The following is a 144,179-nucleotide window of genomic DNA, read 5'->3' as shown; positions in this document are numbered from 1 at the left end:
GCAACAGTGTCCCTAGAATCAGAGAAACGTCTTGACAGTAGGATCCTGAACAGGATAGTCCTTCCTTACCAGGAGATGGATGACATCCATAAATGGATCACTGCTTTGGAGAGGGCCTGCAGAGTTCAGAGGGTGCCTCAAGAGCAGTAGGCAGCTATCCTGTGGCTCTCCTTTTCTAGCAAAGGTAGAGATAAGCTCCTTGCTGTTAGAGAAGAGGATGCTGACAATTAGTACTGAAGAGTGCTCTCATAGATGGGTTTGGCTTAACCACTGATCAGTATAGGATTAAGTTCAGAGACACCCAGAAGGCACACACCCAGGATTGGGTAGATTTTGTAGACAGCGCTATTAAAGCTCTGGAAGGCTGGCTTCATGGAAGAAAGGTACAGGACAATAAAGGATTGTACAATTTGATCGAGATGTGCACATCCTTAACTGTCGGAAACAACGTTTGCATCAGTACCTGGTTGACTCTGATCTGACCTCTCCCAAAGAATTGGGAAAGAAGGCAGACAAATGGGTCTGCACCAGGGTTAAGCAGAAAAATCAAGGTATTGGAGGTGACCAGAAGAAGCAAGATTCATCTAAATCCCAGTTTAAGGGTGGAGAGAAGGCTAAAAATAAGAGTCTTCACAAAGGCCCAAAAACCTGCATCTGGGGGCGAGTCACAAAATTCAAAGAAAGGCAAAAAAAAAACCTTGGTGCTACATTTGTAAGGTGAAGACCCTTTGGACAACACGTGGTGATTGTTCAAAGGGTAAGGAAACTACTACTACCTCTGCCCCTAAGGCATCTGCTCCCCCTAGCACAAGTACAAGTGGTAGCGCAGCAACCAAGGGATTAGTGGGGTTAACCTTCAGTTCTGAGATGGGTTCCGACTCAGTCAGGACTTCAACTCACGCTGTTCTAGTCTGTGATGGTGGCATAAACCTTGCCACCTTACTGGTCAGTCGTACTAACTTGGGCAAGTACAGACAACAGCCTTTGATAAATGGGAAAGAAGCAATGGCTTACAGGGACACACTGGTGACAGAGAAACTTGTGTCCTCTGATCAGAGCATACTTGGACAAATGTACTAAGTCACCAATGCTAGCAATGTCTGGACTGACCATTCCTTGGCAGTGGTGAACCTCAGCGGGGAAGGGGTAACTGGACCTAAAAAGGTTATAGTATCTCCAGACCTACCTGTAGATTGTTGGGCACAGATCTAGAAATTTCAGCCTGGGCTGAAGTGGAGTTCAGGACTCCTGCACAGTTTATAGGCATCTCTGCCAGTGTGTTTGTGGTCACCAGGGCACAGGCCAAACAGGTCAGCACTGACCAGGTACTGGATCCTGGAAAAATGGGCCAGGTGCCTTGCAAGGGAAGGAGCAGGAAGGGTAAGGATGTATCTTCCTCACAAACTCCCAGTGAAGATCAGCCTCCTTAGGTAGATTATCTCAGCCCCTGTGGAGGTACTGTCCCAGAGGAACTTGGGCCTGACGAGCCAGAGTTCTTGGGGGCAGGGGACCCTACCAGGGCAGACTTTAGTTTGGAGCAGTAGACCAGCCCCTCTCTTGAACCCCTCAGACAGAAGCTGGTGCAGAGGAAGCAGGGAATTTTAGTGGGTTCCATAGGATAGATTGGCAAGATGTACTTCTGTACTCTGAAGATAGAGACCCCAAGCCTGGTGCCACCAGGAGGTTAGTAATACCTTCAGAAGTTCAGAGGTTTTCTACTCTCCCTGGCACATGATATTCATCTTGCAGGACACTTAAGGCAAACCAAGACTTGAAACAGGCTTGTCCCTCACTTTCACTGGCCCCATATGTCTGAAGACACACAGGAGTTGTTGCTCCTGTGCCACTTGCCAAGCCAGTGGTAAGTCAGGTGGCACCACAAAGGCCTCCTTAATTCCACTTACAGTGGTTGGGATCCCCTTTGAGAGGGAAGGGATTAACATTGTTGGTCCCTTGAACCCTCCAACTGCATCTGAGTACAGTTACATCCTAGTGGTGGTGGACCATGCCACTAGGTACCCAGAAGCTATTCCCCTTAGAACCACTACAGCACCTGTAGTGGCCTGGGCCCTCCTGGCAATCTTTCCCAGAGTTGTCTTCCCTAAGGAGGTCTTAACAGACACAGGTACAAACTTCATGTCTAGTTATATCACTGGTATGTGGAAAGAGTGTGGAGTAAACTGTTTACCACACCCTACTATCTACTGTGAAGTGGGCTTGTTGAAAGGTTCAACAAGACCCTAAAGGGGATGATAATGGAACTCCCAAAAAAGCTTAGTCAAAAATGGGATGTCCTACTACCCTGCCTTCTCTTTGCCTATAGAGAGATTCCTCAGAAGGCTGTTGGCTACAGCCCCTTTGATCTTCTGTTTGGACATCCAGTGTTAGGTGTCCATTGTGTCTAGTGAAGTAAGGTTGGGAGCAACCTCTCAAACCATCTAAACAGGACATTGTTGACTGTCCTTGGCCTGTGTTCACGCAGGGCTGAGTACATGAAGAAGGCCAGCAAAAACCTGGAGGCCAGCCAAGAACTTCAAAAAGCTTGGCATGACCAAAAGGCTGTCTTGGCTGTTTGCCAGCCAGGCCAGAAAGTGTGGGTTTTGGAGCCCGTGGCCCCAGCAGCTCTCTAAGACAAGTGGAGTGGCCCCCACACTATACTTGAATAAAAGGGTGAGGTCACCTACTTGGTGGACCTAGGTACTCCAAGAAGTCCCCATAGGGTACTTCATGTGAACAGCCTAAAACCTTTTGTGGACAGGGCTGACATGGGCTTGCTCATGGCAACTGATGAGGGACAGGAGGAAGAGACTGACCCCTTCCCTGATCTCCTCTCTCAGAACCCTGATGATGGGTCAATAGATGGAGTATCTTTTGCAGGCAATCTCACTGCCCAACAGCAAACTGATTGTAGGCACGTCCTCAATCAGTATAGACACATGTTCTCCCCAACACCCAGTCAGACCACCTGGTGTACCCATGAAGTGGACACAGGTGACAGCCTGCCTGTGAAGAGTAAAATCTACAGACGTCCTGATCATGTCAGGGATTGCATCAGGACAGAGGTCCAAAAGATCTTGGAATTGGGGGTCATTGAGCCTTCAGATAGCCCCAGGGGTAGTCCTAGTGCCAAAACATCACACCAAGGGTGGTAAAAGTGAGATGAAGTTTTGTGTGGACTACAGAGGCCACAATGCAGGCACTAGGACTGATGACCATCCCATTCCAAGGGCCGATGAACTTGTGTATACTTTGGCCTCAGCCAAGTTTCTGAGTACATTTAACCTGACTGCTGGCTACTGGCAAACCCAACTATCTGAGGGTGCCAAGCCAAAAACGACATTCTCTACTCCTTGTGGGCATTATCAATTTATTGTAATGCCCTTTGGTCTGAAGAATGCAATTACCACATTTCAGAGGTTGGTAAACAAAGTCCTAACCGATCTGGAAGCTTATAGTGCAGCAGGTCTAGATGATATAGCTGTCTTTAGCTCCTCCTGGGAGGATCGCCTGGTCTACCTCAGAAATGTTCTGGAGGGCCTGCAAAAGGCAGGCCCCACTATTCAAGGCCACTAAGTGCCAGATAGAGCAGAGTTAGGTTGTGTATTTGGGCCCCCTGGTAGGTGGAGGCCAGATTCAACCATTGGAGAGCAGAATCCAGACCATTGTGGACTGGATTGCTCCCACTACCCAGACTCTGGTCAGAGCTTTCTTGGGCCTGAGTGGGTACTACAGAATATTTGTAAAGGGATATGGGTCAATTGTGACTCTGTTGAATTATCTGACATCAAGGAAAATACCCAAGAAAGTTCAGTGGACCGTAAGCTGTCAAAAGGCAATTGATGACCTGAAACAGACCATGTGCACTGCTTCCACCCTGCAAAGTCCTGACTACTCCAAAACTTTCATTGTCCAGACGGATGCATCTGAGATAGGGGTAGGGGCTGTATTATCACAACTTAATACAGAGGGCCTGGATCAACCAGTAGCTTCTATCAGCAGCAGGTTGAACCCCAGGCAGAAACGTTGGTCAGCTATTGAGAGGGAAGCCTTTGCTGTGGTCTTGAAGAAGCTGAGGCCATACCGGTTTGGCACTCACTTAATTGTTCAGACAGGCCACAAGCCCCTCTTCTGGCTTCAACAGATGATGGGTGACAACCTCAAACTTTTGAGGTGGCCCATTTCCCTACAGGGGATGGACTATACAGTGTAACATAGACCTGCAGGGATCGAAAAATCCACTCACCGCTCGCATTTGCGAGCCAGATTCAATAAGGGCCAGCTATTTTTAGGTCCTACTTGCCCTTTCTGGTGAGTAGGAAGGCAAACTGAGTTTCGACATCTCTGAAAGCAGAGGAAATGTGACAAGACAGCAAGATTTGAAGGCATCTTTATTGCTCACAAATTGAATTAGCAATCAAAATGCCTTTAAATCTTGTTAACTAACCACATTTGCTCTGCTTCCAGAAACTGAGGTCCAGTGCATTTCAGTTAAGTGGAGTAAATTTTTTAGGTTACTAGATCTGCAGATCTAGTAAAAATTGATTTATTTTTCGTGCCCTGACCTGGGAGTAACCATGCCAATACAGATGGACTCTCCAAATATTTCCACTTAAAAAATGAAGACTCAACTGGGTAAGGTTAGTCTCATCTCCTTACGTTTGTGGGGGGGAGGTTGTGTAAAAGTGGGATCTGCTTTTATGGTTATCCCCACTTTTGCCTGGTGATATGCTGTTTCTGACTAGTCTGACTGGGATCCTGCTAATCAGGACCCCCGTCTCTGTGCTTTCTCCACTAAATTGGTATGGTAAGTACTTGGGTACATCCCAGATTGGACACTGGTGTACCCATATTAGTACCTAGTATATGGTGCTAAGGTACCCAGGGCATAGGTACAACAGGGGTCCCCCATGGGCGGAGGCGTGCAATATGCCACCCATGGGGGATCACCCAAACTGTAACTACAGGCCTGCCATTGCAGCCTGGGTAAGCTGGTGCTAGCACCACATACAACAGATATAGGTTATTCTATATCTGAGGAAACTGCACTAAACCTATAAGTCACCCCTAAAGCAGGCCTTTCGATCCCGAAGACAGGGTGCTCTGTTCTAAGTGTGACGGTGCCCCTGCATGAGCAGTACACCCCTACAACCTTCAAAGTCCATTCTCCTGGGTTGTAAGTGCATCAGCCATTACGAGACATAGTGGCCATGCGTCATTACGCGATGACCATCTCTAAACTGGCTGTAACAAACCCTCTCATATTTGGTATCAAACATTTTGGAATCATACACCCATACCCCCACCTTGTAAACGGTGTGGAAGGTATGATTCCATGCATTGTAAAGCTCCTCCTGGAGGCCCTCGGTGCTCCTGGCACCAGTCTTCTAGACCCAGACAGCACAGCATGGCTGCTGCCGACCAGAAACACGAATCTGCCATCCCTCTGATACAAGCTCGAGCAGGGGAAGTCAGAACAATAAGTGTCCTGTCACAGGGAGGTGTGACCACCTCCCAGACAGGGTTTAGTGTATTGGGGCCTGGTGGAAGCGCTTGCCAGCGCCACTCAGTCTGCTGGAAGGGCACATTTAGTACCCTCCTTGCATAGTCTCGTTCAAACCAGCTCAGCGAGCCCGTGAAACTGGACAAAGGATATGGGAGTATCCGCCCCACTTTCCAACCCCTCCCCTGGTAGGGAACAATGAATCGTCCCAACCCATTCCTTAGAGTAGGGTGGGTCCCTAGATTTGTCGTAGGACTAGATTCATTTCAAGACACCAGTTCTTCAACCGTCTGGGCACTCTCAACTTCGCTCTGGGCATCAAGGCTGCAACTGGAAAGATTCCTGCTGCTCCTGATCTCGTTGCCCTGCTCATCTGCTGCAGCGTCTGTGCATGTGCTCCATACAGGAACCTTCCAAGGCATGTGGGCAATCAAGACACCTGAAGGATTCTCCCTTGAAGTGAAGGAGTCTCTTCCCTACATATGCAGGGACTGCAACTAAGCTGACCGGTCTGCTGATCCTGGGCTCCCACGGACTTCGGAAGGCTCAGCAACACAGGTGGTGGTTCTTCACATCCCTCAAGGCCTGCCCTGTCCTCTCACCAAGTTTGAGGCCAGTACCCCTCGTTGGGGCAGCAGGAACTGAACCCCTATACACCACATCAACTTGCTATTGGGAAGGCTTGTTGGCTTCCTTCCATCAAGATCTTCGGGTTCCAAGTAGCCCCAACCATCTCCTGTGGGCAAGATCTTCGTCCTCACCGCATCACATGCACCATGGGCCTGCATGTTTGGTGAACTGCTCTAGGTCCTCTTGCAACTCCAATGCCTCCGGCCTGTGGGTCCTCATTAGGGTCTTATTTGATTGCTGGGGGCTCTCCTGCTTGCTCTGGGCCTGCCCTGGCTACCCTGCTTGTGGTGAGTCACCTGGACCTTGCTGGTCCCAACACTGTACCTTCTTCGCTTTCTACATGGTTTGCAGTTGCTAAGGCTTGTTGGTGCTCCCAACAGACACCGACCCCTCAACTCTTGACATCCCATGTGGGAAAGCTCATGAACGACTTCCACAGTCGGCTGGTCCTCACAGCTGCAGGTCCAAGGTCATTCCATCTCTGACACAGGTGGGCATTCGTCTTCTGTGCCTCCTGGTCACTCCTGAGTGGCATAGACTCTGTCCCTTCTGATTGCAGGTTCTTCACATCTTGAATCCACCTGTGGGTTTCACTGGACACTTTCACCTTCTCCAGCAGCGGCATCTTCCTGAAGTCTCCCATTGAGTTTGATGGCGGTTTCCGGTGCCACTTCACACCTATGCACCTGGCTTTCCTGGTGTAGGTATCCTGGTTCCTAGGATATCTACGGGTGGGGTGGCTTTCCAACCTTCTGTCTTCCACTGGATTTCTTCAGGGTCCACTGGGAAGGGTCCTTCTTTAAAATTGCAATCGCGATTTACCCGCTGACTTGTATTGAGAACGGGGTTGAGTTCCCACACTGCACACAGCCTTTATGGGGTTCCTAGATGCTCACTTTGGGTGGTTCCTTGGGTCCCCGACACTTCTATGTTGTCTGGGTACAGTCTTGACTTGAGTCGTGGTTCGCTTACCACTATTTTAGTATATGGTTTGGTCTCCACCTGGTGACCAATTTATTTCGTGCTACGTACCTGTTTCTTTTCAAAAGTATTGTGTGCATTGGGTTTATCTCTGGCTAAGAGATATCTGTATGTGTTAGGGGGTGTCTTATGATATACATATTTTTATAAATATACTGTGTGGTTGTTTTTCACTTAATCTATACCTATGAGATTGTTATGGTAAAACAAGCTGCTCTCCACAGACACCACTTGGGGAGCTTTCAAAGGTTATCTAAGACAACTAAAAATCACCATAAATGTTGTCTGGATTGGTGCAGGGTGCCCACTTACATAAGTGTGCATTATATTCCAAGCCAGCTTCTCACACTGGGGTTCTCTATAAACGTGCCAAAGTCACAACTGACTCCTCAGACGATCCCTTTCATCGGGGTAGTTCTGGACACAGTGCGGTTTCGGGCTTATCCTCCCGAGCAGCGAGTCCTGGATATTCAGGCTATGATTGCGATATGCGAGCCTCTATCCTGGATTTCGGTGAGACTGACTCTATGGCTCTTGGGCCTCATGGCCTCCTGCATCATGTTGGATTATACATGCAAGGTGGTTATATGACTGCTCTGCAGTGGGACTTGAAGTTCAATGGGCACAGCATCAGGGAAATCTAACGGACGTGGTTCAGATCTCGGAAGGAACTTCAAAAGATCTGCAGTGGTGGTGAACGAACCGTGATCGGGGCAATGCCAGACGTTTCTCCCTTCCCCAGCCAGATCTCACAGTTGTGACATACCCATCACTTCTGGGATGGGGCGGCACCTGGGAGAGGGGGTGATCAGGGACCCTGGTCTGACGGAGACGGGCTCCACATAAATTTGTTGGAGCTCCGAGCAAGAGAACACCACCGCCATGTGGTACTGCAACAAACTGGGCGGGGTGGGGTTGTGGACCCTTTGTCGAGAGGCTCTTCGTCTCTGGATATGGCTGGAACAGCATGGCATAACCCTGGTGGTTCAACATCTGGCAGGTTCTTTGAACGCCAGAGTGGACAAATTCGTCCGTCGATGCCTAGCGGATCACGAATGGTGCCTCCAGCAGAGGTGGGGCAAGGTCTCTTTCAGCAGTGGGGAGATCCTTGGTTAGATATATTCACCTCCGAGAGAACGTGCAGTGTCGGTGGTACTGCGCACTGTAGTTTCCAAAGCTGCTATCGCTCTGCGAGACTTCATCACAAGTGAAGCTCAGGCCTGTTGTATGCCTTTCCGCCCATACCATTCCTGCACAGGTTACTGAAGAAGATCAGGAGCGACTGGGCCCAAGTCCTTCTTGTGGCTCCAGACTGGTCAAGGAGAGTCTGGTATCCAGAGCTTTTGAGAATGAGAATCGATCCTCTGATCAGCCTGCCTCTTCAGGAGGATCTTCTGTCGCAGCAATAGGGGAGGGTTCTCCACCCGAACCGGTCAACTCTGCGCCTCCATGCATGAAGATTGAGCGGCGACAGTTGATAGCTTTTGGCCTTTCTCCCGAAGTCTGTAATGTTATTCTGGCAGCCAGGCGGCCCTCCACTAAAACAGTATACACCTGCCGTTGGCAGAAATTTGTATTATACTGTACAGAAAGGTCCATTAACCATCTTTCTGCTTCTCTTTCCACTGTCCTTTTATTCATTCTAACCTTTGCCCAGCAGGGTTCTGCTTTGGGAACTCTCAAGGGTTACCTTTTTGCTCTGTCTGCTTTTTTGCGGCTGCCAGACTAACCCTCTCTCCAAGTCTCCTATTGTAAAAAGATTTCTTAAAGGGCTGGCTCGCTTGTTTCCACCCACGCCCTTTGTTTTGCCACAGTGGGATCTTAATTTGATCCTTCACTATCTGATGTGTGCTCCCTTTGAGCCTTTGCACAATTGTCCCTTCTGGCTGTTGACTATCAAAACAATCTTCTTAGTGGCAATTACATCTACCCGGAGGGTGAGTGAGTTGCAGGCGTTATCTTGCTTGCCTCCTTATCTTATGTCCTTTCCGAACAAGGTGGTGCTTTGCACCAGGGTATCTTTTTTGCAAAAGGTTGTGACCCCATTCCATCTGGGTCAGTCCATCGCCATGCCGACCTTCTTTGCTCCCCCGCATCCCTCTAAGGTAGAGCAGCTTCTCCATAGACTGGACCCAAAAAGAGTGTTGTTCTACCTTGACCACACAAAAGATTTCCGGATGGATGACCTTCTCTTTGTGGGGTACGTGGGAACAAGAAGGAAAGGGCAGTGCAGAAAAGGACCAATTATCACTAGTTCGTTGTGAGAAGCTGGCTTGGTTTATGATGCACACTTGCGTAAGTTGGCACCCTGCACCAATCCACATGACCCTTACGGTGATTTTAGTGGGATTAGACGACCTCAGAAAGCTCTTGAAGTGGTAGCTGTGGAGACCCGCCTTCCGGCTTAGTCCAGAAGGAGTGTAAAGCAGCTTGTTTTACCAGAATATAATCTTAATGGTATAGATTAAGTGATAAAGAACCACACAATGTATTTATAAAAATAGGTATTTATTATAAGACACTCACTAACGCATACAGATCTCTCCTAGCCGGAGATGTACACAATGCACACAATACTTTTCAATAGAAATAGGTAACTAGCACGAAATACACAGTGGTCACCAGGGGGAGACCAAACCAAATACTCAAATATTGGTGTGCGAACCACAACTAGAGTCAAGACTATACCCAGAAGACATAGAATTGCTGGGTGCCCAAGGAGCCACCTAAGGTGAGTATCTAGGAACCCCACGGAGGTCGTGTGCAGTGTGGGAACACAACCGCTTTCTCAATACAAGTCAATGGGTAAGTCGCGGTTGCAATTTTAAAGAAGGACCCTTCCCCGTGGACCGTTAAAAAACTCTGTGGAAGACAGAAGTTTGGAGAGCCACCCCACTCGTGGATACCCTAGTAACCAGAATACCTACACCAGGGAGGCCGGGTGCATATGTGTGAAGTTTCTTCGGAAACCACTGTCTAACTCAATGGAAGACTTCAGGAAGATGCTGGGGAAAGTGAAAGTGTCTGGTGGAACCCAAAGGTGGATTCAAGGCGAGTAGTACCTGTAAGCAGTGGGGACAGAGTCAATGCTACTCAAGAGTGTCCAGGAGGCACGTAAGATGAATGCCCACCGTTGTCGAGCGTTGCAGGAGAGATGACGGTGACCTTGGAGCTGCAGCTGTGAGGACCAGGCTATGCTGTGGAAGACCAGGAGCCGTTCACGAGCGGTCCCATGTCGAATGTTGAGAGTTGAGGGGTCGGTGTCTGTCGGGAGCACCAACAAGCCTTGGCAACAGCAAACCACGTGGAAAGCGAAGAAGGTGCAGTGTCGGGACCAGCAAGGTCCAGGTGACTCACCACAAGCAGGTGTCAGGTCAGGCCCCGAGCAAGAAGGGGAGCCTGCAGAAATCAATGAAGACCCTCAAGAGGACGCACAGGCCGGAGGCACCGGAGCCGCAAGAGGACCTCGAGCAGCTCACCAAAGATGCAGGCCCACAGTGCAAGTGATGTGGTAAGGACGAAGATCTTGGTCACAGGAGATGCTTGATGTGGGGGCTACTTGGAGCCCAAAGATCTTGATGGAAGGAAGCCAACAAACCTTTGCAACAGCAAGTTTACACGGTGCACATGGGTTCTGTTCCTGTGCCTCTGACGAGGGATACTGGCCTCAAACTTGGTGAGAGGACAGAGCAGGCCTCCAGGGATGTGAAGAACCACCACCTGTGTTGCTGAGTCCAGGATCAGCAGATCAGTCAGCCTAGTTGCGGTGCCTGCAGATGCAGGGAAGTGACTCCTTCAATTCAAGGCAGATACCATCAGGTGTCTTGGATTTCCACAGGCCTTGGAAGGTTACTGTATGGATCACCGGCATGGACGTTGCAGCAGACGAGACCAGGAGCACCAGGAGTCTACCTAGTTGCAGTCTTGAGGCTCAGAGCGAAGTCCAGAGTGCCCAAACGGTCGAAGAAGGTGGTGTCTTGAGATTAATCTTGTCCCACGACTAATCTAGGGACCCACCCTCAGGTAAGCCCTTAAGTACCCTAGGGAAAGGGTTGGGACGAATCAGGGTTCCCTCCCAGGGGCGGGTTTGGACAGTGGGGAGAATACTTGCATGTCCATTGTCTAGTTTCGCGCCAGAGCGGGAGCTAACGGCTCCCTGAGCTGGTTTGAACTAGACTATGCAAGGAGGGCACCAAATGTGTCCTTAAAGCAGACTGAGTGACGCTGCAAGCACTCCCACCCGGCCCCAATACATTAAACCCTGTCTGAGAGGAAGTCGCACCTCCCTGTGACAGGATACCTATTCTGCCTTCCACTGCTCGAGCTTGGATCATCAACAGGAGGACAGAATCGTGTCTCTGGTCAGCAGCAGCTATGTGGTGCTGTCCGGGTCTAAAAGACTGGTACCGGGAGCATTAATGGCCTCCCGGAGGAGCTTTACAGTGCAAGGAATCGGACGTCCCACACTGTTTACGGTGTAGAGGTATGATTCCAACATGTTTGACACTAAACATGATAGGGTTCGTTACAGCCAGTTTAGAGATGGTCATCAAGTAATGACACATGGCCACTAGGTCTCGTAATGGCTAATGCACTTCCAACCCGGGAAATGGAGACCGGAGGTTGTAGGGGTGTCTTGCTCATTCAGAGGCACCCTTCCACGTAGAACCGAGCACCCAGCCTTCAGGATTTAAAGGCCTGCTTTAGGGGTGACTTGTACGTTTTAAGTGCAGTGACCACAAATACTGGAAACCTATATCTGTTGTAAGTGGTGCTATCACCAGCTTACACAGCCTGCAATGGCAGGCCTGTATATACAGTTTGAGTGGTCCCTCATGGGTGGCATAATACATGCTTCAGCCCCTGGTGTACCTATTCCCTGGGTACCTCAGTGCCATATACTAGGGACTGATAAGGATGCACCAGTGTCCAACCTGGGATGTTCCTAAGTACTTACCATACCAATTTAGGGGAGAAAGCACAGACTGGGCTCCTGATTAGCAGGATCCCAGTCAGACTAATCAGACAGCATAGCACCAGGCAAAAAGTGGGGGTAACCATAAAAGCAGATCCTACTTTCCTACACAACCCCTCCCCCAAACTTAAGGAGATGAGACTAATCTTTCCCAGTTGAGTCTTCATTTTCTAAGCGAAATATCTGGAGAGTCCATCTGCATTGGCATGGTTACTCTCAGGTCTATGTTCCACTGTATAGTCCATCCCATGTAGGGAAATGGACCACCTCAAACGTATGGGATTTTCACCCTTCATCTGTTTAAGCCTTAAGAGGGGGCTGTCTGGACAATGAAGTGAGTGCCAAACAGATATGGCCTCAGCGTCTTCAAGGCCCAGACCACAGCAAAGGCTTCCCTCTCAATGGCTCACCAATGTTTCTCCCTGGGGGTCAACCTTCTGCTGATAAAAGCTACTGGTTGATCCTGGCATTCTGCATTTAGTTGTGATAACACAGCCTCTACACCTATCTCAGATGCATCTGTCTGGACAATGAAAGTTTTGGAGTAGTCAGGACTTTGCAGGATGGGAGCAGTGCACATGGCCTGCTTCAGGTCATCAAATGCCTTTGGACAGCGCACTGTTCACTGAACTTTCTTTGGCATTTTCTTTGATGTAAGATCATTCAGGGGAGTCACAATGGACACATTTCCCTTGACAAATCGTCTGTGGTACCCAGTTGGGCCCAAGAAATCTGACTTGAGTCTGGGTAGTGGGAGCAATCCAGTCCACAATGGTATGGATTTTGCTCTCCAATGGTTGAACCTGGCCTCCACCACCAGGTGGCCCAAGTACACAACCTCACTCTGCCCTATCTGGCACGTAGTGGCCTTGAATAGTGGGGCCTACCTTTTGCAGGCCCTCCAGAACATTTGAGGTGGACCAGGTGATCCTCCCAGGTGGAGCTAAAGACAGCTATATCATCTAGGTATGCTGCACTATAGGCTTCCAGATCTGTTAGTATTTTGTTCAACAACCACTGAAATGTGGCAGGTGCATTCTTCAGAACAAAGGGCATCACAATCAATTGGTAATTCCACTAGGTGTTGAGAATACTGTTTTTAGCTTGGAATCCTCAGCTAGCCTGATATGCCAGCAGTCAGGTCAAATATACTCAGAAAAATGGATGAGACCAAAGTATCTAAGTTCATTTGCACTTGGAATGGGATGGGCATCAGTCCTAGTGACTGCATTGAGGCCTCTGTAGTCCACACAAAACCTACCCTTGGTGTGAGGTTTTGATACAGACCGGAGGTGTCTGAAGGCTCAATGACCCCCAATTCCTGCATCATTTGGACCTCTGTCCTGATGCAATCCCTGACCTAATCAGTCTGTCTGTAAATTTTACTCTTAAGAGGCAGGCTGTCCCCTGTGTCCACTTCATAGGTACACCAGGTAGTCTGACTGGGTGTCAGGGAGAACATGTGTACTGATTGAAGACCTGCCTACAATCAGTTTGATATTGGTCAGTGAGGCTGCCTGCCAAGGCTAATCCATCCACTGACCCATCATCAGGGTTCTGAGAGAGGAGATCCGGGAGAGGATCACTCTCTTCCTCCTGTCCCTCATCAGTTGCCATGAGCAAGCCCATGTCAGCCCTGTCCACAAGGTTTCAGGTGGTTCATATGAAGTACCCTATGGGGACGTCTGGGAGTGCCTAGGTCCACCAAGTAGGTGACCTCACCTTTTTGTTCAAGGATAGTGTGGGGGGCACTCCACTTGTCCTGAAGAGCTGCTGGGGCCACAGGCTCCAAAACCCACACTTTCTGGCCTGGCCGGTAATAGTCAAGATAGCCTTATGGTCATGCAAAGCTTTTTGAAGTTCCTGGCTGGCCTCCAGGTTTTTGCTGGCATTCTTCATGTCCTCAACAGTGCATGAATGCAGGGCAAGGACATAGTACACAATGTCCTGTTTAGGGGATTTGAGAGGTTGCTCCCACCCTTCCTTCACTAGACACAATGGACCCCTAACTTGATGCCCAAACAGAAGCATAAATAGGCTGTACCCAACCCCCTTCTGAGAAACCTCTCTGTAGGCAAAGAGAAGGCAGGGTAATAAGACATCTAATTTCCATCTAAACTTTTCTGGGAGTCCCATGATCATACCCTTTATGGTCTTGTTGAACCTTTCAACAAGTCCATTGCACTATGGATGGTAGCGTGTGGTAAACTTAGTTTACTCCACACTCTTTCCACATAGCAGTGATCTAACTAGGCATGAAGTTTGTACCTCTGTCTGTTAAGACCTCCTTCGGGAAGTCCACTCTGAAAAAGATTTCCAGGAGGTCTCTGGCCACCACAGTAGCTGTAGTGGTTCTAATGGGAATGCCCTCTGGGTACCTAGTGGCATGATCCACCACCACTAGTATATAACTGCCCAGATGCCGTTGGAGGGTTCAAGGGACCAACAATGTCAATCCCTACCCTTTTAAAGGGGACCCCAACCACTGGATTTGGAATTAAAGGAGCCTTTGTGGTGCCACCTGATTTACCACTGGCTTGGCAAGTGGGACAGGAGTGACACAACTCCTTCGTGTCCTCAGACATATGGGGCCATTGAAAATGAGGGACAAGCCTGTCACAAGCCTTGCTGTGCCCCAAGTATCCTGCAAGAGGACTATCTTGTGCCAGGGATAGTAAAAAACCTCTGAACTTCTGGGGTATTACCAACCTCCTAGTGGCTCCAGGCTTGGTGTATCTACCTTCCGAGTACAGAAGCCCCTCCTTCTAATAGATCCTATGGGACTCATTAATATTCTCTGCTTCCTCAGCAGTAGCCTACTGTCTCAGGGGTTCAAGAGAGGGGCAGGTCTGCTGTGCCAAACTAGAGTCTGCCCTGTAAGTGCACCCTGCCCATAAGAACTCTGCCTGTTCAGACTCAAGTTCCTCTGGGACAGTACCTTCACATGGGCTGAGATCATCTCCCTCAGGAGGCTGATCTTCACTGGGAGTTTGTGAGGAGGATTAAGCTTTACCCTTCCTGCTCCTTCTCTTGGGAGGCATCTGATCCATTTTTCCAGAATCCAGTGCCTTGCTAGTGCTGAGCTGTTTGGCCTGAGCCCTGGTGACTGCAAACGCGCTGGCAGAGATGCCCATCATCTCTGCAGGAGTCCTAAACTCCACTTCAGCCCAGGCTGAAGTCTCTAGACCATTGCCCAACAAACAATCTATATGAAGCTCTGGAGATACCACAACTTTTGTAGGTCCAGTTACCCCTCCCCAGTTGAGGTTCACAACTGCCAAGGAATGGTCAGTCCTGACATTGCTAGCATTGGTGACTTGGTTCATTTGTCCAAGTATGAGCTGATCGGGGACACAAGTTTCTCTGTTTGTGGGATTGACTAGTAAGGTGGCATGGTCTATGCCACCATCACCGACTAGAATAGCCTGAGCTGGAGTTTTTACTAAGTCAGAACCCATCTCCGAACCCAAGTTTAACCCCACTAATCCCCTGGTTGCTGTACTACCACTTGTGCTAGGGGGAGCAGGTGCCTTAGGAGCAGTGGTAGTAGGAGTTTCCTTCGCCTTTGGACAATCCGCATTCCTATTCCAATGGGTCTTCACCTTACAGAGGTAGCACCAAGGTTTCTTTTTGTCTTTCTTGGAATTTTGGGACTCACCCCCAGATGCAGGTTTTTGAGGCCGTTGTGAAGTCTTTTTTTTATCTGTAGCCTTATCCCCACTCTTATCCTTTGATTTAGAAGAATCTTGCTTCTTCTGTTCACATCCATTACAATGGTTTTTCTGCCTAACCCTGGTGCAGACCCATTTGTCTGCCTTCTTTCCCAATTCTTAGGGAGAGGTCCGACCAGAGTCCACCAAGTACTGATGCAAAAGTTGGTTCTGACAGTTAAGGATGTGCTCCATCATAATCAAATTGTACAATCTTGCATAGTCCTGTACCTTGATTCCATGAAGCCAGCCTTCCAGAGCCTTAATAGCACTGTCTACTAAATCTACCCAGTCCTCTGTGTGTGCCTTCTGGGTGTCTCTGAACTTAATCCTATACTGTTAAGTGGTTTAGCCAAATCCATCTATAATAACACTCTTCAGTACTGAGTAATTGTCAGCATCCTCTTCTCTAACAGCGAGGAGCTTCTCTACCTTTGTTAGCAAAGGAGAGCCACAGGATAGCTGCCCATTACTCTTGAGGGACGCTCTGAACTTCACAGGCCCTCTCCAAAGCAGTGATCTATTTATGGATGTCATCCCCCTCCTGGTAAGGAGGGACTATCCTGCTCAGGTTCCTAATGTCAAGAGGTTTCTCTGATTCTAGGGACACTGTTGCTGCCACCATGGGGCTCTAGTATGTTTCTTCTTAGCCTTCTGTACTTCCAGGGACTCTTTGTCACAGGCTAACTGATCTGTCCTGAGCCCAAGTCTGACTTTCTCAAGTTTGAGCAATTGGTATTCCCTGTCAAAAGAGCTGTCCCTTTTACTAAAGATGGAGGTCCCTATGGAAGTGGCTGAGATATGAGATTCTCTAGAGGAGGATCTAGATCTCCTTGGTCTACCTGGAGCCTCCCAAGAGGAACAAAGGTGATCTCCTCTGTACCATCTGTACTATACCCTGAGGTGGTCAGTTTGGCAGGTGGGAATCATTTGTGTCCTCCTGCCCATACTCAGAATTGAGATCATCGGGGGCGCCCCTGATGCTCCCTCTTCAGGAGTATCCTCACCCACATTATCCTGTCCTTTTTGCTTCTACATGGTGACCATCATCCTCATGTAGCAACTCTAAAAGCAGCTTAATGGTGGGGTTGCCATCTGTCTTTCTTTCGAAGACTACACGGGGTCCTTAGTGCCTTGAACTTTATACCACTGTACTTAGCAGACTGGGGTACATTAGTATCCCCAACTAAATGATGATTCTATGTGTAGTGAGGTGTTGCACCTACCTATCCTAGTGGAAACTAAACTTTCCGAGGTTGGAGAAAGGGTTGTGCTAAACTCTTAACTACCCAACCCTAAATTCAGTAGAACTTAGTCTAAGCTGTATTTTATGTGTCTAATATTAATGATGGTTTTTCAATTAATCCACACCAAGATTATCTGGTCTAACAATGCAGGTTTGAACCCCAACTGCTGCACACCAATGTGAGTGGGCAACCTGCACCAATCCAGACTACCCTTTTGGTGATTTTAGTGGTCTTAGACAACCTTAGAAAGCTTGCTAAGTGGTAGCTGTGGAGAGCTGCCTTCAGGCTTAGTCCAGAAGGAGTGTTAAACAGCTTGTTTGACCAGAACATAATCTTATTGGTATAGATTAAGTGAAAAAGAACCACACAGTGTATTTATAAAAATAGGTATTTATAATAAGACATTCACTAGCACTTACAGATATCTCCTAATCTGAGATTTACACAATGCACACAATACATTTCAATAGAAACAGGTAAGTAGCATGAAATACAGTGGTCACCAGGGGGAGACCAAACCATATACAAAAATAGTGGTATGTGAACGACAACTTGAATCAAGACTATACGAAGAAGACGTAGAAGTGCCAGAGACCCAAAGTAACCACCCAAAGTGAGTATCTAGGAACCTCACTGAGGTTGTGTGCAGTGTGGGAACACAACTGTGTTCTTAATAAAAGTCAACAGGTAAATTGCGGTTGCAATTTTAAAGAAGGACCCTTCCCCTTGGACTCTGAAGAAACCTGCGGAAGGCAGAAGGTTGGAGAGCCACCCCACCCGTAGATACCCAAGGAACCAGGATGCCTACACCAGGGAAGCTGGGTGCATAGGTGTAAAGTGGCATCGGAAACCACAGTCTAACTCAATGGGAGACTTCAGGAAGATGCCACTGCTGGGGAAGGTAAGTGTCTGGTGGAACCCAAAGGTGGATTCAAGGTTAGAAGTACCTGCAAACAGAGGGGACAGAGTCTATGCCATTCAGGAGTGTCCAGGAGGCATGTTAGATGAATGCCCACCAATGTTGAGTGTTGCTTGAGAGATGACGGTGACCTTGGAGCTGCAGCTGTGAGGACCAGGTGACGCAGTGGAAGACCAGGAGCCGTTCACGAGCTGTCCCACGTCGGATGTCGAGAGTTGGTGTCGCTGCCCATCAGGAGCACCAATACGCCTTGGCAACTGCAAATTAACGTGGCAAGAGAATAAGGTGCAGTGTCGGGACCAGCAAGGTCCAGGTGACTCACCACAAGCAGGGGAGTCATGACAGGCCCGAGCAATCCGGGGAGCCTGTAGAAATCAAGGAAGACCCTCCAAGAGGACCCACAGGCCGGATGCACTGGAGTCGCAAGGAGACCTTGAGCAGCTCAGCAAAGATGCAGGCCCCTGGTGCAAGTGATGCGGTGAGGGCGAAGCTCTTGGTCACAGGAGATGCTTGAGGTGGGGGCTACTTGGAGGACGAAGATCTTGATGTAAGTAGGCCAACAAGCCTTTGCAACAGCAAGTCGACGCGGTGCATAGTGGTTCGGTTCCTGCGGCTCCGATGAGGGATACTGGCCTCAAACTTAGTGAGAGGACAGGGCAGGCCTTGTGGTATGTTGAGAACCACCACCTGTGTTGCTGAACCTTTCGGAGTCCATGGGAGCACAGGATCAGCAGACCGGTCAGCCTAGTTGCGGTGCCTGCAGATGCAGAAAAGTGACTCCTTCACTTCAAGGTAGATTCTTTCAGGTGTCTTGGATGTCCACAGAACTTAGAAGGTTCCTGTATGAATTACAGGCACGGATGTTGCAGCAGACAAGCAGGGCGACGAGACCAGGAGCATCAGGAGTCTACCTAGTTGCAGTCTTGAGGCCCAGAGCGAAGTCCAGAGTGCCCAGATGGTCGAAGAAGTGGTGTGTTGAAATTGATCTTGTCCCAAGACGAATCCAGCGACCCACCCTCGGGTAACCTCTTAAGTACCCTAAGGAAAGAGTTGGGACGATTCAGGGTTCCCTCCCAGGGGAGGCGTCGGATATGTGAGAGGATACTTCCATGTCCTTTGTCCAGTTTCGAGCGGGAGCCAAACGGCTCCCTGAGCTGGTTTGAACTGGACTATGCAAGGAGTGCACGAAATGTGCCCTTCAAGTAGACTGAGTGGCTCTGGCAAGCGCCCCCACCCGGCCCCAATACACTAAACCCTGTCTGGGAGGTCATCACACGTCACTGTGACAGGATACCTGTTCTGCCTTCCCCTGCTCGAGCTTGGCTCAGCAGCAGGAGGGTAGATTCTTGTCGGCAGCAGCCATGTTGTGCTGTCCAGGTCTAGAAGACTGGTACCGGGAGCACTGAGGGCCTCCAGGAGGAGCTTTACAGTGCATGAAATCATACTTTCCACACCGTTTACGGGGTGGGGGTATGGGTGCATGATTCCACATGTTTGATACCAAACATGATAGGGTTTGTTACAGCCAGTTTAGAGATGGTCATCGTGTAATGATGCATGGCCACTCTATGTATCATAATGGCTGATGCACTTCAAACCCAGGAGAATGGACTCCGGAGGTTGTTGGGGTGTCTTGCTCATGCAGGGGCACCCTCACACTTAGAACCGAGCACCCTGCCTTCAGGATTGAAGCACAAGTTACTTACTTTCGATAACGATATATCTGTAAGAAACATTAGTTAGTTATGGATTTCTTACCTTAGAATTCCCCCAGGCGTCCGACTGGATCCGAAAAGTTTCTTTTCGTCAGCAGTACCTCTGCTCATCAGAAGGTGGCGTCGGTCGGCTCTGCGTCCGTCGTGGTTGCCGGGATGACGTCGCGGCAGCTACTTAGACGCCGCCCTCGCTGATGTCTGTTCTATATACGACTTTCTGCGCCTGAAATGCAGAGACATCCAAGACACTGATTACTTGTGCACAAAATTAGGGCCCTTAAATTATGTCCCTCACGCTAGAAATCAGTTCGCAGAATGGGGAGGATGGGTGGGGCGGTAAGGAATCTATAACTAATGTTTCTAACGGATATATAGTTACCGAAGGTAAGTAACTTGTGCATCTGAAAGAAACACGTTAGTTATAGATTCCTTACCTTAGAATAGATACCCCAGCAATACCAACCCCGGTGGTGGGTCTATGAACCAAGATCACACCAGAAAGTCCTGGAGAACAGAACGAGCAAAGAAGCTGTCTCTCTGGACTTGGCTGTCCAGGCAGTAGTGTTTGGTGAACGTGTGCAGCGATGCCCACTTGGCCACCTGACATGTCATTCAGAGGAACTCCTCTTCCTAAGGCAGTAGTGGCTGCCATCGCCCTGGTGGAATGGGCGCGTAGCCCGACTGGAGGCTCCTTTTTAGACAGAGTAACATGCCTTAATACACAACACGACCCATCGAGAAATGGTGCGTTTGTGTACGGCCCAACCCCTCTTTGCGCCCACGTAGCCAACAAAAAGTTGATCATCCACTCGGAACTGTTTTGTGCGATCCAGATAGGAGAGGCACGTTTTGGGTCCAGACGGTGGAGCCTCTCTTCCTCCTTCGAAGAATGCGGAGGCAGAAAGAAGGTGGGCAAAGTGATGGTCTGCCCGATGTGGAAGGCAGTGACCACCTTGGGAAGGAAGGATGGACGGGTCCGTAGAACCCCCTTGTCAGTATGAACAGACCGGAAAGGAGGTTTTGAAGAAAGGGCCTGGAGCTCACTCACCCTTCTAGCAGAAGTGATGGCTACCAGGAAAGCAATCTTGAGGGTCAAAAGACGTAAGGGACAGTTATGAAGCAGCTCAAAGGGAGCGCTCATTAAATAAGTTAGAACAAGATTCAAGTCTCACTGACGCATAACGAAGGGGATTGGAGGAAAAAGATGTGTTAAGCCTTTTAAGAAACTGTTAACTACCGGGGAAAAGAGAAGGCTGATCTGGCAGCTGAAGGAAGGCAGAGATGGCTGAAAGATAGCCCTTGATAGTGCCCAGAGCAGAGCCCTGCTGGGCCAAAGAGAGAAGAAACCAGAGCACCTCAGAAAGAGGGGCAGGAAGGGGATCCACAGCCCTTGCTGTGCACCATGCCACAAATTTGTTCCCCCGGCAGGCGTATACCGTCTTAGTGGAGGGACGCCTGGCTGCCAAGATAACGTCACAGACTTCGAGAAGCAGGTCGAAAGACCTCAACTGCCGTCGCTCAATCTTCACGCAAGGAGTTGGAGACTGGACAGGTTTGGGTGGAGGACCGTCCCCTGCTGCTACGACAGAAGATCCTCCCGAAGAGGCAGTCTGATCAGAGGATTGATGGCCATGTTGAGCAGCTTGGGATACCAGGCTCTTCGTGCCCAATCCAGAGCCACAAGAATGACTTGGGCCCGGTTACACCTGATCTTCAGCAGTCTGGGCAGCAGTGGTATAGGCGGAAAGGCGTACAACAGACCGCAACTCCACACGCGGCAAAAAGCGTCGCCTAACAAGTACTGCCTTGGAAATTCCAACGCGCAGAATTGCTGACATTGCACATTCTCTTCGGTGGTGAATATATCTAACCAAGGCTCTTCCCCCACTGTCGAAAGAGACCTTGCACCACCTCCGAGTGAAGACGCCATTTGTGATCCATCATGCACCTGTGGCTGAGTTCGTCCGCCCTGGCGTTCAGAGAACCTGCCAGGTGTTGAACAACCAGGGAAATGCTCTGATTTTCCAGCCATGTCAAGAGGCAGAGGGCCTCTTGAGAGGGTCCACGACCCCACCCCGCCTTGTTTGTTGCAGTACCAAATGGTGGTGGTGTTGTCCGTGAACACCTGCACTACTCTTCCCCGGACAGAGGGAAGGAATGCTTTCAGTGCAAGACTAGTCGCCCGGAGCTCCAGAACGTTGATGTGAAGCATGGACTCCGCTGGAGACCAGAGCCCTCTGATTTCTGCCTCCCCCATGTGGCCGCCCCATCCCAGAAGGGATGTGTCCATCACCACAGTGTGGTCTGGTTGGGGAAGGGAGAGGGATTCTGCCATAGACCCAATCCTGGTTCATGAGCCACCACTGCAGATGTCGTGCAGTGCCCTCCGAGATCTGGACTCAATCGGACAGATTCCCCTGATGCTGAGCTCACTGGAACTTCAGGTCCCACTGCAGAGCCTGCATATGCCACCTGGCATGATCTACCAGCAGGATGCCGGAGGCCATGAGGCCCAGCAGCCTCAGTCATTCTGACTGAAACCGGGGATGGGGGATGAAACATCTGAATCATAGCCTGAATATTCTGGACTCGCTGTTCGGGAGGATAGACCCGAAACCGCGTCGTGTCTAGAACCATTCTGATAAAGAGTAGCTTCTAAGAGGGAATCAGGTGCGACTTCGGCACATTGATGGAGAACCCCAGCGAATGCAGGAGGTCGGTCGTTGTCTGGAGATGGGAGACGACTGCCCGGGCCAACCAGTTTTCAACAGCCAGTTGTCGAGATAGGGGAAGACTGAATCCCCTGATCTGCGCATATGAGCTGCGACCACCGCCATCACTTTTGTGAACACTTGAGGGGCGCTGGTAAGGCCAAAGGGTAGCACGGTAAACTTAAAGTGCTCGTGGCCTACCGTGAACCGTAGGTAATGCCGGTGGGCCGGCAGGACGGGAATGTGAAAATAAGCATCCTGCAAGTCCAACGCTACCATCTAGTCTTCCGGGTCGAGAGCAGACGAGACCTGAGGAAGAGTTAACATTTTTAACTTCTCCTTCTGGAGGAAGCGATTGACGTCCCTGAGTTCCAAGATAGGACGCGGGCCCTTGTCGCCCTTGGGGACCAGAGAGTAGTGTGAATAACAACCACAACCTACTTCTAGGACAAGAACACGCTCGATGGCTCCCCTGGCCAAGAGCGTTACAACAAACAAACAAATGAATGATGGACGGAATGCTGACAATGCATACATTCTCCCCCAGTCAAGAGATCTGGGTTAAATCCATCGTTCTTTTGACCACTACACCACCCCAGTTTAGACATGGCCATATGCAAATCAGTCTTGACCCTGTGCCTCATGGGAACAGTCCAGCCCGAACTGCCAAGCCATGTCTTCCCTGGACCGGAATCAAGCATCCTAGGACCGGTTTCTGGCTATCAGCCGTCATCAGCCAGGATAGCTTGACTCCAGTGGCGTAGTGAGCACGGGTCCCACGTCTGGGAATACCCATCCCACTTAGGGCGAAAAGCGTTACAACAAACAAATGATGGACGGAATGCTGACAATGCATACATTCTCCCCCAGTCAAGAGATCTGGGTTAAATCCATCGTTCTTTTGCCCACTACACCACTCCAGTTTAGACATGGCCATATGCAAATCAGTCTTGACCCTGTGCCTCATGGGAACAGTCCAGCCCGAACTGCCAAGCCATGTCTTCCCTGGACCGGAATCAAGCATCCTAGGACCGGTTTCTGGCTATCAGCCGTCATCAGCCAGGATAGCTTGACTCCAGTGGCGTAGTGAGCACGGGTCCCACGTCTGGGAATACCCATCCCACTTAGAGCGAAAAACGTTACAACAAACAAATGATGGACGGAATGCTGACAATGCAGACATTCTCCCCCAGTCAAGAGATCTGGGTTAAATCCATCGTTCTTTTGCCCACTACACCACCCCAGTTTAGACATGGCCATATGCAAATCAGTCTTGACTCTGTGCCTCATGGTAGTCCAAGCTTCCACTTCTAAGAGCGCCTTCCCTACCGCTCCACCGGAAAGGGAATCCAAGAAGCTAGACCACCTTGGCAAGAACATTTTCTCATCTGTCGGATTAGGACTGCGGTCCGTAAACACCGCATGTCTCTTGGGCCGTTATTCCCACTCAGTGTGGGATACGGTGGCGCAAGTGCTGCATTGGTGTCCGGAGGAGGCCCGGGCAGTGCTCTCCCAGGCTGCCGCCGCCGGGTGGAATGCAAAGTTTACGATACGTTGTGGGCTGGACACCACCGACTCTCTGAGCAGGACAATTTCAACGTCTGTAGCGCTTCGTCGCTATGCCTGGATGGGGTCCACTGGCTTTTCAGGGGATGTCCAGAACACTTAGATGGACATGCCGTTTGATGGCCGTCGCCTTTTTGGCGACAAAGCAGACAACGCCCTAGAGAGCTTCAAGGACTCACGGGCTATGGCCAATGTGAGAAGTTGGCCTGATATATGATGTCACTAGTTCTAGTGTACACCTTGTATCAGTCCAAACAACCCTTATGGTGATTGGTTGTAAAGTCAACCTTATAGACCAGCTATCCTAGTGGTAGCATGGACAAGAGCAGTCTTAGGCTAAACTCTGTATGGCATGTGAAGCCAGCTGTTATACCATTTACAATCCCTTGAATACAAAATGAAAGGACACCACAACAGATATATAAAAATAGGATGTATTTATTCTAGTCAAAATACCCTCAGCACTCTTTATGAGATTCGAGGTAAGTACAACACAGTCTTATTTAAGCATACATAAGTCACACAGGTAAGTAATACAGTTAGGCCCTAGGGGCCACGCAAACCATATACTAAGTAAGTGGTATAAGGACCACTGTCACGAACACAGGTTAGGCCTAGGCCTAGGGAATCGCTGGGGCTACCCTACTCTACTAGTTACTAGGCAGTGGGAGGCCCACGGGATTCAACTGCAGAGTGGAAACACTTACGCGTAATGCGTTAAAGTCGATAGAAATAGTAATGTTTAGAAATAAAGAGTTTTAGGACACTTCGGAAGGAGCTAGGAGTTGGAGACTTGGAAACGAGACCCTTGGATAGTCAATACCCTTGTGAGCACCGGAGTACTCAAGTTTACCTAGCCCACAGGCTGCGGGTGCATAGGTGTGAACTTGCGTCGGGTTTCGTCGTCGACTCCTATGGATGCCTGAAGAAAAGATGCTGACAGGCAGTCAGTGAAGAGTGTCCAGTGGATCCCAAGATTAGAATCAAGAAGGAAGGTACCTGCAAGCAGAGAGGACAGAGTCTAGGTCACCAGCCAGGAGCCGGGAAGGAACCAGGAAGGAACCAGGCGATGTTGTGAAGATGCAGGTGAAGAGGTGAAGCTTGTCGCAGCAGCCACGGGTACCAGGTGGTGTCGAGGACGACCAAAACCAGGAGGCGAGCTGTCCCACGAGGGCTCTTGCTGTTGGCGGCGTCGATGTCGAGTTTGGACCCAACAAGCCTTGGCAAAGCGCAACCCACGCAGGATGAAGGATTCGCTTCTGTTGCAGACCAGGAAGGCCTGAGGTGCTTCTCTTTCACAGGGAAGCAGGGGCCAGTCTGGAGAAGCCAAACCAGCGGTGAAAAGTTAAGGGTTCGTCGTCACAGAGGCTACTAGCCAACGGGCAAGTAACCGGACAGACGCATCGAGCAGGAAAATGCAGTAGGGCCCCACGCAGAACTCGTGGAGTGTGGAGGGCTGATCTTCGGTGCTCGGGGTTGGGGCTTCTCAATCCCCAAAGCACAACTTCGAGGTTGCCTCAGAAGCTGCGCTGGAAGCTAGTAGCCAATTTTCCCAGGTAGCCGGTCCCACGTCTCTCGTCACCTCCACGGATCTCAGCTTTGCTGTGGATGTGGATCAGGGTCGGAGAAGTCTGGAAGTCAAGGCACTGGTCGAGCTCTGCAGTCGGTTCCTCTCAGAACTTAGGCAAAGTAAACGGCAGGTCGCTTGATGGTGCCTGTTTGCACAGGGTGGCCACTCCTTGGCCACAAGGGAGATTCTTCAGTCTTCTTCCGTAGTCGAATGTCGAAGGTCCAGAGTTTCTGTTCAAGTTGCAGTTCAGGATAATCCAAAGTCCTAGGGACTCCGCTCCCACTCTTATACTAATCTGGGGGGCTGGGTTACCTGCTAGGTCCCTCCTATGGGTGGGACCAGGGAGGGGGGTGGTTACACCCCCTTCCCTTTGTCCAGTTTCGCGCCAGGACTGGGGCTGGAGTGCCCCAGCACCGGTTAGAACTGGACTATGCATGGGACACCTTGTGTGCCCCAGGCAGTGTCTCGTTTCTTTCATCCCTCCCTGCCCCAATACACTAAGTCCTGTCTAGGGTGGTGTCCAAGCCTCCCTCGCTGGAAGGCCTCCCAGCAGCCGGAGGTCAGACTTGTGTCTGTGGCAGCAGCATCCATTTTGTGATGCTGGGGCTCTGGTTAACTTTAACCGGGTAGTAGGTCTTCAACATGTCTTCTCCCTCTAGAAGGGGGGAATACTATCCTCATCGCCAGAAATGGTGTGGGGGTAGTATTCCACAGTGTTAGACACCTTACACGACATGTTTTGATAAAGCCAAACCATAGTTACCATAACCGCGAGGATTATAAGGCACTTTAAGAGTATATGGTAGGCGATATCGTAGAACAGCTATAAGGACATGGTTCCGAAAGCTGCAGACAGGCTCAGCTCATGCTAGAGCACCATCTCACGTGTTACGAAGCACTCTGCCTTCAGGATTGTTAAGGCCTGCCATAGGAGTGACTGAAAGGTACCCATGTGTCAATATATAAGGCCGGTATAGGGATACTATACCTAAGCAAGGGGTGGTTACACGACCTTGCCCCAGCTGCGTGATCAGCCAGTTGTGTCATGATGGAAGGCCAGCCATGGGTGGCATAATACATGCTGCAGCCCCTGGTAGGCCTAGGGTACACCCATGCCCTGGGTACCTAAGGTACACTGTACAGGTCCCTAGAGGGTGATCCTTACCAATTGGGTTATGTACCTAGAGTACATAGTGTGAATTTAGAGAGAGAACATCTGGGCTGTGGGTCTGATTAGCAGGCCCACAGCCACATCTAAGTCAAAAACCAGTGTAGCAATGGGAGTGACCATAGGAAGCAGACCCTACTCTCCTACAGCCAAGTCCTTGGGCCTCTCCACCCGTCCGGCGCAGTCTGCTTTTCGCCCCTTTCGTGGCTACGGAAGGGGTGCCCCACTACGTCCCACCCAGAGCCACAAGAAGTAACCCAACCTTCATGCGGCCAGGGACGTGGGAACCAACACCATGGGTCAAGGGGCCAGCGGGCAGGCCAGTCCACCAACCTCCCCTCTGCAGCAGCCTCCAAACCCTCCTAATATGACCTTTCAGGCCCATGAAATGCCAGTGGGCGGCAGGATTCGCCTTCACCTCCCCCACTTGCGCACCATCACGTTGGACAGGTTGGTTTTGCAAATAGTCCGAAGGGGCTACTCCCTCCCCTTCGAGACTACCCCTCCAGCCATGCCACCGAGATACCACCGCATGTCGGAGGATCACCTGGCCCTTCTCCAGCAGGAAGTTACTGCTCTCTCGGCCAAGGGAGCCATCGAGCGCGTTCCTATCCTAGAAGTAGGTCGTGGTGATTATTCCCACTACTTTCTGGTCCCCAAGAAGGACAAGGGCCTGTGTCCTCTCTTGGACCTCAGGGACGTCAATCGCTTCCTCCGGAAGGAGAAGTTTAAAATGTTGATGCTTGGTCAGGTCTTGTCTGCTCTTGACCCAGAAGACTGGATGGCAGCATTGGACTTGCAGGAAGCTTATTTTCACATTCCGGTCCTGCTGGCCCACCAACGTTACTTATGGTTCACAGTAGGCCACAAGCACTTTCAGTTTACTGTGCTCCCCTTAGCCTTACCAGCGCCCCTCGATTATTCACGAAAGTGATGGCGGTGGTCGCAGATCATCTGCTCAGATCAGGGGTTTAAGTCTTCCCCTATCTCAACGACTGGCTGTTGAAAGCATGTTTGCCCCAGGCAGTCGTCTCCCACCTCCAGACTACGCCGACCTCCTGCATTCGCTGGGGTTCTCCATTAATGTGCTGAAGTCGCACCTGATTCCTTCTCAGAAGCTCCTCTTCATCGGAGCGGTTCTGGACACGACGTAGTTTTGGGTCCATCCTCCCGAACAGCGAGTCCGGGATATTCGGGCTATGATTCCGATCTTGCAGCCTCTATCCTGGGTTTCGGTCAGAATGACTCTGATGCTGCTGGGCCTCATGGCCTCCTGCATCCTGCTGGCAGATCATGCCAGGTGGCATATGCGGACTCTTCAGTGGGACCTGAAGTTCCAGTGGGCGCAGCATCGGGGGAATCTGTCCGATTGTGTCCAGATCTCGGAGGGCACTGCACGACAACTGCAGTGGTGGCTCACGAACCAGGATTGGGTCAATGGCAGATCCCTCTCCCTTCCCCAACCAGACCACACTGTGGTGACTGACGCATCCCTTCTGGGATGGGGCGGCCACATGGGGGAGGCAGAGATCTCCGAACGAGTCCGGGCTTCACATCCACCTTCTGGAGCTCCGGGTGATTCGTCTTGCACTGAAAGCATTCCTTCCCTCGGTCCGGGGAAGAGTAGTGCAGGTGTTCACGGACAACACCACCACCACCATTTGGTACTGCAACAAACAAGGCAGGGTTGGGTCGTGGACCCTATGTCAAGAGGCATTTCCCTGGTGATTCAACACCTGGCAGGTTTTCTGAACGCCAGGGCGGATGAACTCAGCTGCAGGTGTATGATGGATCATGAATGGCGTCTTCACACAGAGGTGGTGCAAAGTCTCTTTCGACAGTGGGGAAAGCCTTGGTTAGATCTATTGGCCACCGAAGAGAACGCGCAATGTCAGCAATTCTGCGTGTTGGAATTTCCAAGGCGGCACTCGCTAGGTGACACTTTTCGTCGCTAGTGAAGTTGCGGTCTGTTGTACGCCTTTCCGCCTACACCACTTCTGAACAGAGTGCTGAAGAAGATCATGGTGAGACCGGGCCCAAGTCATTCTTGTGGCTCCGGATTGGGCACGAAGAGCCTGTTATCCCGAGCTGCTCAACATGGCCATCAATCCTCTGATCAGACTGCCTCTTCGGGAGGATCTTCTGTCGCAGCAGCAGGGGACGGTCCTCCACCCAAACCTGTCCAGTCTCCACCTCCTTGCGTGAAGATTGAGCGACGGCAGTTGACGTCTTTCGACCTGCTTCTCGAAGTCTGTGACGTCATCTTGGCAGCCAGGCGTCCCTCCACTAAGACGGTATACGCCTGCCGGTGGAACAAATTTGTGGCATGGTGCACAGCAAAGGCTGTGGATCCCCTTTCTGCCCCTCTTTCTGAGGTTCTCTTGTTTCTTCTTTCTTTGGCCCAGCAGGGCTCTGCTCTAGGCACTATCAAGGGCTATCTTTCAGCCATCTCTGCCTTCCTTCGGCTGCCAGATCAGCCTTCTCTTTTAAAGTCCCCGGTAGTTAACCGTTTCTTAAAAGGTTTAACACATCTTTTTCCTCCCATCTCCTTTGTTATGCCTCAGTGGGACTTGTTCTAACTTATTTAATGTGCGCTCCCTTTTCACCGCTTCATAACTGTCCCCTGCGTCTCTTGACCCTAAAGACTGCTTTCCTGGTAGCCATCACTTCTGCTAGAAGGGTGAGTGAGCTTCAGGCCCTTTCTTCAAAACCTCCTTTCCTGTCTGTTCATCCGGACAAGGTGGTTCTCCGGACCAGTCATCCTTCCTTCCTAAGGTGGTCACTGCCTTTCACATCAGGCAGACCATCACTTTGCCCACCTTTTTCCCGTCTCCGCATCCTTCGAAGGATGAAGAGAGGCTCCACCGTCTGGACCCAAAATGTGCGCTCTCCTTTTAACTGGATCGCACAAAACCGTTCCGGGTGGATGATCGACTTTTTGATGGCTACGTGGGCGCAAAGAAGGGTCGGGCCGTACTCAAGCGCACCATTTCTCGATCGGTCGTGTTGTGTATTGAGGCTTGTTACTATCTGGCTAAAAAGGAGCCTCCAGTCGGGCTACATGCCCATTCCACCAGGGCGACGGCAGCCACTACTACCTTGGGAAGAGGAGTTCCTCTGAATGACGTCTGTCAGGCTGCCACGTGGGCATCGCTGCACACGTTCACCAAACACTACTGCCTGGACAGCCAAGTCTGGAGAGACGGCTTCTTTGGCTGTTCTGTTCTCCAGGACTTTCTGGTGTGATCTTGGTTCACAGACCCACCACCGGGTATGGTATTGCTGGGGTATCTATTCTAAGGTAAGGAATCTATAACTAAAGTGTTTCTTTCAGATGCAGAAGTTACTTACCTTTGGTAACGATATATCTGTAAGAAACATTAGTTATAGATTCCTTACCGCCCCACCCATCCTCTCCGTTCTGCGAACTGATTTCTATGGTTGAGAACATCCTTTCAGGGCCCTAGTTTTGTGCACCAGCGGTCAGTGCGCGGAAAGTCGTGTACAGAACTGACGGCGCGCGAGGGCACAGTCTAAGTAGCTGCTGCGACGTCATCCCTGCAACCATGACACCAACGACGGACACGGAGCCGACCGACGCCACCTTCCGACGCGCAGAGGTACTGCTGACAAACTTTCCAGATGCAGTCTGACGCCTGGGGGTAAATCTAAGGTAAGGAATCTATAACTAACTGATGTTTCTTACAGATGTATCGTTTCCGAAGTTAAGTAACTTGTGCTTTAAGTGCAGTGACATTAGATTTTTATATTTGAATTTGTTTATTGAGTTTTGACATTTCAGGAACCTTAAAGTATTTCTTGTTATGAATTACATGCAATTGTATAGTTGCAGTGTTTCAACTAGCAGATTAGCGTTGGCATTGTACTTTGTACATCATTGTTGCGTATCTATATTACATTCCTAATGTTACATGTCCATTAATTCAGTTCATATTGATCATATTCTTCCTGCAGTACACCTGTGAGCATATGATCTTGCTTTGGGAGCTATATCTGCCTCCGCTATCGTTGTGGGTCGTAGTGTAATGTTCCAGCAATAGGGTACAGTTCCTACCAGTTGGTACCAATGTCAAAGCTGTCAGGTTGTATCCGCTGTTCCTGTCCACCGTGCAGTGACCTTGGATATAGGAAAACCTATATCTTTTGTAAGTGGTGCTAGCACCTGCTTATACAGGCTGCAATTGCAGGCCTGTAGTTATAGGTTGAGTGGTTCTTCATGGATGGCATAATACATGCTTCAGTCCATGGGGGACCCCTTGTCTACCTTTGCCCTGGGTACCTCCGTGTCATATACTAGGGGCTGCTAAGGATGCACAAGTGTCCAATCTGGGATGTACCCAAGTACTTACCATACAAATTTAGGCGAGAAAGCACAGTGACTGGGGTTCTGATTAGCAGGATCCCAGTCAGACTATTCAAACACAATAGCACCAGGCAAAAAGTGGGGGGTAACCATAAACATAAAAGCAGATCCTACTTTCCTACAGTCGTTCTCTGCATCAAGATCTGTTAAGCCTTGGCAAAGAAGCAGCCCCCTGAGGGATTAATGGGCCCATTCTACCAGGGGAAAGGCGGCGACTGCGGCTTTGGCTCGGGGTGTCCCAGTCCAAGACATCTGTCAGGCAGCAACGTGGGCATCTTTGCACACGTTTTCAAAACAACATTGCCTGTATGGTCAGGTGCTCAGGGAAGGGCATTTTGCCCACTTGGTCCTGCAAGGCCTTTTAGTATAGGATGTGAGTCCGCAACCCACCGCTGGGATGGTATGGCTCGGGTCTCTGATTCAAAGGTAAGGAATCTACATCTAGAAGTCTCTATCAGATGAACCAGTTGCTTACCTATTAACGTACTAACGTATTATCTGATAGAGATTCTATCAAGCTGCAGATTGCTTACAACCCCATCCATGCCTTCCTGCTTTGTGGACTGACATTGAAGCACTATGGTTGCTTCCCCTTTCAGTGCCCTAGTTTTGCACACGACTACGTCAGTTACTTAGTGGCTCTGTGCTTCTGGTGTGGAATAAACAAGAAGTACTGATGGCTGCGCACCTGGGTGGCGTCTATATAGGCACGCCATGTCATAACCAACGCTGACAACGTCACGCAGAGCCGAATGGAGCCACCCGACGTTGTGCGCAAGAGGTATTGCTCCGGAAAAGTTTCCGGATCCAGCCTGACGCCTGGGTAATTCAAAGGTAAGGAATCTGCTGCTAGATAGTCTCTACCAGATAATGCGTTACCGAAGTTAAGTAACTTGTTCTTTTGGATCCAGTCTGGCGCATGAGGATATTCAAGAGATGAGGAATTGGTTATCTGATATAGACTGCTAGCTGCAGACGCCTTACCTTTGAAATTCTCAGGCCTCAGGCTGGATCTGGAAACTTTTGCTGAGCAATACCCCTTACACGTGACGTCGGGTGGCTCAATTCGGCTCTGCGTGACATCGTTGGCATCGGTAATGATGTTGCGGTGCCTATATAGGTACCACACAGGCGCGTGGATGTCAGTTCTTTTATTTCCGCGGACGTTAAGCGCCGATCCCAGAAGAGCTAGCCCTCTGCCGCTTTTTGGCAAACTTTTTTTCAACTTCTGTCGAAATTTTTGATTTTTCCGACTTCGTGTGCGAGAGATCTCTTTGAGGAAGACCGGTTTCAAGCCGTGCGCGACTTGTTCATTTCGGTTACCAATTCCCACCGCATATGTCTGTGATGTCTTCACCGTGACCACGATACGAAGTAGTGTTCAGACTGTCGGTCGATTGCTCCGAAGACCTTGAGGGAGCGAGCGATGGGGTCGACTGCCGGGCAGCGAGTAACTTTGTCAAGCGAGACTCAAAGGAGTTCACGGTCCCATTTACAGAAGAGGTCACGGGACTGCTCATGGAGCCCTAAGTTCTCTTCCTCCCATTCGAGGTCCTCTGGACACTCTGGGAAGAGGCATAAGAAGAAGTCGTCCAAGCGAACTTGGTCTTCACCACAACTTCTGTCTGTTGTCGAGAGTTAAGGACCACCGACGCTCTAGGCACGGTTCTGCAGAGCCGGAACCAGAGTCTACTTCGCGTCTCCCTCCCACTTTCTGGTAGCTGGAGCGACTCCCGCTCAAATAAGAGTTTTAAAAAGCCATGCGCCACATTTGAGCGGAACAACCCTGTTGGTAGGCCTTCGGACCCTGTGGAGTCGAAAGGGGCCCCATTGGGTTCGACGCAGTCTGCTCCAGTCCTGACGCCGGTGGGGCCCTGGGGATCTGGATCCGGTTTGATGCCCACGTAACCTTCCCCAAAGTCGAATCCGAAGTCTGCCTGTGACGTCACCGATGCCTGTCGGTGGCGCAAGCCCCATCCTCATACCTGACAACGCAGAGCCGGAACGACGTAGATCGACGGCAATTCCGATGTCGACAGAACCCAGAGGTTCTATGTTGTCGCCTGAGCACTTTGAGGATGTACTAGGCTCAGGAGAGGGTTGGGAGGGGTCTAGGGACCCTCTTGAAACCCAGGAAGTCTCTGAGGAGAATTTGGACTCGTATGGGGAACTTGGGTAGGCCAGTGGACAGAATACTTCTCCAGATACTGGCATGTTCTCTCCAACTACGGTGGGTACAAAGGAGGGAGCATCCTATGCCATGGAGGTTAAGAGGGCAGCTGAGGTCCTTGGACTGGAGCTGGCCTTGATGCAGGTCAGGCCTAATCTCATGGCTGAGGTGCTTCAAACTGGGGCTTCCACTTCTAACCCCTGTTGCCCATTAATGAGGCACTTACAGACGTCCTTCTAGAAACATGGTCCAAACCTAACACAGGGCCTCCTGTGAATAGGACGATTGCACCCCGCCATCGCCCAGCTCCAGACGACCCAAAATTCCTCAGCCAACACATCACCACAGAGAGTTTAGTGGTGTAGGCCTCTACGTCCCAAGGCACATTCCCTTCCGCTCCTCCCGATGGCAAATCCAGGAGGCTGGATTCATTAAGAAGAAGTTGTTTTCTTCCTCCAGCCTGGCATTGCGGTCGGTGAATACTGCATGCTTATTTGGCCGGTTCTCTCATTCCCTTTGGGAGACTGTTGCGCAAGTGCTGCCACAGGTCCTGGAGGAGGCCTGGGCTGTGATCTCCAAAGCTGTCAAGGATGGGAGATATGCAGCAAAATTCACCATACGGTGTGGCCTAGATACGACCGATTCGCTAGGTAGATCAATTTCAACGATGGTAGCCTTAAGGCACCACGCCTGGCTTCGTACAACTGGCTTCTTGGGCGATGTCAAAGCCAATTTGATGGACATGCTCTTTGATGGAACCTGCCTTCTTGGGGAAAAGGCAGACTCTGCCCTGGTCAGGCTAAAGGACTCTCGAGCTACAGCCAGATCCTTGGGCCTCTTCTCCACCCCTGTGGCCAGTCTTCCTTTCACCCTGTTTGTGGCAATGGTAGGGGTTTCCAGCCGCACCAGCCATATCACATCCACTGTCCCGCACAGACTACCCAAGCTGTGCAAGGACGTGGAGCACTGCAATCTCTGAATGGAGACCGGAAGTCATCGACCACACTGCCCCCAGCAGCCCCAGCCTCTAAGCAATCCTAGGCTGATTCAGCAGGACCACACTACTCCAGTTGGTGGGAGAATTTGTCATCATCTCCCTCACTGGAGATCCATAACATCGGACAAGTGGGTCTTGCAGTTAGTCCAGGAGGGTTATTCCCTACCTTTTCTTTCTTTTCCTCCTCCTATTCTGCCAAATAAGGAATGGCTGATGGAGGATCATTTAAAGTTGCTCCAAAAGGAAGTTGCGGCTCTCTTGGCAAAGGGAGCTAAAGAAAGGGTCCCAGTTTCAGAAATACAGTGGTATTCCCACTACTTTCTGATTCCTCAAAGAAGAATAAGGGGGTACGGCCCATTTTAGCTCTTCAGACCATCAATCTCTTCCTTAAAAAGGAGTAATTAATAATGTTCACTCTGGCTCAGGTCATGTGTGTCCTAAACCAAGAGGATTGGATGGTAGCGTTGGACCTGCAGAATGTGTATTTTCATATTCCCATCCTGCCGGGCCGCATACGTTGCCTGCGGTTCAAGGTAGGCCGCTAGCACTTTCAGTTTACCGTCCTCCCCTGTGGCCTTACCAGTGTCCCCTTGGGTGTTCACCAAGGTGATGGCGGTGGTCACAGCTCATCTGCGCAGGTTAGGGGTATCCGTCTTCCCCCTACTATGACAACTGCCTGTTGAAGGCGTCTTAGCCCCAGGCTGTCATCTCCCACCTTCAGACTATGGCAAACCTTCTGCGTTCGCTGGGATTCTCTAGCAACGTTCCAAAGTCACACCTGACTACTTCTCAGACGCTCCCTTTCATCGGAGCTGTTCTGAACTCAGTACAGTTTTGGGCTTATCCTCCTGAGTAGCGAGTCCAGGATATTCAGGCTATGATTCTGATATTTCAGCCTCTATCCTGGATATTGGTGAGACTGACCCTGAGGCTTTTCGGCCTCATGGCCTCCTGCATCCTGTTGGTAAGACACACCAGATGGCATATGCAGGCTCTACAGTGGGACTTGAAGTTCCAATGAGCACAGCATCATGGAAATCTCACAGACGTGGTTCAGTTCTCGGAATGAACAACAAAAGATCTGCAGTGGTGGTTAACGAACCGTAATTGGGTCAATAGCAGACCCCTCTCCCTTCACCAACCAGATCTCAGTCGTGACAGATGCTTCATTGCTGGGATGGGGTGGCCACCTGGGAGAGGTTGACATCAAGGGACACTTGTCTCCAGCGCAGATGGGACTCCGCATACAATTATTGGAGCTCTGAGCAATTCGGTTGGCATTGAAGGCATTCCTTCCCTATGTCAAGGGGTAGTTAGTGCAGGTATTCACTGATAAAACAACGGCCATGTGGTACTGCAATAAGCAGGGCAGGGTGTGGTCGTGGACCCTTTATCAAGAGGCCCTCTGTTCTGGACATGGCTGGAATGGCATAGCATAACCCTGATGGTTCAACGCCTGGCTGGTTCTCTGAATACCTTGACGGAGGAACTAAGCCGTCAATGCCTAGCGGATCACGAGTTGTGTCTCCAGTCAGAGGTGGAGCAAGGTCTCTTTTAGCAGTGGGGAGAACCTTGGTTAGATTTGTTTGCCTCCAAAGAGAACGTGCATTGTTAGCGTTACTGCCCGCTGGAGTTTCCAAGGTGGCTATTGCTCAGCAATGCTTTTCGTCTCGAGTGGAGCTCAGGCATGTTGTACGCCTTTCTGCCCATATCACTCCTCCCAGGGTTCTGAAGCAGATATGGGGCGACCGGGCCCCAAGTCATTCTTGTGGCTCCGGACTGGGCGTGGAGAGTCTGGTAACTAGAGCTTCTGAGAATGAGTATTGATCCTCCGATCAGGCTTCTCCTTCGGGAGGATCTTCTGTCACAGCAGCAGGGGAGGGTTCTCCACCCGAACCGGTCAACTCTACGCCTCCATGAATGGAGATTGAGCAGCAGCATTTGATAGCTTTTGACCCTTCTCCCGAAGTCTGTAACGTTATTCTGGCGGCCAGACGGCCTTTCGCTAAGACTGAATACACCTGCTGTTGGCAGAAATTTGTATTATCCTGTACAGAAAGGTCCATTGACCCTCTCTCTGCTTCTTTCTACTGTCCTTTTATTCATTCTAACCCTTGCCCAGTAGGTCTCTGCCTTGGTAACTCTCAAGGGTTACCTTTCTGCTTTTTTGCAGCTGCCAGACCAGCCCCCTCTTTTCAAGTCTCCAATTGTAAATAGGTTTTTAAAGGGGCTGGTGCACATGTTTCCACCCACGCCCTTTGTTATGCCACAGTGGGACTTTAATTTGGTCCTCGCGTTCGAGGCATGTGGGCTGCTGAATTCATATCTGTGCATAGATTGCCGCCTAGTGTTGGGTCCGGATGATTGCACATTGTTGTCCTGGAAGAGTCTTCGAAGTATCACGAGATAGGTGGCTCCTCCCCTGGACTACAGTGCGCATGGGCATCCCCTCCATCCTTAGATTGTTTTTTCCGCCATTGGGTTCGGATGTCCTAATCTTAGCTCTTAGAGTAGTTAGGCCTATTACTCGTCGGTATTGTTTTCGTTCGGCGCCGAGTATCTTCATCGAAGTTAGCCATTTGCCCTTCGACGTCAGCGCCGATCCAGATAGACGATGGAACCAAAGACATCGAATAGCCCCTTCAAGCGTTGCCCTCTTTGCAACGCTAAATATGCTCGCTTCGACGTGCACCCGGTGTGCAACAAGTGCCTCTCTCCAAACCACGACGAAGCCACCTGTATGGCGTGCTCCCTGTTTCGATCGAAGAAAACACTTCGTATTCGTCGAGCAGCTCGGCTCGAGGCGCAGAAAGTAGCGCCAAACCCGGACAGCATCTTCGGGACCGAAGATGAGGAGGTCGTGGACCTTGACGTTCAAGGAGAGATATCGGATCCGGCGTCGGAGCGTGAATCAGACTACGATGCAGAGGATGAAAATATTCTAGATGAAGAGGATGATGAAGTCGTCGACCAGGTAGGAGACGACGGAGAGGCCCTTGGGGCCGAGGAGGATAGCTCGGAAGAGGAGCTACGCCCACAGGTCCACTCAGGGCCCAAAGAGACACTCGATAAGGCTCAGGTCGCGGGTTCGCCACAAGGCCTTACCCAAGATCATTCCTCTTGGCGTCGAACTATCCTAAAGAGCCGTCTGTATCGAAAGCGCCATCACTCGATCTACGCAAATCGAAACTGAAGGCAACGGCACCGAAAGCGAAACCAAAAGTGAAGGAGTCTCTCCACGGCAACAAGGCCTCGAAGCCCTCGGAGCCGAAGACGCAAAAGACGGCTGTCGACGCCGAGAGGAGTCTTACGAATGTCGAGCCGAAGGCGGCACCTACAATCATGGTCAAGGTTGCCGACCCGAAGATATCGACGCCAAGGAGCGTCGACACACATGGGGCGAGCGGCCCTCGAGAGGCACCCTATTCCAGTCTTCGTGGCCCGAAAACGACCTCCGGTACGGGGCCTGAGGCCACAACCAAAAAGGCGTCGAAGGATCGTATCCAATCCGCGGCGCCGTCTCCCTTTATAAAGCAGAAGGTGTCTGAGTCGTTATTACGCATCCAAACCAAGGCTTCCATGGTTGGTGCAGACACGGCCCCGCAGCCCAAAGAGGTCAGCCCGGTTCACATCGTGTCGACGCACATCAAGTTTGGACTCCCACCAGCGGTGCGACCAAAAATGTTCGATGCCAAGAGGGGTCTCGACCCACAAGAACCTATCGACCCGAAGAAAAATGTCGAGGCACCGACAGGCATTCTAACAGAAAAGAGAGCGGTTGCAATACCTCGCGACGATGAGGATCCCAGGCAATTTATCGACGCCAATACTGGTAAACTTTCCATATACAAACGGGAAATAGTGACAGACACCAATGGAGCCCTACAAAATTCCATTGAAGAGAAAAAGACCCACATCACCAGTTCTAGTGGAACAACGTCCATATTGTGCCACAGACCCTCAGTCATTCTCACCCACACACTCTAATGTGGATATTGGAGATGTTGATGATATAGAGGGCACTTATCCTGTGGACACTGACCCTGAAGACCAGAACCAGCCTTGGCTGGACAATACTGATGCAGGGGACCCACATACTGCTCCTGACACACAAGCATATGTGGTGAAAACGTCTCCTACAGAAGATACGGCTGCTTTCAACGCCTTAATTGAAAGAGCCGCCAACAATCATGACGTACAGCTCCACACTGATTCTATTGAGGACGACTTTCTAATGGATACCTTCTCTACCTCAGAAAGATCTGTTAAGACTCTGCCTATGCTGAAGGGGGTCCTCAAACAGGCTACTGACATTTTTAAGGAGACCACAAGGGCGAGAGTCCTTAACCCTAGAATTGAAAAAAAGTATAGGCCAGCTACATAAGAGGACAGTTGCCTTTAGACTCATTGGTGGTTTCCAATGCTCGGAAGAGAGCCAACTCACAGACAACAGGTGATGCTCCTCCCCCAGACAAAGAGTCTAAGGTCTTGGAAACATCAGGAAAGAGGGTTGCTGCACAGGCAGCTAACATCTGGAGAATGGCCAACACTCAGGCGCTTCTGGCTAGATACGACAGGGCACATTATGATACCCTAGAGACACTGCTCCAGCACCTCCCAGATCAGTATAAAGAAGGAGCAGAATCCCTGATTACAGAAGGGAAGCTTATCAGCAACGCTTCCATTAAGTGCGCTCTTGACGCAGCTGACACTGCAGCTAGGGCTATTAACACCAGCGTCATGTTAAGACGGCATGCTTGGTTAAGAATCTCTGGATTCAAACCAGAAATACAGACAACTATACTTAATCAACCTGTCAACCCTAACTCCCTCTTTGGCCCCGAGGTTGACACCACCCTAGAAAAACTCAAAAAGGATACAGAGACTGCAAAGTCTATGGGGGCTCTGCAATCACAGCAGTTTCGGAGTGGGTCGTTTCGTCGCTCCAGCAACAGAGGCCCATCAAGAAGCCAATACTCCCAACAGTCGCAGTACACTAAAGGAGGTACACAGACCACCTATAATAAAAATAATAGAGGTGGATACCGTGGCAACAACGTCAAAGGCAGAGGCCGTGGAAACAACAGCTCCAGGTCCTCCGCCACCAACAAACAGTGACGCCTTGTCACTGCCCCCCGACCACGTAACACCTGTCGGGGGGAGACTCCAACAGTTCCTGCCAGTCTGGGAATCCATCACTACAGACAGGTGGGTGAGAAAAATTATCCAGTACGGTTATTGTCTAGAGTTCACGTCCACTCCACCCAACATACCACCAAGACACCATCATATGTCCGCAGAGCACTTGCACTTATTCCAACAGGAAGTTCTCAGTATGCTCCAAAAAGGAGCCATAGAACTCGTGCCTACAAAGGAACGGGGATCAGGGGTGTACTCACTGTATTTTCTGATCCCCAAAAAGGATGGATCTCTCAGACCCATACTAGATCTAAGACCTCTAAACCGTTACATTCTCTCAGAGCATTTTCACATGCTCACTCTGCAACAAGTACTACCGTTGCTCATTCAGGGAGACTTTCTCGCAACATTAGACCTCAAGGATGCGTATTTCCATATACCCCTCACACAGAAAGTATCTCAGGTTCACTGTTCTCAATCAGCATTACCAGTTCAATGTCCTCCCTTTCGGGGTAACTACGGCACCCAGAGTTTTCACCAAGTGCCTGGCTACAGTGGCGGCACACTTAAGGAGACAGCACATACATGTCTATCCTTATCTGGACGACTGGCTTAACCAGGGAAAGTCGGCCCAGCAGTGTGCCAGCCACATGTCCCACACCATTCACCTTCTTCACGGCCTGGGCTTCTCTCTGAATTATCCAAAGCCCCACCTTCAACCCAACCACGTACGTACTACCTAGGCGCAACCATAGACACTCTGGCAGCCACGGCACAACCAAATTCAGTCAGGATCAACAGCCTTCAATTGCTCATAAAGAAATTCAAACCTCAACACTCACTCCCAGCAAGAGTGTTTATGCAGTTGATAGGCATGATGGCCTCCTGCATCTTCATAGTCCCGCACGCAAGATTACATATGCACCCGCTTCAGGAGTGCTTGGCACGTCAGTGGAATCAGGCCCACGGACAATTAAAAGACCTAGTGTTGGTGAGCGGTCGGGCATACAACTCTCTGCATTGGTGGAATCCACACTTCCTTTGCAAGGGCCGACCGTTCCAGGAGCCTGTTCCACAGTTAATACTGACGGCGGACGCGTCTCTCCAGGGATGGGGAGCTCATGTACTCAATTACACAGTGCAGGGACTATGGACGACACAGCAACAGAGGATGCACATCAACATTCTGGAACTGATGGCAATCTTCCTAGCCATGAAAGCATTCAAACTGCACCTGTGCAACAAAGTTGTGTTGATCCGAACGGACAACATGACTGCCATGTACTACATACAGAAGCAGGGAGGAACACACTCGCCACAGTTGTCTCATCTGGCTCAAAGCATGTGGAAGTGGGCCATTCAGAGGAACATCTTCCTCATGGCGGAACACCTCCCAGGCAAAGACAACCAGATGGCAGACCTGCTCAGCAGACACAGCCACCAGATGCACGAGTGGGAAATACATCCATCAGTACTCCAACCGTACTTCCAGCAGTGGGGTCATCCGGAGATAGACCTATTCGCCACAAGGGAAAACGCAAATTGCCAAAACTTTGCCGCCAGGTTCCCACATCCACAGTCGCAGGGCAATGCAATATGGATGAACTGGTCCGGCAGATTTGCGTACGCTTTTCCCCCAGCGCCGTTCATACCACTGGTGGCACGCAAACTCAAGCAACACTCGATGACGCTCATCCTAGTTGCTCCAACGTGGGCACGTCCGCCTTGGTACACCACGTTTCTGGAACTCTCCGTGGTACCGCATCAACGGCTACGGCTCACACCCACACTTTTAACGCAGAGCCATGGCGAGATTCAGCACCCAGATCCGCAACAGCTGAACCTGGCGATATGGCTCCTGAGATCTTAGAATTTGGCTACCTAAACTTGCCTCCAGAGTGTATGAATATCATCAAGGAGGCACGGAGACCCACTACCAGAGCCTGCTACGCGGCTAAGTGGAAAATATTTGTCATTTATTGTAAAAATAATGACATCCATCCGCTGGATGCATCAATGCAAAATATTATCTGTTATCTATTACACTTATACCGATGCAATCTGGCATACAATTCCATCTGTATACATTTAACCGCACTGGCAGCTTACCTTCAGAATAGGCAGCACCTCTCCCTGTTCAAAGTGCCTGCCATCAGAGCTTTCTTGGAAGGACTCAGACGTGTGATTCCCCCACGACACCCTCCTTCGCCTGTTTGGAACCTAAATGTGGTCCTCACCAGACTGATGGGACCACCTTTTGAACCTCTACACTCCTGTAAGATTCAATTTCTAACATGGAAAGTAGCTTTCCTAGTTGCCATTACTTCCCTAAGACGAGTTAGTGAACTTCAGGCACTAACCATTCAAGAGCCATTTATACAAGTTCATGCAAACAGGGTAGTACTACGCACCAACCCTACATTCATGCCCAAGGTGATGTCGCAGTTCCATATGAACCAATCCATAGAACTGCCCGTGTTTTATCCTAATCCTGAAAATGTAGCGGAGAGAATGCTCCACACACTTGATATCAGAAGAGCTCTCCTATACTATATTGACAGAACACAAACTTTCAGGAAAACAAAACAACTGTTTGTTGCCTTTTCTCCACAGCACAAAGGCAACCCCATTTCCAAAGCAGGAATAGCTAGGTGGATAGTTAAGTGTATACAGATTTGCTATGAAAAAGCTAAGCGCACACTAACAATTCCTCCAAGGGCCCACTCTACACGAAAGTTAGGGGCCTCCATGGCTTTCCTGGGAAATATTCCTTTAGAGGAGATATGTAGAGCAGCCACATGGTCCACTATACATACATTTACCAAGCACTACTGTGTAGATGTACACTCAAGACAGCAGGTAGCTGTAGGACAGGCTGTTCTCAAAACTCTTTTTCAGACTGCTGCAGCTGGCACGGGCAGCCGCCGCTAAATGGAGGGACTGCTATATAATCTATGCACAGATATGAATTCAGCAGCCCACATGCCTCGAACCGAATATGCTACTTACCAGTATGCATCTGTTTTTGGCATGTAGGGCTGCTGACATTCATATCGCCCACCCTCCTCCCCGGCGCCTGTAGCAGCTGTAGCATTCAGTAATTACTAGTTAGCATGGTCATCATTCACTGTATTACACTCCATCTATGCCACAATGGCGAAAAACAATCCAAGGATGGAGGGGATGCCCATGCGCACTGTAGTCCAGGGGAGGAGCCACCTATCTCGTCATACTTCGAAGACTCTTCCAGGACAACAATGTGCAATCATCCGGACCCTACACTAGGCGGCGATCTATGCAGAGATATGAATGTCAGCAGCCCTACATGCCAAGAACAGATGCATACTGGTAAGTAGCATATTCGTTATCTTGTGTGCTCCCTTCGAGCCTTTACACAACTGTCCCTTCCAGCTGCTTACCATCAAGATAGCCTTTTTAGTGGCATTTGCATCTGCCTCGAGAGTGAGTGAGTTGCAGGCGTCATCTTGCCCGCCTCCCTACATTATGTATTTTCCAGACAAAGTGGTGCTTCGCACCCGTGCTTAATTTTTGCCAAAAGTTGTGACCCATTCCATCTGGATAAATCCATCACGCTGCCCATCTTCTTTGCTCCCCCGCATCCCTCTAAGGAAGAGGAGCATCCCCACCGACTGGACTCAAAAAGAGCTTTGTCGTTCTACCTTGACTGCACAAAAGAGTTCTGGGTGGATGACCAACTCTTTGTGGGGAATGTGGGAGCTAAGATGGAAGGGCAGTGCCGTAAAGGACCATCTCTCGCTGGGTTGTTCTCTGCATTAAGATCTGCTATGCCCTGGCTAAGAAGCAATCCCCTGAGGGATTAAAGGCCCATTCCACCAGGGTAAAGGCTGCAACTACGGCATTTGCTCGGGTTGTCTCAGTCCTTGACATCTGCCAGTCTGCAACGTAGGCATCCTTGCACACTAGTCTCCCGTTGTAAATAGATATCTAAAAGGGCTGTCTCACTTATTTCCACCCACGCCCTTTGTTATGCCACAGTGGGACCTTAATTTGGTCCCTACCTATCTGATGTGTGCTCCTTTTGAACCTTTGCACAATTGTCCCCTCCAGCTGTTGACCATCAAAACAACCTTCTTAGTGGTGATTACATCTGCCCGGAGGGTGAGTAAGTTGCAGGCATTATCTTGTTCGCCTCCTTATCTTATGTCCTTTCCGGACAAGGTGGTGCTTCACACCAGGGCATCCTTTTTGCCAAAGGTTGTGACCCCATTCCATCTGGGTCAGTCCATCACTTTGCCCACCTTCTTTGCTGACTCACATCCCTCTAAGGAAGAGGAGCATCTCCACTAACTGGACCCAAAAAGAGCACTGTCGCTCTACCTTGACCGCACAAAAAAAGAGTTCCGGGTGGATGACCAACTCTTTGTGGGGTACATGGGATCAAGGACCATCTCTTCTTCGGTCGTTATTTGCTTCAAGATCTGTTATGCCTTGGCAAAGAAGCAGCCCCCTGAAGGATTGAGACCCCATTCCACCAGGGGAAAGCCTGCGACTACGGCCTTGGCTCGGGGTGTCCCAGTCCAAGATATGTCAGGCAGCGACCTGGGCTTCCTTGCACACGTTCGCAAAACATTTCTGCCTTAATGGTCAAGTGCGCAGGGATGGACATTTTGCACGTTTAGTCCTGCAAGACCTCTTAGTTTAGGATGCGAGTCCGCAACCCACCTCCAGGATGGTATGTCTCGGGTAACCGATTCAAAGGAAAAGAATATGCAGCTAGAAGTCTCTATAAGATGAACAAGTTACTTCTCTTCGGTAATGTATTATCTGGTAGAGACTCTATCTAGCGGCAAAATCCTTACAGCCCCACCCATGCCTCCCAGCTTTGCGGACTGATATTGTAGGGCTAGTGTTGTTCCTTGTTACAGGGCTCTAGTTTTGCACACAACTATGTCAGTTGCTTCGTGGTTCTGCACTTCTGGCATGGAAAAAACAAAAAGTAGTGATGTCTGCGCGCCTGGGTGGCGCCTATATAAGCACCACGACATCATATCCGACGATAACGATGCCGACTATGTCACGCGGAGCCGAGTGGAGCCACCCGACGTTGCGTGCAAGGGGTATTGCTCAGCAAAAGTTTCCGGATCCAGCCGGACGCCTGGGAAATTCAAAGATAAGTAACCTGCAGCTAGATCGTCTCTACCAGATAATGCGTTACCGAATGCAAGCAACTTGTTCGTTAAGCAGAGTATCCATCAGGAAGATAGTTACTGAAGGCATGTAACTTTTTCTTATGGCACATTAGGGTCCTGTGATCCAGTCATACAATTGTCCAAGAGCAGATGTGACATTGGAACATATGGCTTTTGATTCCAAAAGTGTCATCTACGTAACACCTTTGCACCTCGGCAAAGTTTAAATTAAATGAAGACTGATATCTAACCCATATCGTAAAACATTTTTGTAGTGATTAATTTGCCACTTTAGATCCCAGGGTTTGGAGCCATTTGTCACTGCGTAGTCCTCCCTCACCCTTCAAGGCTAAAAATGTTAGTGTAATAATACATTTATGCAAAAACAATTGATGGACAGAATGCAGAACAATGTCATACATTCACCCCAGTACAGAGATCTGGGCCTAAATCCATCGTTTTTTTGCTCATCATGCCATTCCAGTTTGAACCCAGTCATATGCAATTGTCTTGACCCTGTGCCCAATGGGAACAGTCCAGCCCGAACTACCACGCCCGGTCCTCCCTGGACTGGAAACAAGCATCCTAGGACCGGTTTCGGAGTTTCACCCCTCTTCAACCTGGATAGCTTGACTTCAGTGTCAAGGAGAGCATGGGACCCACGTCTGGGCATACCCGTCCCACTCGGGGTGACAAATGCAAATACATCAATTTATGGACAGAATGCAGAACAATGTCACACATTCACCCCAGTGCAGAGATCTGTAATAATAAACTTACCCATCTAAATCTTTGAATCTGATGCCTTTCTCCTTAAGAATTCTAAATAACTGTGACTACCTGATTTGTTTTCCAGACACAAAACATATGCATTGAATGGGGGAGTTATCAAGTGTATGAACAAAGCATAGGTTGTGAACATTTAACAGGAGCAGTAAACAGCATTTGTAATGTAATGTTTTTATTGTCTTTTAGAAAAACATGCCAAAATTCAACAAAATTCCCTTCTACCTCCAGCCTCACTCATCATCTAGGGCAAAAACATTGAAGAAGTAAGTTCTTGTTTTCTTCTCTTTCAAGCAGCTATGGTTTGTGTTTTTGACACATAGCTAACATTATGGAATAATTCCTTTGGTCTGAACATTAACTCTCCATGCCCTTGTCTGTTATGGAGTTATCATTTTCAGTACTGGGATAAATTATTCCACCTCAAATTCTTTATCATTTCTTCATAGGTTTGAATATGAACATTTTCATTTTGCTAATTTGAGATGGGGAAAGAAATAATTCCTATTCTTGCATTGCCTCCTTTGTTTCTCTGCCTTTGTTTTGTCTTTGATGCGTAACGGTTTTCTGGGACTTTCCGGTTGGTTTCGTATTTACTTTGTTTCTACTTCACTCTTGCTGTAGCAGTGCGATGGCTACTTTGAAGAAGACGGGATTCAAGCCTTCCAGGGAGTGTGGGGGACATATTTCCACCACGGATCCCCACAACAACTTTCTCTGGTGCCTTTCGTCGCACCACAACGTTGAAGGATGTTCCAGCTGTCGTAAGATGTATCTGAAGGCGTTGAAAGAGCGCAAGGCCAAGCTGTTCATGGCACGGGCGAAAAAGGAGAAGAGGGGTCGCAAGAAATCTAAATCGAACTTGTCGACTTTGCGTACCTCGAAGTCGAGACAGAAGAAGCAGCGAAGGCATGGATCTCAACGTCTATCCTCGAAGAGTAGGGCTTCGAGGTCGACTTTCCCAGCTCTGCGACGTCATGCTAAGGATGTTGTCTCGCTGTCGCCTTCTCCACAGGGGACTCATTCTCCGACGCCCAGGGGTTCATCGGCGCCCAGGGTTTCCCCGGCGCCCAGGGAGTCTTCGCCTTTACCAGATCCGATGACCCCGGCACTGCCGCCGCCACAGCTCTCCATGCGGCCTCAAATGGATCCTGACCCTGTAGTTCTAAATCCTTATCCACCCTTTCCAGGTCGGTCCTGTGTCTGATCCGTTGCATTTTCTCAATACGATGTTTGGCATATTTGCCAAGGCATCCTACCCTACTGGTATGCCGTCTGGCCCTGTGGTTCCGCTTGCCTATAACTTGGACATCCCTCATTCCAACGGCGCCGTCATAGCAGTTTCCGGCTCGAAGTTTTTCAACGCTGATACCACAGTCTCCAATGCCATCTGGTGTTGTGCCGACGCCTTTTCGGCTTCAAGCGGTGTCCCTGGCGCCGCTGCCGTCGATCCCGAAAATGCGTTCCATTATAGAAGCCCAAAGGCTTCCGGAGGAAGAGGAGTACCAGCAGGATCAGGTGGAAGAAGGAGAAATCCTCAACTCCTTTGATGAATTTGAGGGCCTTTGTGAGGCCAGTGGCTTAGGGACTTCCCCGTAGTTGGAGTTTTTGTCCCCAAAAGCCTTACCTTCACAGTATGTTACACCATACCATGCTGTCATCAGAAATGCTGCTGACCTTTTGGACCTTCAACTGTCCATGGCTGAGATCAGGTCAAATATACTTACTGAGGTGTTGCATTCTCCATCTTCTGTTATGGAACCTCTGTTTGTTGCCTTTCAATGAGGCTTTGACTGAGCCAATTTTGGAGGTGTGGCAGAAACCCTTATCATCCCCTGCTGTATCAAGGACTGTGGCAAGACGATATAAGCCTGCTCCTGGTGATCTCGCTTTCCCTGCTGCCCATCCTTCGCCGGAAAGCTTGGTGGTACAGGCTTCTTGTTCTAAGCAGTCGGCTGGGTCTTTTCCCCACCCCTCCGGGGGACAGGGACTCAAAGAAAAAGGAGCAGTATGTCAAGAAGGCTTTCTGCTCGGCATGTATGGCGTTTGAGTCGACCAACACCACATGCTTGTTGGGGAGGTATATCCATGCCTTAATGGACTCAGCTAAACAGTTGACACCTAAGTTACCAGAGGATGACCGTAGATCCTTTTTGGAATTTTTGGCAGACACGCAGGCTGCAGTCCGTCAGGTAATCCAGTCGGGCTGGATACTACAGATTCTCAAGCCAGGGTGATGGGTTCCTCCAGAAGGCATGCTTGGCTCAGTTCTTCGGGGTTCTCTCCGGATGTACAGGCTACTCTTCTTGATCTGCCTTTTGGTGGGTCCAGACTTTTTGGTACAAAGGCGTATTCGGCTTTGCAACATTTCAAGGACAGTAGAGCTACTGCAAAATCCTTAGGACTGCTGTCCCAACCTAGGGGTTATGGATGTAGGAGGTACCGAGGTTTTGGGAAGACTGCTTCCTTTCGAGGCCGTCGGCAGCCACAGCAGCAGCAGAACCCTCTGTACAAATCTAACCGAGAAAAGGGTGGAGGCTGTCTGCAGGGGGCCTCCCGGCAACAGTCCTCCCACTGTTCTTCCTCCCCTATCCCCACCACTGGTACCATGGGAAAGCAGCCCTAGATCCCCCATCTTGGAGCATGTTGGTCCTGTAGGGGGTTGGTGCCCCATTTTCTGGAAATGTATTACATCAGACCTTTGGGTTTTGAATCTTGTAGAGAATGGGTACGCCCTACCCTTCCAAGAGTTTCCACCTCATTACCCTCCTCACCAGGGCTGGTTTTCAGAGGACCAATTGCTGCTGCTGTAGCAGGAGTTTCTTGCCTTACTGCAGAAAGGTGCGATAGTGGTGGTTCCAGAGAAGGAATGGGAGCAGGGATGTTACTCATGTTATTTCTTGATCCCCAAGAAGGATGGCAGGTTAAGGCCAATGTTAGACATCAGGGTCTTGAATTTTTACCTCAAGCAGGAGAATTTCTAGATGTTGACCCTAGCTCAGGTTCTTCTGGTGCTGCAGCAAGAAGACTGGATTGTGTTGATCGATTTACAGGATGCGTATTTTCACATTCCCATCCTGAAGTCGCATCAGAAGTATCTCCGTTAAACAGTAGAGTCTCTGCACTACCAGTTTGCAGTCTTCCTGTTCGACTTACTTCCACACCTTGGGTCTTCACAAAGGTGATGGCGCGGGTGGCAGCTCATTTCAGAAGGTCGGGGATTCCGGTTTTCCCCTATCTGGACGACTGGCTGCTCAAAGCAAAGTCACCTGAGATGGTGCTGCATCATCTGCAGGTAACAACACGGCTGTTATTCGACTTGGGTTTTTTGATAAATGTACCCAGATCTCACCTGGTGCCCTCTCAGCTCAGCCTGTTCATAGGGGCAGTACTGGACACTAATGTGGTTTGAGCTTTCCCGCCTCCGCAGAGGATTCTCAACATTCAGGAGATGATTCCTTTGTTTCACAATGGACCGGTTGTTCCAATCCTGAAGGTCCTACGCCTGATCGGTCTGTTCGCTTCCTGCATACTGTTGGTCAACCATGCACGCTGGCACATGAGGGCACTCCAGTGGGGTCTCCGCAGGCAGTGGTATCCGCACAATGCAGATCTCAGGGAGATGATCAGAATCTCAAGAGACACTGCAGCGGAGCGGTCTTGTTGGAGTGTGCCATGCAACCTGTCTCAAGGGAAGCCTTTTCAACCTCCTCCACTGGTGGTCACAGTGATCACGGATGCCTCCACTCTAGGGTGGGGTGCTCATCTGGGGGATCTGGAGATCAAGGGAATTGGTCTCCGGAGGAAAGGTTGCTCCACATCTACCTTCTGGAATTGCGGGCAATACGTTTGGCTCTCAAGGCCTTCCTTCCCTCCCTTCGTGGTCAGTTGGTTCAAGTCCTGACGGACAACACTACCGCGATGTGGTACATAAACAGGGAAGTGTAGGGTCGTATTGTCTCTGCAGCGAGGCTCTGCGACTCTGGTCCTGGGCTCATGGCCATCAGCTTTGTTTAATTGCAAATTATCTGTTAAATGTAGGTGCAGACATTCTCAGTCGGCAGTACTCGGCTGATCACGCGTGGCGGCTTCATCCGGAGGTGGTCCATCACATCTTCATGATGTGGAGGTTTCCTCGGTTGGACTGTTTTGCCACTCAAGAGAATGCACACTGTCCCTTGTTCTGCAGTCTTCAAGAGTCGATGCTGGGAGCGTTTGGGGATGTGTTTCAGTTGGATTGGGGCTCACAACTCCTTTAAGCATTTCCCCCCCCCATACCCTTGTTTCCTCGAGTTCTGAGTAAGATTTGCCAGGACAGGGCCCAAGTCTTATTGATCGCCCCGGATTGGCCAAGAAAAGTGTGGTGCCCAGACCTTCTTCACCTCTCATCACACCCTCCGCTCCATCTCCCCCTCTGGGCAGACCGCCTCTGGCAGTCGCAGGGGCAGATTCTACACCCCACCTACAGAGCCTGCTCCTTTATGCTTGGAGATTGAACGGGGCAATCCAAGTTCGTTCTTTCTCCCACCGAATGTGGTGGATGTTATTTTATCATCCAGGAGACACTCCACCAAATCTATTTATTCCTCTTGATGGTCCAAGTTTGTGAAGTGGTGTTGAGAGAGATCCATTGATCCTTTGAAGGACCATTTATCTGATGTGCTTGGTTTTTAGGTCTCGCCTGACCCAGCGCATGCGCTGGTCTGGCGAGACTTATTGAGAGGGCTCCAAAAAGTGCTACCAGGCCAGCCTAGAGCCACAGTGCATGTGCGCGGGCGCGCGCTTACCGCCATTACTTTCGTTTTCGCTGCCGCACAGCCGCTTTGATGTTTGATCGTGATCACTTTCACTTTCGCGGCCGCACGGCCGCTTTGCATTGCCAATAGGTCTCGCTTTTGGGACCTTATAAGTATTTAGTTATGCAACTGTTGCATGGCTAAACACTTATAAGGTCCCAAAGGCGAGACCTATTGGCTATGCCAATGCTTGTTCACTTTTCTTGGCCCAGCAAGGTTGTGCTGTGGCTACGATTAAGGGTAACTTGTCTGCCTTCCTTTGTTTGCCAGACCAGCCGTCTTTATTTAAGACCCCCATTGTCATGAGGTTCATTAAGGGCCTCACTAATAGGTTCCCTCCCACTCCCTTTATTATGCCTCAGTCGGATTTGAATTTAGTACTAACATTTCTAATGGGGTCTCCTTTTGAGTCTCTTCATAGTTGCCCGTTGAGGCTTCTTACTTTCAAGACAGTTTTTCTGATTGCTATTAACTCTGCCAGGAGGGTAAGTGAGCTTAAGGCTTTAACCCTCCCTTTTTAACCATTCATGCAGATAAGATGGTTCTCATCACCAGGGCTGCTTTCCTGCCTAAGGTGGTTACTCCTTTCCATCTTAGACAGTCAATTACCTTGCCTACCTTCTATCCTCTCCCCTCACCCTTCCAAGGAGGAGGAGAGACTTCACCGCTTGGACCCTAGGAGTCTGCTTCTACCTGTACAAAACCAGGGACTTAAGACTGGATGACCAGCTCTTCGTTGGCTATATTGGAAGGATGAAGGGCAAAGCTGTCCACAAACTAACTCTCCTGGTGGATCATCTTTTGCATCAAGATCTGCTACGCCTTGCCCAAGAAGGAGCCGCCTGAAGGTATTGAAGCTTATTCCACCAGAGCTAAAGTCATCATCTTCTGCTTTGGCTAGAGGTGTCCCTGTTGTAGACATCTGCAAGGCAGCAACTTGGGCCTCCCTGCACACTTTGGCGAAGCATTACTGCTTAGTTTCGGAGGTTAGGAGGGATGGCCATTTTGCACGTTTTGTTCTGAAGGATTTTTGGAATAGGGAGGTGGATGCCCTCCTCCAGGAGAGGAGCTGCTTGAGGATTCAATGCAAAAGGTGAAGAATCCACAGGCAGATGTATCCATCAGAAGAACAAGTTACTTACTTTCGGTCATGCTTTTTCTGGTGGATACAGTATCTGCCTGTGGATTCCTCACTGACCCACCCCCTTTCCCGTTGTCCACCTGCATATACAGAAAAAGTTCTTATTGTTTGACATTGTTGTCTATCATGTGTCATTTGCTTGCCATACAGTTTGTTCTAAAGAAATGCTTTGTTTTTAGCTTTCCCCCTTTACATATATACTGTATATATTTGTGTGTGTATTTTGTATGCTGTGTGCTCTTGCATTATGTTGTTGGTCTGCCCGTTCGCCACGAGGACATGGAAAAAATAGGTGGAACTGATGTCAGCACACTGACAAGGTTGTCTTATGGCTCCAATGACATCACGCGGGGTCGAGTGCGGAGCCGTTCCATTGTGACGTCCTCGACGTGGGAGAGTTAGAAAAAAGTTTGTGGAATGCTGGCACAGGGGGAAATGCAAAATGTGAGGAATCCACAGACCGATACTGTATACACCAGAAAAAGCTTTACCGAAGGTAAGTAACTTGTTCTTCTATTCCCCACTCACACCCCCACTGGCTTCTCGCATCTTGTGCCCCAGGTAATAAAACACTAGTCACAAAAACTGGTCACAATAATTTTTTTGTCCACTGCGGAATTTTGCAACCCTACCTATGTACCAATAAGTCGGTACACAAAATTAAGAACCTGAGTTTGTCAAAGTCCTACCTACCTCATTAATGTTTATGAAGTAGGTCACAAAATTGTGACTCGCTCTTATTGCCAACAATCACATTATGGTGGCCTGCAAACTCAGCAGACTTCCATGTCTAGGATTGTGTTTAACTTAGGCAACCTTTTTATTTTTTATTAAGTTCCATGTTTTCCTAGAAGAAAATGGGACTGCGTTTGCAGGAAATATTTGGACTAAGGCGACCGCGGAGATATTGAAATGGTTTTAGACCAGCATTGTTGGGCTTCTAACTGAAGATGCATGGGGCTTTGTGTCAAGTTCATTGGTGAAGTTGATGTGTGTGGTCTGACCTTAAGACAGGTTGACACAGTGCCCTTTGTCTAATGTGGGACTTTTGAGCTAAGTAAAGTATGGATAGTCACAGCTTGTGTGGCCGTAGGTATTCATGCTGTGCACACTCCTGCCATCTAGTGTTGGGCTTGGATGTTTACAACTTGTTTTCCTTCAAAGAAGTCTATGGAGTCCCCGAGTCCAGTGACTCCACCTCTTCGAGGCAACGCGCATGGTCATCGACTCCATCTTGAGATTGTTTTTCTCATCATTCTTGATCGTGATCTTAATAACTCCCTATCAATGACGCTCTTTCTCAAGGCCTACTTGACCCGGAGAAGCTAAACCATTGCCCAGCATCTACCACATGACGCAGCCAAGATTTCTTTGTGAAGTCGCAGAAGAATCAACTCTGAACATTCGGCGCCTTCGATTTAAGGACCGTAGAAGGTTCCTGGAGGGGTGATGAAATGGACCCCATTTCAAAGGTGATTGCTTTGCGCCACAAAATACCTGCACAACCACCAAAACCTGGTCTGCAATTTGTCTCTCTACAGAACGCACCGACCAGGACAGTTCAGATCCGAAAAAGACTTTAAAATACTGTTGGGCATGTCCCTTGCCCATAGCATGGAGACCAATGTCAAACAGGAGGTGTCTGTGGGGCAGTAAATCAGCACCAAAGAGGAAGGAGTATACAAGGGAGGTGACTCTGCAGGTAGCCCTTGCTGCATAGCATCTGGAGACTCTGATGTTGACACCGAAGCTAGCGATGAAGAGGGCAGCTGTCTTTCTCTTTCTCCTTTCGAAGGATCCCTGATGTCTCACCAAAGATATTCACGAGTCTGAAGACCAAACTAAGGATCATCAGTACTGATACTCCTCCAGCCCGACTCAGATGGCACAGCTTCAAAACTTGCCATGCCCTAGAACGAATGGTCCCAGGTGACCATTCAAAGACGCCAGTCTTGGTGCTTTGTGTCCTAGTGGTTCCGGCCGACACGGAGAGAAGTCTTTGCAGTCCAGGACAGAATGAGAGGCCTATGGATCCTAGCCATAAATATGGTGCCGAGCCACCAAAACCTCCGGCCTCTGGATGCCATGCCTCACCGACGCCACCCAAAGTCAGTGTCAAAGCAGTCTACATCAAAACCATTGCGCCAAATGAACAGTCTCCAAAGAGACGGTTGAAAAGCCCTCACAAGGACATTTTGGCACCAAAGTCCAAGTTGACCCTGCAAGAATATGTACCCGAGGAAGGGGAAGGCCCTGTTATTGAGAGACTTCAACAGGACCTTGATTCGCACCAGGAGGAGATTTATGACTGACAGCCCCTACAAACTCATCCCAGCCAGATGGTACAACCAATTAGTACACGGTTATAGAGAGGGCAGCAGCATGGGGGCATGGTCTGCCGGGATGGCCGAGTAGGCATCTCTGCCGAAGCTCCCCTCGACAGCAGAATAATTTACCATTTTCCTCCATTAATCCTGACCATTAACCCACACAATATAAAGTAATAGTATTTCTGCTCACCTGTGGGATCCGGTAAGTGCCGACATCCCTTGGTCTGAGGGGCACTCCGGAGCTGGGAGCGGACTAAACGAGGAACCCGTCAACTCCAGGCTGCGTGCATGAATGGAGTCTCCTGGAAGCTCTGGGAATCCCTGCAACCGAGAGGAAAACTTGGCTGCAAGGCGGATGGAGGAGATAGCAGGACTGCGCCGACCTCACACAGGGAGATCATGGAGGCAGGGTCCCGGAGTCGGGGAAGAAACAAAGGCGAGGAGGCCACCGATCTCCAGAAACGGAGGGAAGGCGATGCCGGACCGATCGAGTGGCCAGGGCGTTGCAGACTGCACTGGGCCAATTCCTGGTGGCCTGTTCCCTCCCGGGCAGTGAAGAAAGCAGGGAAGAGGGTCTGGTTGTGACCTGGGTAGAGAAGGTGGAACGGAGTCTGCTGACTTGAGTGGCCGTGAAGCGTAAGTTGGGCCTGGCGGGCGCCCGACGCCCTGGATCTCTCCCCTGGGGCCTGGAAACCACAGGTGGGAAGGCCACCTGATCCCTACCGATGGAGGGTGAAGGAGATTACTGAGTCGGGCGGCCAGGACATGGCCAGGACACAGGGGCCGTGCCCAGCCGGCACCCTGCCGAGCTCCGCAATAGCTGCATTGATTCTGGGGTAGCCGGTGCACATCCCACTTCAAGCCAGAGTGAGTAGGCAACTGCGCGCTGGCTCACCCTTGTGCTGGATGATGGCCCGACCTGCGGCGCCTGTCAACGAGGGGAAACAGTGATTGAGACGAGAAGATAGAGAAATCCAGAGGCCTGCTAAACAGGAGAGATCCGGCGGTTCGAGGTGGAGCGGCTGAAGGAGTTAGAGACGGCTCAGTATAAAAACAAGCATTTGCAATGCAATCAGTCTCGTCTTTGGGACCTTATATGTTTTTAGCTAGGCAGACAAAGAAAACAATGCGGAGGTCCCTGTCCTTAGATAGTGGAACAAGTTATGCCCTACCACCCCACTCACCGGTGTGGTACCTCCACAGGCTCCTCCACCACAGGAAAGAGACGGCTGCAGGCTCTATGGCGTTCCTCTACTGTAGGTGTGGGGCACCGCTCACTCAACACAAATCATCTCCACCGCTAACTGTGCTTAGCCTGATCTCCACACGCCAGCCCCCTCTGACCTTTCTTCTCGCACACACACACACACACACACAGCCTCCATGCGGTATGCACCGCCTCAGGCCATCACGAACTCCAGCATGCAGCTGTCTGGACCAGAGGGCACAAGTTTGCACTGAAGGTGCCCTGCTGTCTGCCCAAATTCCCTTGTATATATAGTGGTACTAGCAGCAACACCTAAGCGTGCGGGTGCATGTGGGTGGCCGTGTATGTGTTTGCATGCGTGCGATTGACTGTGTTTGTGGACGAGCGAGACTGCATGTGGGTGAGCACATGGGCGGGTGTTTGTGGTGGTGCACTCTTAACTAAGCAACTTTCCCAGTTACAGAATAGTTGCCTTCAAATGAATCTGTGCGCGCGTCCGTCTGCGTGCACAGAGTACACTGGACTGTAGTGGGATAGCGCGCACACACCATATTGGATCTCTGGGCACTTCTTAAGCCGGTGTGAAGTGTTTGAGGTAAGTGCACATTACATCTGTGCACAGATTCAGCTTGTTTGTGATGGGTTATTGGAAACGCAATATAATATCCTGAATGTGTGGACAAACTGCGTCAAATCAGAACACACTGCCTGTGTGCACACATTCACCAGGCCTGAGGTAATGAGGCCGTTGTGTTATAATGCGTCAGTGGACACGCCTTCAGCTGGTCTCTGACCAGGTCAGCACAAACTGTAGCCTGAAAGGATGCTTTCCGCCCGTCTGTACTAGGTCAATGCGCACTCTACGCTGCATTTGCACACAATACGCCTATGGGTGGTATACTGTAATAAGTATTGCACATTAAGGTGGCCTGTGCTGTACTCCTACACATGTTGCCTTGACGCTTAATTGCATACCCTCAGCCAGTGACGTAAATTATACGCTGTTTTGTGCACAGCCCATCCGTGCATTGCATGGGCGAGTGTGCACAACTCCTGCTGAACGGCGATAGGTTTTCCCGATAGTTTTCACACCTCCAGCTGGATAGCGATTGGCTGTCCAGTCAGTGTGTACACCTACAACTGGGCCTGACTAAATTGCATAGACCGCATGATCACCGGCGGGTCTGCTAGGTAGGCATTTCTGAGTGCACACATCACATGCTGATCTTGGATTGGTTTTCCTGTTCGTTTGCACAAACCCAGCACTGTTGTGCTCGTGTGCACACCTCCAGTGGGTCACCTTTGGGTCTCGCTGGCAGTTTGTGCACCCCCGGCAGTGCTGAGCTCGGTTTACCTGCCTAAGTGTGCAAATCAGATTGCATAACCCAGCTGTATAGCGCTTGGCTGCTCTGTCAGTGAGCACACCCCCAGCTAGGCAGCGCTATGTTTGCCCACATTTGCCTGGCTACTCCACATCAGTGGACTACTACTTTCCCAGTGTCTACAAGCGGTGCACGGTGTCAGCTGCATTCTTGTAGGCTTACCTCTCAGCGTGCACTTCACGCTTGCAGTTGGTCAGCGCTAGATTTGCCTTTCATTCCACCCCCCTCAGCTGGGCAGTGCCTAGCTTCTGTTGCGCACAGCACAGCTGATATAGCTCGTCGGTGCGCGCACCTACTTGAAGCTATACCAGATATCCTAGTCCGTGCACACACACCTCAGCTGGACTGCACTGGGTCTACTGCAGGCAGAAACACTCTTGATAGTGGCAGCGATTTAAAAGCCAGAGCAAGCATAAACTTTTCGCCAAATCAAGCGCCGTTAAAATAGGTCATAGACACGTGTTATTGTTGACAGCGCCTAAAAAGTCAGGGGTGCATGGAGCGCTGCGGTGCCCTGCCCAGGCTGCACGTACCTTCCCTTGTCCACTGTGTTTGGAAGCTTAGGCTCCTGCCTGCCATTGGCAAAGCTGCACCTATCTTCCCTCATCCCCCATGGCTTGGCTGCAAGCTGAGGCTCCTGCCTGCCCTCGGTAAAGCGCACCGCAGGACGCGCATTAGCATATGAGCCGCCATGCTGCTGTGGACAACGACCCTTCTGCCTTCTCACAGCCGCGCTTCCGTTTCCAGGTAACGTCTGTATTGCACATGTGTTGAGGACAAGTCAGGCAAAATAGAGCGAATGCACTCAGCCATCCCAGGTTCAAACAAGCATTTACAAATGCAATAGGACTCGTATTTATGCGAGCCCTATTGCATTTTAAACAAAAGTGCGGGCGTCCAAAAAGGCACGAACGGGAGGGGTGGGGGGGGGGGGCGGGTTGTGGTGGGCAGAGAAGTCACGGACTGCGGGAGTGAATGGGGGAAGGCAGGGTAACAAAAGAGTTTTTAAAGTAAAGGGGCCGATAGCCATGGAGGGAGAAAAATGATGACGTGGTCGCCAGAAGGCGGGACTAACCTGCCAAAAAGCAATCACAATGCAGCATGTAAGATTTCGGCCATTCAAAAAGATAGGTAAAGCTAGAAGGAAAGTGGGCGGAGCTTCCCCCGCTATACTGTATACAGCATCTCTCGACGAAACCGCGCAAGCACTGCCTAGGGGAGACCTAAAAAATCGAGGCTGGAGATAGACATGGTGTACGCCGTGGTGTATGCCGCGCTGGACCCCCGAGTTGTACTGCAGCATGGTCCCCTGAATGAGGAGAAGGTAAACTAAGGAAGCAGGAAGGACGAGCCCAGCCGTACGAGAATGAAGAAATGAGTGTGCTTGGATGGATCTCGATTCTGTCATTTAACTCTAAATGAGTCATGTTTCCGTTTGGGATTATTTTTCAGGCGTTTACTTTGTCCACTTTTGTTCAGCAGAGGAGACCAAACACCACTATTCCCAGAATGCATCCGTTTGCTATTTGAAGTCTAGGACGAAGAGCATTGGTGTCCATAGTGGCACAAAGATGAATGAACTCCAACTGACCATGTCTACGATGCTTCCTAGGTATCCGCCTTTTAGGTCTGTAAACTGAATACAAGGAGGGCTCACCGGCTCCCTGTGTGCTGGGACGAGGGTTGACGTAAGCAAAGGTCAGCTCGACTCGTAACAAGTGTGCGAAATAGTGAATTTTTTATTGTTTCGCCTTTGACGTTTATGGATAAGTTCATCACACAAATTGCAACTTTTGTTTTGTCTGTTTTTTGCACAGATATCTGCAAAGCATAGTTTACTCTGACTGGCTATTTTTTGCCTTGCGTATCTGTTCTCTTGCACAAGGACACTGCATAGAAACACTCTACCATGGGGAATACTTTCAGAGGGCGATAAAACCTGTATAGATTTTCGACCCACAAGTACATGTTTTGATTGGGCAGAAGTTGTGCGCTTCCACAGAGCCAGTGCTTTTCCTCCGCACAGCTGTAATAATTGTATTTATTCAGCTGTCCGGAGCTTGACCTTTCAGAGTACACACACGACACTTTAATATTAACGTCTGTTTTTCTATGGCGGCAGCACAGAACGGAGGAAGGCAGTCGGTAAAAGTTAAATTGTCACTTGACATTTTTTAACCTAGACCGATATCGTTCCAGTTTTTGCTTCCACACATTCATTTAACCGTGCATAGAACAGACGCCTTGTTACACCGACTCAGTGATTCCGTGTCACTTCGCGCACGGTCAGCGAGAAAACCAGCTAGAGCGCTACAATGCATGGCCACGGCAGGCGCTATATACAAATACACTCAGCAAAGAGCACGGCGGTGTGCCATCCTACACTCGAGGTAGAGGGTTCTCCCTGTGCTGAAGTCCGTTCCTCCTATGTGCACAAGTCAAACTCGCTGTACGTTGTAGAAGGAGCGTTTATCAAACTATGCCCAATAAAGCGCCAAGAAGCGCCGTGCTCTTGTTAAACACTACAAATGAATTGCCGGGTGGGAGTCCACAGCCTGTGCTCGCTGCGGCACCTATATGCACGGATTTCTTAGTATAGTTTATAATTGCAAAGAAGTATTAACGTTGAGGTGGCGGGGGAGCGGACCTTGTTTGTTGTTAGTGGGGGCTGGGGTGGTTGAAAGAGTGGCGCTCACATTTGGTTGCTGGGATTAACAAGCCCGGCGGAGCGTGGCGCGCGCTTGGGGGCGGGGGAGCGGACCCTTTGAAGTGCTCCCAAAAGGCGGATTGCATGGCGGAAAGATGCGCGTGATTGTGCGCGTGCTAGCCATGCAATCCGCTTTTTGGGAGCACTTTTCAAACCCGCTTTCTATAGTCTCGCTTTGCGATCGCTTATGCAATAGGTCTCACATTTATAAGAGTTTGAGCTATTGGCATTGTAAAATTACAATGCCTTTTATTTATGTTTTGGTTTTAAAACAAATAAAAGGCATTGTCATTTACAAAGTCAGTAGCATAAACTCGCATAAAAGCAGTGTGCGGCGTGCAGCAGTGTGCGGCGTGCAGCAGTGTGCGGCGTGCAGCAGTGTTTTGTGTAGCAGTGTGAGGCATGCAGCATTGTGACGTGCAGTGGCGTGCAGCAGTGTGCGGCGTGCAGCAGTGTGCTGCGTGCAGCAGTGTGCGGCGTGCAGCAGTGTTTCGTGTAGCAGGGTGAGGCATGCAGCACTGTGGCGTGCAGCGGCGTGCAGCAGTGTGCGGCGTGCAGCAGTGTGCGGCGTGCAGCAGTGTGCTGCGTGCAGCAGTGTCGTGCGGCGTGCAGCAGTGTGCGGCGTGCAGCAGTGTGCGGCGTGCAGCAGTGTGCGGCGTGCAGCAGTGTGAGGCGTGCAGCAGTGTGTGGCGTGCAGCGGCGTGAGGCGTGCAGCAGAGACACGTGGAGGGTGAGGAGAGACACGTGGAGGGTGAGGAGAGACACGTGGAGGGTGAGGAGAGACACGTGGAGGGTGAGGAGAGACACGTGGAGGGTGAGGAGAGACACGTGGAGGGTGAGGAGAGACACGTGTGGAGGGTGAGGAGAGACACGTGTGGAGGGTGAGGAGAGACACGTGTGGAGGATGAGGAGAGACGTGTGGAGGGTGAGGAGAGACACGTGTAGAGGGTGAGGAGGAGACGCGTGTGGAGGGTGAGGAGGAGACGCGTGTGGAGGGTGAGGAGGAGACGCGTGTGTAGGGTGAGGAGGAGATGCGTGTGTAGGGTGAGGAGGAGACGGGTGAGGAGGAGACACCTGTGGAGGGTGAGGAGGAGACACTTGTGGAGGGTGAGGAGGAGACACCTGTGGAGGGTGAGGAGGAGACACCTGTGGAGGGTGAGGAGGAGACACCTGTGGAGGGTGAGGAGGAGACACCTGTGGAGGGTGAGGAGGAGACACCTGTGGAGGGTGAGGAGGAGACAACTGTGGAGGGTGAGGAGACGTGGAGGGTGAGGAGAGACGTGTGGAGGGTGAGGAGAGACACGTGGAGGGGTGGTGGGTGAGGAGAGACACGTGGAGGGTGAGGAGAGACACGTGTGGAGGGTGAGGTGGAGGGTGAGGAGAGAGACGTGTGGAGGGTGAGGAGAGAGACGTGTGGAGGGTGAGGAGAGAGACGTGTGGAGGGTGAGGAGAGAGATGTGTGGAGGGTGAGGAGAGAGATGTGTGGAGGGTGAGGAGAGACACGTGGAGGGTGAGGAGAGACACGTGGAGGGTGAGGAGAGACAGGTGGAGGGTGAGGAGAGACAGGTGGAGGGTGAGGGGAGACGGAGGTGGAGGGTGAGGAGAGACAGAGGTGGAGGGTGAGGAGAGACAGAGGTGGAGGGTGAGGAGAGACGGAGGTGGAGGGTGAGGAGAGACGGAGGTGGAGGGTGAGGAGGAGACGGAGGTGGAGGGTGAGGAGGAGACGGAGGTGGAGGGTGAGGAGAGACGGAGGTGGAGGGTGAGGAGAGACGGAGGTGGAGGGTGAGGAGAGACGGAGGTGGAGGGTGAGGGGAGACGGAGGTGGAGGGTGAGGGGAGACGGAGGTGGAGGGTGAGGGGAGACGGAGGTGGAGGGTGAGGGGAGACGGAGGTGGAGGGTGAGGGGAGACGGAGGTGGAGGGTGAGGAGAGACGGAGGTGGAGGGTGAGGAGAGACGGAGGTGGAGGGTGAGGAGAGACGGAGGTGGAGGGTGAGGAGAGACGGAGGTGGAGGGTGAGGAGAGACGGAGGTGGAGGGTGAGGCGAGACGGAGGTGGAGGGTGAGGAGAGACGGAGGTGGAGGGTGAGGAGAGACCGAGTTGGTAGGGAATCAGAAAGTGGTGGAGGGTGAGGTGAGACAGTGGTGGAGTGGGGGGGAGGGGAGGATATCACTTTTACTTCCTCTCCTAGTGTAAGGTAACGCCCCCACCCCACAGGCCCTGCCGGGGCCGAGAGCAGATCACTGTTCGCATCAGCCGTCACCCGAGACCGCTCCGTACTTGTTGGTAAATAGCGGTTCACTATCTGTTGATAATGGGATTCACTTGGGGGCTGACTTACCTCCTCCACCCCCAGGGCCAACAGTGAGAAGGCATCAGAGACCTGGTGCTGCCTATGCTGCAGTACTGCGAGAGAGAGGGATGGGGGGGTGGGCAGAGGAAGAGGAGTGGGGTTAGAGAAGGAACAGGTGGGGAGAGAAAGAGGAGAGGAGGGACAGAGACAGAAAAGGAGCAAAAAAAGAATTAGAGAGAGTAAAGAGGAGAGTTGGGGAAAATGAAAACATTACAAGAGAACATGTAGCAAAGAGGTGGAGAGAGAAGATGGGAGAGAGTAAGGACGCAGCCAAGAGATAGGGCAGAGACAAAAAGAATCGAAACAATACAAAAGTATTTTCCAAACTCGTAAATAACCACGGGCCAAACAACTGATCTGCAATGAAGCATCCGAATCCGGTATATCATGACGTTAACCATGCAATAAAAAATAAATTAAAAATAAATTTAAAAAACCACCCAAAAACACGTATACACCATGTTGACCCTTTTCCATGCAACATATTCTAAAACGCCATTCTCATTCATACATTCACAGCAAACCTGTTCACAAGAGTGACAGAAAATGTGGTATTAGTGTTACATTTTTGTTTACATCCATACCCGCTCACTTATGCAATTAAAGGATTCATGACCACACGGTTAAACAAAACGTACTGATTGGCCTTGCCGTGAAGGAGAAACACGTGTTGACACACAATCCCGATCTGTGAAACGTTCACCCCACTTTCTCGAAATTGAAACCAGTGCATGTGTCCGACGAACTTCCTGCCGCTTATCTGAATGCACCAGTGGCAGAAGATAGTCACCATCTTGCAACAACACAATTAAAGGGAGGCATGTCTCTCTCCCCACCGCCACATGTCTCTGAGTTTTACTATCTCATGCGAGATCTCCCTCTAGGAGATGGCTGACACCGACTCTTCCCCTGAGACAGTACGGGAGATGCGTGTGTGTGCATAGTGTGTGTGCCTATATGTATATATCTGTGTGTGTATGCATGTGTGTGTGTTTGTATGTGTATATGTTTGTGTATGCATGTGTGTTGGTGTGCAAGTATGGGTGTGTCATTGTGTTAATTTGTCTTCATGGATGTGTACACATGTTTGTGTGTATACCTATGTCTGTGTATGCATGTTTGTGTGTATGTATGTGTTTGAGTATGTTGGTGTGCGTGCTTGTTTATATGTGTATGTGGGGTTGGTGTGTTGGTGTGCATGTATATGCATATGTTTATGCATGTCTGTGTGTTTGTATATGTTCATGTGTGTGTAAATGCATGTGTGTGTTTGTATGTGTGCATAGTTGTGTATGCATGTGATCAGAGGGAAGAGTGCACTTGAGGGCAAAGAAGAAAACATACAGGGAAGAGTATGTGAGGGCCGAGAGAAAAATACAGAGGGAAAAGCACGTGAGGGCAGAGAGAAAAATACAGAGGGAAGAGTCCATGTGAGGGAGGAGAGAAAAATAGAGAGGGAAGAGCTCATGTGAGAGCCAAGTGAAAAATACAGAGGGTAGGGCGCATGTTAGACCTGAGATAAAAACATAGAGGGAAGAGAGCATGTGAGAGCAGAGAGAAAAATATAGAGAAAAGAACACATGCGAGGGCAGAGAAAAAAATACAGAGCGAAGAGCACATGTGAGCATAGAGAAAAAATGAAGAGGGAAGAGTACATGTGAGGGAAGAGACAAATACAGAGGGAATAGCATGCGTGAGGAAAGAGAGCAAAATGGAGAGGGAAAAGCACATGTGAGGGCAGAGTGAGACCAGAGAGAAAAACATAGAGGGAAGAGCATATGTGAGGACAAAGAACAAGTACAGGCTATGCCAAGCGGAATTGATCGCGTTTGCGATCAAAGCGGCGAAAGTAATCGAGCAGAGCATCAAAGGGCTGGGTGAGAAGGGAGGGGGGAATGCAAGGGTCAAACCGGCTAAAGTGAAAGTAATCGAGCAGAGCATCAAAGGGCTTGGTGAGAAGGGAGGGGGGAATGCAAGGAGCAGAGGAGCAGCTGTGCACGTGCACGCCATCGTGCACTCAAGCCCTAGGCCAGCAAAACCATGTGGGTAGCACTTTTGAAAGCCCACTTACAAAATGTCTCAGACAGCTTTCGCTGTCTCAGCGAGACCTAAAAAGGAGAGAACCCAGCACTAATTACAGAGTTGCATCGCCCGTAAGCCACGGAAAAGGACAGCGGACACTCGCCAGTCCGTCATTAGTAGGAGGAAGCGGTGGAGGAAGGATCAACAACGGGGGCAGGAACATAGAGAATAACTACCCAGAAATAAAGCAGGCATATCTGCTAAGAGACTAGAGGAGCTGCACAAGACAGAGGGAGCTGTGAGAAGCCGTTCCGCCCCAAGCATTGGAATACTCCACATACTCCAGGAGTCTACCACATACTCCAGGACTCTACCAAGAGTTTGGAATACGAAAATATTAAGTGCGCAGGAAACGTAATTGAAAACTCATCATGAGGAAAGGTCAAGTGGGAGACGCACAGGCTTAACCCAGAGAGATATACCCAACGACAATAAACAGACAACACCACATAGGAACCCTACACGCTGTAACCATGGTCAAGGATAAGGCAGCCAAGTTGCAAGCTGACAAAATAATTAATTACCTTACCTCTCCCACTGGGTTCAGGGACTCTGGCAGAGAGCATGGTAGGCGACGACAATGGAGATCGTCAAAATGAAAAGTAACCCCTCTCATTGCTAGACGTCCCACAGGCAAATCAATCTACATGTGAAGACATAATGCACAGAATAGTCGCAGTGGCCATTGACGTCGACCTACTACGCTGTGGTCTGCAGAAGGTAGCGGAAAGAGTAACTACCACTGAGGAAAACATAGATGCACAACAAACAGAATTGCGTACCCTCAGGTACACCATCATTGCGCTCTAGAAAAGAGTAGTGAGTCTGGATGAAAAAGCGCAAGACTCCGAAGGGAGTTCTAGGAGGTACAATCTTAGATTTGTGTATTCCCCAAACGAGCAGAAGGTCCCTTTGCTGACCTCCTCCTCCTTCCCCACCCCTTACCCCCGAGACCAAGAGCGCCGCCAAGAGCCATCATCGCCCAGATATTCAATTATCGGATAGGAATGCAATCCTGCAGCTCATAAGCACGAAAGGCACCCATATCGATATATCCTGACTACACCCAACAAGTTCAGTAGCAGACGTTCCTAAATGTTAGACGTCTTCGTAATCTACATATGAAATATAGCCTGTTCCCTGCAAAATGGACAGTGGAAACAAACTACTGAACCCTATTCTTTCAGTCAGCCGCAGAAGCAAGTGACTAGTTGGACTACAGTGGGATACCAGGTACCTGCCTGGTCCCCTCGACAGGGTCATCCAGAGCATCGACAACAGGAGATAAAAACAGAGAGCGACAAAGGGGACCAAGGCAGAAGTCACAATCTAGAAGAGAAAGTCGGGGCAGGATCTGGGTATGCCCAGATGGAACATTGCAGGCTTCGGACACCGAAACCGTTCAGGAATCGGAAACCGCGACCCAGGATACAGGACTTGACCCTTTTTGTCTAGAGGAACCAGTTGAGTGAATGACACGATGGAGTCCAGACAAAGGTTGGCATGAAGGAGGAAAGGTGAGAGACACAATAAGACGTAATAGTGTGGACATGGTATACAAGTAAGCCCAGCGGAGACACAAGTTGATAAAGATGACTGTCGTGGGGAGGCATGGTGGGCGACACGCGAAGCACTCATGACTTCCTGGGGTAGGCTGTAAAAACATAAATACATTGCATACCGACAACACCTCCATATGGAAGGTGATAAGTCTGGGGCCCTATTTGCAAGATTGATTAAGTCAAAATCCACAGCCCTCCCAATATTGCAATTACAAGACCGGAATGGGGATTTGATCTGTACCCGAGGGCATTTATAAACATATTGGGCCAGCATCTAGCTAATGCCTATCAAACCAGTCTAACACACCCCCAGAAATATTACAGTCCCATCTAGACCATATTGAAATACCTCAGCTGGACCCTGCGGAGGCAGAAGCACTGGCATCCCCTATAACTAAAGAATAATTATCTGTTATCAGACGCCTCAAAACCGCCAAGTGCCCAGGCAGTGATGGTCTCCTGGCCGAATTTCATCAGAGATAAAACTTAGATAATAAATTATTGAGCGGGATTCCAGCAGCTAGGTTATTACCTCATATGCCACGCTTGGTACATCTGGACCAAGCGGGATTTATACCCAGGAGGAACACTATTAATAACTTGAGAAGACTGGCACATATTTGGCATGTCCCAATATTACTGACTGAAGACTGAGCTCTGGCAACGCTAGACATGGAGTAGACATTCAACTCGGTGAAGTGGGAATGCATCTGGGCGGTCCTCCGAAAAATGGGGATTCGTCTGGTTTTTCTGCAGTGGGTTCAATTGTTATATACGAACCAGACGTCCCGAGTGCGCCTCAGCAAAATCAGCTTGACCGGGAGAACGAGGCAGGAATGCCCCCTGTCGCTGCTACTGTTTGCGGTGGAGGTGGAGCCCTTGGCGATAACGAGAATAAAAAGTATCGAGGGATGGGGAATCCGTTTGGGAGATACAGGTCATCTCCCTATATTTACCTAAGATGTCCAACCAATGCAGTGCCTGTGAATGAGTTGGAAAAATTTGGAGTGTTCTCCGGTCTTCATATAAACCTTGTGGTCGAAAATAATCCCAATTGGCAGACTGATGCAGGTGCCATTCGGGGCCCACCCAGAAGGTATAAGGTATTTGGGAGTTCAGTGGTGGCACTCCCCCTCATTATTCCTGGAGCATACTATAGGGAGACTAATACAAGGTATCTGTGGGATTGTGGAAGTCCCTGCCTCTTTCCTTGATGGGAAGAGTGGTAATCATAAAAATTATAATACTACCCTGATGCCTTTACACCCTACAACATTCCTTCTATGAAATCCCGAAGTCATATTTTACGTTGTTAGGCAGTTTGATAGTGGAATTGCTGTGGGGCAACAAACGTAAACTGGTGAAACTAGGAACTCTCCCACGGAAATGGGTGGATGGAGGACTGGAGATCCCCTGTATGAACCTTTACTACATAGCAGCTCAATTGCAACACGTGGTCCACTGGCTGGAAAGGATAGTAACTGGGGGGGAAAGAGTACTGGTGGGCCCCTACGGGAGAAACCCCCTATCGAGTGACTTATGATGGGTGCTGCAATTCCAAAAGAATACTCATACATAATTAGACATGTGACAAAAGTGTGGGAGGATACAGTTAGGAGAGTAATCCGGAAGACACCCTATGCCCTTGTGGGTTATAAGACCCTTTAAAAAAATCGCAGACGCCATGTCTGTCCAAAGTTGGAAAGACCGAGGATGACACACTATGGGGGGGTTTGTATAGTAACGGCAGATTTCTGACACGGGAGCAGGCTACAACTACTTGTGAATTGGAAGTGGGACAATTCCTGCAGTATGTAAAGATAGCAGCAGTGCCCCGGGGGGGTGTGGGGGGGGGGGTGGACCTCCTTCCCAGAGGAGCCCCCTAGTACAGCAGTGCTCACGATGCTATTATCTATGGCGGGAGGAAGTCGCTTAATCATATATATATATATCTCTTTTCGAGACGACATGCCAGCCACAGCCCTTCAGATACAGACAAGGTGGGAGGAGGAATCGGAGGAGCCCATATCAGAGCAGGACTAGGCGAGAGTGCATGAGGGAGTACGGGAAGTGAGTTCCAATGCACGATTTAAATTAATTCAATATAACCTCATACACCAAGTAGATTTAACCCTGTACAGATTGAGTAAAATGTATCCGGAACGGTCGGATGCTTGCCCTAGATGTGGTGAATCAGTAGCTTTCTTCGTACCTATGATATGGGCATGCCAGAACTTGAGTCTCTTCTGGGAGGGCAGGCTGGAAAAAATACACAAGGCTACAGGATGGTCCATTCCTAGGACAATACGCTCAGTCCTACTGGATCTAATTCCCAGTCTAAAACAGAAAAAGTGAATCAGAAAATGTGGTTAAGAGAGTTCAGTGAATGGGCTACGGCTGAATTGATCCGGATGAAAAAAATTAGAAATGATGAAAAACTCAAAGATGATGTGCAGACGTGGTCTGCGATGACTGCAGACCTAAGAGACCCTCAAGGGGAGGAGGTGGAAGAGGGGGACAAAACAAAACCCGGGTACCGAAGGGGCGGGGGAAGGACATTCTGAAGCTTGATAAAATGTACTGCATTCAGGATGATGGTTATTGAGCTTAAGAAGAAAGTGCAGATAAAGGACTCAAGACACGAAGGGGATGGGTGGATGAAGTGTGTTACATTTTGATTTGAGTGGCACAGAAGTTATAATTGTGTTACAATGAGAATCAGATCTTGTGAAGACAGAATTGCTGCTATTACTGTGTATACTATGTGAAACACCGTATTGGATTAATCAGTGAAATGCCAATAAAGATGGTTTAAAAAAAAAAAAGAGAGGGCTGCAGCATACCACAAGGTGGACAAGCATGTCACACCTGAGGAAGAGGACTTCCTGGTGGAGACTTTATCTAGAACGGAAAAATCTGTATAATCTACCAACGATAGTCAATGCTGAAGCAATCTGTAGAGATTTTCAAGGACTCAGTAAAAGGTAGAGTACTGCCACCTAGGGTGGAAAGAAAGTATAAGGCCTCTTTCAGACCCACTCCACATCAGTGGACATCCGTCCCCATATTCTCTAGTAGTGGCTACAGCACGGAAACACTCTGCATTACAAGCGACAGGAGATGTACCTCCTCCTGGAAAGGCGAGTAAGCAGATTGAGGCTGCCGCCAGAAGGGGGCTGTAGGGAATCCCAATCATTGGTGCATTGCTAATTCTGTAAGCCTGTTCCCTAAATACAACCGGGTACAATGGGATGAGATGGAAGATCTCCTCCAGCTCCCATGTGAATATAAAAAAGGGTAAAATGTTGTCACAGATGGGAACCTTGCATCTAATGCAACCATTAGATGTGCTCTGGATGCAGAACACACTTCAGCAATGAGTAACATTTCTGCTGTCCTTTTACACAGACATGCGTGGCTGCCTATTTCAGGATTCAAACCTCAGGTGCAGCAACACCTTCTATTAGTGCCCCCGAACATCTCTTCGGCTTGAAGGTCGATGAGATGTTAGAAAATATTGAAAAGGACACTGAGATGGCCAAAGTGATGGGCGCGCTGCAAACAGCTGGCTCGTGCCAGCCCTTTCAGAAGCAGCAGGGGAGGTGTGGAGGTAAAGCACCCACCACACATCTGAGGTAATCCTGCCAGTGACGCATCAGGCCTACCAACAACAGAGAGGAAAAGGTTTTGGTAGTGGATCATGCAGAGGCAATAGAAACAGGAGGAAGTGCAGAGGTATTCCAGCTAAAGGTGCCGCCTCCACTTCTGAACAGTGACTCCCTTTGCGTTCCAATCCCCTCAATCACCCAGCTCCTGTCGGGGGTAGACGTCTGAGGTTTCAGACACAGTGGGCTGTAATCACGTGGGACCAGTGGGTACTGTCAATAGTGCAGCACGTTAACTGTTTAGAACTCCTAGCAACCCCACCAAACATTCCTCCACGCAGACACATCCTCAGCCCTCAACACTTTCATCTTCTCAAGGAAGAAGTAAAGGCACTCCTTGCCAAAGGAGCCATCAAACCAGTTCCAAAAATGTATCTGGGCAGAGGAATATATTCACTATACTTTCGAGTCTCAAAGAATGACAGAACATTGTGGTTCTATTCTAGCCCTCAGGCCACTAAACCAATACATCCTATCGGAACATTTTCATATGGTGACCCTTCAGGATGTAATTCCACTTTTGCAGGAAGGCGAGTTTGTGACAAACCTAAACCTCAACCTCAAAAATGCATATTTCCATGCACCCTTTACAGGAGTGCTTAGCGTCACAAGCGGAGGGCAGTATAGAGGATCTAGTGGTGATTCAGCCAACAGTTAATTTTTCCCTGCAATGGTGGAACAGCTACAGTCTGCTTCAGGAAAGGGTCCTCCAGGATCCAAATCCGCAAGTGACCATTACCATAGACCCTTCACTCATGGGTTGAAGGGCGCACATATTAGAAATGACAGTACAAGGAGTATGGACTTCTCTGCAAATAACTAATCATCAGTTTTCTAGAACTCCTTGCAATTCAGTTAGTGCTCAAGTCCGTCCTATCATACATTCATCATAAGGTCATTATAAAAACTGACAATATGACAGCAATGTATTACATACAAAAACAAGGAGGCACTCATTTTCCATTCATGTCAGTTAGTTCAGAACATATGGAGACGGGCATTACAACACCACATTCAACTCCTGGCAGATTATCTCCTGGGAGTGGACAATGATACTTCGGACCTCCTAAGCAGGACACAGCAAAAAGTCGACGAGTGGGACGCCCACCCACAAGTCCTAAAAAGAGATGGGTACACCAAAGCTAGATCTATTCCAAACAGCGGAAAAATGCAAAATGCCAGCACTTCGCTTCCACCCACAGTTACTAGGCAATGCATTATGGGTGAACTGGGCAGGGATATTTGCCTGCACTTTTCCTCCTCTCCCATTACTTCTATATGTGGTGAGGAAATTCAGGAAAACCCGTCTCACCCTCATTCTAGCAGCTCCCACATGAGCATGACAACCACAGTACCCCACATTACTGGAATTGTCAATGGTCCCTCACGAGAAGCTCCCCAGTCAGCAAGATCTCTGACACAAAACAATGGGACAATCAGGCACCCAGAAACCAAACCGCTCAATCTAGCCATCTGGCTCCTGAAGTCCTAGAGTTTGGTTACCTAAATCTGCCGTCTGAATATATGAACCTTCTTAAAGAAGTGAGGCTCTACCACTAGAACTTGCTATTCAGCTAAGTGGAAATGATCTGTATGTTACTGCACGGCTCAACACATTGATCCTATCAACCCTACAGTACAAAATGTGTAATGCTAGCTACTAAATCGCGTCAACCAAACCGGAGGAGGCATCCCCATTGTCCACAAGAACACCATCCGCATCACGACCGACGCCACCTACGCCACCGCCGAACACCTACACTTCCAGATTCACACCGACCCAAATACGACCCTCAGAGGCACCCTCATCTACAGGCCCCCGGGACCACGCACATATTTCAGCGAAGACAACACGGACTTCATCAGCCCACACGCCCTCCCCTCCACCGACTACATCCTCCTAGGGGACCTCAACTTCCACCTGGAGAACAACAAGGACCGCGACACCGTCACCCTGCTGTACAACCTCGCCAACCTCGGGCTCAAGCAACTGGTCAACACCCCCACCCACTACGCCGGCCACACGCTTGATCCCGTCTTCTCATCCAGCAAGCACATCGCCTTCAGCCACTCCACCGGACTTCACTGGACCGACCACAGCTGGTCCACTTCAGCTTCAGAAAAACCACTACCCACCACCACCCACAACAGGTTCCTCACAGAAACTGGAGCAAGATCACCGCCGACCAGCTCACCACTTCCCTCAGCCAGAACCCACCCGCCAACACACCGGACCCCAACGAAGCAGCCCGCAACTTCACACAGTGGCTGACCGCCTGCGCCGACGACCTCGCACCTCTGAAGAACCCTCCCAGCAACCCCAGAAGCAAGAAGGCCCCCTGGTTCACTGACGAACTCAAGGACTCCAAGAAGACCTGCCGCACCCTCGAGAAAGCCTGGCTCCTCGTCCAGACCACTGACAACATGACCGCCCTCAAACACGCCACCCGCAAGCACCACCAGCTCATCCGCATCACCAAGAAGAAATCACTGAAGGATCGACTGGACAACAACGCACACGACAGCAAGGAACTCTTCAGCATCGTCAAGGAGTTCTCCAACCCCAGCACCGGCAACAACGACATCACCCCTTCACAAGATCTCTGCGACTCCCTTGCCTCGTTCTTCCACCGCAAGATTGCCGACATCCACAACAGCTTCGGCGCACCATCCAAGCACCGGCCGCAGAACCAACGCACCCCACCGCCACCCTCCGCACCTGGACCACGGTGACCACCGAAGACACAGCCCGCACGATGAACACCATCCACTCCGGATCTCCGACTGACCCCTGCCCCCACCACGTCTACAACAAGGACGACTCCACCATCTCACCCCAACTCCGAGACGTCATTAACACCTCCTTCGACACCGCCACCTTCCCGGAGAGCTGGAAGCACGCCGAGCTCAGCGCCCTGCTGAAGAAACCAACAGCGGACCCCACCGACCTCAAAAACTTCCGCCCCATCTCGCTCCTCCCTTTTCCTGCCAAAGTCATCGAGAAGATCGCCAACAGACAACTTGCCGCCTTCCTCGAGACGAATGGATGCCTCGACCCCTCGCAGTCCGGATTCAGAGCCAACCACAGCACCGAGACCGCCCTCATCGCAGCTACCGACGACATCCGAGCCCTTCTCGACAACGGGGAAACAGCGGCACTCATCCTCCTGGACCTCTCTGCAGTGTTCGACACGGTCTGCCACCGCACCCTAGTCAAACGCCTCAGCAACACCGGCATCCAAGAGAAGGCACTGAAGTGGATCATCTCGTTCCTCGCCGGAAGAACACAGAGTCCGCCTCCCCCCGTTTCGATCTGAGGCCACCGAAGTCATCTGCGGCGTCCCACAAGGATCATCACTCAGCCCCACCCTCTTCAACGTCTACATGAGACCTCTCGCCACCATCGCACGCCAACACAATCTCAACATCATCTCCTACGCCGACGACACCCAGCTGATCCTCTCCCTCACCAGAGACCCCGACACCGCCAGAACCAGCCTCCACGAAGGGATGAAAGACGTCGCCGAGTGGATGAAGAACAGCCGCCTGAAACTGAACTCAGACAAGACGGAAGTCCTCATCCTGGGACCATCACCCTCTGCCTGGGACGACTCCTGGTGGCCCCCAGCCCTGGGTACCACCCCCAAGCCAAGAGACCACGCACGCAACCTGGGCTTCATCCTGGACTCCTCCCTCTCGATGACCAGGCAAGTCAACGCCGTCTCCTCTTCATGCTTTCACACCCTCCGCATGCTCCGCAAGATCTTCCGTTGGATCCCGACCGAAACCAGGAAGACGGTCACCCAGGCCCTCGTCACCAGCCGACTGGACTACGGAAACACCCTCTACGCCGGAACCACAGCCAAGCTACAGAAAAAACTCCAACGTATCCAGAACGCCTCCGCCCGACTCATCCTAGACATCCCCCGACGCAGCCACATCTCCGGCCACCTGAGGGACCTACACTGGCTTCCCGTCAACAAGAGGATCACGTTCAGGCTCCTCACCCACGCACACAAGTCTCTCCACGACCTGGGCCCGAAGTACCTCAACGACCGCCTGACATTCCACACGCCCACCCGCCAGCTTCGGTCTGCTAGCCTCGCCCTCGCCGCCGTACCACGCATCCGAAGAGCCACCGCCGGAGGCAGATCCTTCTCCTACCTGGCGGCCAAGACATGGAACTCCCTCCCCGTCCACCTTCGGCTGACCCAGGACCACCTCGCCTTCAGGAGACAACTCAAGACCTGGCTGTTCGAGCAGTAGCGGACCCCTTCCCCCAAGCGCCTTGAGACCCTTCCGGGTGAGTAGCGCGCTATACAAGTGTTTTGATTGATTGATTGATCCAAAGGTCAGGTCTAGCTTACACATCCATACGTCTTCACCTCGCAGCCATTGCTGCGCCCTTACAATATAGAGAACATCACTCACTGTTAAAAACACCAGTTGTCAAATCATTCATCGAAGGTCTGAAAATGGTAATACCTCCAAAAACACCACCGGCTCCAGTATGGAATCTCATTTTGCTATTAACTAGACTCATGGTTCCCCCTTTTGTGTCCTTGCATTGCTGTCCACTTCAATAACTTTTTGGGAAAACTGCATTCTTAGTAGCATTCACCTGTTTGTGAATTGTTAGTGATAGACAAGCGCTCACTTTAGAGTAGCCGTTCTTTCAAATGCATAAGGACAGGGCAATCCTAAAACCTAATCTGAAATGTTTGTCTAAAGTTCTGTCGTCTTTTAATCTTAATCAGACCATTGAGCTCCCATTGTTATTTCTCAATCCGCATTCAGGAGCTGAAAGAACCCTTCACTCTTTAGATGTTAAAAGAGCACTGTTATACCATAATGATAGAACAAAATCATTTTGAAAAACACAGATGTTTGTAGCTTTCTCTAACCCCAGACGGGGTTACGCTATATCCAAAGCGGGGATTGCTAGATGGATAGTCAAATGCTTTCAGACTTGCTATGCCAAGGCCAAAAGGACCTTACCCGTCCCCCCCCCCCCCCCCCACCCACCCACCCCAGAAGCTCCTTCCCCTAGGAAGAAGGGTGTGGTGCGTCCATGGCTTTCTTAGGTAACTTTCCTATAGCTGTCATTTGTAAAGCAGCTACTTGGTCAACTCCACACACATTTGCCAAACACTATTCTGTGGATGTCCTCGCAGGTTAACGTTTATGTATAGACAAGCTGTACTGAGAACTTCATTCCAAGCATATGCAACACTCAGTGACTAGCTACCACTTGGTGATAACTGCTTAACAGTCTGCACAGCATGTGTATCTACAGTCACATGCTGTAAATGGATTATGTTACTTACTTTGCAAGCATCTATTTATCGCATGTAGTGCTGTAGATTCACAAGGGCCCACCCACCTCCCTGGAAGTCAGTGGTTATGCAACATAATGTACACATATTCTAGATATTCTCTTTAGTTTCATTCACGCTGCATGACCATCACTATGAACACCATCTAGCTCCACTACACTTAAACCTGATGTCTAAAAATCTTTTGATGATGACCATGCACATTGCCTCTAAGCGGAGTCGTCACTGGATCCTGTGACTCAAAAGACGACCTTAAAGAAAAACATGTTGTAAACACTCAACCCCAACTCTAAATGGCCGGAGTGTGCGCAGCATGTGAATCTACAGCACTCCATGCAACGCATAGAAGCTTACAAGGTAAGAAACATAATCATTCCATCTCATCCACAATGTGTCTTCTGTCCATATTCTCAAGTCCCTGGTGAGGATAACCCTTTCATAGGGTCACGAGATGTGCAAGATAAATCATGCTGGTGATGTAGGTATTATTGCATTTTTTGTGTGTGCTCTCGAGATCAAGGGAGTAAGATGAAAATACTCTCCCAACTTATTTGCTATAGTTGTAACTCAGAAATATATCATGATGCTGAAATTAAAATTTCTAATGTAACAATACACATATCCTATAGTGTAGGAAGCAGCATTTATGGAGAATTCTGTTTGATGTGGATGGATTGTGTATTATTCTGCAGACTAAATGATGCCGGAGCCTTGAAAAATACAGATGAGCACTCTGCGCCTTTTCTTCCGCTCTTTGTTGCAGAAAAAGAATCCTACTTTCAAACACCCGATCTTATCTGCCTTACTTGCAGTGACTTTCCTCTGAGCAAAAAGCCCTTCTCACCTTTTTCCTTGTCTCTCTTCCCCACTACTATAATCCCCTCCCAGCTCAACTTACATAATTTCGCCCTACAGCCCCCTAAGAGTTCTGAAAATTTGATCTGGATGGTATCTTTAGGGGAAGGTACATTCAGATGTAAAAGAGGTACATGGGAGGACTTTGTTCCAGAGTTGGCCATGTAGTCCAATGTGTTTCGACGGCGGGTGGTGTGGGGCTTTGTCTGGAAAGATTCAGGCACTCTTTATCAAAGTAATGAAAGCCCTTAGCACCAATAGGCTTTGGCTGATAGCATGCTTGTTCTTTTGGAAACTTTGAAAGATAATTTGATTTTTTGCACTTCTTCTTTCTGCAGAGAGAGACTTTCAGCAAGTGATATGTTGCAAGTCAGAAAGGTAATGGAGCATGTTTATGAAAAAATCATCAACCTGGATAATGAATCCCAGACCACAAGTTCCTCCAATAATGAAAAGCCAGGAGAACAAGAAAAGGAGGAGGACGTTGCACAGTTAGCTGAAGAGAAAATAGAACTTTTGTGTCAGGATCAGGTAAGTCGGATGGAGGCCCAGAATTGTTCAATCTGTTTTAAGGGAAAGATTAATTTCTTGGCTGAAGGAAAATGCATTGTGGTGTTCTTATTCAATGTTGTCCCTCTTTCATACAAGCAGTGCAGATCTATGTAGAGCTATCCTGAATTCTCAAAAGGTACTTGCTAGGAGAAAGAAATGAAGAGGTCTTCTGGTAGGCTGATTTAAGATAACTATTCATCATCACATATGCAGTTCTTTATCAAATGCATAATGGTTCAACTTACTTTACCAGATCTAAAAGAGACTGTTAGTTATAGATTCCTTACCTTAGAATTACCCCCATGCGTCAGACTGGATCAGGAGAATTTTTCTTAGCAGTACCCCTGCGTGTCGGTAGGTGGCATCGGTCAACTCCACATCCTTCGTCGGTGTCGTGGTAGCCGGGATGACGCCAGTGTTTATTAGGACGCCGCCCCTGCGCGTTTTCTTTTTCTGCGCCAGCCTTGCGCAGATCCGGAGAGAGCTTGCCCCTTAGTCACTTTTTGACTAGCCTTTTTTGACTTTTTGTCAGTCTTCTTTTGGGCCTTTGACTCCTGGTGTACGAGGGATGTCCCATCGCCGAACCGGATTCAAGCCTTGTGACTCTGGTCACAAGCTGATGTCAGTTACAGATTCGCACCTCGTGTGCCTCTGGTGCCTGGAGCGTGACCCTGACCCGAAGTCGTGCTCAGACTGTCGGGCCATGAACCCGAAGCCTTTGCGGGAGCAGTCCTGAAAGCTTTTGGAGGCCCGGCAGTCTGCTCCGCGCATCTCAAGGTCCCTGTCTAGAAGAAGGTCTCTGGACCGGTCGCGGAGCCACCATCACCACTCGTCTTCGGGTAAGTCAAAGCACAAGAAGGCGTAGAAGCACCATCACTCTTTGTCTTTGCCCCGTCCGTCGGCCGACGCGATGCAGGATCCAGAGTGTCGTCGCTCTCGGAGCCTGCTTCTGGGACGGCTCCGCGCTTCCCTCCCTTTCTGGGAGCCGGTGCGTCCCCTGCCCAGCTTCGTGCCTTTTAGAAAGCGCTTCATAGCATCTTTGGGCATCCTGACTCCGCAGGTGCGCCTTTGGGCCCCGCAGACTTGGCTGGGGGCCCTGGACATTCGATGCCGGCAGCTGCTGCGCCAGAGGGCCCCCGAGGATCCAGGCCTCGATCTGTACCGATTCCAGGGACGACGCCCCCGATGTCGGATGTGCCCCCGACCGGCTTCGACACCAGTCTCACCCCCGACTTAGACACAACACCGGACCGATGTCGCTCAACCTTGGTACCAGCGCTGAAGGGTACTTTTGCACCACTGTTCATTCCTGGTATTCCTTTTCGCCCTGAGTGGCGACCAGAGGAGGACTGGGAGGGGCCTGTAGACCTTTTGGCTGACCAGCTTGAAGAGTCAAACTGGCGAGAGGACCTGGGTGTTGCCAGTGGTTTGGTTAGCTCCCCAGACCTTGGCATGCTTTCTTCCACTACCGTGGCTACGGAGGAGGGAGCTTTCTATGCAGTGGTGTTGCATAAGGGCGGCTGAGGCCTTGAGCTTCCTACGGTGTCAGTCAGGACTAACCTCCTGACGGACGTGCTTCAACCGGCAGCAGCCTCTTCGGAGCCTTCACCGACGTCTTTCTGAGCTCTTCGTCCAAGCCCAGCATAGGGGCTCCTGTGGACAGGATGATTGCCCAACGCCACCACTCTGTCCCAAGCGACCCACTTTTCCTCTCCCAACACCTAAGCCCCGAGAGCTTGGTCGTGCAAGCCTCGTCCTCTAAGGGTGCCTTCCCCAGATAGGGAATCCAAGATGCTGGACCACCTTTGGAAGAAGATGTTTTCTTCTGCCAGCTTAGCGCTGCGTCGGTGAACACTGCATGCCTCTTGGCCTGTTATACCCATACAGTGTGGGATACTTTTGCCCAGTGCTGCCACAGTGCCAGGAGGAGGCCCGGGCTGTACTCACACAGGCAGTGGCAGAGCGTAGAGACGCAGCTAAGTTCACCACCCAGTGTGGGCTGGATACCACCGACTCTGGGAAGAACGGTTTCTACGTCAGTAGCCTTTAGGAGCTACGCCTGGTTGAGGATGTCTGGTTTCTCTGGGGATGTCCAATCCACCCTACTGGACATGCCCTTTGATGGCCATCATCTTTTCGGTGATAACGCAGACTTGCCGCTCAAGCGCTTCAAGGATTCTAGGGCTACAGCCATGAGCTTGGGCATCGCGTCAACTTCTTGTTCCACACAGTCTGCCTTTCGTGGCTACAGAATGGTTGCCCCGCCACGCTCGACAGTCTAGCCATCGGCCTACACAAGCTCACCGGCCTCTGCGTGGCCATGGACGTGGGACCCAGCAACTCAGGTATGGGGGCCAGCGGGTGGGCCAGTACACCCATCACCCCCCTGCAGCCTCCAAGCCCTCCTAGTCCAACCTTTCAGGGCCACCAGAGGCCAGTGGGCGGCAGGATTCGCCATCACCTCCCTCACTGGCAAACCATCACGTCAGACAGGTGGATTTTGCAGATAGTCTGAAGGGGCTACTCCCTCCCCTTCGAGACTACCCCTCCCTCCATGCCACCGTCATTTAATTGCATGTCGGAGGATCACTTGGCCCTTCTCTGCCAGGACGTTACAGCTCTCTTGGCCAAGGGAGCTATCAAACGGGTCCCTGTGCCAGATATTGGTCGTGGTTGTTACTCCCACTACTTTCTGGTACCCAAGAAGGACAAAGGCCTGCGTCCTATCTTAGACCCCAGGGCCCTCAACCGCTTGCTCCGGAAGGAGAAGTTAAACATGCTCACGTTGGCTCGGGTCCTGTCTGCCCTCGACCCCGGAGACTGGATGGTAGCATTGGACTTGCCGGACGCATACTTCCATATCCCCGTCCTGCCAGCCCACAGACGTTACCTACGGTTCACGGTAGGCCACGAGCATTTCCAGTTTACCGTGCTCCCCTTTGGCCTTACCAGGACCCCTCATGTGTTCATGAAAGTGATGGTGGTGATCGCAGCTAATCTGCGCAGATCAGGGGTTCCAGTCTTCCCCTATCTTGACAACTGGCTGTTGAAGGCGGGATCGCCCCAGGCTGTCGTCTCCCACCTCCAGACTACTGCGGACCTCCTGCACTCGCTGGGGTTCATTATCAACGTGCCGAAGTTGCACCTCACCCCCTTCTCAGAAGCTCCTTTTCATCATAGCAGTTCTGGCTACAGTGCAGTTTCGGGCTTATCCTCCGGAGCAGCATGTCCAGGATATTCGGGCTATGATACAGATGTTTCAGCCTCTATCCTGGATTTCGGTGAGAATGACCCTGAGGCTGCTGGGTTATGGCCTCCTGCATCCTGCTGGTGGTTTATGCCAGATGTGGGCTCTGCAGTGGGACATGAAGTTCAAGTGTGCGCAGCATCAGGAGAATCTTTCAGACTACGTCCAAATCTCAGAGGTGACTGCATGTCAACTGCAGTGGTGGCTAACGAACTAGGATTGGGTCAGAGTCAGATCCCTCTCCCTTCCCCAACCAGACCTCACAGTGGGGACGGATACGTCAGTCCTGGGATGGGGCACCATCTGGGAGAGGCGGAGATCAGAAGACTAGTCTCCAGCGGAGTCTGGGCTCAATATCAACCTGCTGGAGCTCCGGGCGATTTCGTCTGGCACTGAAGACATTCCTTCCCACTCTCAAAGGGAAGGTGGTGCAGGTGTTCACAGACGACAATACCGCCATGTGTGGTACGGCAACAAACAAGGCAGGTGGGGTCGTGGACCCTATATCCAGAGGCTCTTTGTCTCTGGACATGGCTGGAACATCAGTTCATGTCCCTGGTGGTTCAACACCTGGCAGGTTCTCTGAAATCCAGGGCGGACAAACTCAGCCGTCGCTGCATGATGGATCACAAATGACGTCTTCACTCGGAGGTGGTGGAAGGTCTCTTTCAGCAGTGGGGAGAGCCTTGGTTAGATCTGTTCGCCACCAAAGAGAACACGTAATGATGCTTTTCGTCACAAGTGGATCTGCGGCCTTCTGTGCGCCTTTCCGCCTGTACCACTTATACCCAGCGTGCTGAAGATCAAGCGCGACCGGGCCCAAGTCATTCTTTGGCTCCGGACTGGATACGACAAGTTTGATACCCCGGACTTTTGAGCATGGCCATCGATCCTCCAATCAGACTGCCTCTTCGAGAGGATCTTCTGTCACAGCAGATGGGGAGGGTCCTCCACCCGAACCTGTCCAGTCTCTACTTCCTTGCGTGGAGATTGAGCGGCGACAGTTGACAGCTTTTGACCTTCCTCCTGAAGATTGTAATGTCATCTTGGCGACCAGGCGGCCCTCCACTAAAACGGTATACGCCTGTAGAGGGAGCAAATTTGTGTCGTGATGCACAGCAAAGGCTGTGGATCCCTTTTCTGCCCCTCGTTCGGAGGTTCTCTTGCATATACTTTCTTTGGCCCAGCAGGGCTCTGCCCTGGGCACTCTTGAAGGCTACTTTTCGGCCATTTCGGCCTTTCTTTGCATTCCTGATCATCCTTCTCTTTTCAAGTCCCTTATTGTAAATAGATTTCTAAAGGGCATTACTCACCTCTTTCCTCCTTCTCCATTCTTAATGCCCCTGTAGGACTTGAACCTGGTCTTAACCTATCTTATGTGCGCTGCCTTCGAGGCTCTTCACAACTGTCCTCTCAGGCTCTTCCCTTTGAAAACAGCTTACCTGGTTGCCATCACCTCTGCTCGCAGGGTGAGTAAGCTTCAGGCTTTGTCTTCAAAACCTCCTTTTCTGGCTGTTCATCCGGACAAAGTAGTCCTTCACACAAGGCCCTCTTTTTTTCCCCCAAAGTGTTTACCTCTTTCCATATATGACATACGATCACTTTGCCCACCTTCTTCCCGCATCCACACCCTTCCAAGGAGGAGGAGGAGGAGACACTCCACCCTCTGGACCCAAAGCGTGCACTGTCTTTCTACCTCGACCGCACAAAAGATTTTCGGGTGGATGATCAACTCTTTCTTGGATATGTGGTGGCCAAGAAAGGTCGGCCTATACAAAAACGCGCCATCTCTCGATGGGTTGTCCTATGCATTAAAATCTGCTACTGCTTGGCTAAGAAGGAGCCTCCAGTGTGACTGTGTGCCCGCTCCACCAGGGCAATAGCAGCACATGTTGCCTTAGGGCGTGGAGTTCTGCTCCTTCACATCCGTTAGGCGGCTACATGGGCATCTCAGCACATATTCACCAAACATTACTACCTGAACAGACAAGTCCGGAGAGACAGCTACTTCGGCCGCTCTGTTCTCCAGGACTTTGTGGTGTGAACTTGGTTTGCACTGCCAACTCCCGGGGCTGGCATTGCTGGGGTATCTATTCTAAGGTAAGGAATCTATAACTAACAGTCTCTTTCAGATTAATAAGTTACTTACCTTCGATAACGATGTATCTGTTAGAGACATATGTTAGTTATAGATTCCTTACCACCCCACTCATCCTCCCCGTTCTGCAAACTGACTTTTAGGAATAGGGACTCCCTTCCAGGGCCCTAGTTATGTGCACCAGTGGTCAGTGTCGTGTATGGCTCTGCACTTGTAGCGTGGAAAGTCGTGTCAGAACTGATGTCAGAGCACAGGGGCGTCGTCTAAATAGACGCCACAAGGTCATCCCGGCGAACACGATGCCGACAACGGACGCGGGCCAACCAATGCTACCTATCAACGCTCAGGGGTACTGCTAAGAAAAAATTCTACGGATCCAGTCTGACGCCTGGGGGTAATGCTAAGGTAAGGAATCTATAACTAACATGTCTCTTACAGATGCATTGTTGCTCAAAGTAAGTAACTTGTTCATTTGTGTCTCAATGTATATTATTTTGAATGTACATCAATAAATGGTTGCTTTTAAACTTATAAATATATTACTTAGGGATAGTTCGTACCACAGATATCTTATCAATAAAAATATATCAGACTGAACTAAATCAAACCTCTTCATATCAGAAATTGTTGCTAGGTGGTGCCTAAATGATCCCAGTCATGGAGCCATACCAAGCGTTACTAGATGTGATGGAAAAGCTCTCTAAATGTGTCAATGACAGCTTGTGTCACCATAGATAGCTTGTTTTTTTAAGGTCTTTCTTCAATGTTATCAGATTTCTCAAATATTTTGTGGTGCCATGTCTCCATCAAAATGTCTTCGACCATGGGAAGCACAAGAGTCTTAAATCTGTGATGGCTGCTGCAGTTGGTGATTGTGGTGTGGCTGCACTCTTTTCTGCAGCCAGGAAGCTTGGAGAAGGATCTGGGTCATTGTAGCAACTACTTCAGTTGCTATTATCGTGACATTAAAAACCATAAACCATTTAGCCATGATGGATTCTACAGTTATAGCAAGGCAAAAAGATGATGGACGGAATACTGGACGTTGTCGAGCATTCACTGCCTAGCAGTTCGGGATGGTCTGTTCACATGGGGAGCAGGTTCAAGAGTGATTTGCATATGGCTGGGTCCCAACTGGGGTGGCATGTTAAGCAAAATAATGGATTTAACCCAAATCTGTTACTCGTGGTGAATGTTTGACAATGTTCGGTATTCCGTCTATCATTTCTTCTGTGTTGCTGTGAGTTCTACAGATATCCATGTCAACATATTTTATCAATTAAAATAATTACTTTCAAATGTATATAAACTTATCTCAAAGGGTGCCCTACGAGGTGCCTTGATTTCCCATTGGAAGTAAGTTAAAGTACAGATTCGTAGGCATTATTCAGCCCTATATACACTATTTTGCATGTGGCAGAGAAACGTTTGCAGGCAATAAGAGGAACGCACTAACATTTTAAAGTGTTACCTTCTTTTTTAAATCACCCTACAATATCAATGCATTGATGTCCCAAACAGAAATACAGGAAAATTGTATTAACTGATCCATCCTCTCATTTACACTCTGCCCACGGTGTAGAAAAAGGCAATTTAGTGAGGTTACAGGGCCATATAAATCAAACATTGGCTCCTGGAAACAAACTGAGTTGGTGAAATAGTATGAAGATTGCTACACGAATGATTGAGTTTAGGGTGTGTATGGGAAGTTCACATAACTGCCAATAGCTAGATAAAAGCTACCAAAACGAAACCTACGGTAAAGTCTTCCTCCACACCCAACTCCACCCCAACACATGAAGTGGGGTAAGGTTGACACTGGGAATTGAGTGAAATTGCAGGTCCCGCTACAGCAAGGCAACTGCTTCAGAAATGTCCACTCGGATAAGGGTTTGAAACACTATTCCCTCCCCGGCCTTAATGTTGGATTGGAAATTGGCAGGGATGGGTGGAAGGAGACTGCCACCTTTGGAATGACAGAACAGGAGCCTCTTTGGTCTGTTCAGCGAGTAGTCAATTTGTTTGAAACATTCTGCTGTGGCATCCACAGATGATACTTAGCAGCAGGCCTTAGGAAACTGAAATATCCAGTATAACAGTATAAACGAAGGAATAGCCCAGTGGACTCTGGGTCCCATTTTTTGTTGGTAAGTACAGCGTGGCTATAAAAATTGATGGAGCATAGATCCTCCCAAAAGCCAGTTATGACAAAATGCTACCAGAAAACACCACTATTCTGCCCCTTGTAGTCCAGAGCTGGGGTATAAGAGGAATCGATTAGTAATGCCATAGAGCCTGTGGCAGCCAAGCACAGACATCAGAAACAAATATCAAAGGAAGGTTTAAATCACCACATTGTCCAGCCCACCTCTGATGTCCAGAAAATCCCCCAGTGAGATGAGGGGAATGCAGTAGTTCAAGAGAATCCAGAAAATGCCAAACTATAGATCTGCTCAAAATCTGAGTTTGGGAAAAACAGGAAAGAGTGGAGCTGGGGGGGAGGGGAGCGGGGGGGGGGGTAAATTTGAATAATTCACAAGGCTGGTAGAGCAGGGGAAGAGACTTTCAGAATAAAAGGTTTAGTAAGGATAAAACCAATTCAGACCGCCAAGGCATGTGTAAATCTGAGGTGGTAGTTGAAGAAAATCCTGCTCATGAAAAACGAACCAGAAAAAAAGTGCCAGCAAGTCAACCGCTTAATATTTCTTTACCCATCAGTGAAGAAAGGTCTAGGAAGAGTTCGTTCAGAAGATCTAGAAGAGGGAACACAGTCCTGATCAACAAAGAATTGGTTTCTAAAACAAAAATAGGCATGTGAACCTTTTACATAAGCATCATCCCATTGTCACCCGCCAGCTCCAAGAATTAGTTTCTCCTGTGCAGAAATCGGTAGTGTATTGCTGCTGGAAAAAAAACATCTCAGATACTGTAAAGCTGCCAGAGCATTTGGCTTGCACAATTAAAAAGCTAGAAAAGCCGGACTAGGGTTTTGCTACAAGAAGGCTTTAAATGTAAAAAGTTGTACCTCCCAGCCCATAAACATGTAGAGAATATATATTGTACAGATGTGGCAAAAAGGAGAGTAATGCTGCAGCATGATCATTTAACAGAACATTAGAAAGCAATAACTGAAGCCTTGGTGAGATGTAAGTTCGTGCTATATAAAACTCTGTAAAATAAAAATGTAAGAGCTTGAATGTCTCAATGTGACGTGTAGAGAGCAACCTAACTTGATCTCGAGGGATAATGTATAGGACCGAGATATAGAAAGCTGCAAAGTGACGGGTGCAGTTGTGTATAGGGGTTTACAGGGTTGGGAAGAGTACGTAGTGTGGAAGGAAAAGGGGACCCATTTGACGTGCGTAGGGAGTTTGGCCACTGTAGTAGAGAGAGGTGCGCAGGGGGAGTGGGCGCTGGAGTCCAATAGTTAAGGGGGGTGCAGGAGTTTCTCTGAGAGTTCAGCAACATGTTGATTATATTGTGACTAATATGAATCAACATATGGAACATCCGCTTTTTCTGGAAGTGGAGAATAGATATCTTTTGCCAGATCTGCTCCTGAAAGTGAAGTGGGATGCCATGGGTTTCTGTCTGGAGAAGACTTTGTGTATTGCCAATTCCTTCTTGTATTTCAATAATCGAGTCAGGAGGTGCTCCTTCTACATGTTGTGCTTGTAGTGCGACGATGGTGGAAAGTTGGCGTTCTTGGAGTGTAAGAGTAATTCTGCTATATTTACAAACTTTTGAGACTGGCACTATTTATTCTATTGAATTCAATAGATCAAGTGGCACTATTGGATACTGGCAAAAAAGGAATTACTTTCAACAATATGGGATAAAACCAGCCCCTGGACTGCCATTTAAAGTCTTCCTCTGGAAGGAAGGGCTTCACTTTGCAAAGCAAAATCAGAATATCTAGTTCCACAGTCTTTGATTTATTTGCGTGTGATGTTGGTCTCAAAGCTGATTTTGATGCCTTGTGACTACAGGACAGTACACTGCCGGCAAGTCTTTAATTGAAACATCCCAAAATATCTTTGATAATGATCCTGTACTGCTTGGTTCCAAACGTTGGTGAGGAGTACTGATTCTGTCTTAGTGGGATTCAGCTTAAAGTAGGATTTGCAAATCCATGCTTAAATGGCAGTTTCCGGTTGTCGGTGTTGTGGCCCAATGAAACTTTGAGGTGCATCTGGGTGTTATACTAAAATATTGTAATCCGTGTAAACCCAAAGGAAGGGTATTTTTGTAAATGATATTTAGTACATAAAGTTTCTAGATGTCAAGCAAAACAAGAGAACATGGGTTGCCATGGTCTGAGATATAAGGGCGTCCTTGGGCATCTTAGCAGCTCCGTACAAAATCAACAAACTGAAGTGAATAGACCGTGTTGAGTATGTATATGTCAAGATTAAGGAGAGGGGTTAAAAAGTTCTGTTGCCATTGTTTCAGACGTATATCGACCTTCTTTAGACTCGTGATGAGAAGGAGAAACTGAGTGGCAGATCAATTTATTTTTTCTGCTCTAGCACTTTTCTTTGGTCAATATTGCTTTGACAAGCCAATATTAAGCATACAGAGGTATCGGGTCACAAGTTTCCAAAGCCAATTGAGAATTAATCTGAATTAGAACATCCTTCATAATTCCAACGTTTTAATCTCTCACTATAACATTGGTGACCTACTAAGTTAAAGCCTGAAAAAGTAAATGATAATTCTGCAAAGTTTTATAGTATGCATCAGAATTATATAATTTCCATCTTGTGAGAACTGGCTTGTAAAATGCAAACTATTATACTTCTTTAATCTCAGATTATAAACAGGAAAACTTTACACTGAAGGAAAGATGTCTGTTCACATGAAGCAATGGGTAGTGGTAATTTTGGTGGAGATGTACTACATTTTCGCCGATTTGGCATAGCTGCACTTTGCAAGCTGGCACAGAGACAGAGTATGGTGATCCTGGATGGTTAATGAAGCAGTCCTGAATTCCAAACTGCCCTAAAGACTTGCCTCATTCAGTACATTTCTTTAAGCTTAATAGCGATCATGTCTCTCAAGAAGTGCACAATGATTTTCAGTTTTCCTGTAGAAAGCCTGTTCCACTTTCTCTGACTGTCCACTTTAGAATCTGTTTCATGTTTGTCTTAAAAGGATCCGCATAACAAATTGAAAACCATACATTAGTATGGCTAGACAATTTCTATGCTCATCATTTTAGCACTATTTACAAATCTGAACAACAATTGGCACGCGTTTTGAATATTTAACTAACTTGTGATGTATTAGATTTTGTGCGAATCCTTCAGTCGGAGCACAATCGCATGCATAAGGCAAAAGTGTGTTTGAGGCAAGTATAGCTGTAGATACACATGCTTTGCATACTCTTGCCATCTAGTGTTGGATCCGAATGTGTGCAAGTTGTTTTTCTTCGAAGAAGTTGTAGGGAAGCTGGCTCTGTATATACTATACCAAAATGAAATATAGTGTGCACAGAGTTCAGTGGAACCCCAAAGGTAGGCAGAGGTAAACGTAGATGGCACCTTACTCTCTATTTGTGATAGTGTGGGCGAGCAGTAAGGCTTTATCAGAGGGTAGTGTTAAGCATTTGTTGTACATACTCAGGCAGCAAATGATGTCTCACACAGAGACTGAACTCAGATCAATTTGTTTGTATAAAAAATATTATTTAGTTATATTTATTTTCTAGAACCAAGCAAGCCTGGCACAGGTAAGTGTAAATGGTACTTTTCAAGGCAGGTTGACCAATACAAGCAAGCTAAATGAAAATCACTTTGTTACAGGTATGTAAACACGTTGAATACAGTTGAAATTACTGTTGGATTACTTTTGATTACTTTACAGATTACTTTATGGATTACTTTTTCTACTCCATGTGATATGCCTAGATATCACGCTGTGACATTTCCTAGAGAAAAGGTGAGTAAAGCAGTTTTGAGATATTAGCAGTTTTTCAAGTTATACAAAACCAACTCCACACAGAACAATTTTGAGGGAAAACCAGTCAATGTATTCCTGTGGAGAAAATGTCGTTGTTGGTTAACAGGTAAGTACTTGATTGTGGGAGTTGGTATTCTGGGGTAAGAACTAGGGATCCCCCAGGGCCAAGGATGCACTATCAAATCACCCTCAGCGGCACCAGGGGTGCTGGGTGCAGAGTGCCGAGGCCCAATGCTATCCAATGGGGGATAGGAGGCCTCCAGTTGGAGACTGCTCATGAGCAGGCCACAAGGTTGTGGGAGCAAAGCTCCTGGTATTAGGCTCAGGGCAAGGGGGAATCCAAGTTAGCACCCAAGGTACACCCGCAGGGGAGGCTGGGTGCAGGGTGCTGGCTTGGTGTCGGGTGCCCTGTTGATTACAATGGGGATTCTCCGGTTGCAACAAAGACTGCAGGCTCGGGGATGAAGATCTTCTGGAGGTGACCACTGGTTGGGGTGCCTGGGGATGCTGGGTCACCGTTGGTTCGTCCACCCAAGGCCCTAGGACGTCAGTGCAGGGGTGGCTTTCGGTGTCAGGTTTTTGTTACCAGCTCCAGTCATGGTAGGGTGTATATTCCAGAAAGAGGCTGCAGGATTCGCTTGGAGATTCTAGGCAGGTCAGATCACCAAATCTCAGGTCTGGATCGCCAGGGAGACCTCCTCGAAGTGTGGACCATTCAAACTTGGCTGTAGGCGTCTGGTGCAGAGTGGTGCAGACTCACGGTTCTGGGTGGGGGCTGGAGTCTGTGGGTGAGCAAATCCGGTGCTCACAGGAGACAAAGTCTGTGACTTGGAAGGCAGTGTAGGTCCTTCAAGTTCTTGAGTCTGCTGGCTGCAGGACACACAGAGATTTCGCTGGAGCAGGTTCGAGGTGGGGACAGGCCAGTAAGGCTGGGGCCAAGCCAGTGGGCGGCATCCTCTTAGTTTCAGCACAGCTTCTTCGGTCCTTCTTCTCTTCTTGTCAATTCTTGTCTGAGGAGGCAATTTCAGGGTTGCCCGTAAATACTAGATTTATGGGTGTTACAGGTAAGTAAAGGTTGTGACCAATAGGTCCCTTCCTTGGAGTGGGTAAACCCCCCTATTATGCCACCCGTCAGTAGGAGGGGGGCATATGCCTCACTCTGGTTGGCTGTTTCCCCCCATCTGCAAGATGGTGGGGACTGAGAGTTGGGCTTTAATTCGCCTCCCCCACCTGACGACTGGGGTTGGCAAAGGTGGGCACACCTCCCTTCCTCACTTGGTTTTCCCGCCGATTCTCCTGCTCAAAGTGGGGGTCAGAACCAGTGGGGGCCAGTTGCTGGAAGCAGTAAAGACATGGGGAAGCTCACAAAGGTGGCAAGCCTTTAAAGCTTCCCCTCCGTGGACCCTGCCAATCCTGGGGGAGGAGGCTTGGCACCTTGTCTCAGGATGTGCATTGTTTCAGACCCCCGAGAGCAGCAGGCTCTTTACCCAAGGGTCCAGAAACATGTCTGGTGGTGGCAGCTGGCGAGCAGCCACTCAGCCTGGACACTAGTGTTAGGTCATTTTTCAGGGGGCATCTTTTAGATGCCCTCCAAATGCATTTCCTATTAAATCTCAGCCTGGCATCAGTGTGGGTTTAATATGCTGAGAAGTTTGTGTGTGTACACACCAGTAAAGGTACAGGGCCTCTAAGGGTGGCACAATAAGTGCTGCAGCCCTTAGAAGCCTTCCCTGGCCACAGTGCTCTTGGTACCGGTGGTACCATTTCCAAGGGACTGACCTGTGGCCAAAGTGTACTAATTGGGTTTTGTTTTTAATGCAGTTTAGGGAAAGAACATAGGCCCTGGGTACCTGTTTGGCAGGATCCCAGGGCACACTCAGTCAAAGTACATCAGCAGTTTAGCAAAAAGTGGGGGCAAACATGCAAAAAGAGGGCACTTAATTACAGAATTCTTTTGAGTCATGAGTTTGAGTGACGACTTCTCTTGGTAATATGAATGGGCATCGACTCCATTGTTTGATTGTTTCCTTTCTGCCGTCTAGTTCCATCATGTTTGCTTGCGCTGCGCTCCAGGTCGCGACCGTTACAGATCTCTTTGTTTTTTTGTTTTTTTTTTTGTTTTTTTTTATTCAGGGAGGGACAAGGAGCCTAGTTTTGATTTAGGTCCTGCTCAGAAGGCACCAATGGAATATTGAAAACAGGAAGAGCAGTTCCTATGGGTAGCTAGTTGGGGAGGAAGTGGGGAAGCACAGGTCTTTCTTCGTAATGCCCTCACACACCCCAAGGGATGTCATGCTTCATCATTTGGGCATTTGCCCCTCGTCAGGCCGGCGCTGCAATGCCTGACGGGCTCCCGAAACCGGGGCTCTTTGTCGGGGATCTTTTGAAGAAGCCGTATGGGTGCGTGTGGGTGTGAGGGCAGGGTAGTGCACGAGGAGTGAGATGTTTAAAAAAGGTATAGGGCCGTCCTACTTATTTAAGTATTTTATTAATGAGGTGGCTCTAGCCTTAATAAAATAGTGTGGAAGCCCTAATTAGGAGTAATGGTCCGTGAGGGCTAGTCATGTGTGGGTGTGGTCAACATGTTTCGTGCCCCAGCTGCCCAAAAAGGGTCAATGGCACTTCGTCAGGACCAAATTAGAACGTTTTAAGGTGAGTGCACTACCGTTTAGCACTAGTTGCTTGGAACGGTAGGGGGTGATTAATAAAGGAACTGGTACTGGGATGAGGATAGACCTGTGGTAAAGGGGAGAAACAACAGAAAGGGGGGAAAAAAGAAAGCAACAACCAGCGATTAAACCAGCCATCGGCATATAGTGCATGCACTGGACATTGGTGCGCCTAAGTGAAGTAAAAGGGTACACAGGTATACTCTTAGTGTACTCTAGGTATTCGACCAGTGGGTGGTGGAGGGACGGAGTCGATACGTCATGATACTTCTAATGACAGGGTGTCAGGAGTAGTGATTATTCCGACGATACCGTGCACGGACTACAGTAGATCTCAAGTGACTATGTAGAATACCAATTTGTATATTCAAAATAGTCGTGGTCTATTGTGCGATACTATAAAGTAGTCCTGTGCTGTGCACGTGTGGGTCCATCAAAACAGTATCCAAAGGCAGCAAGGATATTTAGGAATGATAAAATTGATAAAACCGGTAACATAATGCAACCGTGGTACGAAAGAATGACATTTATTACAAAGATCGTTTGTGGGTCAGGGAAGGCTGAGGTTGTTCGTGAACTAATTTACACACTTGTGTGAAAGCATGCCACAAACGCGCTAATTTTAAGGACATACTACACGGTACACGAAGCACAATTAGGTTAAAGACTCACCCCTCACGACCTAGTTCCGGACAGACGGGGATGAGAACAGAGCACAATAGTTGCTCCGATTTCTATGGGGAAGCATCCAGACGGAAAGACAACAACAGATGGGAGAAAAAACGGGGGAAAGGAGGTCAAAGTTACATTCACATACTAACAAATCTGACGAACGGGCTTACCATCGGGATCCAGTCTTACGATCAAGGTACTCACGTAGGTAGACTGGCAACTTGCTGGCGTCCTACCCTCGCTCTGGGCCCCGTGCAGGAAACTTCCCGGGTGCATCTTATATAGCGTTGTTAAAAGACATCCCTGAACGTGGTGGCCATATTGGAATGGGCTCTCCTAGCGCTAATGTCATGTGACATCCGGCGCGTTTGGAAGCACCACCCCTGTTTCCTCCCTACCAACCACAACCTTTTTTAGGCAGAGGCTGTGGCAAGGGGCGAGGCAGAAGAAGAAGAGGCGGACAAAACCAACAGAAACAAGTACAATGGCAGGATCAGGCTCAGCAACCACCACCACACATGGAATGGCGGAGCCACCAGGAGAAGAGAAACTAATTGTCAATTTGTCAGAACATTCTCTTACTGACACAGAAACTAACGTCCTGAAAAGGGGCCTAGGATTTGTACCTACCCCCAAAGTGGATTTCTTTCGCACTAATCTTGAAGTTCATAATCTCTTCAGAAAAATCCGCCTCCAGGCCTATTTTGGCAACCAACCTAATCTACCTCCAACGGATACCGGTCTACGTAAACCTTCGACCTTTACCCCCACCTCAAGTATGGTGCCTCCAGAAGTCTTGACCTTTGAGAAAGCAGTACTCAAAGAAATTTCTGAGAAACTTCAAACTCGGAAGTTTTCCAACGTCACTCAAGCTGAGACATTAGCCATCAAAACCTTAGCTAATGACGCCTCTATAACTATTAAGGAAGCAGACAAAGGTGGTGCTATAGTTATTATGGCCAGCACAGACTACCGGACGGAATGTCTACTACAACTACAAAATACTAATTACTATACACCACTCACTACAGACCCTACACCACGCCTCTCCACCAAAATTAACTCCATGGTCACAGCGGCACTCAACCAAGGATGGATTTCTAAAAACGAAGCAGACTTTTTAGTGAATACCAACCCCAGACTACCCTATTTTTATACATTGCCAAAGATTCACAAAGGGGTCTCCCCACCTCCCGGGAGACCTATTGTGTCTGGCATAGGGTCCCTTTTGGAACCTCTATCTAAATTTTGCGATCATTTTTTCCGCCCATTAGTCAAAACCACCCCAACATTTCTCCAAGACACCAGAGATGTTCTAAAACTGATTGAACTTACTAACCTGGAGGGCCCACATCCAGATGTACTTCTTACTCTGGATGTGGAGGCCCTTTACACCAATATCCCTCAGCTTAACACTCTTGAGGTGGTGGAGACGATCCTGCTCAATACTAACTGGGATTCACCAACCCCCGTGAGCTTTATTATGGAATGTGCCAATATTGCTCTTACTGAGAATTTCTTTCTATTTGAGGATCAACTGTTCCATCAGACCCAAGGAACTTCGATGGGCAGCACCTTCGCCCCGAGCCTGGCATGTCTCTACATGTCAGACTTTGAGGGCAAGCATGTGCTCACGGACACCAATCCGTTCTTGAGTAACGTTCTCCTTTGGAGACGTTACATTGATGACATTTTAATTTTTTGGAAAGGCAGCATGGACATTATCCCGAACTTCCTGTCATGGATGAATGGTCTTAACCCTTTCCTGAAATTTACTGCAACCTGTTCTCAACAGGAACTACCATTCCTCGACCTGACGATCATTAAAAACATGGGTACCTTGGAGACGATAACTTACAAAAAACCTACCGACAGCCATTGTCCTTTACTATACAATAGTTTTCACCCCAAGGCACTAAAAGACAATCTCCCCTATGGGCAGTTCTTACGCATCCGTAGGAACTGTAGCAAGATAGATGACTACAAAAAGCAAGCATCTGAACTTAGTAGGAATCTAACTCTGAGACAATATCCTGCCCGCATCATCAATAATGCACAAAAACGAGCACGCAATACCAATAGGTCAACCCTTCTCGAATCACAGACAAAACCAGAATCAGACCTCATCACATGTGTGACCACTTTCACCTCAGAGTCAAATTTGTTAAAAAGGGTCATTAACAAACACTGGCGAATACTAGACTCGGGTGATCTGTCTCTAAGTAAACCGAGATTTGCATTCAAACGCACAGCCAACATCAAGGATCTCCTAATTAACACCAGACCCAAACCACCGGCCCCTACAGTCTCTACTACCTTGTGGAACTTACCTTCGGTCAGCGGGCATTACCCCTGTGGCCAATGTGTGGCTTGCCCACTGACCCGAGTAAGCAAAACAGTCCAATTAACTACCAACTGGATTTGGACCCAGAAGAAACACACAAATTGCAACACACGCAATTGTATTTACCTAATTACATGCCCCTGTTCGTTGCAATACATTGGGATGACCACACGCCCAGTAAAGACAAGACTAACCGAACACAGAAGCAATGTACGTTGCAAAAAAACTAACACCAAGATGTGTTCTCACTATGCGGCACATAATCATACACCGAATGAGCTAAATTGGACTATTTTAGAGGCCTTCCCAGTCATCACAAAAGAAGCCCTCTTTAGGAAGGAACAATGCTGGGTGTTCAAGCTTGCGTCACACACTAGGGGCCTGAACGATGACATACCTTGGGCTGAATTGAATCACTAAATCAAGCCCCCCCAATGTCATCCTGAAGGTCTGTCCTCATTAACCAACCCCCCCCCCCCCCGCCCCCGATCATCTTGGGTTGCGCCCTAGGGTTTCTATGATCTACATCTGAAATACCCCTAGGGACCACATTAACAGAACAGGAAAAAACTTTTATAAAAATGTTTTATATTTTCCAAGAGAGGTATCATAAAAAACTACACGTGTCCATGTACACGGTAATTTGATTAAATCACTCTCACCCCTCGACCAATCCCGCCCCCCCCTCTTCTTTAACACAATCTACGTAGTTGCAATCCTATTCCTTCAGTTGCCCCGTTCTGATATGGCCGCCATTTACTTCCAAACGCGCCGGATGTCATATGACATTAGCGCTAGGAGAGCCCGTTCCAATATGGCCACCACGTTCAGGGACGTCTTTTAACAATGCTATATAAGATGCACCCGGGAAGTTTCCTGCACGGGGCCCAGAGCGAGGGTAGGACGCCAGCAAGTTGCCAGTCTACCTACGTGAGTACCTTGATCGTAAGACTGGATCCCGATGGTAAGCCCGTTCGTCAGATTTGTTAGTATGTGAATGTAACTTTGACCTCCTTTCCCCCGTTTTTTCTCCCATCTGTTGTTGTCTTTCCGTCTGGATGCTTCCCCATAGAAATCGGAGCAACTATTGTGCTCTGTTCTCATCCCCGTCTGTCCGGAACTAGGTCGTGAGGGGTGAGTCTTTAACCTAATTGTGCTTCGTGTACCGTGTAGTATGTCCTTAAAATTAGCGCGTTTGTGGCATGCTTTCACACAAGTGTGTAAATTAGTTCACGAACAACCTCAGCCTTCCCTGACCCACAAACGATCTTTGTAATAAATGTCATTCTTTCGTACCACGGTTGCATTATGTTACTGGTTTTATCAATTTTATCATTCCTAAATATCCTTGCTGCCTTTGGATACTGTTTTGATGGACCCACACGTGCACAGCACAGGACTACTTTATAGTATCGCACAATAGACCACGACTATTTTGAATATACAAATTGGTATTCTACATAGTCACTTGAGATCTACTGTAGTCCGTGCACGGTATCGTCGGAATAATCACTACTCCTGACACCCTGTCATTAGAAGTATCATGACGTATCGACTCGTCCCTCCACCACCCACTGGTCGAATACCTAGAGTACACTAAGAGTATACCTGTGTACCCTTTTACTTCACTTAGGCGCACCAATGTCCAGTGCATGCACTATATGCCGATGGCTGGTTTAATCGCTGGTTGTTGCTTTCTTTTTTCCCCCCTTTCTGTTGTTTCTCCCCTTTACCACAGGTCTATCCTCATCCCAGTACCAGTTCCTTTATTAATCACCCCCTACCGTTTCAAGCAACTAGTGCTAAACGGTAGTGCACTCACCCTAAAACGTTCTAATTTGGTCCTGACGAAGTGCCATTGACTCTTTTTGGGCAGCTGGGGCACGAAACATGTTGACCACACCCACACATGACTAGCCCTCACGGACCATTACTCCTAATTAGGGCTTCCACACTATTTTATTAAGGCTAGAGCCACCTCATTAATTAAATACTTAAATAAGTAGGACGGCCCTATACCTTTTTTAAACATCTCACTCCTCGTGCACTACCCTGCCCTCACACCCACACGCACCCATACGGCTTCTTCAAAAGATCCCAGACAAAGAGCCCCGGTTTCGGGAGCCCGTCAGGCATTGCAGCGCCGGCCTGACGAGGGGCAAATACCCAAATGATGAAGCATGACATCCCTTGGGGTGTGTGAGGGCATTACGAAGAAAGACCTGTGCTTCCCCACTTCCTCCCCCTCCCCAACTAGATCTCTTTGGTTCCCAGTCCCAAGCGAATCGAAAGCAATACTGGTGCGGGTATTGCTTTCGATTCACTTTACCAGTCTGCGTATTGAGGGATGACCTGTTCGGCAATTAAGACGTTGGTGCAGAACACCACCATCCACAAGCTTCCGTACTGTAAGAAGTGGCATTCTCTGTCGAAGACTGTTCTGAATCCAAACATGAACTCAACAGACATCACACCAGTGGACGAAGCAGTGAGTAATGTACCCTCTGCCCCTTCAACCCTGTGTTGAACACTTGAAAAGACTCGCAGCACCTCTAGAACTAGAGGCCATTTGAACACCACTACCCCATGGCCATGGTTGGCACCGAGTGGCTGGTTGAGAAGTCCTGTCCTTTGGCTCAGCACCAAAGCATCTGCCTAAGTGAAATCCTTCGGCACTGACAACCTCGGCACCTCCCTTCCCATTGTTGAGGAGCCTAATCCTTCCACATTAACCGATTCAGCACCGAGCGGAACTTCGGCACCGATACACAAACACGGGTCTAACCCGAAACCTTTCATCCAGCTCAGAAAAAGAGTGCCGCAACACCAGTCGAACTGATTCTCCATAAATTATAGGAGAAAATGGACTCCAAACAAAGACAGATCCAGATTCAGCCTCAGACTGGACGTATCCTCACAAGGCCTCCGGCTAGAACACAGCCATTATCAAAAAGACAGCTGTCTTTTCAAGAGGCAATTGATTTACCTACTCCACCAAACAAGAGGAAGATGAACAAAGCAACTAGTCATTAACCACTTCCCCCACCCTCACCACCTCCACCACCATCACACTCGCCATTTCCACCAGTCTGTTGGAGATCCCCAAGACTTCTCACCTCAGGGATTCAGGGATCCCCGGTGATGACACCTGTGGACACGATGTAGGGGATGACTCATTTCGAATGACACCACATGATTACCCTTGGAATGCATACAATGTGTACCCTCCAGAGGACGCTGCTCCTGACCTATATCCTGCACTTCCATCACCTCCTGATGATTCCACAACATATCAAGAGTTAGTAGGCAGGGCCACTGCTTTCCATGACATACAACTACACAACTCCTAGAAAAGTATGTTCGAGGCATATGAGCTGCAGATCACACACTTAGGATAGTAGATCGCCATCTGGTTTTGGGCTCGGATGCTTGCAGGTTGTTGTTGTCTTCGGAAGAAGTCTTTGGTTACGAGATAGGTGACTCCTCCCTTGGACGACAGTGCGCATGGGCATCAACTCCATCGATAGATAGTTTTTTTCCGCCATTGGGTTCGGATGCAACTTTTCCGCTCCGGTTGGAAATATCAATTCCAAACTTTTCGAAGCGCAAAAACTTCACACAACATCGAAGCACCTTCATTCTCGACATCGATTTCATCAGCTCGATTCCGGACGTCGACGCGGGCCGCTGAGCCTATCCACGCCGTGAGGCCTACGGCTCATGGAAAGGACGCCATTCAAAAAATGCCCCCAGTGTGGAGCAAAATGTCCGCACAGTGACAACCACAAAGTCTACAACCTGTGCCTATCACCAGAACACGACGAGGCAAGCTGTCCAGCCTGCGCATCCTTTCGATCCTAAAAGACCATTCGAGATCGAAGGGCTCGATGACACATCATGGCACAGAGACAAGCTACGGAACCAGTGGACATCTTTGATGAAGGCCCCGATGTCCCAGAAGAAGATTCCGAAGATCTACAAATAATTTCCGAAGCAGACGACTCAGACGACCCCATCACTCCTGGGCAACGTGCGAGTACTACTGCCCCTGCCACAACCCCACCGAAATCAAAGGCATTGGTCCAGACTTCGCCTGCTGGCCCCAGACGCAACCGAAAACACCCTTCAGAGCCCCGCCTCCGGGCTCGGCTCCGAAGAAACATAAGCCTTCCGGTAGCTTGGGACCGAGCAAACCGCATGTCATTGTCCAACCGGCACTCTCGGCACCGAAGACAAAAGACCACTCTGCACCGAAATCGGCTCTGAAGCCCTCGGCCCCGAAACCACAAAGGCCAACCGACGCACCGGCCCAGAAGGTTCCCAAGTCCACAGATACACCTTCGGCTCCGAAACCTACATCGGTACCGAAACTACTGGCTAAGGACTCTCATACGCCTCCTAAAGCCAAACATACTACCGATCAGCCAAAAGCTCGATCGGAACCGAAAAAATCCTGAAGAACAAGAACTTTTTCATCTAGATCCAATCGACCCAAGGCAGAAAAAGATTTATATCAACCCCAAAACTGGACATGTCACCGCGGTGCCATGTAAAAAACGGAAACTGGACACACCACCCGCCCCAGTTTCTGTAAACAGGAAGGACTCTTCAACATCCCCTATCCCTCCTTCCTCTCCTATACTGCCTACTATCCCACCCCCTCTGCCTACACCATTACCTATACCCTCTCCATCACAAACACCACCACCACAGGATGATGATGACCTAGGGGGTGGGGGTGATCCTAATGATCCGTTCACGGATCCAGACACCTCACCACTGAATGATTGGGCATTCCCCCTACCAGACATGCCTGACCCTCCGCCATATCCCTCAAAACCATAGCCTCCTGACGATCACCTGGGGTTTGGCCAATTATTAAATAGGGCAGCACTATACCACGGCGTCACAATGCACTCAGACGCACCAGAGGAAGACTTCCTATTAGACACTTTCGAACAGTCTCAAAAGTCGGTACAAATTCTGCCCGTGATTAAAGGAGTCATAAAACACGCCCCCGAAGTCTTTACAGACCCCGTTCGTGCCAGGATTCTCAACCCACGGATCGAAAAGAAATATAGGCCTACCCCTCAAGATCCTAATTACATCAAAGGGCAACTCCCTTTGGATTCTTTGGTCGTTTCCAATGCTTGGAAACGCGCCAACTCCCAAACCACAGGAGATACACCACCCCCGACAAAGAATCCAAACTATTGGAAGCATCTGGCAAAAGAGTAGCAGCACAAGCCGCTAATCACTGGCGTATTGCCAACACCCAAGCCCTACTAGCACCCTATGACAGGGCCCACTACGATCAATTAGAAACTCTCTTACAACATCTGCCAGACCAATATAAAACCCAGGCAAATGATCTTATTCAGGAGGGAACGCTTATTTCAAATGCAGCAATTAAATGTGCGCTTGAAGCCGCAGACACCGCCTCTAGAGCGATTAACACAAGTGTGCTCCTTCGACGACATGCCTGGCTCCGCATTTCAGGCTTTAAGCCAGAGGTACAAACTACCATACTTAGTCAACCATTCAATCAGGAACAGCTCTTTGGGCCAGCAGTAGACGCTGCCCTAGAAAAAATTAAAAAGGACACAGACGGTTAAGTCCATGGGTGCATTACAGTCTCCCCAACCACGTGGCTCCTTTCTGCGCTCCTTCTATAGAGGAGTCTCCAAAAATATGGGAGCGGACACCTCCTCTACATTCAAAACCTCCACACACACATCCCCCAGTAGAGGATACAGAGGAAACCACAACAAGGGACGAGGTCGAGGCAATAACACTCGCACCTCCCCTGCCACAAAACAGTGACTTTCCTCCACTCCCCCCAGACCATTCCACTCCGGTCAGGGGAAGACTAAAACAGTTCCTACCTGTCTGGAACTCCATCGCAACAGACAAGTGGGTAAGGCAAATTATCCAGTATGGTTACTGCTTGGAACTCACAACTACCCCCCCCCTCACATATACCACCCAAACAGCGTTCCATGTCACCAGACAATCTTACGCTCCTCAAACAAGAGGTTCTCTCATTGCTTCAAAAGCACGCAATAGAACCAGTTCCCTTAGAACATCAGGGTACAGGGGTATACTCACTCTACTTCCTAATCCCCAAAAAGGACGGGACTCTAAGACTAATACTCGACCTCAGACCCCTAAATCTGTATATCAACTCAGATCATTTCCATATGATCACTCTTCAACAAGTGCTCCCACTACTGCAACAAGGCGATTTCCTTACCACATTAGATCTCAAGGACGCCTACTTCCACATTCCCATACATTCTGCCCACAGGAAGTATTTAAGGTTTGTGGTGGATAGACAACACTACCAGTTTACAGTCCTTCCATTCGGGGTAACAACCGCACCCAGAGTATTCACAAAATGCTTAGCAGTAGTAGCAGCAAATCTCAGACGGAAACAAATTCACGTCTTCCCGCATCTAGACGACTGGCTAATAAAAGCAAAGTCATTCAACAAGTGTGTTCTACACACTCACCAAACCATCCAAATCTTACACAACTTGGGATTCACAATAAACTATCCCAAATCTCATCTCCAACCCTCTCACATACATCAGTATCTGGGAGCCACCATAAACACCTCCACAGCCCTAGCATATCCCAATCCAGCCAGGATAGCCAATATACAAGCTCTTATCGCAAAATTCCAAATCCAACACTCTCTTCCAGCAAGAGTGTTTATGCAACTCATAGGCATGATGGCGTCATGCATCTTCATTGTGCCTTATGCCAGACTTCAAATGCGCCCCTTGCAAGACTGTCTAGCACGTCAGTGGAACCAGGCTCAAGGACAACTTACGGATCTGGTGTTGGTGGACAGCCGCACACATCGCTCTCTCAAATAGTGGAACATAACAAACCTGTCCAAAGGGCGGCAGTTCCTAGAGCCTCTTCCACAGATAGTGCTGACAACGGACGCGTCGCTCACAGGATGGGGAGCCCATCTCCTCGGCCACACCACTCGGGGCAAATGGACCACTCAACAGAAAATGCTCCATATCAATTACCTGGAACAGCTATCAGTGTTCCTAGCACCAAAATCATTCCAACCACATCTCCAGAACAAAACTGTCCTCATCCGGACAGACATGACAGCCATGTATTACATACAGAAACAAGGAGGCACACATTCTCTCCAGCTGTCACAGCTCGCACAGAACATTTGGCGATGGGCCATTCCCCAGAAAATATACCTACTTGCAGAACACCTTCCAGGGGTTCACAATTAGATTGCCGATCTGTTAAGTCGACAGACTCAACAGATCCACGAATGGGAACTACATCCCCAAGTCCTAATACCCTTTTTCCAACAATGGGGCCAACCAGACATAGATCTGTTCGCCACACACAAAAATGCAAAATGCCCAACCTTCGCCGCCAGATTTCCCCACCCGGAGTCGAAGGGCAATGCGATATGGATGAACTGGTCAGGCAGATTTGCGTACGCTTTTCCGCCTCTCCCACTCATTCCATTAGTGGTACGCAAGCTCAGGCAACAGTCTCTCAAACTGATCTTAGTAGCTCCCACATGTGCACGCCAACCGTGGTTCCCAACACTACTGGAACTCTCGCTAGTGCCCCATCAAAAACTGCATCTCTCCCCGTCCTTATTAACCCAGAACCATGGAGAAATCAGACACCCAGATCCAGGTCAACTGAACCTGGCAATCTGGCTCCTGAAGTCCTAGAGTTCGGTTATCTCAACCTACCACCAGACTGCATGAATATTATAAAGGAGGCCAGAAGACCTACCACTAGAGCCTGCTATGCTGCAAAATGGAAAAGATTTGCCATTTACTGCACTAACAATCATATAAACCCACTGGAGGCATCCATCCTGGACATCATTTGCTACTTACTGCACTTGCAAAGATGTAATTTTGCATACTCATCCATACGTCTCCACCTAGCAGCATTAGCAGCCTACTTACAAAATAGACAACACTTGTCACTCTTTAGAGTATCTGCGATCAAAGCTTTCATGGAAGGACTAACACGAATTATTCCTCCCAGATTACCACCCTCTCCAGTGTGGAATCTAAACATTGTTCTTACAAGGCTCATGGGACCCCCATTTGAACCTCTGCATAAATGCGAACTACATCCCTCAGAAGGGCAAGTGAGATCCAGGCTTTGACCATACAAGAACCATTCTTACAATTACACTGTAACAAAGTGGTTCTTATATCAAATCCGAAATTCCTTCCAAAAGTCATATCTCCGTTCCATCTTAACCAATCAATAGAGTTACCAGTATTCTTCCCAAATCCAGACTCGGTAACTGAAAGAACTCTTCATACTTTAGACATTAAAAGAGCCCTTCTTTACTACATTGACGGAACCAAATCATTCCGCAAAACAAAACAATTGTTTGTCGCTTTCTCACCACCACATAAAGGCAACCCCATTTCCAAATGTGGGATAGCTAGGTGGATAGTTAAATGTATCCAAATATGCTACCACAAGGCTAAATGCACACTAACCGTTCCCCCTAGAGCGCATTCCACACGCAAAATAAGGGCTTCCATGACATTCTTAGGAAACATTCCCCTAGAAGATATTTGTAAGGCAGCCACATGGTCTACAACACACACCTTTACCAAACACTATTGTGTTGATGTACAAGCAAAGCAACAAGCTTCTGTGGGTCAGGCTGTCCTTAAAACTTTATTTCAAACTGCTGCAACCGATGCAGGTGACCACTGCTAGGGGAGATACTGCTATATAGTCTATCCTAAGTGTGTGATCTGCAGCTCATATGCCTTAGAACGGAATATGCTACTTACCAGTATGCATCTGTTATTGGCATGTAGAGCTGCAGAGTCACACATGCCCACCCACCACCCCGGGACCTGTATCTGTTCTAGCATTTTCTTACTTAGACATCACACATGGACATCTCTCTTTTCTACAAACTCCATCATTTCCCATCATGGCGAAAAACAATCTAACGATGGAGTTGATGCCCATGCGCACTGTCGTCCAAGGGAGGAGTCACCTATCTCGTGACCAAAGACTTCTTCCGAAGACAACAACAACCTGCAAGCATCCGAGCCCAACACCAGATGGCGATCTACTATCCTAAGTGTGTGACTCTGCAGCCCTACATGCCAAGAACAGATGCATACTGGTAAGTAGCATATTCCTTCCTTTTCAACATTCATCTACACATAAGGGCACCCAATACTTACCCATGCTGAAGGGTATGTTACGTCACACGGTCAACATTTTCAAAGACCCTTTTAGTGCTCATATGATAACACCCAGGAGATAGATAGATATAGATAGATAGATAGATAGATAGATAGATAGATAGATAGATAGATAGATAGATAGATAGATAGATAGATAGATATCTCTATCTATCTATCCCTCTCCTTCAGAACCAGTTTATATCCGAGGACTAGTAAAAACCAGCGCTTGTAAAAGATCAAACTCTCAAGCTAGCAGTGATGCGCCCCCACCCGACAAGGGGAGCAAGTGCATTGATGCAGCTGGGAAAATGGTGGCAGCCCAAAGTGCTAACTATTGGCGTATCTTTAACTCACAAGGTTTGCTGGCCAGGTATTCCCGTGCTTACTGGGACAAAATGGAGGAGCTCCTCCAACATCTCCCAGATGAGTACAGGAAAAGGGCACAAGAACTTGTTGCAGAGGGCAAAAATAGGTAACACTTTAAGGACTAGGCAGTTGTCCAGGTGGCAACGAAACCCGAGCAATCTCATCAGGTTCTGTCATCCACCTGCAGTTTTAATGAGTTGATCACCAACTCATTGGATATGGTCCTTCCTGCAAGGTGGCATAAACCCTTCAGCGAAGTAAAAAGTCCCCTTGGTTTAATGCCCACTACGGGTAGCCATGTGCTTGATAAGAATCATAGCAGAGCATGCCTCTATATGTTGTGCCCTAGACTCTGCCGACACAGCGGCATGAGGAATTAACACTAGCATCCTGCTCCACCGCCATGCTTGGCTGCGTATTTCAGGCTTCAATCCAGAAGTACAACATAACCTTCTAAGTGTACCCTTTGATAAAGGTACATCTCTTTGGGCCCCAGGTCATCAAGGCCCTAGAAAAAATTGAAAGACACAAACTGCGAAATCCATGGTGGCACTTCAGACACCTACACCTCGAGGTTCCTTTCCCTGCTCAGGCTACCATGGAGGCTCCAAAACCACAACTCCAGAAAACTCCTTCTCTTACCAACCTAGCCAAAATCAGTGCTCCTCCAACAGAGGTTAGTACAAAGACTCCTACAGGTGCAACAACACCAACGGCGAAGGCACATGTGTTTCCCTGCACGGGGAACACCCACCACCAAACATTGACTTCCCTCACCTTCCTCCTGACCATATAACACCTGTCTGGGCTTGTAAACAAAAATTTCTACCCACAGGCAGTCAATAACATCAGACCAGTGGGTGTTGGACATTATCCACCATGGTTACTGTCTGGAGCTCATCGCAACACCCCCAAACATTGCACCTCGCACCCAAAGGCTGTCACTGGAACATCAAACACTGCTCAAACAGGAAGTTCAAGCTCTTCTTCTCAAGGGAGCTTTACAACCTGTCCCTCTACAACATCAAGGGTATACTCCCTATACTTCCTAATCCCCAAAAAGGACGGATCTTTATGGCCCATTTTAGATATAAGGCGACTAAACCACTACATCCTGTTCGAGCGCTTCCATATTGCCACACTTGAAGACGTGATCCCACTTCTCCAATAAGGCAACGTTCTTGCCTTCCTTGATGTACAGGACACCTTTTTCCTCATTCCAGTACATCCATCACATCGCAATTACCTATGATTTGTGATAGCAGCAATTGAAAGTCATACCTTTCGGGTTACTACTGCTCATCTAAGCCAGCAACACACTCAAGCTACCATAGATCTTCTCCATCAGTTGGGTTTCAGCGTCAATTTAACAAAATCTCACCTTCAACCTCAACAAATTCAGCTGTATCTGGGAGTTAACCTGAATATGCAACTAGGATTAATTTATCTCAATACAGCAAGAATTCAAAATTTTCAAACACTACTATTCCAATTTCAACCCAATCAGCAATTCCCAGTAAGAATAGTCATGCGGCTCCTATGCATGATGGCTTCTTGCATTGCCATAGTACCACGTGCATGACTACACATGCACCCTTTGCAGGAATGCCTAGCGCAACAGTGGTCTCAATCATAGGGTCAATTACAAGATCTAGTGTTGATAAACAGCGTCACTCATCACTCTCTGCAGTAGTTGACCACCAACAACCTATGAAAAAAGGGGGGTATGTTCTAGACCCCGTTCCTCACATCACTCTGCCAACGGATGCATCCCTCACACACTGGGATACACACTTACAATTACAAGTACATTACCTCACAGTCCAGGGTCTTTGGGATTCCAAGCACCACGTTCTCCCCATCCACTACCTAGAGCTTCAAGCTGTTCACCTAATATTGAAAGTGTTCCTACCTCACCTGATCGGCAAGGCTGTCCTAGTCCAGACGGACAACACAACCAAGTATTATCTACAAAAACGGTTGGCGGCCCTCTCACGCCTAGCTCAGAAACAGTTGACTCTGGGCTTTACATCACAACATTTATCTATTAGCGGAACAGCTTCTGGGAACAGACCACGATTTTGCCCACCTCCTCATCAGGATGCAGCAACAAGTCCACGAATGGGAACTCCACCCCAAGCCCTCCTCCCATACTTCCACAAATGGGGGTTTCCACAAATAGATCTGTTCGCAATCGCATACGGCGCAAAATGCCCAAACCTTGCCTCCAGATTCCCACACCCATTATCCAAGGGCAATGCTGTATGGATGAATTGGTCAGGGATATTTGCCTATGCTTTTCCACCTCCAGCTCTCCCTCTCCATCCATTTCTGGTTCGGAAACTCAGGCAAATATTTCTCACACTAATACTAGAAGCTCCAACATGGGCCAGACAGCCCTGGTTTACAACACTACTAGATCTCTCAGTAGTACCCCACCAGAGGCTCCCCAACATGCCGGACCTTCTCACTCAGAACCATGGAGAAATCCAGCACCCAGATCCCAAGACACTCAACCTAGCGATTGGGGTCCTGAGGTCATAGAATTTGGCTACCTCATTCACCCACCTGAATGTAGGACTTTAGGAGACTGGTGTACTGGTGTATATGGTGCACACTTATTTAAATGATGCACCATGCACGAATCCATGCAATCCCTATGGTGATTTTAGTGGTCTTTGATAGCCATAGAAATCTCTCAAAGTGGTAGCTGGGAGAACATCCTTCAGGCTTATCTTGAAGGAGTGTTAAGCAGCATGTTTTACCAGTTTAATTATGTGGTGCAGGTTTAACCCCTTCGCTGCCAGGCCTTTTCCCCCTCCTGTGCCAAGCCTTTTTTTGGCTATTTGGGGTAGTGCGCGCTTAGGCCCCTGTAACTTTTTGACCACATTAGGTATCCACGCCAAATTTGCGTCCTTTTCTTCCAACATCATGGGGATTCTAAAGGTACTCAGGGTTTGTGGATTCCCCTGGAGGGGTCACAGAAATGAGCCAAAATACAGCAACATTTTGTTTTTTTTCGGGAAAATTGGAAAAACGGGCTGCAAATGAAAGCATCTGGGTTTTTCCCTGCAAATGTTATCAAAAAAGGGTTTGTGGGGTTGAAATCACAATTTTCCCAGCTTTTCGGGGATACCAGACTTTTGTCAGAAACCCAACATTTTTTACACAGTTTTGGCATTTTTCTGGGACATGGCCTATTTTTGCTATTTTTTGAGCTTTTGACCTCCTTCCAGTTAATGGCAGAAATGGGTACAAAAGCAATAATGGATCCTGGAAAGCTATACATTTTCGAGAAGAAGACAAAATTCTGAATTCAGCAAGGGGTCATTTGTGTAGATCCATCAAGGTTTTTTTATAGAAACAAACAGTTAAATATAGGATAAATTGAAAATTAGTTGAAAAAAACAGCCTTTTGTGTCAACGTTTTCACCTGTAACTTCTTCTAATTATGACAGCTCTTTGAAAGCAATATACCGTTGCATCCGCTGGACATTACTGGTTGTGGGGATATATAGGACTTGTAGGTTCACCAAGAACCCGACGAGCCCAGAGCCAAAAACTGAGCAGCAACTTGCAATGGTTTTTTATTATGTACCGGGTATATAGTAATTATTCTGTAAAAATGTGTACATGGGAAAATCGGTATGAAATACACCTATGTATTTCTGAAATGGCAACAAAATATAGAGTTTAGAAACAGTAGATATTTGCACATTTCTGAAATTGAGAATACTCATACTAGCATGAGAATTATCAGTCATTTTTTAGAATGACTTATTTTTTACACAATGTCTTTCATTTGGAAGGCAGAAATGCATCGAAAGTCAATAGATAATAACAGTTCCTTTACAAATCTGAATTACCCTAAGTCTCCCGATAAAAATGGTACCTCACTTGTGTGGGTAGGCATAGTGCCCGCGACAGGAAACGGCGCAAAACGCAACGTGGTCACACCTCAATTTCGCAGTGAAAAATGACCCTTCTTTGGCAAAATGACTAGCTGTAGTTTTTGAACCCTAGCTCTGCGGGCACCTTGGGAAACCTAGCAAACCTATACACTTTTGAAAACTAGACACCCAGGGGAATCCAGGATGGGGTGACTTGATTGCCTCCCACCAGGGTCTGTTACCCAGAATCCCTTGCAAACCTACAAAATTGTCAAAAAAAGCCCATTTTCCCCACATTTCTGTGGTGGAAAGTTCCGGAATCTACGTGGATCCACAAATTTCCACCAACCTCGCGTTCCCCAAAGTCTTACGAGAAAAACGGTACCTCACTTGTGTGGGTCGGCCTAGTGCCCGTGACAGGAAACGTCGCAAAACACATCGTGGTCACACCTCAATTTCGCAGTGAAAAATGACCCTTTTTTGGCAAAATGACTAGCTGTAGTTTTTGAACCCTAGCTCTGCGGGCACCTTGGGAAACCTAGCAAACCTATACATTTTTGAAAACTAGACACCCAGGGAAATCCAGGATGGGGTGACTTGACTGCCTCCCACCAGGGTCTGTTACCCAGAATCCCTTGCAAACCTAAACAATTGTCCAAAAAAAAACATTTTCCCCACATTTCTGTGGTGGAAAGTTCCGGAATCTGCGTGGATCCACAAATTTCCACCCACCCCGCGTTCCCCAAAGTCTTACGAGAAAAACGGTACCTCACTTGTGTGGGTCGGCCTAGTGCCCGCGACAGGAAACGGCGCAAAACGTAGTGAGGTAACATCAAAATTGCCTATCTCAAAACCACCTGGTTTTGCAAGGGGGGTCACCTGGGTTTTTGGCCCGGTGCTCGGCGGCCATCTAGGGAAACCTACCAAACCCATACATTTCTGAAAACTAGACACCCGGGGGCTTCCAGGGAGGTATGGCTTGCGTGGATCCCCCAACGTTTCCTTACCCAGAATCCCCTGCAAACCTCAATTTTAGCTGAAAAAATCACTTTTTTCACACATTTTCGTGTGGGAAAGTTGTGGCATCACCGGGCTCACTCAAATTTCCCACCTCCCAGCGTTCCCCTGGGTCTCCCGGTAAAAATGGTGCCTCACTTGTGTGGGAGGCCCAAGTACCCGCGACAGCAAGGGCCCAAACATTTTTTTGGATAGCCAATGTTGATGTCGCATCACTACGTTTTGGGCCCTTGCCTGAGGGTGAGTGATGGTTCAGTATATACAATTGTATTAGCAAGTGATTTTACAAAAATGAAATGCACTGTTAATAATTGAAAGGGCGAGAAACTGAACCATTGACTCACAGCTCGTGAGCTGTAAAGCCACGACAAGGCACCAACCTCTTTACAGGCCATTCATACACCTTTCATACGTGTGAGACATACAAAACCATTCACATCGTCAGCCGCGGGCCCATCACATAACAAAACTCACACCAGCACACAGCGCCATTCAAGGGCCCATCACTTTCACACGCCCACATTCCTGACACAGCAACTACACAAGCTGATGGATTGCGTGGAGTGGCACTCAGCAGTGTGTGTAGTGACCAGCAGCAAGTCACTACTCACACACCGCCAGCCAAGCACCATTCCACGCACACCGCCAACCAAGTGCCAGTCCACACACACCGCCAACACATTTAGGATTTTTTTTAGACAAAAATAAAAACACAAACAAATCGCAAATCAATACAAATCTACAAACACAAAATCAGAAACTAAATACATTGCACTAACGCCAACCTTGAAACAGAATCAAATTTTTCAAAGAATACAGACCAGGCAGTTCACTTTACCACTCATGAATGCTCCCAAAAATTATTTTGCATGTGGTACGCTCTAAAACAAGCAGGGACACACAGCCCAGGTTTAGAAGGACAGTCTGGAGAGTACATACGAATCTCCTTCTGCGTACCTCTTCGCCAACAAACTCTGCATCTCCTAGTGGGAAAATCTTTTGCCGGTGTGGGAGGGATGAAATCAGGAAAGTGGCAATCTTTCAATCGAACCACATCCTCCACCACTCCAAATCTAGGAACACTTGCATGTTCCACAACAACAAAGCTAGCTATCACAGAGTGCTGAAACTGAAGAAATGTCAAGTTTGACGCAGGAGAACACTCCTTGAACACAATAAAAGCATTGAAATTTGCTAATTCGAAGAAATGGATGGCCAACTTCTTATACCAAACATAAGCCTTCCGAATAGCAGAGTAAGGTTCCAACCTCTGATCTACTCTGTCAACACCACCCATGTGCTTATTGTAGTCTAGAATGCACACAGGTTTGCGCACTTCAGCAACCTGACCCCAAACAGCCACAGGTTAAGTACTCTCATCATGGATGGTAGTCAGCATGTACACATCCCTCCTGTCCACAAATTTTACAGCTAGTAGTTCATCACTACGCAAGGAACTGCACTGCCCCCTCTGAAGTTTTTTGCAAACAAGCTCTTTCGGATAACCTTTACGGTTAGAGCGGATTGTGCCAAATGCAAAAGTGTCCACTTTATACATTTCCTTAAATAATTGCACAGCAGTATAGAAGTTATCAAGGTACAAATGGTGGCCTCTGTTAAACAGTCTTCTAGCAAGATCCCACACAATTTTCTCTGAAACTCCAAAAGTGGACGGACAACCTGGGGGGTCAATAGTAGAATCTCTACCAGTGTACACACGAAAATTAAAAACATATCCTGTCCTACTCTCAGACAACATATACAGCTTAATTCCATAGCGTGCCCTCTTGCTAGGGATGTACTGACTAAAAACCAAACGGCCCTTGAACAAGACCAAAGACTTGTCAATAGATATTTCTTTCCCTGGAGTATAGATCTCAGAAAATCGATCTACAAAGTGATCAAGAACAGGCCGAAAATTAAAAAGACGGTCACAGTCAGGGTGATCTCGTGGCAACGCCATAGAATTAGCAACAAAATGCAGCATACGTAGCAAAAGTAAATACCGATTACGAGTCATAACTGCAGGAAATATGGCAGTTGCCAACAAGGGGCTAGTAGACCAATATGAAGCCAAGGTTGGTTTCCTTACCACACCCATCAATAAAGTCAAACCCAAAAACTTCTTAATCTCTTCCAGATATGTGGGAGTCCACCAGGTAGCTCTAGACTGGGGCCTAAGTTTGTCGCTGTTGTCCCTCAAACTGTTCAGCATACAAATTTGTCTGCTCAACAATCTCACCCAAAAATACATCATCCATAAACAACTGAAAAAAACTGTATAGGCAAAAAGTGTTCACAATCCACTGTACACCCTGCATCACCGCTAAAGGCAGGCAACACCAGCTGCACCATGTTTGGATCAACCCAAAGTCCAGCACTTCCAGTAGGAAGCCTAGCAGCCTCAGACTGCAATCCAGATGCCTCTTGCACCATCGGCACAGCAGTTTCCTCCTCTAAGACAGGAACTTCATCCGCACTGAGAGTTGCTTCATCCACACCAAGAGTACCTTCATCTGCACTGAGAGTACCTTCATCATCTGATGATTCCATGTTGAGAGAAAACTCACTGCCAGAATCTTCCCCTCCCTCCTCTCCCTCAGACGCACTGTCAGTCTCATAATCATGCTCAGAGGAAGATTCAAGAAGCATACCAACCACCTGTTGAGCAGTCATTCTACGGCTAGCCATATTGCCTACTAATAAAGGTAACTTGTCAAACAAGTCAACAACAACAAACACTTTGTAAAATAAGTAATAAACAAAAAGCACCTTTATCAAAAACTCATATATACTCCAAAACAATACCACTCACTTGCCAGAGGCAGCTAAACTACTCACCACCACCTACTCTGTACAGACACAGTATGGATCAACAATATCCCACTAAAAAAGAAAGCGAAAAGCAATTACACATGACTATGCAAAACACATTGCAAAGAATTTCATGCTCAAACCACTAACTAAATATGCCGCCATTATGACATCACTTACAAAAAAATTCATTCAGACATTACAATATTACTCATTTGGAGTAAATACAACAAAAAAAAATTCTTACCAAAACAACGCAACTACACAAAACTGCAGAACAACCACTGTCGAAACTGGAATCAGGAATCAAAAGCTTTAGACTAGAATAAAAAGGAGCAAAAAACATTGTCACATATGCATATAATGCTCTAGACCATCACGTACTGCGCAAAATTTGATTACTTGAACCTCCCACTTTCAAGAAGGAAAGATCGATGGCCCAATCCTTTACAAACAACGCGGCGAGAATCTGGAACTCAGCCTCAGCTCCGGACCACCCCCTCCCTCTTCCCAGTCCTTCAAAACTGACCTCAAAGTTCTCCTCCTGCAAAGACACTTCCAAACTTAATTCACACCCTCTCCATTGTCTGAAGGAAGTCTTTACATTATAGGAAATTCTGTTCTCCATGCCCGTAGAAGTGCCTTCCCAGTGTGTTCCTGTGTTTTGCGTGTCTGCCATATATTGCACTTTTATACCTATACTTGTACTTTGTACTCTTTTGTAACTTGCACACATGTCACTTTTCCTCTTGTAACGTATTGTTTGCTACCTCTTGTATTTTGTTTGCTTTTGATACATGCACAATTACCACCATTGCCTCATGTAACATAATGTTTGCTGATGTTTTCAGAGTGTCTGCCATTTATTGCAGTATTTTACCTCATGTGACATCCATCAGAGAGCTGCGTGAATAATTACCTGGTAATCTCCTCGGCACAATGCAAACGCCCACCCGAAATAGGTACCCAGTGAGGTCACACTGTTCGCATCGCCCTAACCTGCTCAAGGTTCATGTGACCTCAGTGACAGTCACAGCGACTGGATCACTGTTGCTCTAGGGTGTGCTGCTTCGTAGGCCTGCCCGCAAGACTGGAGATGAACTTCAGTATGGATTGTGGTGGACAGGCCTTCAAGGTTAGCCCACAATTGACACCACTAGGGTACACCTGCTTGTGCTAAGACATCAAGCCTTCTAAGGTCTAGTGGGGCCTTCTACGGTCTAGCATGGGAATGTGCTCCGTCAGTACAGTGGTGTGGTGAACTGGTCATGAATGCGGAACCCGATTCCCCAGTTCCAAATTCCACAGCTCTGGCCATAGTGCCACATCCCCACTGAACACCATACTTGCCCACTGAGAGAAACTCGCACTGCCTTCAGCTATAACCTAATTGTGCCCGCTATAAACACTTGAATGTGCTTCAATTCAAATTATGCACTTGATAAGAGTAATATGCTGCCTAAAAAAAAGGAGAAAATAAAGCAACCACTCATAGGGAATGCAAAGCATGTGAAATGTAAGCAGAAACAACATGGTTACCTAAACGATTTCTCACTAACTATTCAGAAATCAGCGAGTAGTTTCACCTGAAAAGTTATGGACATGACTATAGGGCCCTGAAGGGAACCGTTTCACTGTCCATTGCTTACATCCTTACAAAACGTAAGCAGTATGGTATAAAAATACCACATCCATAAACACAGAGCCATGGTACACATTGTGTTTTCCAATCCACCCATCAACCAGGTATTGCAGTACCTCCAGGAATGATACTCTCCCAACCTGGAAACAACAATGCTCTTCAAAGAAAGGCGAGAAAATGAAAGTAGCACTTCACTGGCAAACTCTGTAAAGTGATGCTGGTGTATTTGGATGTAAAAAAAAACAATCTGGCCACTTTGCAACCCCTCTGTCTTGCTATTAGTTAGGTATTTAATTCTCATATAAGAAATTCTATTTCTCTACATGCTGCTGCACTTTGGATTTGAAAAATTAAAAAGAAGGGCATTTCTCTGCATTTTTGGATCCATTTCACAGGGAAGCAACTAGAAAGACGAGCGTTTTTCAAATTTGGATCCATTTCACAGGGAAGCAACAACAGGCACACACGAACGAAGCCGAGCCTCGTGGCATGCCTGGGCATACCAAAGTGCCCCCACCCTAACCCAAACCCACCGATGCAAAAATCATGCTGCTGCACTTTGGATTTGAAAAATTAAAAAGGGCATTTCTCAGCATTTTTGGATCCATTTCACAGGGAAGCAACTAGAAAGACTAGCGTTTTTCAAATTTGGATCCATTTCACAGGGAAGCAACAACAGGCACACACGAACGAAGCCGAGCCTCGTGGCATGCCTGGGCGTACCAAAGTGCCCCCACCCTAACCCAAACCCACCGATGCAAAAAAAAAAACCCTCCCCAGCCCCAAAACTCACCTTTACTCTCCGACGGGCAGGAAGCAAATGGCTTCCTGTGCCTCGGAGAGCAAAGGGGAAACCTCCAATTATGTCAGCGCAGCTCGCGCGCTGACGTCATTGATGACGCGGGGGGCGTGGGGAGGCAGGGGAAGGTCTTCCCCTGCCTTCCCAGTAAAAAAAAAAAGATCGATCACTCGCGGGGGGAGCGCCAGCGCATCCCCCGTGGGTGGGCGCCATGACGAGCTGGACTCGTCATGGGCACAGCGTGACTGTGCTCCATGACGAGTCCAGCTCGTCATGGGCACAGAAGGGGTTAAAGAAAAAGCACCACACAGTATTTATATAAAAATACTTTCATTTATTACAGTACAATAATTAATACTTTGCTATATCTACTACCCGGCGACATCAACAGGAATAAACAATAATACTTCATTTGCAATAAGGTAAGTAGCATAAAATACAGTGGTCTCCAGGGGGGAGACCAAACCATATACTAAGAGGACGGGACCTGGACCAGAGGAGCCGGGGACACAAGGAACCACCCAAGGTAAGTACCCAGGAAACCCACGGAGGCTGTGTGCAGAGTGGTTACACAGCTGCATGCCCAATGGAAGTCAATGGAGAAGTTGTGGTAGCAGTTTTGCATAAGCACTCTTCCCAGAGACCCGAAGAATTCCCTTGGAGGACGGGAGGTTGGAGAGCCACCCCACCCGTAGATGCCCTGAAGACAGGTTACCTACACCAGGGAAGCCAGATGCATTGGGGGAGGAGATGCAGGAAACCTCCGTAGATGACAATGGAAGACTTGGAGAAAAGTGCCTATGGAGAAGAAGGTGAAGTTCAGTGGAATCCAAGGATGGATTCTTGAAGTGAAGAACCTGCAAGCAGAGGGGACAGAGTCTATGCCACTTGTGAGTGACCAGGAGGCATTGAAGAGTAATGCCGACTGACATCGGACAGTTTATATTATTTAAAGACACCCTTGTTGCTGCAGCTGTGTGAGCCAGGTGGCACTGAGGAAGACCAGGAGCTGTGCACGAGCTGTCCCACATTGGATTTCGGTGACCAAGGGCTCGGTGTCCAACAGGAGCCCCAACAAGCCTCGGTAGATACAACTGGCGTGGAGAACAAAGAAGGAGCAACATTGGGACCAGCAAGGTTCAAGGTGCTCACCACAAGCAGGAGAGTCAGAGCGGGCCCGAAGCAAGCAGGGAAGCCAGCTGAAGTAGGAGAAGACCCTTAGGAGGACACACAGTCCGAAGGCACAAGAGTCGCAAGAGGACTTCCAGCAGCTTACCAAGGAGGAAGACCACGGTGCGGAGGATGTGTTGAGGACGCTGTACTTGGCAGGAAGAGATGCTAGAGACTGGAGCTTCTTGTAGCCAGAAGTGCAGAGCCAACAATCCTTGAAAACGGCAAGTTGACGCAGTGCACAGGGGTTCGGTCCCAGCGTTTGACGAGGGATACTGGCCTCAAAAGTGCAGAGAGGACATGTCAGGCCTCGAGGAAGGTGCAGAACCACCACCTGTTTTGCTGAGCCTTTCGAAGTCTATGGGATGTTGCGAGCAGACGGCCGGTCAACTGCTTTGCTGTGCCTGCAGATACAGGAGAGTGAGTCCTTCACTTGAAGGGAGATTACTTTGGGTGTCCTTGATGCCCACCGGTCTGTTGAAGATCCTGCAAGAAGCACAGACACAGATGATGACGAAGACTTGCAGAATAGGAAGACCAGGAGCTGCAGGAGTCTTCCTTGGTGCAGTCTCGGTTCCAAGCGAAGTCCAAGTGTCCAGATGGTAGAAGAGTGACATGGTTTCAGGCTTGAGTCTTGTCCCACGACGAATCTGAAGTGCCACCCACAGGTTAGCCCTTAAGTGCCCCAGGGAAAGGGCTTGAACGACTCTGGTCTCTCACAGAGGAAGGGTGGACATAGGGGAAGATACACCATGTCCTTTTTCCAGTTTTGTGCCAGAACGGGAAGCAAGAGCTCCCTGAATTGTCTCAAACCGGAGAATGCTTCAAAGCAGTCTGGTGGCGCAGACAAGCACCCCCACCCCAGCCAAATACACCAAGTACTGTCTGGGAGGTGGTCACACCTCACTGTGACAGGAAACCTACTGTTCTACCTTCCCCTGCTCAAGCTTGGCTTAGCAGCAGGAGGGCAGAATTGTGTCTGTGGTCGGCAGTAGCTCTAGCTTGCTGTCAGACCCTGAAAAGCTGTTACGGTAGTATGGGGATACCCCAAGAGAGCCCTCCCAGTGCATGGATCATACTTAGAACACTGGAATCTGTGTTGGGGTAGGATCCCAACATGTTTGATACCAAACATGACCGGGTTCAGTGCAGCCAATCTATAATTAAGCCTTGTGTAATGACTGTCCACTATATGTATTAAAATAGCTGACCACGCTTACAAGAACCTACTCCCTGGTATGTAGGGGTGTCCTCCTCATGCAGGGGCACCCTCACACTGCTAACCAAGCACCCTGCCCTCAGGACTGAAGAGCCTGCCATAGGGGTGGCTTATAAGTTTTGAATGTAGTGACCTCAGATATAAAGAAACGTTATCAGTCGTGAGAGGTGCAAGCACCAACTCACACATGCAGCAATGGCAGGCCTTTAGTCACAGTTTAAGTGGACTCCCATGGGTGGCACAATACATGCTGCAGCCCATGGGAGACCCCTAGTGTACTTGTCCCCTGGGTACCTTAGTACCATATACTATGGACTTACAAGGGTACACCAGTAGCCAATTTTGGATGTACAAAAGTACTTACCAGGGTCAGATTAGGGCAAAAACACAGGGGTCCTGGTTAGCAGGAGCCCTGTCAGACTAGTCAAAAACATACTGACACCAAGCAAAAAGTGGGTTTTACCATCAAAGCAGATCCTACTTTCCTACAATGACTATTCTCAAAGAAGCTCGTAGACCTACCTAGGGCATGCTACGAAGCTAAATGGAAAAGATGTTTGTTACTGTCACACTAAACTAATTAATCCATTTAAAGGCACAGTATAAAACATAATTGTTTACCGAATACATTTACAGTTCTCTGGGCTTGCATTCACATCCACTAGATTACATCTTGCAGCAGTAGCTGCCTATCTGCAAAATAGACAACACCTGTCTTTATTCAAAGTATCAGTTATTAAACCCTTCGTGGAGGGTCTTAAAAGAGTGATTGCACCTCAGGTTCCACCTACACCCTCCTGGGTTCCGAACGTTGCTCTCACAAGACTCAAAGGTTCTACATTTGAACCCCTACATAACTACCCCCTCCAATTTCTCTCTTGGATGGTGGCATTTCTAATTGCTATTACATCACTACGACGTGTTCGTAAGCTCCAGGCATTAACTTTAGAACAACCCTTCTTCCAACTTCACAGGGACAGGGTGGCCCTCCGCCCCGGCCCAAAATTCCTCTCAAGGTCTTCTTCCACTTTCCTCTCAACCAATCTATTGAGCTGCCAGTTTTCTTTCCACAACCAGACTCAGTTGTTGAAAGGGCTTTCCATACATTAGACATCAAAGGAGCCATCACGTACTACATTGGTATAACTAAAACTTTTTAAAAAAAACAATACAAATGAAAGCCTATATCCACATTTGGCATAGCCAGGTGGATAGTTAAGTGCATTGAAACATGTTACGTTAAAGCCAAAACATAGTTACCTACACCCCCTAGACCACACTCTACTTGAAAAATAGGGACTTCCATGGCTTTCCTGGGTATCATCCCACTAGCTGACATATGCAAAGTAGCTACATGGTCTGCACCACACACCTACACAGAGCATTATTGTTGGATATTCTAGCACGCCAACAAGCTAATGTAGGACAGGAAGCACTACGAACACTTTTTCAAATAACAGCTACTCCCACATGTTAGCCACTGCTTTGAGGAGCACTGCTTTACAGTCTATGCAAAGCATGTGTATCTACAGCTCCACATGCTTCAAACGGATTAGGTTACCCTGTAAGCCTTTGTTCGTGTCATGTAGTGGTGAAGATTCACATGCACTTACCTTCCTCCCCAGACACCTGTGGCCATTGCAGTTACCTTTACCTTCTTTTTTTGCTATACATAGACATCTCCTTACTACACTTACTTTACACTCCATTGTCACCTGCCTGCGGACAAACAATCTAACAATGGAGTCGATGCCCATACGCGTTATCACCAAGAGAAGTCACAGGAACTTGTGAATCGAAAGAATTCTTCAAAGAAAAACAACTTGCACTCATCCGGATCCTACACTAGATGGCAGGAGTATGCAAAGTGTGTGAATCAACAGCACTACATGCCATGAACAGATGCTTACAGGGTAAGTAACGTACTCATTATGTGCTAATAACTTTGACCCCATTTCACTAATTTGCTTAAAGGTTTGGCAGTAAGGTACAAAAAGGGGTGGTGATGGACGGAGCATCAGAACCAATCAAACACTCACACCCAGTCCACAGATCTGGGTTTGATCCATCACCATTCTTTAGCCCACTCTGCCACCCCAGTTCAGACATGGCCATATGCAAATCAGTCTGACCCTGTGCCTCATGGGAACAGTCCAGCACGGACTGCCAAGCCATGCCTTCCCTGGACCAGAAACAAGCTTCCTAGGTCCGGTTTCTGGCATTTCAGCCGTCTTCAGCCAGGCTTGCTTGAATCCAATGGCGAAGTGAGCAAGGGACTCTCGTCTGAGCATACCCTGCCAACTTATGGCGAACCAAGCGGTACAAAAAGGGGTGGTGATGGATGGAGCATCAGAACCAATCAAACACTCACACCCAGTCCACAGATCTGGGTTTGATCCATCACCATTCTTTAGCCCACTCTGCCACCCCAGTTCAGACATGGCCATATGCAAATCAGTCTGACCCTGTGCCTCATGGGACCAGTCCAGCATGAACTGCCAAGCCATGCCTTCCCTGGACCGGAAACAAGCTTCCTAGGACCGGTTTTTGGCATTTCAGCCGTCTTCAGCCAGGCTTGCTTGAATCCAGTGGCAAAGTGAGCAAGGGACTCACGTCTGAGCATACCCTGCAACTTATGGCGAACAAAGCGGTACAAAAAGGGGTGGCGATGGACGGAGCATCAGAACCAATCAAACACTCACACCCAGTCCACAGATCTGGGTTTGATCAATCACCATTCTTTAGCCCACTCTGCCACCCCAGTTCAGACATGGCCATATGCAAATCAGTCTGACCCTGTGCCTCTTGGGAACAGTCCAGCACGAACTGCCAAGCCATGCCTTCCCTGGACCGGAAACAAGCTTTCTAGGACCGGTTGGCAATTCGTGCTGGACTGTTCCCATGAGATAAAAGGGATGATCAAAACATCTTTTGTTCACTAATAATGTTTTGTGCTACTTGTACCTAAAAACAGAGTTGTCATTTTGACTAGTCTTGGATTAATGAAAAGTTTATTTCTGATTTTCATGTAAAACATCTTTTTTTGTTTTTAAAACCATTGTGTTAAATTAGTGTGGCACAAAGGTGTTACTGCATTGATGGAACAAAGGGTCTTCAGCACACCAACTATTTGTTGCTTTACGAAATAAGGACACTCTCCAAACGGTATAAGTGTTTTAGCATGCATCAGGTTCTGTTTCTTTATGCTTATAGATGAGAGAATAATACCTTTAATGGGCAGATGTTGGAACACTGTTGTGGAGAAATATTTCACTAAAGGAGAGCTGTCAATAGGCTAATTAAAGAGTGATCAGTAATTTATATGCCACCCTCGCATCATTAGGTCTCGCTGAGCCAAAGGCTCGAAGAGACATTTTGTATGTGGGAATTTCAAAGTGCTGCTGGCTGGCCTAACGCTTGCGTTCACGCGATCGTGCACGCACGCAGCCGGCCGCCAGCAGCACTTTGAAAACTTGTGCGTCATCGCGATCACTTTTGCTTTCAGAGCCATCGCGATCACGATGACGCACGCGCACACACAACTCCCACTTCTCCCCCTCCCCCACCACATATTGCGTCTCCGGCCGCTTGCGCGCGGCCAACGCTTCAACAGCACTCTCAGTGGTTACCCTGCCTCTGCTCCTGCCATGAAACCTTTGTGGCCACTTCAATTTTCAGCTTGACCTGTCAGTCTTTTAATCTCCCCATGCCGTTCCCTACACCACCTCCCACAACAGTGCATGCCCCCAACACCACTCCGAGGTCGCTGCTTCTTCCAGCTCATGACGATGCTTTTTCAGCTGAGAAACCTGCTGTGCCGTCCGGTCTGTCGCATAAGTAAAAACATTTTCATTAAAAACAAGCAACACCTATTACGCTCCTTGTATGTCACTGTGTTACCGTTACTGCAGCCCACTGCTCCCCTGTCCACCTCTGACAGAACTACTAATGGACGGTCCCCATCTAACTACTGCCTACTCCAACTCAAGCAAATGCAAGAACGATTGCATTGAAAGCTCACTGGGGACTTGAGATATGGATCCCGACGCCCACCAGCCGCTGACTCGAGTGTAAGTGAGGCCAGTCCGGACCAAGTCACTGTGACCCCAAAGTGCAGCAATAGAGCAGTTGCTCACCACTCGCATGGCACCTCCGCGGCATTCATCCCGCTACTGCTGGAACCGTGTAGTAAGTATAGCGGTGTGGCCCACGATTCTCAATGCTCCTATCGTACTTGTTTAGACCAGGAAGAGTCATTTTGCAGTGCTTAACAGTAAACGGCACTTAACTGTCCGCCTTTGGGCGTCCTTTGTCCTGGGCCCACACTCCTGCTGGGACAGCGCCTTTGTAAATGGAGCACTCCCAGAAGCAACAGTTATATCTGCAGATGGTAGAAAAAGGTCTGTTAGAAAGAGGCGGGTCATGCGACATGCTAATCGATACTGTGCGAGAATCAATCACGCAGTTCGTCGTGGGCAGTAAGCGCTATATAAAGGTAATCGTACCTATTACAGCGAACTATTCCCTGTAGGGAGTCATCAGCTGTTATCCCACCAGTCTTTCCCAAATACTTCGCAGTCAATTGTCTCCCCCGACTTACGAATGGTCTAGAAATGTTCCCCATGCACCATGTTTACTCACGAGTGGGTTTCAGAAAGCATTTTTTTTTCTAGACTTGAATGTTCGATTTCATGTTTCTTTATTTAGCTTCTCTGTTCAATGTGCTCGTGATGCCGTTCTCTGATGCAATTAGGGTAAAATCACATACAGTTTGTATTTTCAGTTATATTTTCATCACGATGGTCTGTGATATTTTCGGGCCTGTGTATGACACATCTCATTGTCGGTAAGAGCAACAAAAAAGAGCTGAAGAAAGAAAGTGTGTTGAATGGATAATACACCAGCTGCAATGTTTGTGTGCCCATCTCTACTGACAAGGTCGATAGCTTGAATTAATTCTCTCGAGTGCATATGATAATGACAGTAGCGGCTGATACTGACTAGGGGTGGTGAGCTGGGTGAAGGTGAAACGAGGGAGGGGGGCAATAATTAAAAAATAAAAAGCACTTACCTCTTTACCGACGAACGCCGCCTCTTCTTTGCCGGCCTCCTGGCAGGAAGCACACAACCCCCCAGAATTCCCTGACCTGGTCTGAGCACCGTGGTTCGGTGCTCCGATAAGGGCTGGCAGGCTGTGCATGTTCTCCAACCAGGCTGTAATACAGCCTGTGTGGACAACATGCAGAGTGCGCATTACGCTTTGACCGCCCTGAGACAACAGGCCAAAGCATCATGTGCACTTTAGGTGCTGGCACCACTCTTACCCCTGTGACGCATGGGGAGCCCAGCCCAGCCACCCTGGCTTCAGCTGCAAGCTGAATGCAAAAAAAACAAAATGATAATAACAAACGTTATCATTTAATTTTTTGCATTCATCTTGCAGCTGAAGCAGTGGGAGATGCTCCTCCGCCTTAGCCTTAGCGAAGGAGCCGCCACTGGATAATGATGAAAACAAGCATTTTCAATGCAATAGGTCTCGCATTTATGCGAGTTTGAGCTATTGACATTGCAAATAACAATGCCTTTTATTTTTGTTTTTGTTTTAAAAACATAAATAAAAAGCATTGTCATTTACAATGCCATTAGCTTAAACTCGGGAAACTGCGAGACCTATTGCATTGCAAATGCTTGTTTTTAGGTTGAGCATGTGCTAGCGCGCATTCGCTGCTCTGGTGATCTGGTGTATGTACTGTACGGTGGAGAAGCCCCGCCCACATTTTTCTTTAGCTTGTGTCTGACCTTCATAAATGCTGGTGTCTAATTCCTTCATAGGCTTTTAGTCCCTCCTTATTGGCGTCAATGTCGCAATTTGTATCCTCCCATGGCTACTGGCCCCTTGACTTCGGTTCTTACTCGTAAGCACTATGTTCTTTAATGAGTTTGTCCTACATAAGGCACGATGTGCTTTTATTACATTCAGCGCTCTGTGCGCGCTTTCACTTTAAGGTGCCAGGACAATCGCGACCACTTGTCTTTCTTTGCAGTCAGGCACCCCAGGATGCGAAGCACTCTCCATTAGAGCCCATTGTTTGGCGAAGGCCGCCCGTCTTTCTCTCTCCCTGCATGTATGTTTCGCATTGTGCAGCCTCCCCCACCGCCGCTCTCGCCTCAACAGAGCACTGCTGGGGCTGAGCTCTCTGCTGTTTTCAATCGGCCTGCATGCTCCAGCTCCGCTGCGTCACTTCCGCCCAGCCAAGCCCTGCTGTGGTTCTGCGGCTCTGTTCGCAGGAGGAGAGTGGCTGCCGCGGGTGGTAAATACAGGTATGCGGGAAGGGTTGTGCGGCCAGTGCGGGGCACAGCAGACCTGGGGCGGTCACTGGACAAGAAGGGCCCAGCCCACGGACAGTGTTGGGAGCTTCAGCCGTTCCAGTTCCGCACTGTCTCTCTTCCTTAATTCCGCGGATAAGGTCCGCCTGGGGAATACTGTTGTTCTCCAGGCCTCCCCTGCCAAGGAGTCGCCCCTGCTTGAGCTGGGCTCACCATGGTGATAGCAGGGATGCGAACACTGTGCCAAGCTCCTGCGGGGGTAGGTGGGGAAGTTTGAGTGCCAAGCACTGGCTTCAAGGTCATTCTGGCAATAGGGACAGATCCAGGGGTCCGTGCATACGTCCATCTCAACCCCGGTGAGTGTAGAGCATGACACCATGCAAATTAGTAGACGCTTTCACCATCCCTGAAACGGTTGCTTCTCGACCACTCTCACTATTGAGTTATTTTGGTACCATAAACATGAGCGGGTGTGACCTGGACCATTGAGTGGAAAACTTATTTCTTGTGTCTAAAAGTGTGAAATACGTTATCCAGTGGTGTTTTTAATGATGTATCCTGTGATCTATTTCTGTTACATTATGCAGTGTTAACAATCGAAAATTTCTATATTTATTACTAGCCTGAAGCATTGCCAACCCTATAAGGGAGTGATCCAAGGTCTGGGTTGTCTCCGGTGTGTATCGAGTGTGCAGATGTTTGTCCCGTTTTATGGCGCTGTGGGGACTCTTTAATTTATGAAATTCTATAAAGCCTGAATTCGGCACAAGGTCGTGCGTGCGTTTATTGTAGAAACTATGTTCCACAGGCATAACATAGCAACATGACCAAAAAGTGTCTCCAAACTCGGGCAGCGCAGAGTCGTCCCCTGATTTCCCCCCCACCCCCCCCATTACCCTCCTCCCAACACCGTTGTCTGTCGCCAGAATGACACTAGCTTGGTGTTTTCTTCCATAACCTAAGGTGTGCATACAGAGTTCTTATACATAAGGCAGTCGTCAAACACCTGTCCTTGGAACAAGTGGGATAAGTGCTGCATTCTTGTAATTGTCCACTTTATCCTCCCTCAACAGGTCCCAATGTATTCTCTTTCATTGATATCTCTTCTTCCCGTTTCTCCCCATCGTTATTGCCTGTTCACCCTGGAATAAAACGCTGTTCTCTGCATGGTGCTTAGGAACTTTAACACCACCTATTATTAGATCTCCTCTATGCTTCTGATTTTAGTAGCAGTTTAACTCTCTGTGCCTGTAGATCTTGTTAATTAATTAGCATTACCTCACTTATTTAGCATATTGAGAGCAGTGCAACACGTTGCCGTTATACATATAAGAATAGCAGTATTCTAAGTTTTGCTTATATATGTGTGTTGGGAATCGCTTGGGTATTGTCTGTGGAATTGGAATTTGCCTAGCATTCTGACGGTAAGTTCCAATTCTATTAAGGACCCGGAGGCGAGGATTATGCTTTGTCTCTCTTCGCTTTATTACACACAAACTTGTACAGCAGCCAGAGATTTCGAAAAATTTCCAAAATACAAAAACTACAAAACTACAACTCCCTACAACCAGGGAGGAACACAAATACATAGTCCTTCCATTTCCATCGCGTTAGGTACATAGCGTCCTGTTTATCCTGTCACTTCCTCTTTCTTCGCGTAAGTTACGCCATTCCATTACTGGCCCTGTTTTGAGCCATTGTTTCCAGGAAAAAACAAAAGAAAGTAAGTTGAGGAAAAAATCTCCTACGACTAATGTAAAAGTACAATAACAAACAATCTACAAGGATCATGCCAAACGGTAGGCAATCACGTCATCAATACCACAGTAAAAGGTTAAATCGTTTACTTACTGCCATACGGGAGGGTTCACACCACTGTGCCGCGGTGGGATAATCCTCGTCTCCGTGTCCTTAATAGAATTGGAACTTACCGTCACGATGCTAGGCAAATTCGGATTCTATGGCAGGACCGGAGGCTTCGGATTATGCTAGTTCAAAGCTTACTTACTACCAACTGTGCCACATCCAGCACCGGTTTAAAATAAAACCTCTTAAAAGTGGAGTCGGAAGACCAATCAGCAGCATGCATCAAATCTTCCAAACGCGCTCTCAGCGCGAAAGCTTTAGAGGCCATGGCGCCCCTGGCTGAATGGGCGCCAAACTGCTTTGTATCAATACCAGCTTCCTGCATGACCCAACATACCCACCTAGCTATGGTAGGAGAAGAGACCGCTTTGTGTGGTTTTTTGAGAGCTATCAACAGTTGTTGCTCGCCCGGAGTTCTAGCGTTAAGGCTTCATATGCCTTTAAACAGTCCACCACACACAGTTTAGGGTTCTCTCTAAAAGCCGGATAGGAAACCGACCGTGAATGAGACTTAGTGCGCCGGCCGATTGTGAAAACGACCCCTTCCGGAGAAAAAGTTTGTGCCAAAATATCCAAAGCCCGGACGTCTGAAACTCTCCAACAGGAGACCAAGCACAGCAGCATAGCGAGCTTAGAAGACAACTCCTTCAAAGAAAGGAACTTATTGAGTTGCCAAGAAATAAATAAATTCAACATAAGATTGACATCCCATAAAACGGAAATATGAGGCTCCTGTGGCAGTGACAACAGGATACCCCGCAAAAGTCTGCAGACTAAAGGATGTTCTCCCACCGGAGATCCGTCTGGCGGAGCATGACCCGCAGAAATTGCTGACCTGATCGCATTGATCGAACGATACGCCAACCCATCTGACGCCAACCTTGCCAAGAAATTCAAGATGGGTACGGCGTCCGCGACCACGGAATCCAGATTCCTTCGAAGACACCAACGAACCTATCTCGACCAGGCGGATCGGTAACGTTTTGTGGTACTGTCTGCCCAAGCCTTTGACAAGAGGGTCTCGGCGTGTCCCGAAAGGCCCGTCAGCCCCCACTGGTGCCGGAAAGTCGCCGCACCATAAGGTGGAGCGTCCCCTGTGTGACTATCTGATGCGGAACTCCGTCCGGGTTCAGAAGCAGGTGAGGGCACCGGGGGAGTAGGATTGTAAAATCCCAGGAAAGTTCCAGAAGAACCGGAAACCAAACTTGAGACCTCCAACAAGGTGTCACCAGGGTTACCTCTGCCGGCGGATCGGCGCCGCCGTCCTCGTTATCATGGAAAAAGGTGGAAACGCATAGCCCCGTTCCACGCTGCAATCCTGAAGGAAGGCATCCGTGGCTAGGGCCAGTGGGTCCGGTCTCCAACTGAAGAACCGAGGGACCTGATGGTCCAGCCGAGAGGCAAAGCGGTCTGCCGACAAGGGGCCCCAAAGAGTGTTCAACCACTGAAAAATTTGAGGGTCTAGTTTCCAAAGGCTGGAGTTGTAAAGATGCCTGGAATGCCAGTCCGCCACCCGATTGCTGTGGCCCGGAAGGTATTCCGCCGTGACCGAGATATGGTGGTCCAGGCAAAACCCCCAAAAGTCTTTCGCTAAATTCGCCAATGCCCAGGAACGGGTGCCTCCCAAGTGATTGACATACCGCACGGCAGAGATGTTGTCCATCTTCAAAAGGACGCAGGATTGAATCCTGTCCTTGGTCCAACATCGTACCGCAAATGAACCTGCTAGAACTTCTAAGCAGTTGATATGAAGAGCTTGCTTGTCCGAGGACCAAACCCCTCCGGTGGAGAAATCCCAGCAACGAGCGCCCCAGCCTGACCTGCTAGCGTCGGATTCTTTTACAAGGTCTGGAACCGAGTCGAAAATCGCGCGTCCGTTCCACGCCTCCATATGGGACAGCCACCATGCAATCTCCTCTTTTGCCTCTGCCGAGAGTGGAACCGATAGATCGTACGACCGGCCCTTCCTCGAATGGTACGCCTTGGGTCGCTGGAGGGCTCAATAATGCAGGGGCCCCGGAAAGATCGCCTGAATCGAGGACGAAAGGAGACCCACCAGACGAGCCAGGTGCCGCAAAGAGGTGTAAGGCTTGGAAATCGTTTGCCGCAATTCGTGGCGGATTTTCGCCATCTTCCTCGAGGGAAGCCTTAAGGACGCGTGGACTGAGTCCACTACGAACCCGAGAAATGTTACTGATTGTGAAGGTGCTAGAACCGACTTTGCCTCGTTGATGATAAAACCTAGGCTCTGTAAAAGAGACAGTTTGATTGAGCTGCCGCGATAGTATCCAAGGACATTGTGCCATAAGGAGGTCGTCCAAGTATATGCGTATGCCCCGAGCTCGGAGGAATTCCACCGCGGGATGGAGCACCTTGGTGAAGCACAAAGGGGCCGAGGAAAGACCGAATGGAAGAGCGGTGAATTTGTAAACCAGATCTCTCCAACAAAATTGAAGGAACCGTCGATTAGGGGGATGGATGGGAATCACCAAGTAAGCATCCTTCAAGTCTAAGCGTGCCATCCAGTCTGCTGGCAACAGGACGTCGCGAAGAAGATGGATCCCCTCCATCTTGAAATGACGGTACATCAACCAACCGTTGAATTCTTTGAGGTTGATAACCAGTCGGCGACCCCCGTCGGCTTTGTCTATCAGAAAAATATTGCTGAGAAAGCCCCGAGGGTGCAAAGTTGATCGGCGAATGGCTCCTTTGCGGAGCAATTCGGAGACCTCCTCGTCGATCAACTGTGCATCTGAGAAAGTAAATGTCAGCGGTCGAGGCCGTGCCTCCTGTCATGGGTTTCTGTAAATTTCTATATGGAAGCCCTGAACGGTCTGAAGAACCCATGCATCTGAGGTTATAGCTGCCCATGCATTTTGAAAAGTCGCTAGTCGACCGCCGATGCGAACTTGCGCTGCTGGTATAACACTTACCACTGGAGTTGGCTCTGCCGGAATTGGACTTGAATCCTCCACGGCCTCTGAAACGCTGTCCACGCGTCGGGTAGAAGTTTGTGTAATTCGCGGTCGACTTATTCTGTCCGCGACCAGAGCCTTGTCCCCTTGAGGGATTTTGTTGGAAACCTCGGCCGGACGAGCAGCCCCTGCCTCGTCCGGCACCGCCGAAAACCCGCTGATTAAATACTATCTTGATGCTGGATTGAGCCTTGTCGAGCGAAGTGAATGTAGAAACAAACTTGCCTAATTCTTTAATGAAGCGCTCCCCGAACAAGCCACCCTGGGCCACCGCTCCAGCTTCCGAGGAGGCCAGGTCTCCCAGCTTTGGATCAAGCTTAATCAACAACGAGCAACGACGCTCGGTTGAAAGGGCGCAATTAGCGTTGCCCATAAATATAATAGCCCACTGGGCCCAATTGGAGGGAACTTCTGGGGAAATGGGGGACCCTGACACCTTTGCCTCCTCCGCCATGTCTAATATCTTCGTCATCAGTCCGATAGCGTCGAGGAGCTTGTCCTGACAGGACCTCCAGGATCTATCTATACCCTTCCTAGGGTCCTTCACATACTTAGCCAGAAATGTGGCTGTTTTTGGATACAATTCCGGCGTAGAAGCTATTTTGTTGGGCAGGGAAGGCCTTGGACACTCTGCTCGTAAACAAGCCCTGGCCGCAGACCGGGGGTGCATAATCTCGTCCGGATTAAGCATGTCCGCATCCTCCTCCAGCGGCACAGAAGTAGAAGGATTAGAAGACGGCCGCCACGAACGAGAAGATCCCGCCTCCTCGTCCGTGTCCCCTTGAGTATCATCATGACCTGACCCGGGGGAAGGAGGATCCAGAGTATCCTGAGGGGCGTCCATTGGAGGAGTCGCTGGGACGGCCAACGACGTTTTAGCCAAAAACGCTGTCTTTAGACGCGCAAAAGCATCCACGTCCACCCCTTCTGGGTGCTGTATTTTGGACGGCGGAGGACCCTCTGCAGGCTGCCCGCCGGAAGGCACCGGTGGATCAGAGCGCGCCGCAGCCAACCTATTGCATTCCTGCACAATTCTGTCAGAAAGGCGCTGCTCCATAGGACCAACAACCTCATGGACCACCCGATAAATGGAAGAGTCCACGGCGTCAAATCATTCCTCATCCCAGGGCATATACTCCTGGACTTCCTCCTCGTAATAACCTGACCAGCCATCCATAATGCAATAGAAGGTAAGTAACAATTGAATACAAACATAAGTGCACCGCACAGACAGGTGGCTAAAGGTAGGAGAACTACCAAATAGGGGCAGGCCGAGGACCCCAACGATCACAATGGGCTTGCACCAACCCAGAACGCGCTACTGCCCTCAGAACCCGGCAGGGCTAAACTGCCTCCCTGCGCGTTACTATTTAAAGTGAATGCAAAGTAATTGCTGAAAATGGTTATTGGCGCGTATAACGCGAGTGTACTGTTCAATTAGGGCCCACAATGTGCACAAGAAACACCAGCGCGACTTCGCGCGTTCAACGCGGGTAAACCCGCTATACGGACACCCACCGGGGCATTCAATCGAGAATTGCGGGAAATACAGTCTGTTAATATGGACGTCTAAGGTGAGGCAGCAATGGGGACAAGGCTCGGCGCGGAGAGCAACGAGACGAGCGAGTCCCCCTAGTGGCCCGAGAAGGCGCCGCAACAGCAGGGGGAGTGCCGGCCGCGTAGGAGCGGAAAAAACGTTCCCGCGGCCGGCTTAGGACTCTGAAATGGGAACACAATGGAACGCTCACATTAATTCGCGCGTACAATCTTAAAAGAAATCATAGCGCTCACATTAACCCCAAAATATAGAACAAAGAAAGAAAACAACTTATCTGGCTGCGGGAGCAGCAAAGAAAGAGGAAGTGACAGGATAAACAGGACGCTATGTACCTAACGCGATGGAAACGGAATAAGGACTATGTATTAGTGTTCCTCCCTGGTTGTAGGGAGTTGTAGTATTGTAGTTTTTGTATTAATATGGTCCTTTTCGAAATTTTTCGAAATCTCTATGGCTGCTGTACAAGTTTGTGTAATAAAGCGAAGAGAGACAAAGCATAATCCGAAGCCTCCGGTCCTGCCATAGAATTACGTTTGACAGCAGATATTCATTACTTTTAGGTCAGGAATACAGAACTGGTTAGGTCGTGCTTGTCCCATGTAAACAAATCTTATAAATAAAAAATACCTATATATGTACATAGGAGGTGCTTTGCTACTGCCCTTTTTAGGGCTTGCGCCTGCTTGCAGTGCGCAGCACTGCTCGCGCAGCGTGAGCCCTTTAGTAGGGGGTTTCAAAATGTACATAGAAATGGCACAAGCTTGTGCGTGTGCATTTTCTTTTGTTAGGCCTATTGGTGTCTGTTACACGCACCTGCCGTCACGTGGTTTCAATTATCGTGCCCAGACACGGGCGTGATAATTGAAGACACATGTCTCGCTGTGGGGTGCGCACCACTCCCGGGCTTCTCCTTTTTTGGATCCATTTCACGGGGAAGTAAGTAAATGAAAAACCACTGACATCTTGTTCTGTGTTGGAGTTGCATTAATATAGCTCTTATTACCCACTATGAGGCACTGGAGAGCTCGCTGAATGGGTAGCATACTACAGCAAGGAGTGTGCTCGGAAAAAATGTTGGATGTGGCAATTGTTTTGGTGGTATGCGTGATGAGCAGTCTAATGCAGTAATCGTGTCGCTATGGTAATGTAACTGTTACGTCTGTAGTGGAATGAAGTAGGGTGAAGAGAGTTTCACATGTTTGTTCTTGTGTACCATGGGATACCAGTTGTGGCACTTTTCCAAGTGTGGCTGCTGGAATAGCCTTTTGTTACATTTTGGAAACAATCCAAGAAGGACGCTTTCTTTAAAAATATTCGACCTTCGAGGAGCTGCGGGGAGTGAGTCCGTTCGAAACCGACCATCTGGAATTTTCACCTGGATGAGAGAATAGGTCTCATACTGTGTTTCAATGGCAGCAAGAATCAAGTGTTCGCAGACTGCTTGTACCTCTCCTGGCTCTCACAGATGGAGGAGACTGACATGGGTTCGACTGACTAGAATGGTTCAGCCCATGTTGAGGGCGCGTACCCTACCAATTTGACAATCGACGCAATATCTCACCTGGTCGATATCCTACCAGCTTGGGGAGTGCCCAAGGCAACGTTTTGGCATCAACCTTTGCGAAGGTACTTCCACGCGCCATGCCTCTGCTGCAGTGCAGAGCAAGCCCTCTGTCACGCTGCGCATATGTTGAACTTGTGCCAGGTGCTGTCCCTTGCGGCACCGGGTGCCACAGAGCACACCACTTGGGGAGGGAGAGGATGCCTGCGGTGAGGGCACTGCTCTAGTATTCTTAGTGGAAGGCCTCGGGCTCCTGTAACTTTAACAGTGGGATGCGCGCGTGTAACAGACGGGGGCAGTAGTGCGAACCCCCAATGACTGCAGTCCTCATGCAGCTACCAATGCGGGGCAGTTGTCTCCTGTTCTATACCTTGAGAGATGCTGTTAACCAACGCCCGGCTAACTCCAGGGCCTTGGCGTTGAGGACCATAATGGATGCCGGTGCTGTCCAAATTAAGTAAAAGACAAATTATGCAGCACATTTTGTGGTAGTATTATTTAATTACTGTCATTTTTAAAATGATTAACACTGTTTGGATGCAGGTTTCACCTCATTAGTACCAGTATACCATCCAGATGCAGTAATAATAAACAGAAAGGTGACCAATCAACCTTTGCGAAGGTACTTCCACTGCACAACAAAACGTGTTGCTGCATATTTGGTAACTTTTGCAGATTATGCAGCAGATAGTGGCTTATATGGCAAATGCGGTAAATTACTTTGTATATGCGGAAAACGCAGCAGCTGCGTATTCACAATTCCTGTGGCCATTCTTATATTTGTATCTTTTACTTCTGTGTTAGTGAGAGTATGGCACAGTTTGTTCTAAATCTGGCTAGAAACTCTATTTCTTTCTATTGCCCTGCATTGACAGTTCAGACCAAACCATCGCATTATTAAAGTTTGAGCGATTGGTGTTGCATTATTTAGCAATGCCAATAGCTCAAACTTTAATAATGTGAGCCTTATTGCATTGCAATTGCTTGTTATTTATTGGTGTGGTCAGCAGTCATTAACACTTTTGCTTACGCCCACCACAGCATTCAACAGGGGATGATGGGACTGCTCACACTGGCCATTGGATCTTTCTGATCACACATGCACATCTTTCTAACAAGCATTTGCAATGCAAAAGGTCTCGCATTTGCTACAAGCAAGGCTGGCAGTAAAAGAACCGCAATTACTTGCCAGCCTTGCTTTTCGTAATCAGCGACTATGAGTACAAAGTGTGTGTTTACGCACCACTTGTAGGTTTAAAAAATATATAAATCAAAGGCATTGTCATTTACAACGCCAATACCTCAAAATATAATAAATGCAAGACATATTGCATTGCAAATGCTTGTTATATTATGGTGTTGACATTGGTGTAGCGTTTCTGCCATTAGTAAGGCCTTTTAGCTCAGTGGCCTTTCTGGGGTTGCCTCTGCATGAGATTCTTAGGTTTCTTCCTCACACCACAGTCCCAGCCTTCTTTGCTGATCTGGACAGTGTGTCCTGGTCCATTTCCTGTTTTGCAGCATTGTTCTGTTGGTGTCAGATTGTGCTGTATGAGGGACTTCAATATGTTGTGCTGTGAAGCATTACATTGTGCCATCTGTTTAAAATAAATAATTCTTAGCAAATCTGCCAGAGGTATTCAATAATCCTTGTAAAGTTGAAAAAATATATATACATTTCAAGAAGTTGTAATCCTCAGGGTGTCCGGTGTAACTCGTAAGTAACTTTTTTCCTTGCTTTTCAAACGTTAGATGCTTGGTAGAAATAGAATGTAATGTATTTGTGATTTTCAGATCTTTTTTGTAGTTCTTTATAGATCTACTTTATCATTTCATTTGTGCTGGGTTTAAACTGCAAAGTCCCCTAGTAATACAGGTATACAGAAAGACTAAATTCTGCTCTTTTTCTCAGGTATTGGATCCCAATATGGACCTTCGAACTGTGAAGCACTTAATTTGGAAGAGTGGAGGTGATCTTACTCTTCATTATAGGCAGAAATCAACATGAAAAGACTGAAAAGACTCGGATGGTTGTTGTTTTCTTTGATCTTAATGTACTGGTTCAGAGAGTAGTACTGTAGGCGCTCTCTGGCCCTTTGAGGTTATCAAGACTTCCAGCGAGTGATTTGGTATGGGCAGAACTTGTACATTGAATTGAAGTGACTGTGACACCTGTAACATTGGAGGAGAAGAAAGGATCTGCCAAGATGAGGATGATGCGTTGGAGTGGCTCATGTTCGTAAGATTTACGGGAAGTCAACCTGTGCCCGTCATTATCTTTACAATGTATGTCCTCCTTATGTATATCCATAACATAATTTAATCATCTTTATGCGTGATATGAAACACTCTTTTGCCCATAGTTACTGTTAAGTCGATTTCCAAGCATGCACGCTCTTTTTAAGTGCATTCCATCGTTAATGTATTCTGACCCTATTTTAACAGGTTTTTTTTCCCACAGGAAAAAACAGCACATGCTTACATTCGAAACTAGTATATTCTGCACAACCTGAATCCACTTTTAACTCTGAAATAAGTATAGATTACCAGATTTGTTTTATTTCATAATCTAAAACATGCTATTGCAGCAAGAGTGATCTGCATCATTAGGATCAACTTTATGTAGCAGGGTGAATTGTGATGCTGTGCATCATAATTGAACAAGATATCTGTAAAACATTTTAGATGGCTGGAAAATCTAGTTCAAGTCCTGCATACTCTCTCAATGACATTTAAAAAGTCTTTCTGTGAAGAAGACAGGCAGCTGTTCTCTTATATATGGTATCTTTTTACCATTATACCTACTCCCAATTAATTTAAGAATTCCCTACTGTTTGTTCATTATAAAAATAGCAAAGCAAATAAATATAATATTTAGAATATGAAAATGAGTATTGATTTTGTTACTAAAGCTGGATACAGATCTTTTTTCATTCTGCGATCTTCCCAATCAGTCATATACTTGAATGTCTACTAAACCTATCAGACTTCACAATTCCGCCTTTCCAGGGTCTTTAATTGCCATTCTAACCCAAAAAACAGTTTCTGAAATGTGGCAGTATATTGTATCAGCATTCCAAATGTTTAGAAATATAGGTACATTTTACTGGCATATAGCTTACACTTTATTAGGAGCAGGTATGCTTCTTTATCCCATCTATCCCAGCCATATTTAAATTGAAACCACTGTAAATTAAAGACTGGGCAAGGTAAAAGAGAAGGTATATTTTTTATCTTAGATTGATGGTGGGCAGAGATAGATTCCATAAATTCTTTGTTACTTTAACATTTTGTGGTGTTGGCTATCCAAGATTGTATAATTTTGATACGTCCTACTAATTTGTTTCCAGGTTCACATTTTTGTTCAGCATCATACATTTTTGTCTCTGAAGTACTAAATATTAATTGTAATTGTTTTAATACAAAGTTTCCTGTTACTTTTAATCATGTCTGATTCAAGATTTGTTCTTATAAGCATGTGTCCTTCCTAGTAGTCTATTCCAAACCTTTTTCTTGTCTCATTTTAGTGGTTTAAAATGTGATGACATTTCACCACAACCAATCCCACCACTCCCTGCCCCCTTTAATAGATTAAAGTCTGGTAGAATGGAACAAACCTGTCTGCAATGCCAAGAGATCTGTATTGAATGGATGTATATAATAAAATTATTTGTTTAAAGTATTTCTAATGTTTAAGCATGTTTATTATATTCCTATTGTGTCAAAAAGAACCACAATTTTTGCAGATTAGACTGAGAACTGGACACTGTATAAGAACTGCTGTGCCAAGATAGATGTACCTAATACCTTAATACTGTTAACCCTGCATAGATTCCATTTTTAAGTCTGATTCTAATGTCTTCAGAAAAATCAACTGTACTTTACAAAACCAGTATGTTTGAACCAGTGCTCATGTGCATTTTTAAAATACTTCTAGTCAAAGCACAAATCGCCTGTAAACTACTTTGTGTATGTGAAACAGTAAGCAATCTATGGAGCAGCCCTACAACACTTCGAGAACAGTATCAACATCTACAACTCACAAGTCAACTCCCAAAATGGAACTTCTAAAAATTCATCATTGTCAAATCCTCAGCAATGGAATAATCCTTCTGGCACCACCCCAGCAACCAGACCTGACTTCTGAAAAGTACCTCAAACAACCCAATGTGACCGATTTCAGATGACTGCTCAAGACATTGAAGTGTTTAAGAATTCAAACTGTTTTCCTATCTTTGAGTTGAATGTCAGTCACTGAAAACAGCTGATCTCCCTTCCACTTTTCAGAGTTCTCAACATCACAGGTATATTTTGCTCTTCAGATCTAGGGAATTATAAACAACAACAAAAAGTCCCTAGGAAGGAATGAATGAAGAAAGCAATCAATAAGGACCCAATCAGTGCTTATTTTTAAAGACTTGTCAAGCCGGACAGTGGTCATAAATTTTACTGATACAGTAATGAAGCAAAATTATCAAAGAAATTCTCAAAGTAGGACACAAGCCTGTGTCCCGTACAAATAATAGGGAGAGGAACAGAAACAACAAAAAGGTTCAGGCAAAAAACGTTTGTTGCAAATGGCAGGAATAGAGAGTGAACAAACAAACATTACATGGAACACCCTTATGTATCATACTTAGTATTGCTAAGAACATATAGGGTGTTTACAAGTGTCGACGGCGTTTCGATCCTACAAACGAAATATTAGGATCATCATCAGGACAACATTGATTATGCCTGTACAGTTAAACCTGAATAGCCTTAAAAAAGAGGAGGGAAGAAGAGAGAGAAAAGCAAGATAACAGTTAGAAAGTAATAATTCAATAAACATGATGAAAAAGGGGGTTAAAAAGTCTGATTAAACACAATATTGTACGTCATCTTATATCAAGGAGCAAAGAGTGATGAAGAAACGAATAAGAAGGCAAAGAAAGGGGGGCAGATATACTCACACAATAGTGAATGTACACGGTGTCAAGAATCTTACGAGGTGTATTTGGGATCAGTTTCCAAAATAACCATGCAGACCAGTGAGAAGGTAAATTCCAGACAGCTAAGTACAGAATTAAGTGGCGTTAGGAAGAAGAAGGTCATCATAAGACCTTAATCAATGTTCGAGAAATCAGAGGTATGCTGTGCATAGTGACAACCAGGTAATTCGACCGTCGATGCAGACAATATATGTAGCAAAACAAAATTGTTAGGACAGAAGGCTGTCCGGTAAGTATACATGCCAAGGGGAGGGAGTGCGAAGGACTAAGGTTTAAGAATAACCTTGTGACAGAGAAGTGGAGTGCTCTGTGTGCAAATAGAAGGTAAAGATTAGGTGTAGTTCGAACAAGGGGGGACAAGGAAGGTAGAACGACAGGGGAGAGTAAACTCACTGTAACGTGAGTGAGAATAAGTGCGTAACGGGAATTGGAGGCGGTTGGAGCCGTAAATAAGAGGAATCGTCAGGAGGACTTGGAGTAACATGTGGGTACACTGTGGAGAGAAGAAGGGAATTAAAAGCCAAGACAAGAAGTAGCGCCAGCAGAGTGGGGTAGGGAGAACGGGAGGGCTCACCGGGGTGGTAGAGTAATGCACAGGTCCGTTAGTGCGGGGTGCGCGATCCGTAGTAGCGGCAAGAGCCGCGACTGTAGGGATAGCCTGATTGACGGATCGTCAGGAGGGCTGGAGTTTGTCCACGGAATTGCGCTATGAGGAGAAAAGGGGATTAGGGGCCATCGGCAAGGAGTAGTCATCAGAATAGAAACGGGAGGGCGGGAAGGCTCACTGGTAAGATAGAAGATTCGTTACTATCCGTCAATGCGGGGAGCGAGGTCCGGTGATACGGCTGCTGCCATGGGTGGAAAAACAGGACTGTGTTCAGGGAAAGGCCGCTGGTTGGTCGGCCCGAGCAGCGGCGTAAAAAGGGAGAAAGGACAAGATGGAAAGAAGGTTGCCATCTTGGAAAGGGCTGAAGAAAAAGAAAACAGTGTTGTAATTGAGAAAATAATAGAGAAAAAAGGAAGTGTTACAGAGAGGGAAAATAGGAGAAAGAGTAGATGACAGGTTGGGTGATTGCGTACAAAGGTGACAATAAGGTGCTAGTTATAATTCCAAAGGAATTAGAGAAGGTAAAACGAAGTATTTGCAGTAGTTGCAAAAAGCCAGGAGGCAGTAGAAAACCAGACATGGAAACAATTGGACAGACTGGAGTTAAAAGAATTACCAGTAATTACTCATTGAATTGTACAATTGATTTCTTAGTCAATGGGGAGAACAGAGTTACAGATCAAATAGTTGTGGACCAGTCCTCATGTCTGTTCAATCCCGAGTTGAAGCTATCTGTCTTCAAAATCCATTTTAGTTCCTCTCTGTTCAGTGTTTTCATGATATCACCTCCTCTTGGAGGCAATTTCACAGCAGAAATGACAGTCCACCGAATTTCATCCTCGGAGTGTTTCTTTTCCAGGAAATGTTCAACCAATGGTGCTGTGAGGATTTTACATCTAATTCTACTGCGATGTTGAGAAATTCGAAGGTGGATCTTTTGCGTCGTCTGGCCAATGTAAATCTTATTACAGGGACAGAAGATCGCATATATGACATTGATAGAATTACAATTGGTGAACATTTTTAATTCATTTCTGATGTTGCCAAAGACAAAAACTTTACACTCAATGGTCAATGCACATACTACACAGTTACCACATTTAGCATGACCTTTCAATGGTGGAAGAGACCAGATATCATTTAGGGTGTTGATGGTTGTCTTCTTGGTAGTAGTGGGTAAGGCTGCACGAACCAAGTGGTCCTTAATATTTTAATTTTTCTTGAATGCGAACAAGGGACGTTCCAAGCGGAGATTACCAGCATTCAGAATTAGCCAATTATTAAGGATGCTTTTGCGTATGGAGTTAGACACTGTAGAAAAGGTGGTAACGCAAACCAATCTGTTGGTTTCAGACTTAGGTTTGGGTTCAAGGAGTGCTTCACGGGGACAGTACCAAGCACGTTTCATGGAGTTACGTACTAATCTCTTAGGATAGCCCCTTTTGGATAGTTTGGTGGAAAGTATTTTAGCTTCATGAAAGTAGTCCTCCTTTAAACAACAATTTCTGCGAATTCTCAGAAACTGAGAAAAAGGAAGGGAATCTCTCAAGGCACGTGGGTGACTGCTGTTGTAACTTAACAAGGTATTCCTTTCAGTGGGTTTACGAAAGAGACCGTTGACAAGATAGCCATCTATGTGCTTAATGGTAAGGTCAAGGAAAGGAATAGAGTCCCTTTGATGAGTCAGTGAAAAATTTAAGGACCCCACAATTGTTATTAAGCCAATGGAGGAACGGAGCGAGTAGATTTTCATTTGCCTGCCATATCATAAAGATATCATCAATGTATCTTTTCCACTTATAGATACAGGATCAAAAAGGATTAGTAGTGGTCAGGATACAGTTCATTACTAGTGCATCCATGTATAAAATAATTCAATTTGGGGCAAAAATTGCGCCCATGGATGTGCCTTTGACTTGTTGGTAAAAAATGTCTTCAAACATGAAAAAATTCTTAGTAAGACAAACTTCTAATAGTTGCAATATGAAGTTTGTAGGAACTGTGTGGGGTCGAGGTCTTTGATCAAGGACGGTTTCCATCACAAGCAACGAATCCCTTTGCGGTATATTAGTATAAAGGGATTCTACATCCAAAGTGCAAAGAATGTTAAGTTTGGGGTCATATGGGTGGTGCTCAATCAGGTTAATCATAGACATACTGTCACGGATGTAACAGTCAGTAAGGGGAACAAAGTCCTTAATAAAATGATTAACATAATGGCCTAACGGCTCAAGAATAGAGCCACATCCAGAGACAATAGGTCGTCCAGGGGGTTTCTCAAGGTTTTTATGAATCTTACGGAGCGTATAGATTACTGGCATCCTGGGACTTTGATATTAAGAAATTGGTATTCTAGTTTAGAGAGGAAACCTTGTTGTAGGCCTTCATCCGTGATCTGTCGAATGAGGGTCTGAAGTTCCTTAGTAGGGTTAGTATTTAATTTACAATAATGGTCAGTATTTGCCAATTGGCGATTAACCTCATCTTTATAGTCCTTTAACAAGATACATTGATGATATCTTTATGATATGGCAGGCAAATGAAAATCTACTCGCTCCGTTCTTCCATTGGCTTAATAACAATTGTGGGGGCCTTAAATTTACCCTGACTCATCAAAGGGACTCTATTCCTTTCCTTGACCTTACCATTAAGCATATAGATGGCTATCTTGTCACCGGTCTCTTTCGTAAACCCACTGAAAGGAATACCTTGTTAAGTTACAACAGCAGTCACCCACGTGCCTTGAGAGATTCCCTTCCTTTTTTGCAGTTTCTGAGAATTCGCAGAAATTGTTGTTTAAAGGAGGACTACTTTCATGAAGCTAAAATACTTTCCACCAAACTATCCAAAAGGGGCTATCCTAAGAGATTAGTACGTAACTCCATGAAACGTGCTTGGTACTGTCCCCGTGAAGCACTCCTTGAACCCAAACCTAAGTCTGAAACCAACAGATTGGTTTGCGTTACCACCTTTTCTACAGTGTCAAACTCCATACGCAAAAGCATCCTTAATAATTGGCCAATTCTGAATGCTGGTAATCTCCACTTGGAACGTCCCTTGTTCGCATTCAAGAAAAATTAAAATATTAAGGACCACTTGGTTCGTGCAGCCTTACCCACTACTACCAATAAGACAACCATCAACACCCTAAATGATATCTGGTCTCTTCCACCATTGAAAGGTCATGCCAAATGTGGTAACTGTGTATTGACCATTGAGTGTAAAGTTTTTGTCTTTGGCAACATCAGAAATGAATTAAAAATGTTCACCAATTGTAATTCTATCAATGTCATATATGCGATCTTCTGTCCCTGGAATAAGATTTACATTGGCCAGACGACGCAAAAGATCCGCCTTCTAATTTCTCAACATCGCAGTAGAATTAGATGTAAAATCCTCACAGCACCATTGGTTGAACATTTCCTGGAAAAGAAACACTCCGAGGATGAAATTCGGTGGACTGTCATTTCTGCTGTGAAATTGCCTCCAAGAGGAGGTGATATCGTGAAAACACTGAACAGAGAGGAACTAAAATGAATTTTGAAGACAGATAGCTTCAACTCGGGATTGAACAGACATGAGGACTGGTCCACAACTATTTGATCTGTAACTCTGTTCACCCCATTGACTAAGAAATCAATTGTACAATTCAATGAGTAATTACTGATAATGCTTTTAATTCCTGTCTGTCCAATTGTTTCCATGTCTGGTTTTCTACTGCCTCCTGGCTTTTTGCAACTACTGCAAATACTTCGTTTTACTTTCACTAATTCCTTTGGAATTATAACTAGCACCTTATTGTCACCGTGTACGCAATCACCCACCCTGTCATCTACTCTTTCTCCTATTTTCCCTCACTGTAACACTTCCTTTTTTCTCTATTATTTTCTCAATTACAACACTGTTTTCTTTTTCTTCAGCCCTTTCCAAGATGGCAACCTTCTTTCCATCTTGTCCTTTCTCCCTTTTTACGCCCCTGCTCGGGTCGACCAACCAGCGGCCTTTCCCTGCCGTTAACACAGTCCTGTTCTTCCACCCATGGCAGCAGCCGTATCACCGGACCTCTCTCTTCCCGCATTGACGGATAGTAACGAATCTTCTATCTTACCGGTGAGCCTTCCCGCCCTCCCGTTTCTTTTCTGATGACACTACTCCTTGCCGATGGCCCCTAATCCCCTTTTTTCCTCATAGCGCAATTCCGTGGACAAACTCCAGCCCACCTCACGATCCGGCAATCAGGCTATCCCTACAGTCGCGGCTCTCGCCGCTACTACGGATCGCGCACCCCGCACTGACGGACCTGTGCATTACTCTACCACCCCGGTGAGCCCTCCCGTTCTCCCTACCCCACTCTGCTGGCGCTACTTCTTGTCTTGGCTTTTAATTCCCTTCTTCTCTCCACAGTGTACCCACATGTTACTCCAAGTCCTCCTGACGATTCCTCTTATTTACGGCTCCAACCGCCTCCAATTCCCGTTACGTACTTATTCTCACTCTCGTTACGGTGAGTTTACTCTCCCCTGTCCTACCTTCCTTGTCCCCCCCTTGTTCGAACTACACCTAATCTTTACCTTCTATTTGCACACAGAGCACTCCACATTGGCACCGCCTCCTGCGGTTAGTCTTACTTACCCGCTCATGATCCGTCACTACTTGGTTCTCGCCATCCTTCTATCACCGCCTGTCCTCACAATTGGTTCATCTTATATATTCGGGTTAGTCACTCCTTATCCGCCGCACGTCCTGATAAATTCTTCATTACAGCTTCTCTGTCACAAGGTTATTCTTAAACCTTAGTCCTTCGCACTCCCTCCCCTTGGCATGTATACTTACCGGACAGCCTTCTGTCCTAACAATTTTGTTTTGCTACATATATTGTCTGCATCGACGGTCGAATTACCTGGTTGTCACTATGCACAGTATACCTCTGATTTCTCGGACATTGATTAAGGTCTTATGATGACCTTCTTCTTCCTAACGCCACTTAATTCTGTACTTAGCTGTCTGGAATTTACCTTCTCACTGGTCTGCATGGTTATTTTGGAAACTGATCCCAAATACACCTCGTAAGATTCTTGACACCGTGTACATTCACTATTGTGTGAGTATATCTGCCCCCCTTTCTTTGCCTTCTTATTCGTTTCTTCATCACTCTTTGCTCCTTGATATAAGATGACGTACAGTATTGTGTTTGATCAGACTTTTTAACCCCCTTTTTAATCATGTTTATTGAATTATTACTTTCTAACTGTTATCTTGCTTTTCTCTCTCTTCTTCCCTCCTCTTTTTTAAGGCTATTCAGGTTTAACTGTACAGGCATAATCAATGTTGTCCTGATGATGATCCTAATATTTCGTTTGTAGGATCGAAACGCCGTCGACACTTGTAAACACCCTATATGTTCTTAGCAATACTAAGTATGATACATAAGGGTGTCCCATGTAATGTTTGTTAGTTCACTCTCTATTCCTGCCATTTGCAACAAACGTTTTTTGCCTGAACGTTTTTGTTGTTTCTGTTCCTCTCCCTATAATTTGTACGGGACACAGGCTTGTGTCCTACTTTGAGAATTTCTTTGATAATTTTGCTTCATTACTGTATCAGTAAAATTAATGACCACTGTCCGGCTGGACAAGTCTTTAATAATAAGCACTGATTGGGTCCTTATTGATTGCTTTCTTCATTCATTCCTTCCTAGGGACTTTTTGTTGTTTATAATTACGTAATTCCCAGGGTCCCTGGTCGACCTTATATGGGTGCTCTTGTTGCTATTTAAATATATCTTCAGATCTAGGGAGCTTATGAATTTACTCGAGTGGGACATATCTTAAAAGGGATGTAGACAATACGTTAGACACCCTTCTATCTTAGATGTCTCACACCATGGAGCACTATGTTATACTTAGTCTTAATGGCTGCGTTCATTGCAATGTCTCACACCTGGGACTCATCATTCTTCCATAGAACTATGACATTTTGTCTAAGAGTGGTAGATGCATGCTATACACATTCTATACAAGTGCTAAGTAACATAGGTTTTCAGATCTGTGCTTAGAAGATACATTTGGTACACTAAAAGTACACCTAAAAGATAGAAATGGTGTGTATTTCGATGAATTAATATCCATGCTTCATTTTCTACCATCAAACAGGGTTTTCAGAAGCAACTACAACTCTAAAGAAATGCTTCTATTTGTAGAATGTATTGGCTGCAGAAACACCTCCTGTGCACACTCCTGACATCGAGTGTTGGGCCCGGACGCTGCAATTTGTTTTTCTCGAGGGTTATGGTCTGCGTCATAGCTCCTCCACCCTGAGGCAATGTGCATGTTGAATGGCTCCTTTTGTTAGATTAGATACTTAATGGAGAAAACAAGATTGGAAATCAACAGCAAAAACTGTTGGAACCGTGTAGGAGTCAATCCGAAAGCAACTAACTTCGACATCATTGCCTTCCCCACCTATTGAGAATGCTGGTCTCCGGTTAATGGAGGCTGAAAAGGACACTCTTTAGAATGTGCTCTCAGTGTGGGGCGAAGTACGCCTACTCTGACACCCACAACGTCTGTAACCTGTGTTGATCGCCGGAGCACAAATAGGACTGTGCCATGTGCGACATATTTGAAAATAAGAAAGCACTTTGAAGCAGATTGGATTGGCGGGGCTAGCCCACAATATGAAGATACCAACGGAGGCGGAGTCTTCCCCTAAAGAACCCCACCAGCTTCACACCAGCGAAGGTGAGATGGATGCCGATGTCACAACTGGAGGAAGGTATGTTATCGCCATCCCCTTCTGATGCCTTCAATGAGTCCAGTGGGTGTGAAGAGTCGGATGTGCAGGTCGATGACACAACGCACCAAGCTCCGCTGCCAGGGTCGGGCCCGGACGAAAACAACTTCAAGGGTCGTAGGTACAATTAACCCACCCCGCCAGAAGAAAATCCTACATAAGTTTCCTCGAGGCCACGGTGCACCACATCCCTCGGGCTCTTGTCGACACTGAGAGCGTGCCTCAGAGCCAAGACAGGACGAAAATATTCTCTATCCCGATCTGGTGACAAGGCCCACAGAGAGGCATGGAGCCCACACCAGGCTGACATCGATGTCAAAACAACCATCGACCTCGAGCCACAAAACGCCCATGCCATTCTTCGGCACAGGACAACCACTCGAAGCCGAATAAGCGATCGGTGTCAGGCTATAAGGATTCAAAACACTCCTCTACTCCCACTTAAAAGATCACGGTCTGTCTTTGAATTAGAAGAAAACCATGACTCCATCAGTGCCAGAGAAACAGCCTACAGTATCGCAAAAACCAATAATGCAGGCAGAAGGGAATGTTTTTGAAGGCTTTCACTAATTCATGCAGAAGCGGCACCATAACTAAACGTCCAAAAGACAAAGTCAGGACTTAGATTTTCCACAGCCACTACCAAAAAAGGTAGCAACAGAACATAGGGCCACATGCTCCATGCCATTAAGTCAACCTGTCACCACACATAGTTACCCGAGAAAGGCGGGGCCAGTATCGGCCCAGCCGCAGATATGGCAGGTCACCGACCCCCTCCCCTCGCCTGCTCGCCTGGCCCGGCGCGTTGCACCTTGTCAGTATGACGTGGTGGGCGCACCGCGCCGGGGATTGGCTGGTGGGGGCAAACCCTTGGTCCGGAAGCGATTAAGGCGCTTCCGGGTCAAGGGGGGGCAGGGGACAGGCCAGTTAGAACTGGCCTGTCCCCAGTAGTAAGAATAAAAGGCCGGGGAGCGCGGGACTCGGACTCTTTGTCCCGCACTCTCAGGCATACGGCACGCAGCCTCTGGGAGGCTGCTAACTTTTTGTTTACTTTATTTTACTGCAGGTCTTCGTGTTTACGGATTTCGTAGAGGAAGCGCGTCGCTGAAAACTCGGGCGGAGAGCGGGACTTGGAAGCTGTGCTGCGTCACTGAAGGACCATGGAGGTTGCCTTATCGAGATTCGCGGGATGCCCAGTCCCTGTGTCGGTTTCTAAGGGCTCTAAAAAATGCAGAGTAACTGGCTTAATGTTTAAGATATGAGATTCTTGCTTTTCAAGGTTGCGGGTTCAATTCGGGGAGAGGAGTTGGCTTGCTGGCTCGGGCGCTCGACCCCGGACCTGGCCAGCTGGGTTCGAGTCTCGTTGATGACGCCGAACATCATGTGATTTTGGGCAAAGTCACTTTCCCGTTGATTTTGTTCGGTTGGTTCTCTTCGCATGTTCTGGAGCAAAAAATGTAGGGGTAGTGCTAATTTGAGGATGGTTGAAGCCGTGCTTCGTGTTTCCCATCCATCTTGGTGTTGGGATGGCGAGGCAGGAGCGGGTAGCTGCGGATAGTATGACATACAGTGTGCCAAGAATTTTTTACATTGCGGGTCTTTTTGGGAGCAGAGTAGCTTGGATATTGTGTAGGTTGGTAGGTGTTTGGCCTTGACTTTGGTGTAGCTCAGCTAGTTGTGTGTGGGCCATGATTTCAGCCGCAAGGCAGGGCGGGAACAGCAATAGGCTACGCTCTGCTGGTGACAAAGCAGGCAAAGTAGGGGACGCTAATGGTGTTGAGTTCCATCAGCGGCGGCGTCCAATTTTGACCTGCTTTTCTGCTAGGGACACAACGGATCATGCACGATATGAAGAAAGGCCCCGTATATTTCAATTGCATTTCGAAAAGGGGGAGAGGTTGTGGTGTGAGGGCTAGAGCGGCCGAGTTTGGGTTGAGGACCAGGGATGGAGCCTCAGGGTAGCGTACACATCCTGTGAGTGTGGACAGGTCTCCCCACGCATACCGGTTGCTCATGCACTGGAATGAGTACATGAATGCGTTCATTGTGTAATGTACAGGAGTGAGTCCTTGTGTAACGTAGCGGGTGCTCATTTAGAGCGCCCCAATACCTTCAGGGCGATTTCGCGCTTTAAACATTGAAATAGAATTGTATCCTTCCATGCCTTGCACAAGTTCGCACAGGCTAGAGAAACAGTCAGGTCTTGTGTTCCCTTGCGGAACATAACTGTGTTGGTTGTGTGATGAAGTGCTGACATGCTGGCAATCCGCCTCTTGTGCTTCAATGATCCTCGTGTAGGTCATGTGGCGCAATTGTACGCTCTCGAAGAGAAAGTCCGTTTTGTGGGTTTTGTCTACTGCGGCAACGTGGACTATGTTGTGCTATGTTAGGCAACGGGTGCTAAGCTAGGCGGTTTCAATTGAAAAGTGAGTACGAGGCTCCTCGAGTATTGCTCATGGTAGGCACTCTCCTTTGGGGGAGTCCAATGTTACCTCATGGGATGCGACCAGATGCTATGCATGGCAATCCCAAGTGTAAGTCGGATTCTAGTGTCCCTGATGTAGTGCAATGTTTCATATGGGATGGGACTGGCGGGGCGCTCTCAAGGGAGTTTGCTTCCAATGATCCTGGGGTAATGCATTTGGTCTTATGTTAAGAGCTCTCAATTTCTGAGTCTGATCATCAATTGCGGTTGACGCCCCTGAAAAGGTTCTCGGGTAGTTGAGGCCGCACCTGCAGGTGAATACAGACGAATAAGGCAGCTGATGTTTGCCGCTCCCCTTTTTTAGTTTTCCCTAATGAAGGCAAGAGCGTTCAATAGATTCAATGTTTTCAATGCTGAAGCAATTGCCTTAGGAATTATGGTTTGCTGTCAAAGCCAAAGGATATTGGGCGCTATAGATTGCTTTGATTTTTACAACATTACAGGCTTCGGATCAATGGGGAACACACAAGGGTTGTACATGCAAGTCAGTACTCAGTGCCTTAGAGGCAGCATATACATTGGACCCAATTCCAAACTGTTTGGAAATTCATTAGATGGTTGAAAGCAATGCCTTG

General features: G+C 48.2%; 1 protein-coding gene across 1 annotated transcript; it reads left to right on the top strand.

Moving 5' to 3' along the window:
* Positions 1-56,860: 56,860 nt before the first annotated feature.
* Positions 56,861-132,410, top strand: LOC146789714 (WD repeat-containing protein 48-like). Its single transcript, XM_085632049.1, has 3 exons — positions 56,861-56,942; positions 75,091-75,283; positions 130,642-132,410. Exons 1-3 carry the CDS (start codon positions 56,887-56,889, stop codon positions 130,735-130,737), a joined length of 345 nt encoding a protein of 114 aa, XP_085488175.1. The 5' UTR covers positions 56,861-56,886; the 3' UTR covers positions 130,738-132,410.
* Positions 132,411-144,179: the final 11,769 nt, after the last annotated feature.

Source organism: Triturus cristatus, chromosome 10, assembly GCF_964204655.1.
Source record: "Triturus cristatus chromosome 10, aTriCri1.1, whole genome shotgun sequence".
NCBI classification, from domain to species: domain Eukaryota; kingdom Metazoa; phylum Chordata; class Amphibia; order Caudata; family Salamandridae; genus Triturus; species Triturus cristatus.
The sequence above is the reverse complement of the archived record's forward strand: the minus strand, read 5'-3'. Positions and strand labels throughout refer to the sequence as shown.

Excerpts from the sequence above, each read along its gene's own strand:
- LOC146789714 (XM_085632049.1), top strand. The coding sequence starts at position 56,887 with ATGCTGCTGTGGACAACGACCCTTCTGCCTTCTCACAGCCGCGCTTCC. Across the intron at positions 56,943-75,090 it reads AGCCGCGCTTCCGTTTCCAG|AGAGAGACTTTCAGCAAGTG; the intron begins GTAACGTCTGTA and ends TTCTTTCTGCAG. Across the intron at positions 75,284-130,641 it reads AACTTTTGTGTCAGGATCAG|GTATTGGATCCCAATATGGA; the intron begins GTAAGTCGGATG and ends TCTTTTTCTCAG.